General features: G+C 50.9%; 2 protein-coding genes across 5 annotated transcripts in view; both read left to right on the top strand.

The window, feature by feature from the left end:
* The first annotated feature begins 36,084 nt into the window (after positions 1-36,084).
* ilk (integrin-linked kinase) lies at positions 36,085-88,189 on the top strand. Of its 4 annotated transcripts, none has more exons than XM_070892639.1 (13): positions 36,085-36,145; positions 39,020-39,259; positions 60,507-60,672; positions 65,675-65,770; positions 69,315-69,411; positions 70,020-70,103; positions 76,328-76,413; positions 77,846-77,955; positions 78,646-78,773; positions 80,264-80,385; positions 81,763-81,862; positions 84,163-84,293; positions 86,538-88,189. In XM_070892639.1, exons 2-13 carry the CDS (start codon positions 39,171-39,173, stop codon positions 86,685-86,687), a joined length of 1,359 nt encoding a protein of 452 aa, XP_070748740.1. In that variant the 5' UTR covers positions 36,085-36,145; positions 39,020-39,170; the 3' UTR covers positions 86,688-88,189. The 4 variants fall into 4 exon arrangements, with proteins under 4 accessions (XP_070748740.1, XP_070748739.1, XP_070748742.1 ...); XM_070892638.1 differs by having other exon boundaries at positions 36,092-36,141; XM_070892641.1 differs by lacking the exon at positions 36,085-36,145 and adding an exon at positions 36,540-36,681.
* A 26,416-nt stretch (positions 88,190-114,605) lies between these two features.
* Positions 114,606-144,179, top strand: part of smpd1 (sphingomyelin phosphodiesterase 1) — a 30,071-nt gene continuing 497 nt past the window's right edge. The window contains exons 1-6 of the mRNA XM_070892637.1: positions 114,606-114,810; positions 124,255-125,027; positions 127,996-128,167; positions 142,440-142,516; positions 142,984-143,129; positions 143,595-144,179. The exon at positions 143,595-144,179 is cut by the window's right edge and continues 497 nt beyond it. Coding sequence (XP_070748738.1) covers positions 114,643-114,810; positions 124,255-125,027; positions 127,996-128,167; positions 142,440-142,516; positions 142,984-143,129; positions 143,595-143,998 — 1,740 coding nt within the window. The 5' untranslated portion in view covers positions 114,606-114,642 and the 3' untranslated portion in view covers positions 143,999-144,179. The remainder of the gene's footprint in view (positions 114,811-124,254; positions 125,028-127,995; positions 128,168-142,439; positions 142,517-142,983; positions 143,130-143,594) is intronic.

The raw sequence follows: 144,179 nt of genomic DNA, 5'->3' as shown, positions 1-144,179 counted from the left end.
GCCTTGACGGCCAGCGACCCCACATTAACTTGAGTAAAAAGATGTGTCCTAACCGGTGACTGGGCAGAGGCTCGCGATGCCTGCCCCGAGGAGATCAAACCTTTCCATAGGCGCATGCATGTGCTATCACTACAAGCAGACTGCCTGATGTGGGGCAGCCGAGTAGTTATGCCTCTGCGAGGCAGAGAGGCATTTGTCCGGGAACTCCACCGTGAGCACCCGGGAATCGTTCTCATGAAGGCCATAGCCAGATCCCACATCTGGTGGCCTGGTATTGACGCGGACTTGGAGCTCTGCGTCCGAAGGTGCACCATTTGTGCCCAACTCAGCAATGCCCCCAGCGAGGCTCCCCTGAGCCCCTGGCCCTGGCCTACCAAACCGTGGTCGCGGGTGCACGTAGACTATGCGGGCCCATTCATGGGCAAAATGTTCCTCGTAGTTATAGATGCATTTTCAAAGTGGATTGAATGCACCATTTTAAACTCGAGCACAATCTCCACCACTGTGGAGAGCCTCGCAACCATGTTTGCAACGCACGGAATCCCTGACATATTGGTCAGTGACAATGGTCCGTGCTTCACCAGCGCAGAATTCCAAGATTTTATAATTGACCACGGCATAAATCACGTCAAGACGGCACCGTTCAAGCCAGCCTCCAATGGCCAGGCGGAGAGAGTAGTGCAAATCATTAAACAAGGCATGCTTAAAATCCAAGGTCCCACGCTGCAGGGTCGCCTGTCACGACTGCTGCTGGCATACAGATCTCGTCCGCACTCACTGACTGGGATTCCCCCCGCGCAACTGTTGATGAAAAGGACTTTAAAAACAAGGCTCTCATTAATCCTCCCAGACATGCACGAAATCGTTGAGGCAAAGCTCCGTAAGCTGACTGAGTACCATGACAGAAATTCGAAGGGGAGATGGAATGAGATGGGGGACAAAGTGTTTGTACTAAACTATGGCAGGGGTCCCAAATGGCTTGCAGGGACAGTAACGGGCAAGGAAGGAAACAGGCTACTGGTAGTACAAATGGACAATGGCAAAACCTGCCGGAGGCATGTAGACCAAGTCAAAAGCAGATTTACCAACAACACTGCAGAACCAGAGGCAGACTACAATGTGGAACTCGCACCACACCTGGTGGACAGACAGAGGGAACAACCTGAGGAAAGGGCAATCCCAACAGACAGCCCAGGCGAGTCAACAACAATCACACCAATCGAAACAGACAGCCCAGGCGAGATACCAGCAACCACACCCAAAGAAAAACAGACACCAAGGCAAACAACTGAACCACAACTCAGACGCTCCACGCGAGAGCATAGACCACCTGAGAGACTGAACCTATAAAGACAATAAGGGAGGGTGATGTCATGTATCTTACATTATTATATATAACTGTATCCTAACATGCTATACATGACTGTAATAAGATATGACCTGTCACCACCAGCATACCTTACCACCAGGGGTGCACTTGCAAGAGACAGGTATATAAGGACAGGTCTCAGGCAAGTGCAGCATTCCAGAGCTGTGAAATAAAGGTGCAGGTCCAGAGTGACCTTGACTTCACTACATGCCTCGTGTGAATCTGTACTGAGGGGACAGGACTTTACAGTCTGGGTCTGAGACGGTCTGGGACAGTCTGGGCTCTGGGATGGTCTGGGACGCTCTGGGACAGTCTGGGCTCTGGGATGGTCTGGGTCTGGGACAGTCTGGGTCTGGGACGGTCTGGGTCTGGGACAGTCTAGGTCTGGGACGGTCTGGGACGGTCTGGGACAGTCTGGGTCTAGGGCGGTCTGGGTCTGGGACAGTCTAGGTCTGGGACGGTCTGGGATGGTCTGGGACAGTCTGGGTCTGGGACGGTCTGGGTCTGGGACAGTCTGGGTCTGGGACAGTCTGGGTCTGGGACGGTCTGGGACAGTCTGGGTCTGGGACGGTCTGGGTCTGGGACGGTCTGGGTCTGGGACAGTCTGAGTCTGGGACGGTCTGGGTCTGGGACGGTCTGGGTCTGGGACAGTCTGGGTCTGGGACGGTCTGGGTCTGGGACAGTCTGGGTCTGGGACAGTCTGGGTCTGGGACGGTCTGGGCCTGGGACAGTCTGGGCTCTGGGACAGTCTGAACATAAGATAAGAAATAGGAGCAGGAGTCGGCCATTCGGCCCCTCGAGCCTGCTCCGCCATTTAATACCATCATGGCTGATCCGATCATGGACTCAGCTCCACTTCCCCACCCCCTCCCCATAACCCTTTACTCCCTTGTCGCTCAAAAATCTCTCTATCTCCACCTTAAATATATTCAATGACCCAGCCTCCACAGCTCTCTGGGCAGAGAATTCCACAGATTTACAACCCTCAGAGAAGAAATTGCTCCTCATCTCAGTTTTGCCGTTTTGGGTACTGTTGGGAGAGATGACTCATCGGGGAAAGCTGAAGCAGCCAAGTTCATGGCATCGTTGGTGGCTCTGCTTCATAGGAGGGCAGGAAAAAGAGTGGGAAAGCTATAATGGTAGGGGATACGTCCTTACTACACAGTATAAATGCACACCAGGCCCATGCTTGAGAGGTCAGTCTGTGACCTGTCCTTTATTCCTTAACACTCAAGTGATGAAGGTGGGTGGAGCTTCCCCTTTTATACCTGAAGGACCAGGTTAGGAGTGTCTCCCACCTAGTGGTCAGTGTTCTCACGGTGTACAACTTAGGTCAGTTTATACATGGGTTACAATGCTGGTTGAATACATGACATCACCTCCCCCCCAAAGTCTTATTGGGATCACAGGTTGAGTCTCTCTGGTGGTTTACGCTCCCTTGTAGAACGCCTGAGTTGGGGCTCCGGTTGTTGGGCACTGGCCTGAGTGTCTGCTGTTTGCGGTGCCTCAGGCCTGTCCGGACTGCCCACAGTGACTGGGCTCTCCTCCACTTGGTTCCTGTGTTCGGTCACCTGTGGAGGAGTGAACTCTACATCGTGTTCTTCCTCTGCTTCTTCTGTGGGGTTGCTGAACCTCCTTTTTGTTTGATCCACGCGTTTGCGGCAGATTTGTCCATTGGTAAGTTTAACTACCAGAATCCTATTTCCCTCTTTTGCAACCACAGTGCCTGCGAGCCATTTGGGCCCTGCAGCGTAGTTGAGGACAAAAATAGGATAATTTACATCAATACATCGCGCCCTCGCATTCCTGTCATGGTAGTCATATTGTGACTGGTGCCTGCTCTCGACAATTTCTTTCATGGTGGGGTGTATAAGGGATAACCGGGTTTTGAGCATCCTTTTCATTAGCAGCTCTGTGGGTGGAACCCCTGTGAGCGAGTGTGGTCGGGATCTGTAGGCCAACAGGAGGCGTGATAAGCGGCTTTGTAGGGAACCCACTTGGATTCTGAGCATCCCCTGTTTGATTATCTATACTGCTCGTTCTGCCTGGCCGTTTGAGGCCGGCTTGAACGGTGCCGTTCAGGACACATTTCTTGACGAGAGACAATAGCGGGTCTCTATTTGTCCAGACTTTAATCAGACGGGCTGTCATGGGTGAGCCTTCGCTTCCGAAAGCTTCAATAGCCATGACCATCTCTGCAACATGCTCGGTAGCCCCCTCAGTGGTGGCTAGTGGGAGCCTGCTGAGTGCATCGGCGCAGTTTTCGGTGCCCGGTCTGTGCCGAATTGTATAGTCATAGACGGCTAACGTGAGTGCCCACCTCTGTATGCGGGCCGATGCGTTTGCATTTATGGCCTTGTTGTCGGCCAAAAGGGATGTTAGGGGTTTGTGATCTGTCTCCAGGTCAAATTTCCTGCATATCAGGTACTGGTGCATTTTCTTTACCGCATATATACATGCGAGCGCCTCCTTTTCTGCCATCCCGTAACCCCTTTCTGCCTGGGACAGACTCCTGGAGGCATAAGCTACCGGCTGTAACTGACCCTTGACATTGACATGCTGCAACACACACCCGACACCATAGGACGACGCATCGCACGTTAACACAAGTTTCTTACATGGGTCGTATAATGTTAACAGATTGTTGGGACATAACAAATTGCGTGCTCTATTAAAAGCCTTTTCCTGGCTGTCCCCCCAGACCCATTCGCGACCTTTGCGTAGGAGCATGTGTAGTGGCTCTAGCAGTGTGCTCAATTTGGGAAGAAAGTTACCAAAATAGTTCAGGAGCCCCAGGAACGAACGCAGCTCCGTTGTGTTACGGGGTCTGGGTGCTCTCTGGATCGCTTCCGTCTTGGATGCAGTAGGGCTGATCCCGTCTGCTGCTACCCTCATCCCCAGGAATTCTACCTCTGGAGCTAGGAAGACGCACTTCGCCTTTTTCAGTCGCAGACCTACCCGGTCCAGTCTGCGTAGCACCTCCTCCAGGTTGTGGAGGTGTTCTTCAGTATCGTAACCCGTAATGAGGATGTCGTCCTGAAAAACCACCGTCCCTGGAATCGACTTGAGGAGGCTTTCCATATTTCATTGGAAGATCGCGGCGGCCGAGCGAATCCCGAACGGACATCTGTTGTACTCAAACAACCCCTTGTGTGTCGTGATGGTGGTCAGCTTCTTCGACTCACTCGCCAGCTCCTGGGTCATGTAAGCTGAGGTCAGGTCCAATTTTGAAAAAAGTTTGCCACCGGATAGCGTCGCAAAGAGGTCCTCCACTCTAGTTAGCGGGTACTGGTCTTGGAGTGACACCCGATTGATAGTGGCCTTGTAATCACCACATATCCTGACCGACCCATCCGCCTTGAGCATCGGCACGATCGGGCTCGCCCAGTCACTGAATTCGACTGGCGAGATGATGCCTTCCCTCAGCAGGCGGTCCAATTCGCCTTCTATCTTTTCCCGCATCACCTACGGCACAGCTCTGGCCTTATGGTGTACTGGCCTGGAGTCCGGGTTTATATGAATCACTACCTTGACCCCCATGAAAGTGCCGATGCCGGGTTGAAATAATGAGTCAAATTTGTCCAGGATCTGTGAGCATGATACTAACTCCACAGAGGAAATTGCATTGACATTGTTAGATCTCTTAATTTCCAATGAAATACGAACTCCGATTGTAGTTTTAACTTTTTAATCTTGGCAGAGAGCAACAAGCTGCTGGCTGATTGCCAGTTCCTTTGTCTTACTGGGACCACATGGTCAAAATGGCTGTATTTATACCGGGTTCAATTTACAGAAAAGAACTCGCCTTCTTTGACCTTATTGGCTCAATTATTAGTCTTTTAACCTTTTAATTGGCTCGCTACCCAAGGTCCTAAAATGTCAAGTTGATTGATGACTTAATGCAATGTGGCCTGTGTTTTTTCACAGCCTGTCTAAATGAGCCTGTTTGAATTCTCTATCAATCCCCCCTTTGATTTTTTCACAAACTGAATCATAAAACATCAGGAATCACTGGTTAAACATTCTACAAAATAATTTCATACATGTTAATAGAGTTTCCGTCTAAAATTTGTTGATGTGTTTCGCCACATGTCCGGACTAGTCGCTTCCACACAAATTTACACCAACCCGAGTTCCATCGTGGCCACAATGGAAGTCTGGTTTTAGTAGCTTAATTAACCTTATTCCAATTTAATCCAAATCAATATCTTAATTCAACCAGTAAACAACCTTCCCTTAAGCATAACATACCCCTGTGCCACGTACAGACGGTCTGCTGGGACCTGCAAGGTGTCTCACCTGAGGGACAGCAGCTACAGCCACCTGGTCGCAACAACATTTAATCAACATAAACAAACAATATAAAAGTAAAACAATTACAACAAATAGAATTAAACCTTCCACCAATGAAGTTCCTATTGAATCTAGCCATTCAGTGGCTCCGCTCCACAAAGTAAATGATGGGGGTTGCTTAAGTTTTTCTACCTCCTTTTGGATATGCTCCGCTAAGTGGGTAATTTCTTCGGAGCTATCTGGGATATATGTGCAACACTCAGTTCTGAGTAGGGTGCAAGTACCTCCCTTTTCAGCCAGGATGTAATCAAGGGCCAGTCTATTCTGTAGGGCTACTGTGCGGATTGCTACCATTTCTGCATTGATTTTAACTAGGGCCTCTGAGGTATCATTGGCTACCCGTTCCACAACGGATGCCATGTTAATGGATTCCCTTGCCAGTTTGGCGGTCCCATACCCAGGGATCAGAATGGCAAAGAACCTCTCTGTTTCTGTGATAGCTCTCTTAGGACGGTGTAAATGTTCCGACAGTGACTTTATATGATACATATAAGGCACAATGTAGGCTAAATAGCAGGATCCCGTCCAATTCTGGGGCAGCCAAGGGTAGGCCTTGTGGCCACACACCCAATAGGTGCCATTATAGGCAATGAATGTTAGCTGTTTCTTTGTCAGCAACACTCCGGGACCTGTCCAGGCTTTTCCATCTGTTTTATTCAGAATCCCCGTTACGTTAAAAATTCCCACATCGGCCCAGTTTGGACGGTTCCGTGGCTTGATTATATTATAATTCCGGGAGCAGTTACTATACCCCATATTTTGGCCTCCTTTGATGTTTCTAATCAGACAGACCGATTCCCCCCCCGGTCTTCCTATTCCCGTTGTATTAGTGATAACAAAAAATGGGGGCCGTTTGGAATTATTGTAGCACGGTTGGTATCCCCCTTCAAAAGTAGTCAGATTGTAACCTGCTGACTTCCATTTACGTGCCCAGTTTTCCGCATCCTGAAACGCATTGCCTGTTTTGTTTTGATTAATTATCCATTCAGCCATTTCCGAGATATTCAAAGGAACTGGCCTCAAGGGAATCCCTCCCTTTGAGTGAATAGGAATATGCGCACACACCCAACAACTAGAAATGTTACCTTGTTTGGCATAAATGTATGACATATATAAAAAGGTATTTACATGTAATTCCCTTGCTACCCTACTATTTCCCTTTGGTGCAGAGGGTTGGCTAGTAAGAAGTAGGCCTATGCCTAGAATACCTACAATCAATAATACAGTAAATTTATACATTTTCACAAAAAGTAATTGTCCTTATTAGATTTCAGCTTCAGTTACGGGTGCTTGTTTAACATGTGAAGCGTGGATCCAGGCTTTCTTTCCTTGGACTTTAACAGCTGCCTGGGTGGTCAATAACACTTGATAAGGTCCCTCCCACTTGGCACCCAAAGATTCTTTATGCAACTCTTTCACATACACCCAGACTCCCGGGATGATGTCATGTCCTCCTTCGGGTGGATTACCCCAAGCTGCCGATACCTGTCGGGAAACAGAACTAATAGCATTGGTTAGGTTCTGACAGTATGAAAACAAAGTGTCACTCATTAAGTGAACATCAGCCTTCCGTAAATCGATAGTTCCTGGCAGCGACAATGGTCTTCCTGTTATAATTTCAAATGGGCTTAGACCTGTAGTTCTGTTCGGGGTTGCCCTAATGCTACATAGCACTATTGGTAGTGCCTGGGGCCATGGTGTTCCTTCTTGGTGATATTTGGCAAGTCGTTGTTTCAGAGTTCGATTCATTCGCTCTACTTGTTCTGATGATTGTGGATGATAAGGACAGTGTAAATCCCACGTAATGTTCAGTAACCTACAGACTTCTTGGCAGACAGCACCTGTGAAGTGTGTTCCCTGATCTGAGTCAATGCTACTCGGGACTCCCCATCGGGGAATGTAATGAGTGCTTTCAATCTGCACATCTGTGTTGGTTCTTCTGGAGGAACGCCCTGTGAGGCGGCATCTTTAGCTGCCTGGTCGGCTAGGGCATTTCCCTGAGCTTCTGTGGTATTTTCCTTGGTATGGGCCTTACACTTCAGGATGGACACTTCCTGAGGTAATTGTATGGCCTCCAGTAAGTCTCGGACTTCTTTTCCATTTCCGATAGGTGTACCAGCAGCAGTGAGGAATCCTCTTTTCCGCCATAACAGACCAAAGTCGTGAGCGACTCCAAAAGCATAACGTGAATCTGTGTAGACATTAGCTGTCTGTCCTTCTGCTATTCGACATGCTTCTGACAGGGCCCGTAACTCGGCCTGTTGTGCTGATGTTCCTGAGGGTAAACATCCTTTTGCCACTACCTCATATAAGGTTGTAACTGCCCATCCTGCTTTTCTGGTACCATTGTCAACAAAGGAGGAACCATCTGTAAACAGGATGAGGTCTGGGTTGTGCAGAGGCTCCTCTGCTGCTAAGGCTGCTTCTTCTGTTTCTTTTAAAATCTCCACGCAGTCATGCTCTTCACATTCTCCCCCCTCTTGCTCCCTCGATTCTGACATCGGGAGCATAGTTGCGGGATTAACAGGGCTGGCCCGGACGATATGGAGATTAGGAGCTTCCAAAACTGCTGTCCAGCGGGTCCATCTTGCTGCTGTCACCTGAGACATTCTATTCATAGACAGCAAATCGTGTACGGTGTGGGGACACTTGACAATCAGCTTTTGGTCGAGGACCAGACCCGCAGTGGTCATTACCGCTCGACATGTAGCTTCCATGACCCTTAGGCAACTTCCCCATCCGAGGGCTACTGCATCCAGTTTTGCCGAATAATAGCCAATAGGTCTTTGCCGATCCCCATGTTCTTGTGTCAGTATAGCTGTCATGTATCCTTCTTTCTCATGGACAAACAGGGTCAATGGCTTACCACTGTCGGGGATTCCCAGAGCCGGTGCCGAACACAAAGCCTTTTTCAAACTCAGGAAGGCCTCTTGCTGTCCCTTAGTGAGGGTGATGGCTTCTTTAGAGGCACGTTTCCCCTTTAAAATATCATTCAATGGCTGAGCAAGCTGTGTGAAGGAGTCAATCCAATTTCTGTTAAAGTTACACAATCCCAAAAAAGACCTGAATAGTGGTGGGTTCTTTAGCAGCCCGAATGGCTGCAGTTCTATCCTGGGTAAGTTCTCTCTTTCCTTGTGAAATCTTTTGTCCCAGGTATACAACCTCTTCTTGGGATATTTGTGCTTTGTCGATGCTGGCTTTATGTCCTTTCAGCCGAAGGTGGTCCAGCAAAGCTCGTAAATCTTGTTCATCCTGTTCTTCCATGTTTGAAGCTCGCAGGATATCGTCTACATATTGGATGACAGGGGAGGTAATTCTCGCAAATGGCTTTGTAAAGCCATGTGGAATACCGTAGGGCTGTTGTGGAAACCCTGCGGTAACCGGGTCCAAGTATACTGTTGTCCTTGGACAGTGAAAGCAAACCACTGCCGAACCTCCGGTGCCAGAGGCATCGACCAAAATCCGTTGGCCATATCTATAACCGAGAAATATTTATGTTCCGGTTTGAGGGCATTAAAAATGGTGGAGGGATCTGCGACCAAAGGAGCTTTTTGATCAATACACTGGTTAGCTTTCCTATAATCGACAGTCAAACGCCAAGTCTCATTAGATTTCTGTACCGGCCACACGGGGCTATTGGAGGAGCTATGTGTTTTAATAAGCACCCCTTGTTTCTCCAATTGCTGAATAACCGGTAAGATTCCCGCGATGGCAGTTGGACTGATGGGATACTGTTTAGTGCATGGAGGCTTGGTCCCGGTAAATGACGCAGGCTCCATCTGGAGTAGGCCACAATCGTTCTTATCTTTAGCCCATATCGGGTATTCCTTCAATTCTTCTTTCTTCAAAGTTCTAATTGACCATGTCACCCGACCATCCTCGAAATGCAACGATGAATCTACTTGGATTCGAACGTCCATTCCCAAAAGGGGTTGATCTACTGGGCCTATCCAGACCGGCGTGGTTAGTTCATGTGGACCCAGCCCTATAAGTATCGGTGTTGTCCTTTTAATTTCCATTTTATGGCCCCCAACTCCATAGGCTGTACGTGCCCTACCATCCAACGGCAAAAAGTCTCCATATTGTAGGGGTAAGCATGTTAATTCCACCCCTGTGTCTAAAAGACAGTCCACATCCTTATCACCCACCCTCACAGTTATATATAGCCCATCTCCTCTTTGTTGTATTAGTGCGAGGAGGGGGGCCAGGGTGGGCTCTAATCGTTTTTTGCTATCCCAAGTAATTCCTTCTGTTGTTGTATTGTCAGTCGCTTAAATGCTTCTATGAGGTCATTATCTTGTGACAAGCCTAGTTTGTTGGCTGAATTGTATCCCTGGCTGCGTCCTCTTCCCCAGCCACGACCTTTCTGTTTTGCCCTGCACGTCTTGGCCCAGTGACCTTCTTTCCCACAATAATGACATTTTCGGGGTAATTTTCCTAATAACTGTTTATCGGAATCCTGGGATTTCCATCCCATAGCCTGTACAGCTCGGACTTTAGCTCCCATATCCCGGTCTAATTGGTTCCATCGATCCACCAATGCTGCAAAGCTAGTTCCTCTACCTTCCCAGTCCGGTAACACTACCTTAAGCATTTTGGACAGTTCTAGCTTTAGACCTGCCACAAAAGCTGCTTTCAGGGGTCCAAACTCTTGTTCATCCATTTCCTCATCCGTATTATTCATACCCGAATGTTCTAGCCACGTGCATCTAAACCGCTCGTCATACTCCAGGACCTCCTCTGTTCCTTTCTGTTGGCAGGCTGCAATTTTTCCCCAGTCTGTCTTAGCTGGACTGAAGGCTTGCAGCCAGTGTTTAATCACCTCCCATCCTGCATCTAAATCTTGCTCATTCTGCCCCAAAGCTTCTTCTATCTTGTCGTGCAATTTTCTTCCCTGTGTTTTTGGCACCATTATGGTCAAAATTTGCACTCCGTCCCAGGGATGAAGTTGATATATATTTCTTAAGCGGTCCAATTGGTCCCACGTTTTCACTCCCCCTTTCTTTGGATTGGGCAACTCCTTGGACCATTTATCAATTTTCTCTGGGTCTGCCGGATCATGAACTAAATATTCTGCATACACCCTTCTCTTTGTTTTTTTGGTTCCGTCCTCATCCGCAGTCTCTTCTGATTTGACTACAAGTCGTCTTTTTTTAAACGGGGCAAAGCGCACCCCTAATTCCTCATCATCCTCCGACACTGTATTGTCGGAGGATTCAGAATCCGTATCTATTCCTCGGTCGTGTCTTCGGGTTTGCGCTTTTAATTTATCCAAACATGGGTACCCTGGGAATTGATCAATACATTTTCCTTTTCCTATTACTGTCTCTTGACCTAATGATTTTTTCCATTCTTTAATTTCACCTTTAAGATCTTTAACTTCCGCTTCCAGCTTTTCAAGTTCAAGCTTTTTCTGTCGCAGCTGTTCACAAACAGCTTGCAATTGATCCTTTGTACTGGTCAGTTCTCGATCATGTTGGGAACGCATTATAATTTCATTCCGCTGTCGGATCTGTCCCATAACCGCTAGGGACCATCTAGTTCGCTCTTTATTTTTCATACAGGTCGTTTTTCCCCAGACCCTTTTAATCTCGTCCAAGGGCCATTGTCCTTTGGAGGTTCCGTACTTTTGTTCGATCTTAATACAGGTTTTAGATAAGTTGAATTGTTGCTCCATGTATTCTTTCAACTGTTCGAGAATGTTATCTATTGAAACTTCAGGTGGTGCCTGCCCACCTTTAACAGTTGTAGGCAATTCTTTGCTCTTATCTCCTGCTGCCATTTCTTTACTGGGGTCTCGAGTCATAGGCTTTCCAGCCGATCAATAGGTCGGTGATTAATTAACTAACACACCGCCGAAGTTTAGACGTCTATGGGACCTCGAGCCGACTACCAACCGGAGGGTTCGCAAACCGGAGGCTTTCGGAATCGCGTAGAAGGAGAGGCGAATTTAGACTTTTGACCGAGGACTTTTTAAAAAGAGGTGTCCTTACCTCAGTATGTAGGTCCGATGTCCAAAATTCAGTTTCTTTCCTCAGCGATCGTGTTCGTGACGCCAAAATTGTTAGATCTCTTAATTTCCAATGAAATACGAACTCCGATTGTAGTTTTAACTTTTTAATCTTGGCAGAGAGCAACAAGCTGCTGGCTGATTGCCAGTTTCTTTGTCTTACTGGGACCACATGGTCAAAATGGCTGTATTTATACCGGGTTCAATTTACAGAAAAGAACTCGCCTTCTTTGACCTTATTGGCTCAATTATTAGTCTTTTTACCTTTTAATTGGCTCGCTACCCAAGGTCCTAAAATGTCAAGTTGATTGATGACTTAATGCAATATGGCCTGTGTTTTTTCACAGCCTGTCTAAATGAGCCTGTTTGAATACTCTATCAGACATCGTCCCATTTCCAGTTCATGACAGCAAGCCAACTTCTCCCCAGTAGTGCGGGACCGTCCCCTGGGACAATCCAGAGTGGCAACCTGTTCTCCGAATCTTTATGGGTCATGACGACCGTGGCGCTGCCTAGCACCGGAATGATCTGCTTTGTGTAAGTTCGTAGCTGTGCATCAATCGGCGATAATTTTGGCCTCCTGGCCTTGGACACCCACAACTTTTTGAACTGTTTGATACCCATCAGGGACTGGCTGGCCCCGTGTCTAGCTCCATTGATACTGGGATGCCATTGAGGAGCACTTTCATCATTATCGGTGGCGTCCTGGTGTATGAACTGTATACGTGCTCCACATGAACTCGCTGAACTTCAGCTTCCAGCGATTTCCCCCAGCGTTCACTTCTGCAATTTCTGCAGGTATTTTGCTCATCTCTGCAAACTCTGGCTGAGTGTGTGCCTCCACACCTCCAACATGAGCTGTTGTTTGAAACAAAAGGTCCCTTGTCAGTCGATCGTCCCTGACTGCCCCTGTGACTGTCCTTGAATGCGCCATTAACAGGTGTTGATGGCCCCATTACTGGCCGCATTGTCACTTGCAATGGTGTGAATTGCCATTCAGCTTGCCATTGTCTCTGTCGAACTCCCCCTCTGGGTTCGACTACATGTTGGGGCATGCCCGATTGTCCTTGTCTGCCTGGAGAACTGTGTGCTGCTCTAACAATGTTGAATCTCTGTCCCAACCATTCCTTAACACAGTACCTCTCGTCTGTTCTGCTAGTGGCCATGCTCGCGTGGTTTAAATCTCAGTTTCTCGTCGCCATTGATACGTCCTTACTACACAGTATAAATGCACACGAGGCCCATGCTTGAGAGAAGGTCAGTCTGTGACCTGTCCTTTATTCCTTAGCACTCAAGTGATGAAGGTGGGTGGAGCTTCCCCTTTTATACCTGAACGTCCAGGTTAGGAGTGTCTCCCACCTAGTGGTCAGTGTTCACAGTGTACAACTTAGGTCAGATTATACATGGGTTACAATGCTGGTTGAATACATGACAATAGGGAATTCTATTCTAAGGGGAATAGACAGGCGTTTCTGTGGCCGCAATCGAGATTCCAGGATGGTATGTTGCCTCCCTGGTACAAGGGTCAAGGATGTCGCAGAGCGGCTGCAGGGCATTCTGGAGGGGGAGGGAGAACAGCCAGTTGTCGTGGTGCATATAGTACCAACGATATAGATAAAAAATGGGATGAGGTCCTACAAGCTGAATTTAGGGACCCAGGAGTTAAATTAAAAAGTAGGACCTCAAAGGTAGTAATCTCAGCATTGCGACCAGTGCCACGTGCTAGTCAGAGTAGAAATAGCAGGAGAGTTAAGATGAATATGTGGCTTGAGGAGTGGTGCAAGAGGGAGGGATTCCAATTCCTGGGACATTGGAACCGGGTCTGGGGGGGTCGGACCAGGACAAACCGGACGGTCTGCACGTGGGCAAGACCACAACCAATGTCCTAGGGGGAGTGTTTGCTATTGCTGTTGGGGAGGCTTTAAACTAATATGGCAGGGGGATGGGAATCTATGCAGGGAGACATAGAAACATAGAAACATAGAAAATAGGTGCAGGAGTAGGCCATTCAGCCCTTCGAGCCTGCACCACCATCCAGCTAAGATAGATTGGCTAATGATACTTAAGGGGTTGACTGTGGATGGGCAATGGCAGACATTTAGAGACCGCATGGATGAATTACAACAATTGTACATTCCTGTCTGGCGTAAAAATAAAAAAGGGAAGGTGGCTCAACCGTGGCTATCTAGGGAAATCAGGGATAGTATTAAAGCCAAGGAAATGGCATACAAATTGGCCAGAAATAGCAGCGAACCCGGGGACTGGGAGAAATTTAGAACTCAGCAGAGGAGGACAAAGGGTTTGATTAGGGCAGGGAAAATGGAGTACGAGAAGAAGCTTGCAGGGAACATTAAGGCGGATTGCAAAAGTTTCTATCGGTATGTAAAGAGAAAAAGGTTAGTAAAGACAAACGTAGGTCCCCTGCAGTCAGAATCAGGGGAAGTCATAATGGGGAACAAAGAAATGGCAGACCAATTGAACAAGTACTTTGGTTCAGTATTCACTAAGGAGGACACAAACAACCTTCCGGATATAAAAGTGGTCAGAGGGTCTATTAAGGAGGAGGAACTGAGGGAAATCTTTATTAGTCGGGAAATTGTGTTGGGGAAATTGATGGGATTGAAGGCCGATAAATCCCCAGGGCCTGATGGACTGCATCCCAGAGTACTTAAGGAGGTCGCCTTGGAAATAGCGGATGCATTGACAGTCATTTTCCAACATTCCATTGACTCTGGATCAGTTCCTATGGAGTGGAGGGTAGCCAATGTAACCCCACTTTTTAAAAAAGGAGGGAGAGAGAAAGCAGGGAATTATAGACCGGTCAGCCTGACATCGGTAGTGGGTAAAATGATGGAATCAATTATTAAGGATGTCATAGCAGCGCATTTGGAAAATGGTGACATGATAGGTCCAAGTCAGCATGGATTTGTGAAAGGGAGATCATGCTTGACAAATCTTCTGGAATTTTTTGAGGATGTTTCCAATAAAGTGGACAAAGGAGTACCAGTTGATGTGGTATATTTGGACTTTCAGAAGGCTTTCGACAAGGTCCCACACAGGAGATTAATGTGCAAAGTTAAAGCACATGGGATTGGGGGTAGTGTGCTGACGTGGATTGAGAACTGGTTGTCAGACAGGAAGCAAAGAGTAGGAGTAAATGGGTACTTTTCGGAATGGCAGGCAGTGACTAGTGGGGTACCGCAGGGTTCTGTGCTGGGGCCCCAGCTGTTTACATTGTACATTAATGATTTAGACGAGGGGATTAAATGTAGTATCTCCAAATTTGCGGATGACACTAAGTTGGGTGGCAGTGTGAGCTGCGAGGAGGATGCTATGAGGCTACAGAGTGACTTGGATAGGTTAGGTGAGTGGGCAAATGCGTGGCAGATGAAGTATAATGTGGATAAATGTGAGGTTATCCACTTTGGTGGTAAAAACAGAGAGACAGACTATTATCTGAATGGTGACAGATTAGGAAAAGGGAAGGTGCAAAGAGACCTGGGTGTCATGGTTCATCAGTCATTGAAGGTTGGCATGCAGGTACAGCAGGCGGTTAAGAAAGCAAATGGCATGTTGGCCTTCATAGCGAGGGGATTTGAGTACAGGGGCAGGGAGGTGTTGCTACAGTTGTACAGGGCCTTGGTGAGGCCACACCTGGAGTATTGTGTACAGTTTTGGTCTCCTAACTTGAGGAAGGACATTCTTGCTATTGAGGGAGTGCAGCGAAGATTCACCAGACTGATTCCCGGGATGGTGGGACTGACCTATCAAGAAAGACTGGATCAACTGAGCTTGTATTCACTGGAGTTCAGAAGAGTGAGAGGGGACCTCATAGAAACGTTTAAAATTCTGACGGGTTTGGACAGGTTGGATGCAGGAAGAATGTTCCCAATGTTGGGGAAGTCCAGAACCAGGGGTCACAGTCTAAGGATAAGGGGTAAGCCATTTAGGACCGAGATAAGGAGAAACTTCTTCACCCAGAGAGTGGTGAACCTGTGGAATTCTCTACCACAGGAAGTAGTTGAGGCCAATTCACTAAATATATTCAAAAGGGAGTTAGATGAAGTCCTTACTACTCGGGGGATCAAGGGGTATGGCGTGAAAGCAGGAAGTGGGTACTGAAGTTTCATGTTCAGCCATGAACTCATTGAATGGCGGTGCAGGCTAGAAGGGCTGAATGGCCTGCTCTTGCACCTATTTTCTATGTTTCTATGTTTCTATAAAATCATGGCTGATCATTCACCTCAGTACCCCTTTCCTGCTTTCACTCCATACCCCTTGATTCCTTTAACCGTAAGGGCCATATCTAACTCCCTCTTGAATATATCCAATGAACTGGCATCTACAATTCTCTGCGGCAGGGAATTTCACAGATTAACAATTAACTGGGTGAAGAAGTTTCTCCTCATCTCAGTCCTAAATGGCTTATCCCTTATCCTTAGACTATGTCCCCTGGTTCTGGACTTCCCCAACATCAGGAACATTCTTCCCGCATTTAACCTGTCCAGTCCCATCAGAATTTCACATGCTTCGAGGAGATCCCCTCTCATCCTTCTAAACTCCAGTGAATACAGGCCCAGTCGACCCAGTTTCTCCTCATATGTCAGTCTCACCATCCCAGGAATCAGTCTGGTGAACCTTCGCTGCACTCGCTCAATAGCAAGAATGTCCTTCCTCAGATTAGGAGACCAAAACTGAACACAATATTCCAGGTGAGGCCTCACCAAGGCCCTGTACAACTGCAGTAAGATCTCCCTGCTCCTATACTCAAATCCCCTAGCTATGAAGGCCAACATACCATTTGCCTTCTTCATCGCCTGCTGTACCTGCATGCCAACTTTAAATGACTGATGAACCATGACACCCAGGTCTCACTGCACCGTCCCTTTTCCTAATCTGTCGCCATTCAGATAATATTCTGCCTTCGTGTTTTTGCCACCAAAGTGGATAACCTCACATTTATCCACATTATACTGCATCTGCCATGCATTTGCTCACTCACCTAACCTGTCCAAGTCACCCTGCAACCTTTTAGCGTCCTCCTCACAGCTCACACCGCCACCCAGCTTAGTGTCATCTGCAAACTTGAAGATATTACACTCAATTCCTTCATCCAAATCAGAGGAAATTAAAATGGGGGCAGAAGCATAAGGTAGAAAGGAGATAAGAAAAAGTGGAGGGCAGAGAAATCAAGGGCAAACATCAAAAAGGACCACATTACAGCATAATTCTAAAAGGACAAAGAGAGTTAAAAAAACAAGCCTGAAGGCACTATGTCTGAATGCGAGGAGTATTCGTAATAAGGTGGATGAATTAACTGTGCAGATAGCTGTTAACAGATGTGATATAATTGGGATTACGGAGACATGGCTCCAGGGTGGCCAAGGCTGGGAGCTCAACATCCAGGGTTATTCAACATTTAGGAAGGATAGACAGTCAAGAAAAGAAGGTGGGGTAGCGTTGCTGGTTAAAGAGGAGATTAACGCAATAGTAAGGAAGGACATTAGCTTGGATGATATGGAATCTATATGGGTAGAGCTGCAGAACACCAAAGGGCAGAAAACGCTAGTGGGAGTTGTGTACAGACCCCCAAACAGTAGTAGTGAGGTTGGGGAAGGCATCAAACAGGAAATTAGGGATGCGTGCAATAAAGGTACAGCAGTTATCATGGGCAACTTTAATCTACATATAGATTGGGCTAACCAAACTGGTAGCAATACGGTGGAGGAGGATTTCCTGGAGTGTATAAGGGATGGTTTTCTAGACCAATACGTCGAGGAACCAACTAGAGAACTGGCCATCCTAGACTGGGTGTTGTGTAATGAGTAAGGATTAATTAGCAATCTTGTTGTGCAAGGCCTCCTGGGGAAGAGTGACCATAATATGGTAGAATTCTTCATTAAGATGGAGAGTGACACAGTTAATTCAGAGACGAGAGTCCTGAACTTAAAGAAAGGAAATTTCGATGGTATGAGACGTGAAATGGCTAGGATAGACTGGCAAATGATACTTATAGGGTTGACAGTGGATAGGCAATGGCAGACATTTAAAGATCACATGGATGAACTTCAACAATTGTACATCTCTCTCTGCTGTAAAAATAATACAGGGAAGGTGGCTCAACTGTGGCTAACAAGGGAAATTAGGTTAAATCCAAGGAAGAGGCATATAAATTGGCCAGAAAAAGCAGCAAACCTGAGGACTGGGAGAAATTTAGAATTCAGCAGAGGAGGACAAAGGGTTTAATTAGGAGGGGGAAAATAGAGTACGAGAGGAAGCTTGCCGGGAACATAAAGACTGACTGCAAAAGCTTCAATAGATATGTGAAGAGAAAAAGATTAGTGAAGACAAATGTAGGTCCCTTGCAGTCAGAATCAGGTGAATTTATAATGGGGACCAAAGAAATGGCAGACCAATTGAACAAATACTTTGGTTCTGTCTTCACGAAGGAAGACACAAATAACCTTCCAGAAATACTAGGGGACCGAGGGTCTAGCGAGAAGGAGGAACTGAAGGAAATCCTTATTAGTCAGGAAATAGTGTTAGGGAAATTGATGGGACTGAGGGCTGATAAATCCCCAGCACCTGATAGTCTGCATCCCAGAGTACTTAAGGAAGTGGCCCTAGAAATAGTGGATGCATTGGTGGTCATTTTCCAACATTCTATAGACTCTGGATCAGTTCCTTTGGATTGGAGGGTAGCTAATGTAACACCACTTTTTTAAAAAGGAGGGAGAGAGAAAACAGGGAATTATAGACCGGTTAGCCTGACATCAGTAGTGGGGAAAATGTTGGAATCAATTATTAAAGATGTTATAGCAGCGCATTTGGAAAGCAGTGACAGGATTGGTCCAAGTCAGCATGGATTTATGAAAGGGAAATCATGCTTGACAATTCTTCTAGAATTTTTTGAGGATGTAACTAGTAGAGTGCACAAGGGAGAACCAGTGGATGTGGTATACTTGGACTTTCAAAAGGCTTTTGACAAGGTCCCACACAAGAGATTAGTGTGCAAAATTAAAGCACATGGTATTGGGGGTAATGTATTGACGTGGATAGAGAACTGGTTGGCAGACAGGAAGCAAAGAGTAGGAATAAATGGGTCCTTTTCAGGATGGCAGGCACATAAGAACATAAGAACATAGAACATAAGAATTAGGAACAGGAGTAGGCAATCTAGCTCCTCGAGCCTGCTCCGCCATTCAACAAGATCATGGCTGATCTGGCCGTGGACTCAGCTCCACTTACCCGCCCGCTCCCCATAACCCTTAATTCCCTTATTGGTTAAAAATCTATCTATCTGTGATTTGAATACATTCAATGAGCTAGCCTCAACTGCTTCCCTGGGCAGAGAATTTCACAAATTCACAACCCTCTGGGAGAAGAAATTCCCTCCCAACTTGGTTTTAAATTGGCTCCCCCGTATTTTGAGGCTGTGCCCCCTAGTTCTAGTCTCCCCGGCCAGTGGAAACAACCTCTCTGCCTCTATCTTGTCTGTCCCTTTCATTATCTTAAATGTTTCTGTAAGATCACCCCTCATCCTTCTGAACTCCAACGAGTAAAGACCCAGTCTACTCAATCTATCATCATAAGGTAACCCCCTCATCTCCGGAATCAGCCTAGTGAATCATCTCTGTACCCCCTCCAAAGCCAGTATATCCTTCCTTAAGTAAGGTGACCAAAACTGCACGCAGTACTCCAGGTGCGGCCTCACCAATACCCTGTACAGTTGCAGCAGGACCTCCCTGCTTTTGTACTCCATCCCTCTCGCAATGAAGGCCAACATTCCATTCGCCTTCCTGATTACCTGCTGCACCTGCAAACTAACTTTTGGGGATTCATGCACAAGGACTACACGGTCCCGGGCCGGACAATCCACGATAACATCCATCTGGTCCGGGACCTCATCCATTGTTCCCAGGAGGCTGGTCTGTCGGTCGCCTTCCTATCCCTCGACCAAGAGAAGGTGTTCGACAGGGTGGATCACGACTATCTGCTCGGAACTCTGCGCGCTTTCGGGTTCGGGACGCATTTCGTTGCCCGGATCCGACTTTTGTACGCCGCCGCGGAGTGTCTGATTAAGGTTAATGGGTCCTTGACGGCGCCCCTTCGCTTTAGGAGAGGGGTGCGCCAGGGATGCCCCATGTCCGGCCAGTTATACGCCGTTTGCGTGGAGCCTTTCCTGCGCCTCTTGCGGACGAGGTTGACGGGACTGGCTCTGCAAGGGCCGGGCGTGGAGGTCGTCCTCTCGGCTTACGCCGATGACGTGCTCCTCGCGGTAGAGGATCCCGCTGACCTGCGGAGGATGCGTGAGTGCAAGGAGATTTACTCGGCCGCGTCCTCCGCCAGGATCAACTGGGAGAAATGTTCCGGACTCCTGGTGGGTCAGTGGCGGGTGGACTCCCTGCCGGAGGAGCTCAGGCCTTTTGCCTGGAGCACGACCCATCTCCTCTATCTGGGAGTCTACCTTAGCCCCGACGAGGGAGCCTGGCCGGCGAACTGGCAGGAGCTGGAGGCCAAGGTCGCCGCTCGCCTAGGGCGCTGGACAGGACTGCTCCGAGTGCTGTCCTACAGGGGTCGAGCGCTTATCATAAACCAGCTGGTGGCCGCAATGTTGTGGTACCGGCTGGTCACTTTGACCCCTCCCCCTGCGTTTGTCGCCAAGATACAGAAGAAGCTGGTGGACTTCTTCTGGAACAACAGGAAGCACTGGGTCTCTGCCGCGGTCTTGAGTCTCCCGCTTGAGGAGGGTGGTCAGTCGTTGGTGTGCGTCAGCGCCCAGCTCGCGACTTTCCGTCTTCAGACCCTGCAGAGATACCTTTACGTCGAGCCCCCTCCTAGGTGGTGTGCTCTGGCGAGGTATTTCTTCCGCCAGCAGCGCGACCTCAATTATGACACGCAGCTCCTGTTTGTGAACTTGGGGGGTGCCAGGACCGCCCTCCGGGAGCTGCCTGTCTTTTACAGGGGACTCATCAGGGTCTGGAACAAAGTCTCCACCAAGCACAGCTCTCCGCCGGCTGGAGTGGCGGCCGTCCTGCAGGAGCCGCTGCTCGGGAATCCGTACCTCCACGGCCGAGGTTTCATGTGGCGGTCGGAAGAGAGGGCTGTGGCTGGTGAGGTGACCAGGGTCAGGGACCTGCTCGATAGCGGAGGAGCGGGCTGGATGGCGCCAGACACGCTGGCGCGGCGCCTAAACTCTGCCAACGTCCGCCACGCGGCCGATGCCATCGAGTCGCTAAAAACAGCTCTGGGCCCTGACTCCGTTATGTGCATCGAGGAGGCTCAAGCACGTGGGGAGATCCCGTCCGAACTGACCCCCGTCCGGACGGAATTCCTCATCGGCGCCAAACCCCGGAACCTCCCTCGGGGGCCGGCGCCTCACAACTTGAGCCGCCTCGGGGAAATCCCCTCCGTGCCTTTCAGTTCCGCGCGGAGGGGTTTCCTGTACGGGCTGCTCCTGCACACCCTCAACTTTGCCATCCTCGCCGGCCGTCCGGACACGCCATGGCGTACCATCTTGCCGTCCGGAGGAGGCGGGGGTCCCCGATGGAGGGCACTCTACGCAGGGGTCCTCCCACTATTCATCGGGGACTTGGCCTGGAGGGTGGTGCACGGAGCAGTGCCGTGCAACAAATTTTTAAGCCGGTTCACGGACTCCCAGGCCGCCTGCAATTTCTGCGGTCTGGAGGAGTCCGTGTTCCATGTTTTTATTGAGTGCACGAGGTTGCAGCCCCTGTTCCATTATTTGAAGGGGCTGCTCCTGAAATTCTGGCTGCACTTCAGTCCCACCCTCCTGATCTTTGGGCACCCTGTGCGGAGGGGAGCGGGTAGGTCCGAAGGCCTCCTCGTAGGACTGCTCCTGGGCACGGCCAAGGGTGCCATCAGCCGGTCCAGGCAGCGGGCGGTCGAGGGGGTCGTTCAACCTGACTGCCTGCCTCTCTTCCGCTCTTACATCCGGTCCAGGGTGTCCTTGGAGATGGAGCACGCGGTGTCCACCGGTACGCTCGCGGCCTTCCGCGAGAGGTGGGCACCAGAGGGACTGGAGTGCATCATCACGCCCGGCAACCAAATTTTAATTTGATTTTACGTTTTAAAGTTTAATTTGTTTTAATTGCCGGTGCTTTTAGTGTCCCCTTCCCTTTTATAGGGGGCACCGGAGAAATTGTGATTTTAGTGCCCAAAAAAAAAAACACACAAAAAAAAAACCAAAAAAAGGAAAAAAAGGGCCTTGTAAATGTCTGGTGTGTCACCCAGGTCGGGTGGCACAGTTTAATGTTTATGTTTTGCAGGTAGACTCTAAAAGAGTTTCATGCACAAGGACCCCCAGGTCCCTCTGCACCGTAGCATGTTGTAATTTCTCCCCATTCAAATAATATTCCCTTTTACTGTTTATTTTTCCAAGGTGGATGACCTCACACTTTCCGACATTGTATTCCATCTGCCAAACCTTAGCCCATTCGCTTAACCTATCTAAATCTCTTTGCAGCCTCTCTGTGTCCTCTACACAACCCGCTTTCCCACTAATCTTTGTGTCATCTGCAAATGTTGTTACACTACACTCTGTCCCCTCTTCCAGGTCATTTATGTATATTGTAAACAGTTGTGGTCCCAGCACCGATCCCTGTGGCACACCACTAACCACCGATTTCCAACCCGAAAAGGACCCATTTATCCCGACTCTCTGCTTTCTGTTCGCCAGCCAATTCTCGATCCATGCTAATACATTTCCTCTGACTCCGCGTACCTTTATCTTCTGCAGTAACCTTTTGTGTGGCACCTTATCGAATGCCTTTTGGAAATCTAAATACACCACATCCATCGGCACATCTCGATCCACCATGCTCGTTATATCCTCAAAGAATTCCAGTAAATTAGTTAAACATGATTTCCCCTTCATGAATCCATGTTGCATCTGCTTGATTGCACTATTCCTATCTAGATGTCCTGCTATTTCTTCCTTAATGATAGCTTCAAGCATTTTTCCCACTACAGATGTTAAACTAACCGGCCTATAGTTACCTGCTTTTTGTCTGCCCCCTTTTTTAAACAAAGGCGTTACATTAGCTGCTCTCCAATCCGCTGGTACCTCCCCAGAGTCCAGAGAATTTTAGTAGATTATAACGAATGCATCTGCTATAACTTCCGCCATCTCTTTTAATACCCTGAGATGCATTTCATCAGGACCAGGAGACTTGTCTACCTTGAGTCCCATTAGCCTGTCCAGCACTACCCCTCTAGTGATAGTGATTGTCTCAAGGTCCTCCCTTCCCACATTCCTGTGACCAGCAATTTTTGGCATGGTTTTTGTGTCTTCCACTGTGAAGACCGAAGCAAAATAATTGTTTAAGGTCTCAGCCATTTCCACATTTCCCATTATTAAATCCCCCTTCTCATCTTCAAAGGGACCAACATTTACTTTAGTCACTCTTTTCCATTTTATATATCTGTAAAAGCTTTTAGTATCTGTTTTTATGTTTTGCGCAAGTTTACTTTCGTAATCTATCTTTCCTTTCTTTATTGCTTTCTTAGTCTGACTAGTTGGGTATCGCAAGGTTCAGTGCTGGGACACCAGCTATTTACAATATACATCAAGGATTTAGACCAAGGAATTGAATGTAATATCTCCAAGTTTGCAGATGACACTAAGCTGGGTGGCGGTGTGAACTGTGAGGAGAATGCTAAGACGCTGCAGAGTGACTTGGACAGATTAGGGGAGTGGGCAAATGCATGGCAGATGCAGTATAATGTCGGGAATTGTGAGGTTATCCACTTTGGTGGCAAAAACAGGAAGGCAGATTATTATCTGAATGGTGACAGATTAGGAAAAAGGGCGGTGCAACGAGACCTGGGTGTCATGGTACATCGGTCATTAAAAGTTGGCATGCAGGTACAGCAGGTGGTGAAGAAGGCAAATGGCATGTTGGCTTTCATAGCGAGAAGATTTGAGTATAGCAGTAGGGAAGTCTTACTGCAGTTGTACAGGATTTTGGTGAGGCCACACCTTGAATATTGTGTAGAAATCTGAGGAAGGACATTCTTGCTATTGAGAGAGTGCAGCGAAGATTCACCAGACTGATTCCAGGCATGGCAGGACTGACATATGAAGAAAGACTGGATCGACTGGGCTTATATTCACTGGAATTTAGAAGAATGAGAGGGGATCTCATAGAAAAATATAAAATTCTGACGGGATGGGACAGGTTCGATGCAGGATGAATGTTCCCGATGTTGGGGAAGTCCAGAACCAGGGGTCACAGTCTAAGGATAAGGGGTAAGCCATTTAGGACCGAGATGAGGAGAAACTTCTTCACTCAGAGAATTGTGAACCTGTGGAATTCTCTACCACAGAAAGTTGTTGAGGCCAGTTCGTTAGATATATTCAAGAGGGAGTTAGATGTGGCCCTTACGGCTAAAGGGATCAAACGGTATGGAGAGAAAGCAGGAATGGGGTACTAAAGTTGCAAAAATGATCAGCCATTATAATATTGAATGGTGGTGCAGACTCGAAGGGCTGAATGGCCTACTTCCTGCACCTATTTTCTATGTTTCTATGTTTGTAAATGGGCGGCCCCTTATTCTGAGACTGTGTCCCCTCGTTTTATTTTCCCGATGAGTGGAAACATCCTCTCTCCATCCACCTTGTCGAGCCCCCTCATTATCTTATATGTTTCGATAAGATCACCTCTCATTCTTCTGAACTCCAATGAGTAAAGGCCCAACCTACTTAACCTATCCTCATAAGACAACCCCCTCATCTCCGGAATCAACCTAGTGAACCTTCTCTGAACAGCCTCCAATGCAAGTATATCCTTCCTTAAATACGGAGACCAAAACTGTACGCAGTACTCCAGTTGTAGCAGGACTTCCCTGCTTTTATACTCTATCCCCCTTGCAATAAAGGCCAACATTCCATTTGCCTTCCTGATCACTTGCTGTACCTGCATACTCACTGTTTGTGTTTCATGTACAAGTACCCCCAGGTCCCTCTGTACTGCAGCACTTTGCAATCTTTCTCCATTCAAATTGTAATTTGCGATTCTATTTTTTCTGCCAAAGTGGATAACCTCATATTTTATCACATTATATTCCAGCTGCCAGATTTTTGCCCACTCACTTAGCCTGTCTATATCCCTTTGCAGATTTTTTGTGTCCGCCTCACAATTTGCTTTCCCATCCATCTTTGTATCATCAGCAAACTTGGCTACATTACACTCGGTCCCTTCATCCAAGTCATTAATATAGATTGTAAATAGTTGAGGCCCCAACACTGATCCCTGCAGCACACCAGTAGTTACTGTTTGCCAACCGGAAAATGACCCATTAATCCCGACTCTCTGTTCTCTGTTAGTGAGCCAATCCTCTATCCATGCTGATATATTACCCCCAACCCCGTGAACTTTTATCTTGTGCTGTAACCTTTTATGTGGCACCTTATTGAATGCCTCTGGAAATCCAAATACACCACATCCACCGGTTTCCCCTTATCCACCCTGTTCGTTACATCCTCAAAGAACTCCAGTAAATTTGTCAAACATGATTTCCCTTTCATAAAACCATGCTGACTCTGCTTGATTGAATCATGCTTTTCCAAATGTCCCACTACTGCTTCCTTAATAATGGACTCCAGCATTTTCCCAACGACACACTAACTGGTCTATAGTTTCCTGTTTTTTGTCTGCCTCCTTTTTTAAATAGGGGCATTACATTTGCGGTTTTCCAATCCACTGGGACCGCCCCAGAATCCAGTGAATTTTGGGAGATTACAACCAATGCATCCACTATCTCTGCAGCCACTTCTTTTAAGACCCCTAGGATGTGAGGCATCAGGTCCAGGAGATTTGTCCACCTTTAGTCCCATTATTTTACCGAGTACTACTTCATTAGTGATAGTGATTGTATTAAGTTCCTCCCCACCCCACCCCCCGCCCTCCGTAGCCCCTTGATTATCCACTATTGGGATGCTTTTAGTGTTTTCTACCGTGATGACCGATACAAAATATTTGTTCAACGTCTCTGCCATTTCCCTGTTCTCCATTATTAATTCCCCAGTCTCATCCTCAAGGGGACCAACATTTACTTCAGCCACTCTTTTCTATTTTATGTACCTAGAGAAACTCTTACTATTTGTTTTTATATTTCGTGCTAGTTTACTTTCATAATCTATCTTCCCTCTCAATAATTTTTTTATTTGTTCTTAGTCTAAGCTCTGGGACACTCTGGGCCAATCTGGGCTCATTCTGGGACACTCAAGGCACAGTCTGGGACACTCTGGGACACTGGGCGCAGTCTGGGCACAGTCTGGGCACAGTCTGGGTCACTCTGGGCACAGTCTGGGACACTCTAGGCACAGTCTGGGCACAGTCTGGGACACTCTGGGTACAGTCTGGGACACTCTGGGACACTGGGCACAGTCTGGGCACAGTCTGGGCACAGTCTGGGACACTCTGGGCACAGTCTGGGACACTCTAGGCACAGTCTGGGCACAGTCTGGGACACTCTGGGCACAGTCTGGGCCACTCTGGGACACTCTGGGCACAGTCTGGGCACAGTCTAGGACACTCTGGGCACAGTCTGGGTCACTCTGGGACACTCTAGGCACAGTCTGGGCACAGTCTGGGACACTCTGGGCACAGTCTGGGCCACTCTGGGACACTGTGGGCACAGTCTGGGCACAGTCTAGGACACTCTGGGCACAGTCTGGGTCACTCTGGGACACTGTGGGCACAGTCTGGGCACAGTCTGGGACACTCTGGGCACAGTCTGGGTCACTCTGGGACACTCTGGGCACAGTCTGGGACACTCTGGGCACAGTCTGGGTCACTCTGGGTCACTGTGAGCACAGTCTGGGACACTCTGGGATACTGTGGGCACAGTCTGGGACACTCTGGGTCACTGTGAGCACAGTCTGGGACACTCTGGGAACAGTCTGGGACACTCTGGGCACAGTCTGGGACACTCTGGGCACAGTCTGGGACACTCTGGGACAGTCTGGGACACTCTGGGCACAGTCTGGGCACAGTCTGGGACACTCTGGGCACAGTCTGGGTCACTCTGGGCACAGTCTGGGTCACTCTGGGCACAGTCTGGGACACTCTGGGCACAGTCTGGGCACAGTCTGGGACAGTCTGGGACACTCTGGGCACAATCTGGGCACAGTCTGGGACACTCTGGGCGCAGTCTGGGACACTCTGGGACAGCCTGGGACACTTGGGCACAGACTGGGCACAGTCTGGGACACTCTGGGCACAGTCTGGGACATTCTGGGCACAGTCTGGGACATTCTGGGCACAGTCTGGGACATAGAAACATAGAAAATAGGCGCAGGAGTAGGCTATTAGGCCCTTCGAGCCTGCAGCACCATTCAATAAGATCATGGCTGATCATTCCCTCAGTACCCCTTTCCTGCTTTCTCTCCATACCCCTTGACCCCCTTAACCGTAAGGGCCATATCTTACTCCTTCTTGAATATATCCAATGAACTGGCATCAACAACTCTCTGCGGTCGGGAATTCCACAGGTTAACAACTTTCTGAGTGAAGAAGTTTCTCCTCATCTCGGTCCTAAATGGCCTACCACTTATCCTTAGACTGTGACTCCTGGTTCTGGACTTCCCCAACATCGGGAACATTCTTCCTGCATCTAACCTGTCCCGTCCCGTCAGAATCCTATATGTTTCTATGAGATCCCCTCTCATCCTTCTAAACTCCAATGTATAAAAGGCCCAGTTGATCCAGTCTCTCCTTATATGTCAGTCCAGCCATCCACGGAATCAGTCTGGTGAACCTTTGCTGCACTCCCTCAATAGCAAGAATGTCCTTCCTCAGATTAGGAGACCAAAACTGAACACAATATTCCAGGTGAGGCCTCACCAAGGCCCTGAACAACTGCAGTAAGACCTCCCTGCTCCTATACTCAAATCCCCTAGCTATGAAGGCCAACATACCTTTTGCCTTCTTCACCGTCTGCTGTACCTGTATGCCAACTTTCAATGACTGATGAACCATAACACCCAGGTCTCATTGCACCTCCCCTTTTCCTAATCTGCCGCCATTCAGAAAATGTCTTCGCGTTTTTGCCTCCAAAGTGGATAACCTCACATTTATCCACATTATACTTCATCTGCCATCCATTTGCCCACTCACCTAACCTATCCAAGTCACTCTGCAGCCTCATAGCATCCTCCTCGCAGCTCACACTGCCACCCAGCTTAGTGTCATCTGCAAACTTGGAGATATTACATTCAATTCCTTCATCCAAATCATTGATGTATATTGTAAAGAGCTGGGGTCCCAGCACTGAGCCCTGCGGCACTCCACTAGTCACTGCCTGCCATTCTGAAAAGGACCCATTTATCCCGATTCTCTGCTTCCTGTCTGCCAACCTGTCATGTATTCAACCAGCATTGTAACCCATGTATAAACTGACCTAAGTTGTACACTGAGAACAATGACCACTAGGTGGTGAACTTGTGCGAGACACTCCGAACCTGGACCTTGAGATATCAAAGGGGAAGCAGCTTTCCACCCACTTCCTGCACTTGAGTGCTATGAAATAAAGGACAGGTCACAGACTGACCTTCTCTCAAGCATGGGCCTCGTGTGCATTTATACTGTATAGTAAGGACCGATCAATGGCGACAAGAAACTGGGATTTAAACCACGCGAGCATGGCCACTAGCAATAATAGGGGCAGTCAGGGACGATCGACTGGCAAGGGACCTTTTGTTTCAAACCGCAACTCATGCTGGAGGCGTGGAGACACACACTCAGTCGGAGTTTGCAGAGATGAGCAAAATACCTGCAGAAATTGCAGAAATGGACACTGGGGGAAATCGCTGGAAGCTGAAGTTCAGCGAGTTCATGTGGAGCACGTATACAGTTCATACACCAGGACGCCACCGATAATGATGAAAGTGCTCCTCAATGGCATCCCAGTATCAATGGAGCTAGACACGGGGCCAGCCAGTCCCTGATGGGTATCAAACAGTTCAAAAAGTTGTGGGTGTCCAAGGCCAGGAGGCCAAAATTATCGCCGATTGACGCACAGCTACGGACTTACACAAAGCAGATCATTCCGGTGCTAGGCAGCGCCACGGTAGCCGTGACCCACAAAGATTCGGAGAACAGACTGCCACTCTGGATTGTCCCGGGGGACGGTCCTGCACTACTGGGGAGGAGTTGGCTTGCTGTCATGAACTGGAAATGGAGCGATGTCAATGCAATTTCCTCTGTGGAGCGAGTATCATGCTCACAGATCCTGGACAAATTTGACTTATTATTTCAACCCGGCATTGGCACTTTCATGGGGGCCAAGGTAGTGATTCACATAAACCCGGACACCAGGCCAGTACACCACAAGGCCAGAGCGGTGCCGTACGTGATGCGGGAAAAGATAGAAGGCGAATTGGACCGCCTGCTGAGGGAAGGCATCATCTCGCCAGTCGAATTCAGTGACTGGGCGAGCCTGATTGTGCCGGTGCTCAAGGCGGATGGGTCGGTCAGGATATGTGGCGATTACAAGGCCACCATCAATCGGGTGTCACTCCAAGACCAGTACCCGCTACCGAGAGCGGAGGACCTCTTTGCGACACTATCCGGTGGCAAACTTTTTTCAAAATTGGACCTGACCTCAGCTTACATGACCCAGGAGCTGGCGAGTGAGTCGAAGAAGCTGACCACCATCACGACACACAAGGGGTTGTTTGAGTACAACAGATGTCCGTTCGGGATTCGCTCGGCCGCCGCGATCTTCCAACGAAATATGGAAAGCCTCCTCAAGTCGATTCCAGGGACGGTGGTTTTTCAGGACGACATCCTCATTACGGGTTACGATACTGAAGAACACCTCCACAACCTGGAGGAGGTGCTACGCAGACTGGACCGGGTAGGGCTGCGACTGAAAAAGGCGAAGTGCGTCTTCCTAGCTCCAGAGGTAGAATTCCTGGGGATGAGGGTAGCAGCAGACGGGATCAACCCTACTGCATCCAAGACGGAAGCGATCCAGAGAGCACCCAGACCCCATAACAAAGCGGAGCTGCGTTCATTCCTGGGGCTCCTGAACTATTTTGGTAACTTTCTTCCCAAATTGAGCACGCTGCTAGAGCCGCTACACGTGCTCCTACGCAAAGGTCGCGAATGGGTCTGGGGGGACAGCCAGGAAAAGGCTTTTAATAGAGCACGCAAATTGTTATGTTCCAACAATCTGTTAACGTTATATGACCCATGTAAGAAACTTGTGTTAAGTGCGATGCGTCGTCCTATGGTGTCGGGTGTGTGTTGCAGCATGTCAATGCCAAGGGTCAGTTACAGCCGGTAGCTTATGCCTCCAGAATTCTGTCCCAGGCAGAAAGGGGTTACGGGATGGTAGAAAAGGAGGTGCTCGCATGTGTATATGCGGTAAAGAAAATGCACCAGTACCTGTTTGGCAGGAAATTTGAGCTGGAGACAGATCACAAACCCCTAACGTCCCTTTTGGTCGACAACAAGGCCATAAATGCAAACGCATCGGCCCGCATACAGAGGTGGCCACTCACGTTAGCCGCCTATGACTACACAATTCGGCACAGACCGGGCACTGAAAACTGCGCCGATGCACTCAGCAGGCTCCCACTCGCCACTACTGAGGGGGCTACCGAGCATGCTGCTGAGATGGTCATGGCTGTTGAAGCTTTCGGAAGCGAAGGCTCACCTGTGACAGCCCGTCAGATTAAAGTCTGGACAAATCGAGACCCACTATTGTCTCTAGTCAAGAAATGTGTCCTGAATGGGGACTGGGCAGCCACGTACAGGCCATGGCCCGCCAAGCCTTGGTCACGCATCCATGTGGACTGCGCAGGTCCTTTCATGGGGAAAACGTTTTTGGTTGTAGTAGACGCCTACTCCAAATGGATCGAGTGTGACATTTTAAATTAAAGCACATCCTCTGCCACGGTAGAAAGCCTACGGGCAATGTTCGCCGCCCACGGTCTACCAGACATCTTGGTCAGCGACAATGGCCCCTGCTTCACAAGCATTGAATTCCAGGACTTCATGGCAGGCAATGGAATTAACCATGTCAGAACGGCACCGTTCAAGCCGGCCTCAAACGGCCAGGCAGAACGAGCAGTGCAGGTAATCAAACAGGGGATGCTCAGATTCCAAGTGGGTTCCCTACAAAGCCGCTTATCACGCCTCCTGTTGGCCTACAGATCCCGACCACACTCGCTCACAGGGGTTCCACCCGTAGAGCTGCTAATGAAAAGGACGCTCAAAACCCGGTTATCCCTTATACACCCGACTATGAAAGAAATTGTCGCGAGCAGGCGCCAGTCACAATATGACTACCATGACAGGAATGCGAGGGCGCGATGTATTGATGTAAATGACCCTGTTTTTGTCCTCAACTACGCTGCAGGGCCCAAATGGCTCGCAGGCACTGTGGTTGCCAAAGAGGGAAATAGAATTCTGGTAGTTAAGCTTACCAATGGACAAATCTGCCGCAAACATGTGGATCAAACAAAAAGGAGGTTCAGCAACCCCATAGAAGAAGCAGAGGAAGAACACGATATAGAATTCACTCCACCACAGGTGACCGAACACCAGAACCAAAGGGAGGAGAGCCCAGTCACTGTGGGCAATCCGGACAGGCCTGAGGCACTGCAAACAGCAGACACTCAGGCCAGCGCCCAACAACCGGAGCCCCAACTCAGGCGCTCTACAAGGGAGCGTAAACCACCAGAGAGACTTAACCTGTGATCCCAATAAGACTTTGGGGGGGGAGGTGATGTCATGTATTCAACTATCATTGTAACCCATGTATAAACTGACCTAAGCTGTACACTGTGAGAACAATGACCACTCTGTGGTGAACTTGTGGGAGACACTCCTAACCTAGACCTTGAGATATAAAAGGGGAAGCTCCACCCACTTCCTGCACTTGAGTGCTATGAAATAAAGGACAGGTCACAGACTGACCTTCTCTCAAGCATGGGCCTCGTGTGCATTTATACTGTATAATAAGGACGTATTACAACCAGTTCTCTATCCACGTGATGTATATTACCTCCAATACCATGTGCTTTGATTTTGCACACCAATCTCTTGTGTGGGACCTTGTCAAAAGCCTTTTGAAAGTCCAAATACACCACATCCACTGGTTCTCCCTTGTCCACTTTACTAGTTACATCCTCAAAAAATTCCAGAAGATTTGTCAAGCATGATTTCCCTTTCATAAATCCATACTGACTTGGACCGATCCTGTCACTGCTTTCCAAATGCACTGCTATTTCATCCTTAATAATTGATTCCAACATTTTCCCCACCACTGATGTCAGGCTAACCAGTCTATAATTACCCGCTTTCTCTCTCCCTCTCTTTTTAAAAAGTGAGTTACATTAGCTACTCTCCAGTACACAGGAACTGATCCAGAGTCGATAGACTGTTGGAAAATGATCACCAATGCATCCACTATTTCTAGGGCCATTTCCTTAAGCACTCTGAGATGCAGACTGTCAGGCGATTTATCGGCCTTCAATCCCATCAATTTCCCTGACACAATTTCCCGCCTAATAAGGATATCCTTCAGTTCCTCCTTCTCACTAGACCCTCGGTCTCCGAGTATTCCAGAAGGTTATTTGTGTCTTCCTTCAATTGGTCTGCCATTTCTTTGTTCCCCATTATAAATTCACCTGAATCCGACTGCAAGGGACCTACGTTTGCCTTCACTAATCTTTTTCTCTTCACATATCTAAAGAAGCTTTTGTAGTCAGTTTTTATGTTCCCGGCAAGCTTCTTCTCGTACTCTATTTTCCCCCTCTTAAGTAAACCCTTTGTCCTCCTCTGCTGAATTCTAAATTTCTCCCAGTCCTCAGGTTTGTTGCTTTTTCTGGCTAATTTATATGCCTCTTCCTTGGTTTTAACACTATCCTTAATTTCCCTTGTTAGCCACGGTTGAGCCACCTTCCCTGTTTTATTTTTACTCCAGACAGGGATGTACAATTGCTGAAGTTCATCCATGTGATCTTTAAATGTTTGCCATTGCCTATCCACCGTCAACCCTTTAAGTATCACTCGCCGGTCTATTCTAGCCAATTCACGCCTCATACCATCGAAGGTATCTTTCTTTAAGTTCAGGATCCTCGTTTCTGAATTAACTGTGTCACTATCCATCTTAATAAAGAATTCTACCATATTATGGTCACTCTTCCCCAAGGGGCCTCGCACAACAAGATTGTTAATTAGTCCCTTCTCATTACACATCACCCAGTCTAGGATGGCCAGCTCCCGAGTTGGTTCCTCGACATATTGATCTCGAAAACCATCCCTTATACACTCCAGGAAATCCTCCTCCACCGCATTGCTACCAGTTTGGTTAGCCCAATCAATGTGTAGATTAATGTCGCCCATGATAACTGCTGTACCTTTATTGCACACATCCCTAATTTATGTTTGATGCTGTCCCCAACCTTACTACTAATGTTTACTCTGGGACACTCTCGGCAAGTCTGGGACACTCTGGGCACAGTCTGGGACACTTTGGGCACAGTCTGGGACACTATGGGACAGTCTGGGACACTATGGGCACAGTCTGGGACGCCTTGGGCACAGTATGCATCACTATGGGCATAGTCTGGGTCACTCTGGGACAGTCTGGGACACTCTGGGCACAGTCTGGGCCACTCTGGGACAGTCTGGGATGCTTTGGGCACAGTATGCATCACTATGGGCATAGTCTAGGTCACTCTGGGACAGTCTGGGACACTCTGGGCACAGTCTGGGCCACTCTGGGACAGTCTGGGACACTCTGGGCACAGTCTGGGTCACTCTGGGACAGTCTGGGACACTCTGGGCACAGTCTGGGACACTTTGGGCACAGTCTGGGACACTCTGGGACAGTCTGGGGCACTCTGGGCACAGTCTGGGAACTCTGGGCACAGTCTGGGACACTTTGGGCACAGTCTGGGGCACTTTGGGCACAGTCTGGGACACTCTGGGCACAGTCTGGGACACTTTGAGCACAGTCTGGACCACTCTGGGACAGTCTGGGACACTCTGGGCACAGTCTGGGTCACTCTGGGACAGTCTGGGACACTCTGGGCACAGTCTGGGACACTTTGGGCACAGTTTGGGTCACTCTGAGACAGTCTGGGACACTCTGGGCACAGTCTGGGAACTCTGGGCACAGTCTGGGACACTTTGGGCACAGTCTGGGACACTCTGGGCACAGTCTGGGACAGTCTGGGACACTTTGAGCACAGTCTGGGATACTATGGGCACATTCTAGGACACTATGGGCACAGTCTGGGACACTCTGGGACAGTCTGGGACACTCTGGGCACAGTCTGGGACACTTTGAGCACAGTCTGGGACACTCTGGGCACAGTCTGGGTCACTCTGGGACAGTCTGGGACACTCTGGGCACAGTCTGGGAACTCTGGGCACAGTCTGGGACACTTTGGGCACAGTCTGGGACACTTTGGGCACAGTCTGGGACACTTTGAGCACAGTCTGGGCCACTCTGGGACAGTCTGGGACACTCTGGGCACAGTCTGGGTCACTCTGGGACAGTCTGGGACACTCTGGGCACAGTCTGGGACACTTTGGGCACAGTTTGGGTCACTCTGAGACAGTCTGGGACACTCTGGGCACAGTCTGGAAACTCTGGGCACAGTCTGGGACACTTTGGGCACAGTCTGGGACACTCTGGGCACAGTCTGGGACAGTCTGGGACACTTTGAGCACAGTCTCGGACACTATGGGCACAGTCTAGGACACTATGGGCACAGTCTGGGACACTCTGGGACAGTCTGGGACACTGGGCACAGTCTGGGACACTTTGAGCACAGTCTGGGACACTCTGGGCACAGTCTGGGACACTTTGAGCACAGTCTGGGATACTCTGGGCACAGTCTGGGACACTGGGACAGTCTCGGCACAGTATGGGTCACTATGAGCATAGTCTGGGTCACTCTGGGACAGTCTGGGACACTCTGGGCACAGTCTGGGACACAATGGGCACAGTCTAGGACACTATGGGCACAGTCTGGGACACTCTGGGCACAGTCTGGTACAGTCTGGGGTACTCTGGGCACACTCTGGGACAGTCTGGGACACTCTGGGCACAGTCTGGGACACTTTGGGCACAGTCTGGGACACTTTGGGCACAGTCTGGGACACTCTGGGCACAGTCTGGGTCACTCTGGGCACAGTCTGGGTCACTCTGGGCACAGTCTGGGTCACTCTGGGACACCCTGGGCACAATCTGGCGCAGTCTGGGACACTCTGGGGCAGTCTGGGACACTCTGGGCACAGTCTGGGACACTCTGGGCACAGTCTGGGACACTGGGCACAGTCTGGGTCACTCTGGGCACAGTCAGGGACACTCTGGGCACTGTCTGGGCACAGTCTGGGACACTCTGGGCACAGTCTGGGTCACTCTGGGCACAGTCAGGGACACTCTGGGCACTGTCTGGGCAGTCTGGGACACTCTGGGCACAGTCTGGGTCACTCTGGGCACAGTCAGGGACACTCTGGGCACAGTCTGGGACACTCTGGGCACTGTCTGGGTCATTCTGGGCACAGTCTGGGACACTGGGCACAGTCTGGGACACTCTGGGCACTGTCTGGGCACAGTCTGGGACACTGGGCACAGTCAGGGACACTCTGGGCACAGTCTGGGACACTCTGGGCACTGTCTGGGACACTGGGCACAGTCTGGGACACTCTGGGCACAGTCTGGGACACTGGGCACAGTCTGGGACACTCTGGGCACTGTCTGGGCACAGTCTGGGACACTCTGGGCACTGTCTGGGTCACTCTGGGCACAGTCTGGGACACTGGGCACAGTCTGGGACACTCTGGGCACAGTCTGGGTCACTCTGGGCACAGTCTGGGACACTGGGCACACTCTGGGCACAGTCTGGGACACTGGGCACAGTCTGGGACATTCTGGGCACTGTCTGGGCACAGTCTGGGACACTGGGCACAGTCAGGGACACTCTGGGCACAGTCTGGGACACTCTGGGCACAGTCTGGGACACTGGGCACAGTCTGGGACACTGGGCACAGTCTGGGACACTCTGGGCACTGTCTGGGCACAGTCTGGGACACTCTGGGCACTGTCTGGGTCACTCTGGGCACAGTCTGGGACACTGGGCACAGTCTGGGACACTCTGGGCACTGTCTGGGCACAGTCTGGGTCACTCTGGGCACAGTCTGGGACACTGGGCACACTCTGGGCACAGTCTGGGACACTGGGCACAGTCTGGGACACTCTGGGCACTGTCTGGGACACTCTGGGCACTGTCTGGGCACTGTCTGGGACACTCTGGGACTTTGGGTTGTGGCGGTTCCCAGTTGCTGCAGCTGTTGGTGCGCATGCGCCGACGCTCGAGCGGACACGGACAGAGAGAGAGAGCGGGAGCGGCAGCTGAGTGAGTGAGTGAGGGGAGTGAGGGGAGAGAGGGGAGTGAGGAGGGGGGGGGGGAGTGAGGAGGGGGGGGGGGAGTGAGCCGGGGATTGGCCCCGGGCCCGGGGTCTGTGGGCCCGGGGGTGAAGTTGCCGCGCCGTCTGCACAAACTTCCGAGCGGGGCTGGGGATCCCCGGTTGGAGGCCCTCCCCGCCCCGGGCCCCGGGCCCCGGGCCCCAGCCCCCTCCCCCCACCCCCGGGGCCCGGGCAGTGAGGGGGAGTGGGGCCCCGGGGCAGCCTCGGCACACGGTGAGCTGTGGGGGCGGCGGCGGCGGCGGCGGCGGATGCTGTTCACAAGCCGGCACATTGCTGTCCGCCCCCTCCCGGGGCAGGGGGCAGTGGGCAGTGGGAGGGGGTCTCACCGAGACACGCCGCACTGTGAGGCCCGGGGCTGGCGGGCTGCCCCCAGGCTGCTGGCTCTGGCTCTGGGACCAGGGACAGTCTCAGGGGAAGGGCTCAGCTATTTCTGACTGAGATGGGGAGGATTGCCTTCTCTCAGAGGGAGGTGAGTCTCTGGGATTCTCTGCCCCAGACAGCGTGGAGGCTCCCTGCACTTGTTTGAAATACTGCCATGGCCACAGTGGCTTCTGTCTGTGCTGCATGACTTTATAATATTTATCCCTCAACCAACATCACTAAAACAGATTATCTGTTGCTGATAATTGTGGGAGCTTGCTGTGCGCAAATTGGCTGCCGCAGTGACCACACTTCAAAAAGTACTTCATTGGCTGTAAAGCGCTTTGGGGCGTCCGGAGGGGGGTACTGCCCACTTAGCCTGGTGCCTGACCCGCACACGTGCGTGTTTACATTGGGTGTTATAAAGATAGTTGACCCAATACTGAGCCGTGTGGCTCCCTTCACGGGGTCCGCTGGGGGCCCCAGACTGGCTCAGACCCCCGGGGCGACGGCATGGGTACATGCTCCTCCGGGGGAGATTTGAAATCACACTCAAGTCCTCTACATGCACGCTTATGGTTTGCTGCGTTTATCCCCCATCCGATGATGCCAAAGCTGGGTGTAAAAGCCTGAGGGGAGGTGGGGGAGGGAAGAGAAGTGAGGTGCTGGTTTTGGATGTTCTGATCACTGCTTTGGGCTTTAAGTCCCTCTCTCCTGTCGCACTGCAACAGCTGCTCCCTGTACTCCTGGGTGTGACTGCAGGGGTTAAAAACAGTTTGTCACATTCTCCCTTTTAACATTAACTTGTTGTTTCTGTGGGTGACCTGATTGTGAGATTTACTCGTGGGCTGTGTTGGGTGTTGGAAGTTTTTAGCAACTGCCTTTCAGAGCCCTAACCTCACTCGGTGTTGATGATATGTATACTGTGTCTCTTTCTACCCAACTCTCTCCTTGTGTTGGCACTGATGCCCTGCTGGGCTTTAGTCCGGCCCCTGGCACCTCACTTTGGGAGCCCAGAGTGTCCGAGAACACGACAGCTGAGCCCGCTTGTGTCCTCGCAGCTTGGGATATCAGTTGTAGGAGCTCGGACTGAGTCCATCCTGACGGACATTGGCGAGCGGCACAGGTCCAAGTTCGCACTGGGATCTGTGCACCCACCAGCTGAGCAGTTTCGGGAGTGCCCCAGGCTCAGCTCCAACCTCCAGGCCCGACTTGCACAAACTTCAATCTCAGCCATGACCTCACCACAACGACAACCTCCCACGAGTCTCGATCTCCTGGGGATTTAATTTCTCAATGTTACGCTGAGTTTTCTGGTTCAGTCACTGGATACAGCCGCTGAGAGCCTGCCTGTCGTGTCAGAGCAGGGAGTGCCCAGCATTTCTGTATCCTGGGGCTACATTTAAATCTTTGTCTTCATTAATTTCTCTGTATCTCAAGCTACAAGTACGCACAGCTCTTGAGATTTAAATTTCAAGCCTCAATGAGACACCGGCGTTAGCAACTTCTCTCAGACCCACAAATCTCAGTCAGGACACGTCAATGAGCACAAATCCAGAGGTAAATGGGGCTGTGTGAGCGAGGGCTGTGTTAGAGAGTTAGCGAGGGCTGAGTTAGTGGGGGCGGGTTTGCCGGGGCGGGCTCTGTGGGCTGCAGTGTGGATACTCTCGCTGCAGAGTCTGGCCCAGAGTTTGGGGGAGGAAGGAGAGACAGACCCTTTGTTTTTTAGTATGTTGGTTGAGGGATAAATATCAAACAGGACATGGGGAGGTGGGGGGATCTTCAAATAGTGTCATACTGTCAAATTGAGAGGGCAGACGGGGCCTCGGTTTAATGTCGCATCCAAAAGACGGCACCTTTGACAGTGCAGTGCTCCCTCAGCACTGCCCTGGAGTGTCAGCCTGCATTATGGACTCAAGTCTCTGGCGTAGGACTTGAATCCACAACTTTCTGACTCCGAGGCGAGAGTGCTGCCCACTGAGCCACAGCCGACACTGTAGTCATCATTTTTGTTAAAACTTATTAATTCTGTCAATCTCCAGCATCATTTGGCGACACAGGCGGAAGGTCTCCAGTCTCGGCCTCTTTCCTCCCTCGCACAGCTCCGTGGGGTGGAATGGGGTGATGTATCGGAGGTGGGTATCGGTGGTCTTGGCGATGGAGCGGATATGGGGTCAGGAAAGGCTGTGAACAGTCTGGTTCAACCTCAGACAGGGAGAGGGCTGAAGTCGGTGACTAGGGAACGGAGTTTGTACGGGGGGGTCCTGAAGACAATGGCCTCGGTTTTTCCCAGTGTTTATCAATACAATGGGCGGGGCGGGGGGGGGGGGGTTGCCGGGGAGAAACAGGCTCTGGGTTACCCGGGTAATGTTTACTTTGGGCCCACACCCGAGACCCCGGGTCTGTAACACAAACTGTGACCCTGAAAACCTCTTGCTTCCTTTCAGGCCGTGCTGTTGGTGAGATTGGATTCTGAGCGGTTAGTGATCGATCTGCTGGATTCTTTGCCTCCCACTGTGGATTAACACATTCCGATTGCCTTCTCCACCTGGTGTGCAACGGGAGCAGAGTCGGAGCGGCCGGGACAAGGCGGGCAGGATGGACGACATCTTCACCCAGTGCCGGGAAGGCAATGCAGTGGCAGTTCGTCTCTGGCTGGACAACACGGAGAATGACCTGAATCAAGGGTGAGTGCCAGACTGTGGGCATCGTGGGGGGGAGGGAGAGTGCCAGATTGTGGGCGCCCAGCAGTACTCGCTGTTGTAATGTGGGAAACGCGGCAGACAATTTGCGCACAGCAAGCTCCCACACACAGCAATGTGAAAATGAACAGATCATCTGTTTCAGTGATGTTGAATGAGGGATAAATATTGGCCCAAGGACACCGAGGAGAACTCCCCTGCTCTTCTTCGAGGCGTGTCGTGGGATCTTTTACACCAGGACACGGGGGAGAATTCCCCTGCTCTTCTTCGAGGAGTGTCGTGGGATCTTTTACATGTATTTTTTGATGTGACATTGATGGTTGTGCTGAAGCAATTTGAAGAACTAAATTGATTATCCCACGAGGAGCACATTGTAAAGTGTTTTGGCTCAAAAATTGCATTACCACAGGGAGGGGGTGAGGCGAAAAATATCAATGTATTTAAGGGGAAGCTGGATAAACACATGAGGGAGAGAGGAATAGAAGGATATGGTGATGGGGTGAGATGGAGAGGGGTGGGAGGGGGCTGGTGTGGAGCATAAACCCCGGCACGGAGCGGTGGGGCCCAGTGGCCTGTTTCTGTGCAATCGAGGTTTCGTTATTTTCCAAATAGTTTGTTGTCACTTATTCTTTAAATCAGCCCAGTGAGGACACTGGATGTTTGTGGGTGGTGCTGAGCGCTGGTGGAATGTGGAGTTTGGAGGTCGGTGAGATATTGAATCTGTGAGTGCTGTGACAGTGCTATCAAAGGCTGGGGCTGTTGTGTGTGATGCGCTGTTAAACACGGAGGGACTTTCGTGGAGACGAAAGAAGTGGAATGTGACAGGGTAGCAACAGGAAGCAGCGGCTCGGGTCGATAAGTGTTTCTCACACCTTTGTGCGAGCGACAATCTGTGATCAGAGGTGCGTGTCGGAGATTTGTGCCCCAGCACACTGCGACATTAGGATTGAGATTGGCCAGTTCATTTCCTGTGGGATTCATGCAGCAAAGCCCCGTACCGCACCGCCGTGAACTCGATCAAAGTCCAGGTCACGGAGGGAACATAAAGACATAAGAAATAGGAGCAGGAGCAGGCCACCTGGCCCCTCGAGCCTGCTCCACCATTCAATAAGATCATGGCTGATCCGATCATGGACTCAGCTCCACTTCCCTGCCCGTTCCCCAACTGGACAGTGTCCGTGCATCCTCGGCATCCCATAACCCCGAGCATCTTCCTCTACGCCTGGCCTGTGGTCAAACTGCATTTATCCAGGTACACAACTGGTGCCCGCTCACTTCGTCCTTCTCCCCCCAGCCTTACTCAAACCCTGCCTCCTGCTTGGATCACTTCGAGCATCACTTTTCTTAAATCCAGGCCTCCACCTTTTTGCAAATGCCAAGGATTTGTGCCCCGTGCAGCCAGCCTTTCCTCCCACACGCAGCCCCCTGTTCTCCAGTGCCCCCCAGTGTGACGTTCCATTGATTCCGTCCGCTCTAGTGAATCGGTTTGAAGCTCCCTGTCCCAGTTTCTGATTCCCTCACTGCAGCCCGTATGGCTCGGCCGCCTTGCCCACTCTCACGTCCCATTGTTTTGGACTCGATGTTCTAGATTACTGATACTTCTCCGCTCCACCGATAAAGGCCAGTCTTCCAGCCATTCTGCCCTGACCTTCTGGGATTTTCTCCCCAAATCCCTTTGCATCATGATCGCCTCATTCTCTGAAAACCTATCGCTTGGAGTGTGCTTTCAGTCTCTCCCACTGCCGAAATATCTTGGTGCCCCAGGTCTCCCGCGGAAAGTGCACTGAGATACCCTTTTATTTCCGGAGCGCTGCGTATGTACCATGTTGTCAGTCTGCTTTATTGGCCCCTGTCCCTGGTGTGAACAGAGTACACTTGGGAGCGATGCCAGGAATCAGCAGCTCGATCTGACTGAGTGTTTCTCAGTCCTCGGCTTCAGGCAGCAGTAACCCTGAACTAACACTTCCGCCTCGCGTTGTGATAAGGCCACAGATGCTTAACCTGCAGAGAGCAACGTAACTGAGACCTACGTTTTAATATCACAGCCAAGGAGAGACAACAAAGTTTCATTTAAATGCGACCTTATCATATCTCTCGGGACATTTTGGAGCCATGTTTTTAGTGCAGTCACTGTTGGAAAGGTGGCGACCAATTTGTGCAAAGCAAGGTCCCAATAAGGTGAATGACCAGATAATCAGTTTGAGTGATGTTAGTCGAGGAATAAATATTGGCCAGGACACCGGGGAGAACTCCCCTGCAATTCTTTGAATTGTTCCATGGGATCTTTAATACCTGGGAGGGCAGACAGGGCTTTGCTTTAATCTCTCATCTGAAAGATGGCACCTCCCACAGTGCGGCGCTCCCTCAGTATTGACCCTCCAATAGTGCAGCACTCCCTCGGTACTGCCTCTCCGACAGTGTAGCGCTCCGTCGGTACTACCCCCTCCCACAGTGCGGCACTCCCTCGGTACTGCCCCCTCCCACAATGCGGCGCTCCCTCAGTACTGTCCCTCCCTCAGTACTGCCCCTCCGACAGTGCAGCGCTCCCTCAGTACTGCCCCTCCGACAGTGCAGCACTCCCTCGGTACTGCCCCTCCAACAATGCAGCATTCCCTTGGTACTGCCCCTCCGACAGTGCGGCGCTCCTTCAGTACTGCCCCTCCGACAGTGCGGCGCTCCCTCAGTACTGCCCCTCCGACAGTATGGCACTCCTCCCTCAGTACTGCCCTTTCAACAGCACAGCGCTCCCTCAGTACAGCCCCTCCGACAGTGCGGCGCTCCCTCAGTAGTAGTAAGGTTGGGGACAGCATCAAACAAGAAATAAGGGATGCATGCAATAAAGGTACAGCAGTTATCATGAGTGACTTTAATCTACATATTGATTGGGCTAACCAAACTGGTAGCAATGCGGTGGAGGAGGATTTCCTGGAGTGTATTGAGGATGGTTTTCTAGACCAATATGTCGAGCCAACCAGGGAGCTGGCCATCCTAGACTGGGTGATTTTGTAATGAGAAAGGATTAATTAGCAATCTTTTTGTGGGAGAATTCTTTATTCGGATGGAGAGTGACACAGTTAATTCAGAAACTAGGGTCCTGAACTTAAGGAAAGTTAACTTCGATGGTTTGAGGTGTGAATCGGCTAGAGTCGACTGGCAAATGATACTTAAAGGGTTGACGGTGGATAGGCAATGGCAAACATTTAAAGATCACATGGATGAACTTCAGCAATTGTACATCCCTGTCTGGAGTAAAAATAAAACGGGGAAGGTGGCTCAACCGTGGCTAACAAGGGAAATTAAGGATAGTGTTAAATCCAAGGAAGAGGCATATAAATTGGCCAGAAAAAGCAGCAAACCTGAGGACTGGGAGAAATTTAGAATTCAGCAGAGGAGGACAAAGGGTTTAATTAAGAGGGGGAAAATAGAATACGAGAAGAAGCTTGCCGGGAACATAAAAACTGACTGCAAAAGCTTCTATAGATATGTGAAGAGAAAAAGATTAGCGAAGATAAATGTAGGTCCCTTGCAGTCGGATTCAGGTGAATTTATAATGGGGAACAAAGAAATGGCAGACCAATTGAACAAATACTTTGGTTCTGTCTTCACGAAGGAAGACACAAATAACCTTCCGAAAGTATGAGGGGACCGAGGGTCTAGTGAGAAGGAGGAACTGAAGGATATCCTTATGAGGCGGGAAATTGTGTCAGGTAAATTGATGGGATTGAAGGGCGATAAATCCCCGGGGCCTGATAGTCTGCATCCCAGAGCACTTAAAGAAGTGGCCCTAGAAATAGTGGGTGCATCACTGATCATTTTCCAACAGTCTATTGACTCTGGATCAGTTCCTATGGACTGGAGGGCAGCTAATGTAACACCACTTTTTAAAAAAGGAGGGAGAGAGAAAGAGGGTAATTATAGACCGGTTAGCCTGACATCAGTGGTGGGGAAAATGTTGGAATCAATTATTAAAGATGAAATAGCAGTGCATTTGGAAAGCAGTGACAGGATCGGTCCAAGTCAGCATGGATTTATGAAGGAGAAATCATGCTTGACAAATCTTCTGGAATTTTTTGAGGATGTAACTAGTAGAGTGGACAAGTGAGAACTAGTGGATGTGGTGTATTTGGACTTCCAAAAGGCTTTTGACAAGGTCCCACACAAGAGATTGGTGTGAAAAATTAAAGCACATGGTATTGGGGGTAATATACTGACGTGGATAGAGAACTGGTTGGCAGACAGGAAGCAGAGAGTCGGGATAAATGGGTCCTTTTCAGAATGGCAGGCAGTGACTAGTGGGGTGCTGCAGGGCTCAGTGCTGGGACCCCAGCTATTTACAATATACATCAATGATTTAGATGAAGGAATTGAGTGTAATATCTCCAAGTTTGCAGATGACACTAAACTGGGTGGCAGTGTGAGCTGAGAGGGACGCTAAGAGGCTGCAGGGTGACTTGGACAGGTTAGGTGAGTGGGCAAATGCATGGCAGATGCAGTATAATGTGGATAAATGTGAGTTTATCAACTTTGGGGGCAAAAACATGAAGGCAGAATATTATCTGAATGGTGGCAGATTAGGTAAAGGAAAGGTGCAATGGGACCTGGATGTCATGGTTCATCAGTCATTGAAAGTTGGCATGCAGGTACAGCAGGCGGTGAAGAAGGCAAATGGTATGTTGGCCTTCATAGCTAGGGGATTTGAGTTTAGGAGCTGGGAGGTCTTACTGCAGTTGTACAGGGCCTTGGTGAGGCCTCACCTGGAATATTGTGTTCAATTTTGGTCTCCTAATCTGAGGAAGGACGTTCTTGCTATTGAGGGAGTGCAGCGAAGGTTCACCAGACTGATTCCCGGGATGGCAGCACTGACATATGAGGAGAGACTGGATCGACTGGGCCTTTATACTTTGGAGTTTAGAAGGATGAGAGTGGATCCCATAGAAATATATAAGATTATGACGGGACTGGACAGATTAGATGCAGGAAGAATGTTCCCGATGTTGGGGAAGTCCAGAACCAGGGGACACAGTCTTAGGATAAGGGGTAGGCCATTTAGGACTGAGATGAGGAGAAACTTCTTCACTCGGAGAGTTGTTAACCTGCCGCAGAGAGTTGATGCCAGTTCATTGGATATGTTCAAGAGGGAGTTAGATATGGCCCTTACGGCTAAAGGGATCAAGGGGTATGGAGAGAAAGCAGGAAAGGGGTCCTGAGGGAATGATCAGCCATGAACTCATTGAATGGTAGTGCAGGCTCGAAGGGCCGAATGGCCTACTCCTGCACCTATTTCTATGTTTCTATGTACTGCCCCTTTGACAGTGAGGCACTCCCTCAGTACTGCCCCTCCGACAGTGCGGCACACCTTCAGTATTCCCCCTCCGACAGTGCGGCACTCCCTCAGTACTGCACTTGGAGTGTCAACCTGGATTATGTGCTCAAGTTTCTGGAGTGGGACTTGAATGCACAACCTCCAGACTCGAGAGGGTGTGACCCACGGAGTCACGGCCGACACCTATTACAGCAAAGAGTCCGTGCCTTCGGGGAGGGGCAGAAAAAAATGCATAGCATGTCGTCAGCATCTTGCAGCAGTGTGGTTTGGCTTCAATAATAAAAGCTTTAAAATATCCTTTTTGAGCTTTTATGTGCATACTGCAGTGCTCCCTGGCCTGCCCATTAACTGTGAGTGAAAGGTCTGCGCTCCAGCCTGAGAGTTAATCCTGCACCCCAGAGGATGCAAGTGACAGCCCTCACTGTTGATTCAGCTCTCTCTCAAACTCCCATTTCCGCATATTTCAGCCATTCTGTCATTTCATTTCACATTGAGCTTGGAGTTCTGCCAGGAGTGTAAAGTTCCTGTCTGCATTCCTCTGCCAGCTTCCTGTGGTGTTGTACAGAAGGATCTGTGTCGGATTGGTGGGTCTGAGCTGTGTGTTCGATTGAGGTGGAGAGGAAAGAAGATGTAAATAGCAACACTGCCCAGCTGTAAACTGGTCTCAACGCCAGCTGCCTTACTCCACAGACAATTCACTTTTATGACACTTCTTATCACCTCCCTTGTTCAAAATGATTAAATGCTTTTACCAGTTTACAATGTGAAATTGGAACCACATCCAGTAGCAGAGGGACAGTGTAGAGGGAGCTTTACTCTGTATCTAACCCATGCTGTACCTGCCCTGGAAGTGTTTGATGGGACAGTGTAAAGGGAGCTTTACTCTGTATCTAACCCCCTCTACCTGCCCTGGGAGTGTTTGATGGATCAGTGTAGAGGGAGCTTTACTCTATCTAACCCCGTGCTGTACCTGCCCTGGGAGTGTTTGATGGATCAGTGTAGAGGGAGCTTTACTCTGTATCTAACACTGTGCTGTACCTGCCCTGGGAGTGTTTGATGGGACAGTGTAGAGGGAACTTTACTCTGGATCTAACACCGTGCTATACCTAGTGATAGTGATACTTGCCTTGAGAGTGCTTTATGAAAAGTAATATGGAATTGGAGTGGTTCTGTTACTGGCCCTAATAATCCAGAGACCGTGAGTTCAGATCCCACCAGGGCAGTTTGTGAATTTGAATTCTGTTGAAAAATCTGGGATCAGTAAAAGTGACCCTGAAATGTCCGATTGACTTAAAAACCCAGCTGGTTCACTGATGTCCTTCAGGGAAGGAAACCCGCTGTCCTTACCCAGGCTGGGCCTACACGTGACTCCAGTCCCATACCAACATGGTTAACTCTTAACTGCCCCCTGAAGTGGCCCGTCTGTTGTATCAAACCCGCTCCCAGCGGCCCACCACCACCTCAGGGCAACTGGGGATGGGCAATAAATGCCGGCCCTGCCAGCGACACCCACATCCCGGGAATGAATGAATAATAATACAATTGTTGCATTGTAGTTCACAGAGGGCAGTGGGCTCTGGGGTAGAAGGTTAGGATATTCCTTATTCACTGGCCACGGGAGCTGAGAGAGAAATTACAGCACAGAAGGAGGCCATTCAGCTCCTTGAGACCACTCTGAACCTATATCCCCGGATTCTTTTATATTCCTCCTTTTCAAATTCCCTTCAGCTGATGTTACAGTTTCTGCCTCTACAGCCTGTTGTGGTGAAGCATTTGCTGTTCTCCTCACCCACCGTGTGAAAACATTGTTTCACACTTCCCGTTCACGCTGCAATCGATAACCCTGTCTGAGCCTCAGTCACCCATTCAGCAACCCCTGGAAACTGCACTTCATTATTCACCCTCCCAAAACCTGACCTGGTTTGCCAACCTCCGATTGATCGCCTTTAACCTTCTAGGTCAGGTATCTGTACCCAACTTTAACCTCTCTATCCGGCTCCCATTCCCGGGACTCCTCACTGTCCCCTTCCTGTGACACCCTTCCCGAGAGTTGGAGCAGCACAGAGTCCTGCAGCACTGACCCGACCCCAGGACTGTGCGGAGGGGCCGTGTGAGCAGGAGGAATGAACTAATACACCTTATTCTATCCTGTCCACGGGGCGGCGAGGGTGGTCCCATCAGGAATTTCATATGCTGCGTTCGAACCGGAGTGAGAGCTAACGATGTGAAGTATTTGAACATTTCTACTGTTTCCTGCGGGAGTAAGCCTCTGGCTTGTTTCCTGCTGACTCGCTGCCGACTCTGTTTTCAGCCACAATCCTGTCCATTTAAGGATGTTTGCAGTGCTTCCTGTGAAGGCCCCTGCCTGGGCCGTGGGCTGAGAGAAGCACAGGAAATGGACCGTCTACCGCAGGAATGTAATTCACTCTGTCCAGTGTGCAACCTCACCGCCGCCCCCCTCCCCGCTACCTTCAGACCCCCTTCTCCCCTCCCCCCTGGCTTCAGACCCCATTCCCCTCCCCCCCCCCTCCCGCCTTCAGACCCCCTTCCCCTCCCCCCCCCCCACCTTCAGACCCCCTTCCCCTCCCCCCCCCTGCCTTCAGACCCCCTTCCCCTCCCCCCCTCCCGCCTTCAGACCCCCTTCTCCTCCCCCCCCCACCTTCAGACCCCCTTCCCCTCCCCCCCCCCTGCCTTCAGACCCCCTTCTCCTCCCCCCCCCACCTTCAGACCCCCTTCCCCTCCCCCCTCCCCCTGCCTTCAGACCTCCTTCCCCTCCCTCCCCCCCTGCCTTCAGACCTCCTTCCCCTCCCCCCCCCCGCCTTCAGATCCCCTTCCCCTCCCCGCCCCCCGCCTTCAGACCCCGTTCCCCTTCCCCCCCCACACCTTCAAACCACCTCCCCCCCCCCCGCCTTCAGACCCCCTTCCCTCCCCCCCCCCCGCCTTCAGACCCCACTTCCCCTCCCCCCCCCACCTTCAGACCCCCTTCCCCTCACCCCCCCCGCCTTCAGACCCCCTTCCCCTCCCCCCCCGCCTTCAGACCCCCTTCCCCTCCCCCCCCCACCTTCAGACCCCCTTCCCCTTCCCCCCCCCCACCTTCAGACCCCCTTCCCCTCACCCCCCCCTCCCGCCTTCAGACCCCCTTCCCCTTCCCCCCCCACCTTCAGACCCCCTTCCCCCCCCGCCTTCAGACCCCCTTCCCCACCCCCCCCCGCCTTCAGACCCCCCTTCCCCTTCCCCTTCCCCCCCCCCCACCTTCAGACCCCCTCCCCCCCCCCTGCCTTCAGACCCCCTTCCCCTCCCGCCTTCAGACCCCTCCCGCCCCGCCTTCAGACCCCCTTCCCCTCCCCCCCTGCCTTCAGATCCCCTTCTCCCCCCCCCCCCACGCCTTCAGACCCCCCCCACCCGCCCTCAGACCCGCCCCCCCTTCAGACACCCTTCCCCCCCCCCCAGACACCCTTGCCCCCCCCCCCCCCCCCCCGGCCTTCAGACGCCCTTCCCCGCCCCCGCCTTCAGACCCCCTTTCCCCCTTCTCCCCCCCGCACGCCTTCAGACCCCCCCATGCCCGCCCTCAGACCCCCCCACCCCCCCTGCCCGCCTTCAGACCCCCCCCCCCCCCACCTTCAGACAGTACTGAGGGAGCGCCGCACTGTCGGAGGTGCAGTACTGAGGGAGCGCCGCACTGTCGGAGGTGCAGTACTGAGGGAGCGCAGCACTGTCGGAGGGGCGGTACTGAGGGAGCGCCGCACTGTCGGAGGGGCGGTACTGAGGGAACGCCGCACTGTCGGAGGGGCGGAACTGAGGGAGTGCTGCACTGTCGGAAGGGCGGAACTGAGGGAGTGCTGCACTGTCGGAGGGGCGGAACTGAGGGAGCGCCGCACTGTCGGAGGGGCAGTACTGAGGGAGTGCCGCACTGTCGGAGGGGCAGTACTGAGGGAGCGCCGCACTGTCGGAGGGGCGGAACTGAGGGAGCGCCGCACTGTCGGAGGGGCAGTACTGAGGGAGCGCCGCACTGTCGGAGGGGCAGTACTGAGGGAGCGCCGAACTGTCGGAGGGGCAGTACTGAGGGAGTGCCGCACTGTCGGAGGGGCGGAACTGAGGGAGCGCCGCACTGTCGGAGGGGCAGTACTGAGGGAGCGCCGCACTGTCGGAGGGGCAGCACTGAGGGAGCGCCGCACTGTCGGAGGGGCGGAACTGAGGGAGCGCCGCACTGTCGGAGGGGCAGTACTGAGGGAGCGCCGCACTGTCGGAGGGGCAGTACTTAGGGAGCGCCGCACTGTCGGAGGGGCAGTACTGAGGGAGTGCCGCACTGTCGGAGGGGCGGCACTGTCGGAGGGGCGGCACTGAGGGAGTGCTGCTCTGTCGGAAGAAGAGCAGGGGAATTCTCCCGGGTGTCTTGCCCAATATTTCAACCAACACCATCAACAATAGAGAATCTGGTCATTATCACTTGCTGTTGGTTGCAACATTTCCTGCCATAGTTTCAGACATAAATGAATGCTGTATTATTGCAACCCTCGGTGTGTAGTTTGGGAGGAATCCTTTTTATTGCGGAGCTTGGCTTTTATTTATTAAGGCAGAAAATGACAGGCTCGATTCCTGGGCCGCTGTCTGCTGCAATCAGCACACAGGCCTCAGCCCCTCGCAAACTGCCCCCGAGGATGTGTGGGACGGCCGCGGGACAGCAGGGAAAGAGCAGAGACTGTTCTCCAAAGCACTAAATCTTAGGCATGCAGGTTCAAGTTTGAAGCCTTGCAGTAGCTATGTGGGGGAGGGGGCCAGCACTGGGTCGGTGGGGCGGGGGGGGGGGGGGGAGAGGGGACTGGTCAGCGCTGAGGGGGGGGAGCCAGTGCAGGGAGAGGGGGAAGGCCCGGGGGGAGGAGTGGGTGGGGCCAGCACTGGGACAGTGGGGAAGGGGAGAGAGCCAGTCCAGGGGGAGGAAGGGGAGGGGCAGTGCTGGGGAGGAAGGGGAGGGGCAGTGCTGGGGAGGGAGACAGGTCAGCGGATAGCTGTGGGGAAGGAGGCCGAGGTTAAATATATCCCACAGCGTAGCAAGCCTGAGCGACGTGTTTGCACGGTCCGGGCAACACACCCAGGCTGCAATCTAACTCAACCGTTCAGACTGATGATCTCTGATTTCTTCTAATTACCATGGGTTCAGATTTATGTGGCCGTTTGATTGTGGTTTTAGTCGGTCCTTGTGCACAGCATAAATGACCAGACTCCTCTCCCTCGTCCCGCTCAGTGGGTCGGTCCTCCCTACATTCCAATCTTATTCCTCTGATTGAAGCTAGTCTGTCTCCAGCAGTGACTGACCTCTCACCCCTGCACTGTGACCTCTGGATTTCCCCAACATCTAACCTCAGGCTCCTCCTTTTCCTCATCTACATGCTCCTTGGAGGTGGTCAGATACGTCTCCCTGGCCCCGCCTCCGGCTCCCCTCCACCCAGTCCTGCCTCCCTCGACCTATCCGCTGCCTCTGTAGTTTGCGTACCTGATATCCAGCTTGGCTGAGCATCAGTATTGAAGCCATCACCTTTGGCACCCACCATAAGCCCCGTTCCCCAGCCACTGATTCCATCTCTCTTCCTGGCCACTCTCTCCCAGCCTCTGCGTCCTATTTGACCCTGGGTTGAGCACCTGCCCCAGTAATGCTACATTTGTACAAAACATTGGTTAGGCCACAGTTCGAGTACAGTGTGCAGTTTGGGCACACGGCTGCTAGGTGCGGCCCAGGTCGCCGTTTGGAGCGTGGGCTGGAACATCAGCGGGACCCAGGTACAGCGGAGGAGCGACGAGAGATCGTGGCGGAGGTGCAGCGAATGTGGGTACAGGGCCAGAAGAGCCGAGGGCCCAGGGGCAGCATGGGCCAGCCCACACTGTGATACGTGTGTGCGCTAGGTCCGTGCAGCAGAGCAGGTCTCCAGTCGTCCTGGTTAACCCTTCCCACTGGACCAAGATCTAGCTCTGTCAAGCCCGTATGGTGGCTGGTGTGCAACGGCCACCCCATGTTAAAAAAATCCACGCACAGGCATCTTCCACCCTGGAGTTCAGAACTGGAACATCGGGACTAAGTAGTGGACTACAATACTGAGGCACAAATATGTACATATAGTAACTTCATGTAGAAGCAGTCCCAAGAAGTAGTGACATTAAGTATTTTACATTTTTACTGTTTCCAGTTTCCCATAAATTAGTATAAAGCTACTGGATTGAATTAGGTAAGCCTTGATTGTTTTATATGAACTCATCTCTTCTGGTGTGGAAGCAAGTCATCCTCGTTCGAGGGACTGCCTATGATGATGATGACTGTTGTTACTCTGCGTGGGGACAAGGGCCACTCTGCAAATTGCACAGTTGTACACTGCCGCTGTGAGGGGCCATTGAATGAATCGTTCTCCTCAACGATTCCATTCGTCACCAGCAGGAGGCGGGCAATTTCCTGCAGTGACTCGAGGGCACTGGATCTGTGAGGGCCGGAGGATCTCGCGGATAGCGCCAGCTCCCTCCCACAGAGCCGTGAGTGGGGGTCAGTGAATGAAACACATTTCGATGCCAGGACCAGTGACCAACACTTCCTGCTGATACTGAAGAGGAAATGCCTCGCGCTGGTGAAATAACATTGCAGAAATGGAGCAACAATGTACGCCGACCACAGATATCCTCAGCTTCCGACTGCCCCATTACCTCGGCAACTCGGCGCAGTGACTGTCCCGCAGCCCATCAGTCAGTGGGCAGATTGTAGGTGTGTCACTCAATCTTCACTCTCTGCCTGTCTCCTCACTCGTTCTCGCTGACTGCCCTGCACCAGCCCTGTCCTACCGCGCCGGGGCTGTTTGTCTCCTGGTTAATTGACGGGGCTCAGCAAATTTAGCAAATAACCTGAATAACTCTTTGATATCGAGGGCCTCTGTTTAATAACTAGAAAGGCAGAGCAGCAAGATTTATTTTCACGCAGCATCTGATCCTGGCAGCACAGAAGGAGGCTGTTCGGCCCATCGTACCTCTGTGAAAGAGTGATCCAATTAGTCCCCCTCCCTGCTCTTTCCCCATAGCCCTGCAAAGTGCTCCTTTTCTTTTCTGCAAAGTTTTTGCAGTAGCTGTGTGTGTGTGTGCGCGAGAGAGAGAGTGCCTGTGTGTGTGCGAGACAGAGTGCCTGTGTGTGTGTGTGTGTGTGTGCCTGTCCGTGTGTGAGAGTAGGATCTTGCGGAGACATCGTTGGTGGTAATTTCTCCAGCGACTTGAGGTGTCTACTGTACATGGTCCATGTCTCTGAGCCATACAGGAGGGCGGGTATTACGACAGCCCTGCAGACCATGAGCTTGGTGACAGTTTTGACGGCCTGGTCTTCAAACACTCTTTTCCTCAGGCGGCCGAAGGCTGCACTGGCGCACTAGAGGTGGTGTTGAATCTCGTCATCAATGTCTGCTCTTGTTGATAAGAGGCTCCCGAGGTATGGGAAATGGCCCACGTTGTCCAGGGCCATTTTGATGACTGGGGGGCAGTGCTGTGCGGCAAGGACAGGCTGGTGGAGGACCTTTGTCTTACGGATGTTTAGCGTAAGGCCCGTGCTTTTGTACGCCTCAGTAAATACGTTGACTATGTCCTGGAGTTCAGTCTCTATGTGCACAGACGCAGGCGTCATCTGCGTACTGTAGCTCGACGACAAGATCCTACAAATCCCCTGGGAGGACAGATGCACCAACATTAGCGTCCTCGACCAGGCCAACATCCCCAGCATTGAAGTACTGACCACACTTGATCAGCTCCGCTGGGCAGGCCACATTGTCTGCATGCCAGACACGAGACTCCTGAGCCAAAGGTGGGCAGAGGAAACGTTACAAGGACACCCTCAAAGCCTCCCTGAAAAAATGCAACATCCCCACCGACACCTGGGCAAAGACCGCCCTAAGTGGAGAAAGTGCATCCGGGAGGGCGCTGAGCACCTCGAGTCTCATTGCTGAGAGCGTGCAGAAATCAAGCGCAGGCAGCGGAAGGAGCGTGCGGCAAACCTGTCCCACCCACCCTTTCCTTCAACGACTATCTGTCCCACCTGTGACAGGGACTGTGACTCTCGTATTGGACTGTTCAGCCACCTAAGGACTCATGTTAAGAATGGAAGCAAGTCTTCCTCGATTCCGAAGGACAGTCTATGATGATGATGAGTGTGAAAGTGTCTGTGTGTGTGTGTGTGTGCGCCTGCCTGTGTACCTGTGCGTGCATGTGTACGTGAGAGAGAGTGCCTGTGTATGTGTGCGCGCGTACGCGTGTATGTGTGCGTGTGTGTATAAACCTGTTCCGTGCTGTCCACCACAGCAACAACTCTGATTTCTATAGGTTTAGCGGGGGGATTCCGGAGCTGCTAATCCCAGCATATTTCCCTGTGAGCCAGGCAGTTGCTGCATGGTGAATCTCGCTGTGAAACTGGCGCTGTAGAATCTGAGTGTGTGCCACACACATTGAGCCGATAGTTACCCAGTGTTGTCGAATAGAGAGTGGACATCGGATGCTTCAACTATAAAACTGACCTTCCCCACCCTGTGCAGGCACGAACTGACCCTTGGCCTGACTCCATCCCCCTCCCTGACCACTGGATCAGGCTGACCCTGACTGATCCCCACCTCAGTGTCCCATTTGACCAAGAACGGCTTCTGACCCCATACCTGCTGGAACAGAGACCGCCTGCCTCCACCTCGAACATCGTCTGTCTCTCTCCGCCTTTGCCTCACCGCATCCGTTGCTGGAACCCTCAGCTCATCCACTGCAGGAACCCTCATCCCATCCGCTGCTGGAACCCCTCGCCCCATCCGCTGCTGGAACCCCTCGCCCCATCCTCTGCTGGAACCCCTCGCCCCATCCGCTGCTGGAACCCCTCGCCCCATCCGCTGCTGGAACCCCTCGCCCCATCCGCTGCTGGAACCCCTCGCCCCATCCACTGCTGGAACCCCTCGCCCAGACTTGTTTACTGCATTGCCGACCCTTCAATAGTGAAGCTAAATTTACCCGATACAAGAATATGACATACGAATCTATCCTGGCTGTGAAGTTTGGGGAGCAGCTGTGTGCTGTTATATTGGTGCAGAGAGAGAGAGGGTCTGTCGCCAGTCTCTGAGAGACCGGGACTGAATGGCCAGACATGCTGGCACCCTGCAACCTCTCAGCCTGCGCTGCTCACTGCGCCTGCTGTCTGACGCCAGAGACCCTAAGCTGGGCAGCGGGGCAGGTTGGCAGGCAGCCAGTATGGCCTGATTCTGCTTGGAGAGGGGACGGAGAGCCTGTAGGGCGTGGGAGGCATCAGTGGAAGTTGTTTAGCAACCGACTCTCCAACAATGTGCCCGACGGAAATGAGCTCTCGATTGTTTTCAGGGCTGTGCTCGGTGGAGGTGAGATACTGTCTCCAAGTACTGAATAGAACTCTGGACAGGCTGCACTGTCCAGTGACCCCTTGTATTAGAGAGAGAGAGGACAGATCGGGGTTCTTGCTCCTGATCACTGTCCAGTCATATCTGCAGGAATAAATGCCATCCTTGCCAGGACCGCCTATATCAGAAATCATAGAAATTTACAGCACAGAAGGAGGCCATTTCGGCCCATCGTGTCCACGACCAAGAGCTCCCCAGCCTAATCCCACTTTCCAGCTCTCGGTCCGTAGCCCTGTAGGTTACGGCACTTTAAGTGCACATCCAAGTATTGTTTAAATGTGGTGAGGGTTTCTGCCTCTACCACCCTTTCAGGCAGTGAGTTCCAGACCCCCACCACCGTCTGGGTGAAGGCATTTCCCCTCAAATCCCCTCTAAACTTCCCCCCAATTACTTTAAATCTATGCTCCCTGGTTGTTGACCCCTCTGCCAAAGGAAACAGTTCCTTCCGATCCACTCTATCCATACCCCTCATCATTTTATACACCTCAATCAGTTCTCCCCTCAGCCGCCTCTGTTCCAAGGAAACTACGAAGGTATGAGGAATGAATTGGCTATGATAGATTGGGAAGATTCATTAAAAGGCATGACGGTGGATAGGCAATGGCTAATATTTAAGGAACAAATGCATGAATTGCAACAGTTATACATTCCTTTCTGGTGTAAAAACACAAAAGGAAAAGTGGCCCAACCATGGCTAACAAAAGAAATTAAGGATAGTGTTAGATCCAAAGAGGAGTTATACAAAGTTGCCAGAAGAAGTAGCAAGCCTGAGGATTGGGAGCAGTTTAGAATTCAGCAAAAAAGGACCAAGAGATTGATAAAGAGGGGAAAATTAGAGTGAGAGTAAACTTGCAGGGAACATAAAAACCGACTACAAAAGTTTCTACAAGTACGTAAAAAGAAAAAGATTAGCGAAGACAAATATAGGTGCTTTACAGACAGAAACGGGAGAATTTATAATGGGGAACAAGGAAATGGCAGAATAATTAAATAAATACTTCGGTTCTGTCTTCACGGAAGAGGACACAAATAACGTCCCAGAAATACTAGGGTACCAAGAGTCGAGTGAACAAGAGGAATTAAAGGAAATGATTATTAGTAAGAAAATAGTGCTAGAGAAACTAATGGGACTGAAGGCAGATAAATCCCCAGGGCCTGATGATCTGCATCCCAGAATACTAAAAGAGGTAGCCATGGAAATAGTGGATGCATTGGTTGTCATCTTCCAAAATTCCATAGATTATGGAACAGTTCCTGCAGATTGGAGGGTGGCAAATGTAACCCCACTATTTAAAAAAGGAGGGAGAGAGAAAACAGGGAACTACATCAATAGTAGGGAAAATGCTAGAGTCTATTATAAAGGATGTGATACCGGCATACCAACGGGATTAAACAAAGTCAACATGGATTTATGAAAGGAAAATCATGTTTGACAAACCTACTAGAGCTTTTTGAGGATGTAACTGATAGAATAGATAAGGGAGAACCAGTGGATGTAGTGTATTTGGATTTTCAGAAGGCCTTTGGCAAAGTCCCACATAAGAGGTTAGTTTGCAAAATTAAAGCACATAGGATTGTAGGTAATGTATTGGCATGGATTGAAAATTGGTTAAGCTGACAGGAAACAGAGAGTAGGAATAAACGGGTCTTTTTCGGGGTGGCGGGCAGTGACTAGTGGGGTACCACAGGGATCAGTGCTGGGGCCCCAGCTATTCACAATATATATAAATGATTTGGGTGAGGGAACTAAATGTAATATTTCCAAGTTTGCTGACGACACAAAACTAGGTGGGATTGTGAGTTGTGAGGAGAATGCAATGACGCTGCAAGGCGATTTAGATAGGTTGAGTGAGTGGGCAAACACATGGCAGATGCAGTATAACGTGGATGAATGTGAAGTTATCCACTTTGGTCGGATAAGGACAAAGTATTATTTAAATGGTGATGGCTTGGGAAATGTCGCTGTACAGAGGGACCTGGGTGTCCTTGTACACCAGTCAGTGAAAGCAAACATGGTGCAGCAAGCAGTTAGGGGCAAATGGTATGTTGGCCTTCATTGCAAGAGGGTTTGAGTACAGGAACAAGGATGTCTTACTACAGTTATACAGGGCCTTGATGAGACCACACCAGGAGTATTGTGTGCAGTTTTGGTCTCCTCACCTAAGAAAGGATATACTTGCCATAGAGGGAGTGCAGCGAAGGTTCACCAAACTGATTCCTGGGATGGAAGGAGAGATTGGGTCGACGAGGCCTGTATTCACTAGAGTTTAGAAGAATGAGAGGGATCTCATTGAAACGTATAAAATTCTGACTGGGTTGGATAGACTGGGATACATTTCATCCGGGCCTGGGGAGTTATCGACTTTCAAAGCTGCTAAGCCCTTTAATACTTCCTCTCTCACTATGTTTATCTTGTCTAATATTTCACACTCCTCCTCCCTTATTGCAAAGTCTGCATCGCCCCTCTCCCTTGTGAAAACAAATGCAAATTATTCATTAAAAGTCACACCCACGTCTTCTGCCTCTACACACACATTTCCTTTATGATCTCCAAAAGGCCCCACTTTCTCTAGTTATCCTCTTGCTCTTAATGTATTTATAAAAACATCTTTGGGTTTTCCTGATTTTACTTGCCAACATTTTTTCATGCTCTCTCTTTGCTTTCCTGATATCTTTTTTCATTGCGCACTGCACTTCTTATACTGCTCTAGAGTCTCTGCAGTATTGAGTTCTCGGAATCTGTCATAAGTTTCCCTTTCTTTCTTTTTTTAATGTGTGGTGGCTGGTGTGCAATGGCCACCACACCTTAAAAAAATCCTCTCTCTCTCCCCTTCTCTCTCTCTCTCTTCTCTCTCTCTCTCTAACCTCCTCTCTCTCCCCCCCTCTCTCTCTCCCTTTCTCTCTCTCTCTCTCTCTCTCTAACCTCCTCTCTCTCCCCCTCTCTCTCTCTCTCTCTCTCTAACCTCCTCTCTCTCCCCCCCTCTCTCTCTCTCTCTCTCCCCTTCTCTCTCTCTCCCTTTCTCTCTCTCTCTCTCTCTCTCTCCTTCTCTCTCTCTCCCCTTTCTCTCTCTCTCTCTCTCTCTCTAACCTCTCTCTCTCCCTTTCTCTCTCTCTCTCTCTCTCTCTCTCTAACCTCCTCTCTCCCCCCCTCTCTCTCTCTCTCTCTCTCTCTCTCCCTCTCTCTCTCTCTCTATGATGGATCTTTGTGGCGGTGTGGGAGAAGTTTCCTTCTATGGCAGGATTCCTGGAGAGAGATTACTGTGAAATGCCTTTACCTAAGTTGGTAGTAGATTTGGTGGAGCTGTCCACATATGTGGATGTCAGTAATGGGATGTTGCAGCAAGCTCCGTGCGGGCAGGGCAGGGGCTGGCTTGCGTTCCCTGCAGTGCCAATCATGGAGAATTGTCTAAATCCGCTTCCTTTCCATGGAACAGTTTCCCAGGAACAAAATTGCGATATTACAGAGAGCTGGCAGAAACAATGTGGATAGAAATGAGTAAGGCGAATGGAAATGGCTAAGTATATAGGGGGAGTAAAAAGAATATTACAGGTAACAAACCCGCCTAAACCTCGGCTCATTAAAAAAAACTCTGCTGCCCTCATATTAATTCCAAGTCCCGCTCACCTATCCCCCTGTGCTCACTGACCGACTTTGGCTCCTGGTCCGACAATGCCTCGAATTTAAATTGTGGTCAAATCCCTTCATGGCCTCGCCTCTCCCGATCTCTGTAACCTCCTCCAGCCCCGACACCCCTCCCTATCTCTGTAACCTCCTCCAGCCCCGACACTCCTCCCTATCTCTGTAACCTCCTCCAGCCCCGACACCCCTCCCTATCTCTGTAACCTCCTCCAGCCCCTACACCCCTCCCTATCTCTGTAACCTCCTCCAGCCCCTACACCCCTCCTATATCTGTAACCTCCTCCAGCCCCTACACGCCTCCCTATCTCTGTAACCTCCTCCAGCCCCTACACCCCTCCCTATCTCTGTAACCTCCTCCAGCCCCTACACCCTCCCTATCTCTGTAACCTCCTCCAGCCCCTACACCCCTCCCTATCTCTGTAACCTCCAGCCCTACAAGCCTCCCTATCTCTGTAACCTCCTCCAGCCCCTACACCCCTCCCTATATCTGTAATCCCCTCCAGCCCCTACACCCCTCCCTATCTCAGTAACCTCCTCCAGCCCCTACACCCCTCCCTATCTCTGTAACCTCCTCCAGCCCCGACACCCCTCCCTATCTCTGTAACCTCCTCCAGCCCCGACACCCCTCCCAATCTCTGTAACCTCCTCCAGCCCCGACACCCCTCCCTATCTCTGTAACCTCCTCCAGCCCCGACACCCCTCCCAATCTCTGTAACCTCCTCCAGCCCCGACACCCCTCCCTATCTCTGTAACCTCCTCCAGCCCCTACACCCCTCCCTATCTCTGTAACCCCCTCCAGCCCCTACACCCCTCCCTATCTCTGTAACCCCCTCCAGCCCCTACACCCCTCCCTATCTCTGTAACCTCCTCCAGCCCCTACACCCCTCCAATATCTGTAACCTCCTCCAGCCCCTACACCCCTCCTATATCTGTAACCTCCTCCAGCCCCTACACGCCTCCCTATCTCTGTAATCCCCTCCAGCCCCTATACCTCTCCCTATCTCTGTAACCTCCTCCAGCCCCTACACCCCTCCCTATCTCTGTAACCTCCTCCAGCCCCGACACCCCTCCCTATCTCTGTAACCTCCTCCAGCCCCTACACCCCTCCCTATCTCTGTAACCTCCTCCAGCCCCTACACGCCTCCCGATCTCTGTAACCCCCTCCAGCCCTTACACCCCTCCATATCTCTATAACCTGCTCCAGCCCCTACACCCCTCCCTATCTCTGTAACCCATTCCAGCCCCTACACCCCTCCCTATCTCTGTAACCCCCTCCAGCCCTTACACCCCTCCCTATCTCTGTAACCTGCTCCAGCCCCTACACCCCTCCCTATCTCTGTAACCCCCTCCAGCCCCTACACCCCTCCCTATCTCTGTAACCTCCAGCCCCTACACCCCTCCCTATCTTTGTAACCTCCAGCCCGTACACCCCTCCCTATCTCTGTAACCTCCAGCCCTACACCCCTCCCTATCTCTGTAACCTCCAGCCATACACCCCTCCCAATCTCTGTAACCTGCTCCAGCCCCTACACCCCTCCCTATCTCTGTAACCTCCAGCCCTACAACCTGCGAGATCACTGCGCAGCACAAATTCTCCCCGACTTTGCTCCACCATCGGTGGCCATGCTTTCAGCTGCCTGGGCCCCAAACTCTGGAATTCCCCCCCTAAACCTCTCGACCCCTCTCCTCCTTTAAAATCCTTCTTAAAACTGACCTCTTTGTCCAAGCTTTTGGCCTTCTGCCCTAATTTCTCTTTATGTGGCTCGGTGTCAGTATTTGTCAGATAACGCTCCTGTGAAGCGCTTTGGGACATTTTACAGCATTAAAGGTGCTATATAAATGCAAGTTATTGTTGTTGTAGAAACCAAAGCCGTTACTTGTGGATCTTATTTAATGTTCGTCCCCTCCCCATGGTCTTCTGGGTATTAATAGATCTGTTTGGATTCACACAAGGATTAGAAGGAGACGGCAGATCTCCTGTAGGTGGTTGAGGGGACCAGGGATAGACTGTGGGAACCCAATGGTCCCGTGTCGGTTGAGTTCCTGGTTTGCTGTGTCCAGGGTAATTGTCAGCTGCAGTGAGTCATTGAGTTAGTTTGGGGTGTTGCACGGGAGTTCTGTTCCTGCAGCTGATTCCTCTGTCCTAGCCAAAGCTCCTCTGTGTCTGCCGGCTGGTCTCCTCAGTAACCGAGCAGTCTCGCAGGAGGGGGGAGGGGTGCGGGGCAGGAGCAGTGGGCTGGGGTGGAGGGGGAAAGCCGCGAGGAGTTGCCTGTCTGCTGCTTTCTGTGGTTGGGACGGGTTTGGCTCGTGCAGTGTGGTCTCTCCCAGCTGCTGCCTCCCATCGAGTTTCCTGGCTACAGCCACTGAGGGCTGCAGTCCTGGCAGGCTGCTGAGCGTGACTCACACTGCCAACGTGGTGTTTCCAAGTGTCTCCCACAGCTCGGGGACAGGCTGTGCTCCAGGCAGATCACTCCGCACAGCGACACAGCCCTCAGGCAAGACCCACCAAATCTACCCAGCTTCTCTCTGCAACTCTCTCTACATTTTTAAATGAATAGTATGTGGATTTTCCATTTGCATCTCTTTAAACCCACCCACAGACTCCCGAATCCCTATGTGTTCCCTGATAGCAATTCTATCTGGTGTCCTTCCTATACATTCACATTCGCAGACTGTACCCCCTGCCCCGTGAGGCCCTCTCGCCCGCCCCCGCCCCCCCCTCCCGGCCCCCATCCCAGGAATGAATAAAACAAAAGCTGTCTGACTGGGAGTGCGTTAAATGCGACACCGTGCGTGATCCCGCGCTCCGCTCCGCGCTCCTGCCTGACTGGGCCTGTTGATGTGTTTCAGAGATGACCACGGGTTCAGTCCCCTGCACTGGGCCTGCCGCGAGGGCCGGTCCAACGTCGTCGACATGTTGATAATGCGCGGAGCTCGGATCAACGTGATGAACAGGGGTGACGACACGCCATTACACCTCGCCGCCAGCCACGGGCACCGCGACATCGTGCTGAAGGTAAGACACGGGCACCGTCTTCATTCATTTTTATACCGCGTATCCGGCACAGAAACGGGCCACTGGGTCCCACCGCTCCGTGCCGGGGTTTATGCTCCACACCAGCCCTCTCCATCTCACCCCATCACCATATCCTTCTATTCCTGTCTCCCCCATGTGTTTATCCAGCTTCCCCTTAAGTACATCGATACTATTCACCTCAACCCCTCCCTGTGGCAGCGAGTTCCACATTCTCACCGCTCTCTGGGTAAAGAGGTTACTCCTGAATTCCCCTTTGGATTTATTAGTGACTGTCTTGAGGCCCCTATTTCTGGTCTCGCCATAATTGGAAACATCTTCTCTACGTCTACCCTATCGAACCCTTTCATAAATTTAAAGAGCATCACGTCACCCTTTGGTCTTCTCTTTTAGAAACCTAGAAACATAGAAAATAGGTGCAGGAGTAGGCCATTCGGCCCTTCGAGCCTGCACCACCATTCAAGAAGATCATGGCTGATCATTCACCTCAGTACCCCTTTTCTGCTTTCTCTCCATACCCCTTGATCCCTTCAGCCATCAGGGCCGTATCTAACTCCCTCTTGAATATATCTAACGAACTGGCCTCAACAACTCTCTGCGGTAGAGAATTCCACAGGTTAACAATTCTCTGAGTGAAGAAGTTTCTCCTCATCTCAGTCCGAAATGGCTTACCCCTTATCCTTAGACTGTGATCCCTGGTTCTGGACTTTCCAACATCGGGAACATTCTTCCTGCATCTAACCTGTCCCGTCCCGTCAGAATTTTATATGTTTCTATGAGATCCCTCTCATTCTTCTAAACTCCAGTGAATACAGGCCCAGTCGATCCAGTCTCTCCTCATATGTCAGTCCTGCCAGCCTGGGAATCAGTCTGGTGAACCTTCGCTGCACTCCCTCAATAGCAAGAATGTCCTTCCTCAGATTAGGAGACCAAAACTGAACACAATATTCCTGGTGAAGTTTCACCAAGGCCCTGTAGAACTGCATTAAGACCTCCCTGCTCCTATACTCAAATCCCCTAGCTATGAAGGCCAACATACCATTTGCCTTCTTCACCGTCTGCTGTACCTGCATGCCAACTTTCAATGACTCACCCAGGTCTCATTGCACCTCCCTTTTTCCTAATCTGCCGCCATTCAGATAATATTCTGCCTTCATGTTTTTGCCACCAAAGTGGATAACCTCACATTTATCCACATTATACTGCATCTGCCATGCATTTGCCCACTCACCTAACCTGTCCAAGTCACCCTGCAGCCTCTTAGCATCCTCCTCACAGCTCACACTGCCACCCAGCTTAGTGTCATCTGCAAACTTGAAGATATTACATTCAATTCCTTCATCTAAATCATTGATGTATATTGTAAAGAGCTGTGGTCCCAGCACTGAGCCCTGCGGTACCCCACTAGTCACTGCCTGCCATTCTGAAAAGGACCCATTTATCCCGACTCTCTGCTTCCTGTCTGCCAACCAGTTCTCTATCCACGTCAGTATATTACCCCGAATACCATGTGCTTTGACTTTGCACACCAATCTCTTGTGTGGGACCTTGTCAAAAGCCTTTGAGAGTCCAAATACACCACATCCACTGGTTCTCCCTTGTCCAGTCTGCTAGTTATATCCTCAAAAAATTCTAAGAAGTTTTGACAAGCATGATTTCCCTTTCATAAATCCATGCTGACTTGGACCGATCCTGTCACTGCTTTCCAAATGCACTGCTATTTCATCTTTAATAATTGCTTCTAACATTTTCCCCACTACTGATGTCAGGCTAACCAGTCTATAATTACCCGTTTTCTCTCTCCCTCCTTTTTTACAAAGTGGTGTTACATTAGCTACCCTCCAGTCCATAGGAACTGATCCAGAGTCGATAGACTGTTGGAAAATGATCACCAATGCATCCACTATTTCTAGGGCCACTTCCTTAAGTACTCTGGGATGCAGACAATCAGGCCCCGGGGATTTATCGGCCTTCAATCCTATCAATTTCCCGAACACAATTTCCCGCCTAATAAGGATTTCCTTCAGTTCCACCTTCTCATTATACCTACTGTCCTCTAATATTTCTGGAAGAAAGGAGAAAATCGCCCCATCCTGTTCGTTCTTTCATGTGAGGGATGATGTACTGAAGGTCGGGTCACGGGCACCATGGGCGCATGTGTGTCGGAAGTTTGTGTGCGTGCTCATTGGACATGCACGTCTCTCGGGTGAAGTGAGGATTACTTTTAACTTTGATGCACTCCCTGGTTGAATAGCTTGTTGAGTCCATTCTCGAGGCCCACACATGGAGACAAGCCACTTGGGTGAAGTACAGGCTCGCTCCTCGCGTCTCCCCTCCCCGTCTCCCCTCACCCCCCGTCTCTCCTCGCCCCTCCCCCCGTCTCTCCTCGCCCCTCCCCCCGTCTCTCCTCGCCCCTCCCCCCGTCTCTCCTCGCCCCCCCCCGTCTCTCCTCGCCCCCCCCGTCTCTCCTCGCCCACCCCCCCGTCTCTCCTCGCCCCCCCCCGTCTCTCCTCGCCCCCCCCCGTCTCTCCTCGCCCCCCGCCCCGTCTCCCCTCGCCCCCCCCGTCTCCCATCTTCCCTCAGCCTCCCCTCGCCCCCCCCCGTCTCCCGTCTCCCCTCGCCCCCCCCGTCTCCCCTCGCCCCCCCCATCTCCAATCGCCCCCCCCATCTCCCCTCACCCCCCCCGTCTCCCCTCGCCCCCCCGTCTCCCCTCACACCCCCCTGTCTCCCCTCGCCCCCCCCCCGTGTTTCCCCTCGCCCCTCGCTGCCCCTCCGCGCCCCTCCTGTCGCCCCGCCCCCCCGTCTCCCTTCGCCCCCCCCCGTCTCCCCTCGCCCCCTCCCGTCTCCCCTCGCCCCCCGTCTCCCCTCGCCCCCCGTCTCCCCTCGCCCCGCCGTCTCCCCTCGCCCCCCCCCCCCCCCCGTCTCCCCTCACCCCCCCCGTCTCCCCTCGCTCCCCCCGTCTCCCCTCGCTTCCCCCGTCTCCCCTCGCCCCCCCCCCGTCTCCCCGTCTCCCCTTGCCCCCCCGTCTCCCCTCGCCCCCCCGTCTCCCCTCGCCCCCCCCGTCTCCCCTCGCCCCCCCGTCTCCCCTCGCCCCCCCGTCTCCCCTCGCCCCCCGTCTCCCCTCGCCCCCCCGTCTCCCCTCGCCCCCCCGTCTCCCCTCGCCCCCCCGTCTCCCCTCGCCCCCCCGTCTCCCCTCGCCCCCCCGTCTCCCCTCGCCCCCCCGTCTCCCCTCGCCCCCCCCGTCTCCCCTCGCCCCCCCCGTCTCCCCTCGCCCCCCCCGTCTCCCCTCGCCCCCCCCGTCTCCCCTCGCCCCCCCGTCTCCCCTCGTCCCCCCGTCTCCCCTCGCCCCCCCGTCTCCCCTCGCCCCCCCGTCTCCCCTCGCCCCCCCCGTCTCCCCTCGCCCCCCCCGTCTCCCCTCGCCCCCCCGTCTCCCCTCGCCCCCCCCGTCTCCCCTCGCCCCCCCCGTCTCCCCTCGCCCCCCCCGTCTCCCCTCGCCCCCCCCGTCTCCCCTCGCCCCCCCCGTCTCCCCTCGCCCCCCCCGTCTCCCCTCGCCCCCCCCGTCTCCCCTCGCCCCCCCGTCTCCCCTCGCCCCCCCCGTCTCCCCTCGCCCCCCCCGTCTCCCCTCGCCCCCCCCCGTCTCCCCTCGCCCCCCCCGTCTCCCCTCGCCCCCCCCGTCTCCCCTCGCCCCCCCCGTCTCCCCTCGCCCCCCCCGTCTCCCCTCGCCCCCCCCGTCTCCCCTCGCCCCCCCCGTCTCCCCTCGCCCCCCCCGTCTCCCCTCGCCCCCCCCGTCTCCCCTCGCCCCCCCCGTCTCCCCTCGCCCCCCCCGTCTCCCCTCGCCCCCCCCGTCTCCCCTCGCCCCCCCCGTCTCCCCTCGCCCCCCCCGTCTCCCCTCGCCCCCCCCGTCTCCCCTCGCCCCCCCCGTCTCCCCTCGCCCCCCCCGTCTCCCCTCGCCCCCCCCGTCTCCCCTCGCCCCCCCCGTCCCCTCGCCCCCCCCGTCTCCCCTCGCCCCCCCCGTCTCCCCTCGCCCCCCCCGTCTCCCCCCCCCGTCTCCCCTCGCCCCCCCCCCGTCTCCCCTCGCCCCCCCCCCGTCTCCCCTCGCCCCCCCCCCGTCTCCCCTCGCCCCCCCCCCGTCTCCCCTCGCCCCCCCGTCTCCCCTCGCCCCCCCGTCTCCCCTCGCCCCCCCGTCTCCCCTCGCCCCCCCGTCTCCCCTCGCCCCCCCGTCTCCCCTCGCCCCCCCCGTCTCCCCTCGCCCCCCCGTCTCCCCTCGCCCCCCCCGTCTCCCCTCGCCCCCCCCGTCTCCCCTCGCCCCCCCGTCTCCCCTCGCCCCCCCCGTCTCCCCTCGCCCCCCCGTCTCCCCTCGCCCCCCCCCCGTCTCCCCTCGCCCCCCCCCGTCTCCCCTCGCCCCCCCCCGTCTCCCCTCGCCCCCCCCGTCTCCCCTCGCCCCCCCCGTCTCCCCTCGCCCCCCCCGTCTCCCCTCGCCCCCCCCGTCTCCCCTCGCCCCCCCCGTCTCCCCTCGCCCCCCCCGTCTCCCCTCGCCCCCCCGTCTCCCCTCGCCCCCCCCGTCTCCCCTCGCCCCCCCCGTCTCCCCTCGCCCCCCCCGTCTCCCCTCGCCCCCCCCGTCTCCCCTCGCCCCCCCGTCTCCCCTCGCCCCCCCCGTCTCCCCTCGCTCCCCCCGTCTCCCCTCACCCCCCCCGTCTCCCCGTCTCCCCTCGCCCCCCCGTCTCGCCCCCCCGTCTCCCCTCGCCCCCCCCGTCTCCCCTCGCCCCCCCGTCTCCCCTCGCCCCCCCCGTCTCCCCTCGCCCCCCCCGTCTCCCCTCACCCCCCCGTCTCCCCTCGCCGCCCCCCCCCACGTCGCCCCTCTGCTCCCCCCCGTCTCCCCTCGCCCCCCCCCCCCGCGCCCCTCGCTCTCTCCCCCCCAGCCCTCCCGCTGTCCAGGGCCTGTGAGGAGGATGGGTGGATCACCCTTTGCGTTTTCTCTCTGCAGCTGATCCAGTGTAAAGCAGATGTCAGCGCGGTGAACGAACACGGGAACACACCGCTGCACTATGCCTGTTTCTGGGGTCATGACGAGGTCGCTGAGGTGAGAGCCCGTGTGGCGCCGTGCTCGTGGTCTCTGACACGCCAGTGGTGAGACCGTGTCATGGGGTTAGTGTTACACGAATCGATGGTCCATCGTATGTCCGCAATCTGACATGGCGCTTACGACCAACATCGACTGTACCGCGCGGCTGAATTTATTCCACGTTTCAACCATCACTTCCAATTCCACATCCTGCACTGCCACAGCCGTCGCCAGTGGGAGATTGACCAGAGCGGGAGGCAAACACTTTCACCAGTGCTGGCACCGCCCTGCTCACCTTCACAAGCCTCATGCCTGGGACACAGGGTACGATCCCCACCCCCTCCCGGTCCTCCCGGCAGGCAACGTCACTCTGTCCCGTTCCACTGCATGAGCTCGTAATCAACACATTATAACATGTGTCAGCAGGAAACCAAGCCTGTAACTCACTCCCGAGTATCTGTTATTCTATATATAAACCCCCGAACACCACGATTAGATTCCAGCCTGTAACTCACTCCCGAGTATCTGTTATTCTATATATATAAACCCCCCCGAATCCCTCGATTAGATTCCAGCCTGTAACTCACTCCCGAGTATCTGTTATTCTATATATAAACCCCCGAACACCACGATTAGATCCCAGCCTGTAACTCACTCCCGGGTATCTGTTGTTCTATATATAAACCCCCGAACACCACGATTAGATACCAGCCTGTAACTCACTCCCGAGTATCTGTTATTCTATATATAAACCCCCCCGAATCCCTCGATTAGATTCCAGCCTGTAACTCACTCCCGAGTATCTGTTATTCTATATATAAACCCCCCCCCCCCCGGACCCCTCGATTAGATTCCAGCCGGTAACTCACTCCCGGGTATCTGTTATTCTATATATTAACCCCCCCCCCCCCCCCGAATCCCTCGATTAGATTCCAGCCTGTAACTCACTCCCGGGTATCTGTTATTGTATATATTAACCCCCCGAACCCCTCGATTAGATTCCAGCCTGTAACTCACTCCCGGGTATCTGTTATTGTATATATAAACCCCTGAACCCCTCGATTAGATCCCAGCCTGTAACTTACTCCCCGGTATCTGTTATTGTATATATAAACTCCCCAAACCCCTCGATTAGATCCCAGCCTGTAACTCACTTCCGGGTATCTGTTATTCTAAATATAAACCCCCCGAACCCCTCGATTAGATCCCAGCCTGTAACTCACTCCCGGTATCTTATTATATAGAAAGCAAAAAAAAGAAAGACTTGCATTTATATAGCGCCTTTCACGACCACAGGACGTCTCAAAGCGCTTCACAACCAACGAAGTACTTTGAGAGTGTAGTCACTGTTGTAATGTGGGAAGCACAGCAGCCACCTCGTGCACTGTAAGCTCCCACAAACAGCAATGTGATAATGACCAGATAACCTGTTTTACTGATGGTGATTGAGGGATAAATATTGGCCAGGACACCGGGGATAACTCCCCTGCTCTTCTTTGAAATAGTGCCATGGGATCTTTTACGTCCACCTGAAAGGGCAGATGGGGCCTCGATTTGATGTCTCATCCAAAAGACGGCACCTCTGACAGTGCAGCACTCCCTCAGACACTGCACTGGGATGTCGGCCTAGATTTATGTGCTCAAGTCTCTGGAGTGGGACTTGAACCCACAACCTTCTTACTCAGAGACAAGGGTGCTACCCATTGAGACACAGCTGACACAACATTAAACATAGTGCTCAATCCATTATTAAACATAGTGATCACCCTGTCATTAAACATCTATGAATCACACTACGTTATTAAACAATTAACATGTGTTATTAAACATGGTACAATCGCCCCCTTATTAAGCATAGTATAAGCACCTTTCTGTTACGAAAGCATAGTGTAATCACCCAATGTCATTAAACATTCTGCAATCACCCAGTTATTAAACATAACGCAATAACCCCATATTATTAAACATAATATAAGGCCCCCGAACCCTTCGATTAGATTGCAGCCTGTAACTCACTCCTGGATATCCATTATTCTATATATAAATCCCCGCTCTCTTCCCCCCCCCCCCCCCCCCCCCCACCCTGAACCCCTCAATTAGATTGCAGCCTGTAACTCACTCCTGGGTATCCGTTATTCTATATCTAAACAACCCCACCCCCGAACCCCTCAATTAGATTCCAACCTGTAATTTGCTCCCAGGTATCTGTTATTCTGTATATAAAGCTCCCCGAACAGATTTCAGCCTGTAACTCACTCCCGGGTATCTGTTGTTCTATATATAAACACCACTCCCCCCCCGCCCCCCGAAGCCGTGGGTGAGGTGTACCTGGAATGAGTTCCCTGCCTTTGCCCTATTGCAGTAATATCTATACCTGCAGCTAGTCCTGCTACAACTGTACAGGGTATTGGTGAGGCCACACCTGGAGTACTGCGTGCAGTTTTGGTCTCTGTATTTAAGGAAGGATATACTTGCATTGGAGGGGATACAGAGAAGGTTCACTAGGTTGATTCCGGAGATGAGGGGGTTAACTTATGAGAATAGGTTGAGGAGGTTGGGCCTATACATATTAGAGTTCAGAAGAATGAGCGGTGATCTTATCGAAACATAAAGATAATGAGGGGGCTCGACAAGGTGGATGCTGGGAGAGCATTTCCACTCATAGGGGAAACTAAAACTAGGGGACATAGTCTCAGAATAAGGGGCCGCCCATTTAAAACTGAGATGAGGAGGAATTTCTTCTCTGAGGGTTGTAAATCTGTGGAATTCTCTGCCCCAGAGAGCTGTGGAGTCTGGGTCATTGAATATATTTAAGATGGAGATAGACAGATTTTTGAGCGATAAGGGAGTGAAGTGTTATGGGGAGCGGGCGGGGAAGTGGAGCTAAGTCCATGATCAGATCAGCCATGACATTAAATGGCGGAGCAGGCTCAAGGGGCCAAAGGGCCGACTCCTGCTCCTATTTCTTATGTTCTTATCATATTTTACATGTGCCATTCCTGCCTACATTTCCAACAATGTCTGTAAAATACTCACACTATAGCTGCACCCACCCGCCAGTGTAAGTGCCACAGCGCCCCCACTGCCAGGAGGGTTTAATTACAGTGTTAGCAGTTTGCAAAGGCAGCTTGCATTCTAAGTACGGACACAGGAACATATAATGGAAAAATAAAAAAGGGCAGAATGACCGACTTTGAAATGGGAGTCCGTTATGTCTGCCTGCCCTGGGTCAGTTATTCTGTGGCCTCTATTCCCTCCTCACTTGGAAGAGCCCGCTTGTTCTTGATTTCCCGCGTGTAACTCCACAGAATGACACTCAAATCCTGTGTGCGCGCAAATTTCCCATCGACAAACGGCACTTCCTCTTGTAAATATTTTTGGTCTTAAGTCCACATTTAATGTTGAGAATGCCCATGTTACCATGGCGATGGGCGATGCCGTAATTGGTGGGTCGCAGTGACCAGGTGGGGGCAGCCTGCAGTAGCTGGGTGGTGAAGTTTAACCGCATCACCAAACACACACGGACCCACTCGCTGTAAATCTGCTGTCTCTACCCTTTCAGGATCTGGTGATCAACGGAGCCCTGGTCAGCATCTGCAGTAAGTACGGAGAGACCCCCTTGGACAAGGGAAAGATCCACCTGCGTGAGCTCCTGAAGGGTACGTACGCTGCTGCAACTCCAGTCGTATGTTGGAGGTTCAAATAAGACTCTCAAATCGCCTGTGGTGTTGCTGTCCACGTGTGTCTGTATATACTCACACGCACGCACGCACGCACACACACACACTCGCACGCGGGCACTCGCTCGCTCGTGCACGCACACTTGCTCACGCTCGCTCACGCATGCACTCACATGTACACACACACACACACTCACTCCTGGTGATGGAGTTGACATCGAGGCTTCAGCATCTTACTCCACGGAGCCACCTAGTGCAATGACATTGTGACAGTTGACATAGCAAAATTAAATTACAAATGTCAGTGGTGCCATTTACAATGGTGAATATTGATCGGAAAGCATGATCAAAAATTGGCATTCAGTGCCCGGGGCTGGGGGCCGGTTTGGCCGCTGTTGTACATGGTGGTCGGTAAATGGACACGTGATGCACTGTGAAAGGATGTGTGGGGGGGGCACTGGACGTGAGGTGTTCCTTCACTCGCTCTGAAACACACTCGTGTTGGTGCCCTTTTCCACTCGGTCCTGCTCTTCCAGTCCTGTGTGTCTCGCCCATAACTCTTTCTCTTTGTCTCCCCTCTCCCACAGAACGTGCCGAGAAGCTGGGCCAGAGCCTGACTAAAGTACCCTACAAGGACACCTTCTGGAAAGGAACCACCCGCACTCGGCCCCGTCAGTGCCCCGTAACTTTATTCAATGTTCACCTGATTGTGATTCATTTTTGCGTGTGTCTGTGCAGAGTGAAGTGAAATGTGGGAACGTGGGTATCGCTGGCCGATAATAGACCCGGGTGAATAGACTCATTCACCTTCTCCCATCTCGAGAGTCGCAGATACAACAATAATGGAGTTGTTGACCAATCACAGCGATCAGTCTCTATCAGTGAGTCTAAACAGAGCCAGCCACAAGGCGAGGAAATCCCCAGTGGTGGGGAGCTTTGGGCACCTCAGGTCCAAAGTCCCCTGTTCAGTTTGGTGATTCTATTTTTGTAATGTGTGTGATTGTTAACATGTTAGGCTGGAAATGATATTAATGGAGGAACCTTCAGCCGCCTCGCCCCTTCCCTTGGGAACTCTCTCCCTAAATCCCTCGCCCCTTCCCTCGGGAATTCTCTCTCTAAATCCCTCTGTCTCGTCCCTGAGGAAACAGGTGAGTGGAAATTTAAAAAGTTAAAGAGAAATACGAAGGCAGTGGTGCAGGGTAGTGATAGGGGTAATGATAACCAGCTGGACAGAGCGTGTAAACATATGCGTGCATCAGAAAGTGAGGTCAGAGTAGGGGAATGTGGTAAAAAGACAAAATTGAGATCTCTTTATCTGAATCCACGCAGCATTTGTAACAAGATCGATGAGTTGACGGTACAAATAGATATAAATGGGTACGATCTGATCGCCATTACAGAGATGTGATTGCAAGGTGACCAAGGCTGGGAACTGAATATTCAGGGGTATTTGACATTTTGGAAGGATAGGCAGAAAGGAAAAGGAGGCGGGGTAGCTCTGTTAATAAAGGATGAGATCAGTGCGTCAGTGAGAAATGATATTGGCTCAGAAGATCAAGATGTAGAATCATTTTTTGTGGCGATAAGAAATAATAAGAGAAAGAAGTCACTGGTGGGAGTGGTCTATAGGCCCCCTAACAGTTGCTACACTGTAGGACAGAGTATAAATCAAGAAATAATGGAGGCTTGTAAGAAAGGTACGGCAATAATCATGGGCAATTTTAATCTTCATATAGATTGGACAAATCAAATTGGCAAAGGTAGCCTTGAGGACGAGTTCCGAGTGTATTCGGGGTGGTTTCTTAGCACCAACCAGGTGTGGAACCAACCAGGGAGCGGACTATTTTAAATCTGGCAATGTGTACTGAAACGGGATTAATTAATGATCTCATGTGAAGGATCCTCTTGGGAAGATTAATCATAGCATGATAGAATTTTTGAGGGTGAGAAAGTTGGGTCTCATAACTTAAATAAAGGCAATTACAAAGGTATGGTGGCAGAGTTGGCTAAAGTGGACTGGGAAATAGATTAAGGGGTAAGGCGGTAGATGAGCAGTGGCAGACATTTAAGGAGATATTCCATAACTCTCAGCAAAGATATATTCCAGTGAGAAAGAAAGACTCTAAGAGAAGGATGAACCATCCATGGCTAACTAAGGCAGTAAAGGATGGTATCAAATTGAAAACAAAGGCATACAATGTTGTGAAGATTAGTGGAAGGCCAGAGGATTGGGAAACTTTTAGAAACCAGCAAAGGACGACTACAAAAATAATAGAGAGAGAAGATAGATCGAGAGTAAACTAGCAAGAAATATAAAAACAGACAGTAAGTGTTTCTACAGGTATATAAAAAGGAAACGAGTAGCTAAAGTAAACGTTGGTCCCTTCGAGGATGAGACTGGAGAATCAATAATGGGGAAAGGAAATGGCAGAGACTTTGAACAAACATTTTGTGTCGCTCTTCACGGTAGAAGACACCAAAGCCTCCCAATAATGACTAATCAAGGGGCTACAGGAAGGGAGGAACGTAAAACAATCACTATCATTAGAGAAAAAGTACTCGGTAAAATAATGGGACTGAAGATGGACAAGTCCCTTGGACCTGATGGCCTGCATCCTAGGGTCTTAAAAGAAGTAGTGGCAGGGATAGTGGATGCATTGGTTGTAATCTACCAAAATTCCCTGGATTCTGGAGAGCTCCCAGCGGATTGGAAAACCGCAAATGTAACGCCCCTATTTAAGAATGGAGGGAGACACAAAGCAGGAAACTATAGACCAGTTAGTCTAACATCTGTCATTGGAAAAATGCTGGAGTCCATTATTAAGGAAGCATTAGCAGGACATTTGGTAAAGCATGATTCAATCAAGCAGAGTCAGCATAGTTTTATGAAAGGGAAATCATGTTTGACAAATTTGCTGAAGTTCTTTGAGGATGTAATGAGCAGGGTGGATAAGGGGGAACCAGTAGATGTGGTGTATTTGGATTTCCAGAAGGCATTCGATAAGGTGCCAGACAAAAAGTTACTGCACAAGATAAAAGCTCACAGGGTTGGGGGTAATATATTAGCATGGATAGAGGATTGGCTAACTAACAGAAAACAGAGAGTCGGGATAAATGGGTCATTTTCTGGTGGCAAACAGTAACTAGTGGTGCAACAGGGATCGGTGCTGGGGCCTCAACTATTTACAATCTATATTAATAACTATGATGAAGGGACTGAGTGTCATGTAGCCAAGTTTGCTGACGATACAAAAATGGGTGGGAAAGCAAATTGTGAGGAGGACACAAAAAATCTACAAAGGGATATAGGGAGACTAAGTGAGTGGGCAAAAATTTGGCAGATGGAGTATAATGTGGGAAACTGTGAGGTTATCCACTTTGGTAGGAAAAATAAAAAAGCAAATTATTATTTAACTGGAGAGAGATTACAAAATGCTGCAGTACAGAGAGACCTGGGGGTCCTTGTGCATGAAACACAAAAAGTTAGTATGCAGGTACAGCAAGTGATTGGGAAGGCAAATGGAATGTTGGCCTTTATTGCAAGGGGGATAGAGTATAAAGGCAGAGAAGTCCTGTTACAACTGTACAGGGTATTGGTGAGACCACACCTGGAGTACTGCGTACAGTTTTGGTCTCCATATTTAACGAGGGATATACTTGCATTGGAGGCAGTTCAGAGAAGGTTCACGAGCTTGATTCCTGAGATGAAGTGGTTGTCTTATGAAAAACGGTTGAGCAGGTTGGGCCTATAGATATGTAAAGAGAAAACGATTAGTGAAGACAAATGTAGGTCTCTTACAGTCAGAATCAGGTGAATTTATAATGGGGACCAAAGAAATGGCAGACCAATTGAACAAATACTTTGGTTCTGTCTTCACGAAGGAAGACACAAATAACCTTCCGGAAATACTCGGGGACCGAGGGTCTAGCAAGAAGGAGGAACTGAAGGAAATCCTTATTAGTCAGGAAATTGTGTTAGGGAAATTGATGGGATTGAAGGCCGATAAATCCCCAGGACCTGATAGTTTGCATCCCAGAGTACTTAAGGAAGTGGCCCTAGAAATAGTGGATGCATTGATGATCATTTTCCAACAGTCTATCGACTCTGCATCAGTTCCTATGGAGTGGAGGGTAGCTAATGTAACCCCACTTTTTAAAAAAGGAGGAAGCGAGAAAACAGGGAATTATAGACCGGTTAGCCTGACATCAGTAGTGGAGAAAAGTTGGAATCAATTATTAAGGATGAAATAGCAGCACATTTGGAAAGCAGTGACAGGATCGGTCCAAGTCAGCATGGATTTATGAAAGGGAAATCATGCTTGACAAATCTAGAATTTTTTGAGGATGTAACTAGTAGAGTGGACAAGGGAGAACCAGTGGATGTGGTGTATATGGACTTTCAAAAGGCTTTTGACAAGGTCCCACACAAGAGATTAGTGTGAAAAATTAAAGCACATGGTATTGGGGGTAACGTATTGATGTGGATAGAGAACTGGTTGGCAGACAGGAAGCAGAGAGTAGGAATAAGCGGGTCCTTTGCAGAATGGCAGGCAGTGACTAGTGGGGTGCCGCAGGGCTCAGTGCTGGGACCCCAGCTATTTACAATATACATTAACGATTTAGATGAAGGAATTGAGTGTAATATCTCCAAGTTTGCAGATGACACTAAACTGGGTGGCGGTTTGAGCTGTGAGGAGGATACTAAGAGACTGCAGGGTGACTTGGACAGGTTAGGTGAGTGGGCAAATGCATGGCAGATGCAGTATAATGTGGATAAATGTGAGGTTATCCACTTTGGTGGCAAGAACAGGAAAGCAGATTATTATCTGAATGGTGACAGATTAGGAAAAGGGGAGGTGCAATGAGACCTGGGTGTCATGGTACATTAGTCATTGAAAGTTGGCATGCAGGTACAGCAGGCGGTGAAGAAGGCAAATGGTATGTTGGCCTTCATAGCTAGGGGATTTGAGTATAGGAACAGGGAGGTCTTACTGCAATTGTACAAGGCCTTGGTGAGGCCTCACCTGGAATATTGTGTTCAGTTTTGGTCTCCTAATCTGAGGAAGGACGTTCTTGCTATTGAGGGAGTGCAGCGAAGGTTCACCAGACTGATTCCTGGGATGGCAGGACTGACATATGAGGAGAGACTGGATTGATTAGGCTTATATTCACTGGAATTTAGAAGAATGAGAGGGGATCTCATAGAAACATATACAATTCTGATGGGATTGGACAGGTTAGATGTAGGAAGAATGTTCCCAATGTTGGGGAAGTCCAGAACCAAGAGTCACAGTCTTAGGATAAGAGGCAAGTCATTTCGGACCGAGATGAGGAGAAACTTCACCCAGAGAATTGTGAACCTGTGGAATTCTCTACCACAGAAAGTTGTTGAGGCCACTTCGTTAGATATATTCATGAGGGAGTTAGATATGGCCCTTACGGCTAAAGGGATCAAGGGGTATGGAGAGAAAGCAGGAAAGGGGTACTGAGGGAATGATCAGCCATGATCTTATTGAATGGCGGTGCAGGCTTGAAGGGCCGAATGGCCGACTCCTGCACCTATTTTTTATGTTTCTATACTCATTGGAGTTTAGATGAATGAGAGATGATATTGAAACATTTAAAATTCTGAGGGGCCTCGACCGGGTCGATGCAGAGAGGATGTTTCCCCTCGTGGGGGAATCGAGAACCCAGGGGACAGAGTTTCAAGATAAGGGGCCGCTCGTTTAAAACGGAGCTGAGGAATTTTTTCTGAGTGTCGTGAATCTGGAATTCTCTGCCCCAGAGAGCTGTGGAGGCTGGATCATTGAATATATTTAAGGTGTTGATAGACAGATTTCTGAGCGATAAGAGAGTGAAGGGTTCTGGGGAGCAGGCAGGAAAGTGAAGTTGAGTCCATGATCAGATCAGCCATGATCTTATTGAATGGCAGAGCAGGCTCGAGGAGCCGTATGGCCGACTCCTGCTATTTCCTATGTTCCCTCGGGAACTCTCCCTAAACCTCTCGCCCCTTTCCTCGGGGACTCTTTCTCTAAATCCCTCGCCCCTTCCCTCGGGGACTCTCTCCCTAAGTCCCTTGCCCTTTCCCTCAGGAACTCTCTCCCTAAACCCCTCGCCCCTTCCCTCAGGAACTCTCTCCCTAAGTCCTCGCCCCTTCCTTCAGGAACTCTCTCCCTAAGTCCCTCGCCCCTTCCTTTAGGAACTCTCTCCCTAAACCCCTCGCCCTTCCCTCGGGAACTCTCTCCCTAAGTCCCTCGCCCCTTCCCTCGGGAATACTCTCCCTAAATCCCTCGCCCCTTCCCTCGGGAACTCTTACCCTAAACCCCTCGCCCCTTCCCTCGGGAATTCTCTCGCTAAATCCCTCGCCCCTTCCCTCGGGAACACTTACCCTAAATCCCTCAGCCCCTTCCTCAGGAACTCTTACCCTAAACCCCTCGCCCCTTCCCTCGGGAACTCTCTCCCTAAACCCCTCGCCCCTTCCCTCGGGAACTCTCTCCCTAAACCCCTCGCCCCTTCCCTCGGGAACTCTCTCCCTAAATCCCTTGGGAACTCTTTCCCTAAATCCCTCGCCCCTTCTCTCGGGAACTCTCTCCCTAAATCCCTCGCCCCTTCCCTCGGGAACTCTTTCTCTAAACCCCTCTGCCTGACCGGAGTCCGATGGGTAGGGGCTGTGGTTGGGATACTGGAGGAGCCTGTGGCGATGTTGGTCTGCCCGGGCTGATTGTGCAGGCTGACAGCAGGCTGGGAAATCGCGACATTAAACCCTCAGCGGCTGATCTGGCCAGCTCCCATGTCTTCGATGTATCGAGAGGCCACTGATTGCTGTGGGATGGATTGGGGACTGTGATATGGAGGTCAGAATTAATTTCCCTATTCTCTGTTGTATTTTATGCAGGAAATGGAACACTGAACAAGCACGCTGGCATCGACTTTAAGCAGCTGACCCTCAACCATAAAATCAACGAGAACCACTCGGGAGAGGTAACCTGACCCCCGCCCTCTGACTCTGCTCTCTATGCGGTGTAGTGTCTGCTGTGTAAATCTGTGTAACCGCCTGTCTGCTTCAGTGACCCAGTGAAGGCTCAGAGTAAAACCTGTCCGTTTCTGCATAAAACGCTCTCGAGCTCTCTCTTTCCCCCCCACCCCTCCCCCCTACGCTGGGTGTGAGAAATGATTCCCGTGCTCACTGCTGGGAGATTGAAGATCACCTGTCTGGTGCTGTAACCATATCATATTACCCGTAGCGCACATGGCCCCTTACTAAACCGCCTCCCCCCCACCCCCAACGTTACTGACCCGCGATCCACAATGTCTGTGTACAACGGTCACCATACGTTAAAAAAAATCCATGCACAGGCATCTTCCACCCTTCAGGGTGCAGTTCAGGACCTGGAATATTAGGTTCATTGAAACACCTGTGAACACATCCTTTTTTGGTGTGGAAGTAAGTCATCCTCATTTCGAGGGACTGCCTCTGATGATGACACTGTCTGTCAGGCTGAGAGAAGTCCCCAGTGACGACCTGCTTCTGTTTAATGCCACCTACCTGTATTTCGACACTACGTTGTGTTTGAACATCGCTCGGGGCGATAGAATTGTAGCTTCATGCTGTCGTGTCTCCACCCCCCTCCCCACCCAAGACTTTGTCTGCTGCTCCCTCACCCCAGATTCTCTCCTCCGGAGGGGCTGTTCCTGAAGAACGGAGGCAGGCGTTTGAGCTTGATTGCCTGCTGGAGAGCTGGGCCCTGACAGACCTGTGTCAACACTCTCAGGAACAGGCCATTCAGTCCCTGCAGCCTATCCCGCCGTTCAGTTCGATCATGGTTGACCTGTATCTCAACTCCATCCACCTGCCTTTACCCAACTAAAATCGATCAATCTCAGTGTTGAAATTGCCAATTGACCCCCGGCCTCAACAGTGTTTGGGGAGAGAGTTCCAGATTCCCAGCACCCTTTGTGTGAAGAAGTGCTCCCTGACATCACCCTGAACGGCCGGGCTCTAATTTTAAGGTCCTGCCCCTTGTTCTGGACTCCCCCCACCAGAGGGAACAGTTTCTCTCGATCCACCCGATTGAATCCTGTAATCATCGTAAGCCCCTCGATCAGATCGTCCTCAATCTTCTACACTTAAAGGTGTAAAAGCTGAGTTTATGCAACTAGCCCTCATCTTTTAACCCTCCCCCCCCCCCCCCCCCCAACCCCTGCCGCCTCGGTATCGTCTCGATCATCACCTGACTCGATTGGGGAAGGGTGGGTCAGTGAGCTTAAAGGGTTTCCGATAAAATCCATCCCACGTTCAGCTCAGCGGCAACAACCGACTCATTCTCCTCTGCCGGCAATGAAAGGGCTTTAAAGTGCGGAGCGGGGTGTGAGTCATGGCCTGTTAATGCAGGTGCCTTTACTGTGCTTCCAGCTGTGGAAAGGCAGGTGGCAGGGGAACGACATCGTGATCAAAGTCCTGAAAGTGCGCGACTGGACCACGCGCAAAAGCCGGGACTTCAACGAGGAGAATCCGAAGCTCAGGTGCGAGGGGCGGAGAGAGGGGCGGGGTCGCGGAGCGGGGGGCGGGGTCGCGGAGAGGGGGGCGGGGTCGCAGAGAGAGGGGCGGGGTCGCGGAGCGGGGGGCGGGGTCGCGGAGAGGGGCAGGGCGGGGTCGCAGAGAGAGGGGCTGGGTCGCGGGGGGCGGGGTCGCGGGGGGCGGGGTCGGGGGCGCGGGGCGGGGTCGCGGAGCGAGGGGCACTGGACGTGAAAAGCAGGCGTGGAGCGTGAGCGGTGTGACCTGCACGCGGTGGCATCATTCTATTTTCCGTCTCGCAATTCTTGATAAAACCATTACAAAACACGGGTTCAGCCCCTGGAGTATTGTGTCCAATTCTGGGCCCCGCACTTTAGGAAGGATGTGAGGCCTTAGAGAGGGAGCAGAAAAGATTTACGAGAATGGTTCCAGGGATGAGGGACTTCAGTGACGTGGATAGACTGGAGAAGCTGGGGTTGTTCTCCTTAGAGCAGAGAAGGTTGAGAGGAGATTTGATCGAGGTGCTCAACATCATGAGGGGTCTGGACAGAGGTCGAGAGAAACTGTTCCCATTAGGGGAAGGGTCAGGACCCAGACCTTGCAGAGAGCTAGCACGGACTCGATGCGCCGAATTGCCTCCTGTGCTGTAACTATTCCGTGGGTCTGTTTTAATAATGTTTTCCCGTCTCTTTGGACAGGATATTCTCACATCCCAACGTGCTGCCGGTTCTCGGAGCCTGTCAGTCACCTCCTGCTCCGCACCCCATCATCATCACACACTGGATGCCTTATGGTTCTCTATACAACGTCCTGCACGAGGGAACAAGTGAGTTTGGGGAGAGGGGAAACTTTTGTAACAGCTTCTGAGAGCTGTTTGGGTGGTTGAGCATGTTTCTGCCCGTGAATAGTCACTGTACTCGGGCCGGGAAGGTTCCGGCGCCCCTCCGTGCTGTGAATTGATCTGGGCCTGGCAAGCACCCGGGACTACAATTAGAAGAGGAAGGATTTGCTGCTTTCCTGTGCCTTTACAAAGTGTTTCGCAGCCCATGAATTGCTTACAGAGCGCGGTTAGTGTCGTTACCGCACTGCCTCCTCGGTGAGCTCGATTGGGGAAATATCAGCCTGGGTTCCTGCTCCCCATTCCCGTCCTCTGACCACTGTGGGAAAGTCCGTATGTGTGAAAGTATCGGGAGGACAGCACTACTGGGTAGCCTGCAGATATTCACAGTTAAAGCATGCAAGATTTGGCACCTTGAACAAACCCTCACTACGAGCTGACATCTTCAGAGCGAATCAAAAAGAAAAGAAAGACTTGAATTTCTATACCTTTAACCACCGGACGTCACAAAGTGCTTTACAGCCAATGAAGTACTTTTTGAAGAGTAGTCACTGTTGTAATGTAGGAAATGTGGCAGCCAATGTGCACACAGCAAGCTGCCACAAACAGCAATGTGATAATGACCCGATAATCTGTTGAAGTGATGTTGGATGAGGGATAAATATTGGCCCCAGGACACTGGAGAGAACTCCCCTGCTCTTCCAATATTGCCATGGGATCTTTTACATCCACAAGAGAGAGCAGACGTCGATTTAACGTCTCACCCGAGAGACGGTACCTCCGACAGTGCAGCGCTCCCTCAGTACTGCCTCTCCGACAGTGCAGCACTCCCTCAGTACTGCCCCTCCGACACTGCGACACTCCCTCAGTACTGCCCCTCCGACAATGCAACTCTCCCTCAGTACTGCCCCTCCGACAGTGCAGCACTCGCTCAGCACTGCCCCTCCGACAGTGCACCACTCGCTCAGTACTGCCCCTCCGACAGTGCAGCGCTCCCTCAGTACTGCCCCTCCGACAGTGCGGCGCTCCCTCAGTACTGCCCCTCCGACAGTGCGGCGCTCCCTCAGTGCTGCCCCTCTGATAATGTGCTGAAGTCTCTGGAGTGAAGCTGGAATCCACGACCCACTGACTCGGGAGATGAGCATGCTACCCTTTGAGCCGCGGCTGACACCCTGGAACAGGTAGACTTCTAGCAGAGCCCTCCGCCTTGACCCCACTGCGCAACCATTTAGGTCGTCCGTCAATGGGACCTCTTCTCCTGGACCCTGGGTTGAACCTGCTTCGGGTTAGCAAGGCCAGGTTCGGGGCGTCCCCGTTGGAAATGGTCTGAGATCATGGGCTCGCACTGTGCAGGGTGAAGACTGAGCCAGGAGACTGGAGCTCGATGGCCCCAGGGGCTGAGGGCAGTCGGGCATTGCCTGCTCGCGAGGCTGCTGACGATTCTCTGACGAATTAACTTTGTGCTCTCACCGTTGCAGACTTTGTGGTGGATCAGACCCAGGCAGTGAAGTTTGCCTTGGACATCGCCCGGGGCTTGGCCTTCCTGCACACCCTCGAGCCCCTCATCCCCAGACACTACGTAAACAGCAAAAGCATCATGGTGAGCTGCTGCATCTCCATTCACTCAGAGACGGGTCTCGCGAAGCCTGAGGCCATCCAGGCGGGAGAGCAGTATACTGGGGGGACGAGGGGGTTGTGACGTAGTGTGGGCAACGTTGGTGGTGTGGGGAGCAGGGCCGACCAATGCAATCTACCACTGCTGAAAGTTCCTGCCCTCGATAAATGGCCTGAACATCCCCAGGCTCAGAGCACAAACCAGGATTCCTGCTTTTAGCAGCCACATGGCCTAACCCTAACCCGAGAACAGGCAGAAAGGAAAAGGAGGCGGGGTAGCTCTGTTAATAAGGGATGAGATCAGTGCAGTAGTGAGAAATTATATTGGCGCAGAAGATCAAGATGTAAAATCAGTTTGGGTGTGGATAAGAAATAATAGGACATTCTTGCTATTGAGGGAGTGCAGCGAAGGTTCACCAGACTGATTCCCGGGATGGCAGGACTGACATATGAGGAGAGACTGGATCGACTGGGCCTGTATTCACTGGAGTTTAGAAGGATGAGAGGGGATCTCATAGAAACATGTAAAATTCTGATGGGATTGGACAGGTTACATGCAGGAATAGTGTTCCCGATTTTATGGAAGTCCAGAACCGGGGACACAGTCTAAGGATAAGGGGTAAGCCATTTAGGACTGAGATGAAGAGAAACTTCTTCACTCAGAGTTGTTAACCTGTGGAATTCCCTGCCGCAGAGAGTTGTTGAGGCCAGTTCATTGGATATATTCAAGAGGGAGTTAGATATGGCCCTTTCGGCTAAAGGGATCAAGGGGTATGGAGAGAAAGCAGGAAAGGGGTACTGAGGGAATGATCAGCCATGATCTTATTGAATGGTGGTGCAGGCTCGAAGGGCCGAATGGCCTACTCCTGCACCTATTTTCTATGTTTCTATGTAACAGAGAGAGTAGAGAGGGAAACTATTCCCGCTGGTTCGGGATTCTAGGACTAGGGGGTCACAGTCCAAAAATGAGAGCCAGACTTTTGAGGATTGAAATTTGTGAACCCTTCTACGCACAAAGGATGGTAGAAGTTTGGAACTCTCCTCCACAAAGGGCAATTGATGCTGAGGGTCAATTGTTAATTTTAAATTGGAGACTGGTAGATTTTTGTTAACCAAAGGGATACGGGCCAAAGGCGGATAGATGGAGTTAGGTCACAGATCAGCCGTGATCGGATTGAATGGCGGAACAGGCTCGAGGGGCTGAATGGTCTCCTCTTGTTCCTGTGTTCCTTTATCAGTCCCGCGTTGACTCTGAAACTCCAGCAGGAACGTTTCTCTCGCTGTGCCTCTTGTGACCTCCTCAATCTACAGAACAGAGACAGAACTCAGGCCTGTTTCTCACTTTGCGTTTTACTGTGGGCAGATTGATGAGGATATGACGGCTCGGATCAGCATGGCCGACGTGAAGTTCTCTTTCCAGTGTCCGGGGAGGATGTACGCTCCAGCCTGGGTGGCTCCAGAAGGTGCAGTATACCACTCGACTCCTTACCACTGATACCCGACCCACAGCTATACTGCTCACCACGAGTTTCCTGTACCCGACCCAGAGCTATACTGCCCGCCGCGTGCTTCCTGTACCCGACCCACAGCTATACTGCCCGTCGCGTGCTTCCTGTACCCGACCCACAGCTATACTGCCCATCGCATGCTTCCTGTACCCGACCCACAGCTATACTGCCCATCGCGTGCTTCCTGTACCCGACCCATAGCTATACTGCTCACCACGATTTTCCTGTACCCAATCCACAGCTATACTGCTCACCACGTGCTTCATGTACCCGACCCACAGCTATACTGCCCATCGCGTGCTTCCTGTACCCGACCCACAGCTATACTGCTCACCACGAGTTTCCTGTACCCGACCCACAGCTATACTGCCCATCGCATGCTTCCTGTACCCGACCCACAGCTATACTGCCCATCGCGTGCTTCCTGTACCCGACCCACAGCTATACTGCCCATCGCGTGCTTCCTGTACCCGACCCACAGCTATACTGCCCATCGCATGCTTCCTGTACCCGACCCACAGCTATACTGCTCACCACGTGCTTCCTGTACCCGACCCACAGCTATACTGCCCATCGCATGCTTCCTGTACCTGACACACAGCTATACTGCCCATCGCATGCTTCCTGTACCCGACCCACAGCTATACTGCCCATCCCGTGCTTCCTGTACCCGACCCACAGCTATACTGCCCATCGCATGCTTCCTGTACCCGACCCACAGCTATACTGCTCACCACGAGTTTCCTGTACCCGACCCACAGCTATACTGCCCATCGCATGCTTCCTGTACCTGACACACAGCTATACTGCTCACCACGAGTTTCCTGTACCCGACCCACAGCTATACTGCTCACCACGTGCTTCCTGTACCCGACCCACAGCTATACTGCCCATCGCATGCTTCCTGTACCCGACCCACAGCTATACTGCCCATCGCGTGCTTCCTGTACCTGACACACAGCTATACTGCCCATCGCATGCTTCCTGTACCCGACCCACAGCTATACTGCCCATCCCGTGCTTCCTGTACCCGACCCACAGCTATACTGCCCACCGCGTGCTTCCTGTACCCGACCCACAGCTATACTGCTCACCACGAGTTTCCTGTACCCGACCCACAGCTATACTGCTCACCACGTGCTTCCTGTACCCGACCCACAGCTATACTGCCCATCGCGTGCTTCCTGTACCCGACCCACAGCTATACTGCCCATCGCGTGATTCCTGTACCTGACCCACAGCTATACTGCCCATCGCGTGCTTCCTGTACTCGACACACAGCTATACTGCCCACCGCGTGCTTCCTGTACCCGACCCACAGGCATACTGCCCATCGCGTGCTTCCTGTACCTGACGCACAGCTATACTGCCCATCGCGTGCTTCCTATACCCGACCCACAGCTATACTGCCCATCGCGTGCTTCCTGTACCTGACACACAGCTATACTGCCCATCGCGTGCTTCCTGTACTCGACACACAGCTATACTGCCCATTGCGTGCTTCCTGTACCCGATCCACAGCTATACTGCCCATCGCGTGCTTCCTATACCCGACACACAGCTATACTGCTCATCGCGTGCTTCCTGTACCTGACGCACAGCTATACTGCCCATCGCGTGCTTCCTATACCCGACCCACAGCTATACTGCCCATCGCGTGCTTCCTGTACCTGACACACAGCTATACTGCCCATCGCGTGCTTCCTGTACTCGACACACAGCTATACTGCCCATTGCGTGCTTCCTGTACCCGATCCACAGCTATACTGCCCATCGCGTGCTTCCTATACCCGACCCACAGCTATACTGCCCATCGCGTGCTTCCTATACCCGACACACAGCTATACTGCCCATCGCGTGCTTCCTGTACCTGACACACAGCTATACTGCCCATCGCATGCTTCCTGTACCCGACCCACAGCTATACTGCCCATCGCATGCTTCCTGTACCTGACACACAGCTATACTGCTCACCGTGTGTTTCCTGTACCCGACCCACAGCTATACTGCCCATCGCATGCTTCCTGTACCTGACACACAGCTATACTGCTCACCGTGTGTTTCCTGTACTCGACACACAGCTATACTGCTCACCACGAGCTTCCCGTCCCCCGACCCACAGGCATACTGCCCACCGCGAGCTTCCTGTTTGTCGCACTGCGCCGGGATGAATTGTCAGGCTGGGGTTTATGGTGCTCTGTTAATATTAATAATAATCAGCAGCACCTGGTTAACTTTGCCTTTTCTGAACGCAGCTCTTCAGAAAAAGCCGGAGGAGATTAACCGGAGGTCGTCGGACATGTGGAGCTTCGCCATTCTGCTGTGGGAGCTGGTGACCCGCGAGGTGCCCTTTGCTGACCTCTCCAACATGGAGATCGGAATGAAGGTGGGTTTGCTGCATCTATTGGGGTGGGAGGGGAGGTACATTCCCATGGGGAACAGAGAAATGGCAGACCAATTAAACAAATCCTTTCGTTCTGTCTTCACGAAGGACGACACGAATAATCTTCCGGAAATACTAGGGGACCGAGGATCTCGTGAGAAGGAGGAACTGAAGGAAATCCTTATTAGTCAGGAAATTGTGTTAGGGAAATTGATGGGATTGAAGGCCGATAAATCTCCAGGGCCTGATTGTCTGCATCCCAGAGTACTTAAGGAAGTGGCCCTAGAAATAGTGGATGCACTGGTGATCATTTTCCAACAGTCTCTCGACTCTGGATCAGTTCCTATGGACTGGAGGGTAGCTAATGTAACACCACTTTTTAAAAAAGGAGGGAGGGAGAGAGAAAGCGGGGAATTATAGACCGGTTAGCCTGAGATCGGTGGTGGGGAAAATGTTGGAATCAGTTATTAAAGATGAAATAGCAGTGACAAGATTGGTTCAAGTCAGCATGGATTTATGAAGAGGAAATCATGCTTGACAAATCTCCCAGAATTTTTTGAGGATGTATCTAGTAGACTGGACAAGGGAGAACCAGTGGATGTGGTGTATTTGGACTTTCAAAAAGCTTTTGACAAGGTCCCACACAAGAGATTGGTGTGAAAAATTAAAGCACGTGGTATTGGTGGTAATGTATTGACGTGGATAGAGAACTGGTTGGCAGACAGGAAGCAGAGAGTCGGGATAAACTGGTCCTTTTCTGAATGGTAGGCAGTGACTAGTGGGGTGCCGCAGGGCTCAGTGCTGGGACCCCAGCTATTTACAATATACATCAATGATTTAGATGAAGGAATTGAGAGTAATATCTCCAAGTTTGCAGATGACACTAAGCTGGGTGGCGGTGTGAGCTGTGAGGAGGATGCTAAGAGGCTGCAGGGTGACTTGCTATTGAAGGAGTGTAGCAAAGGTTCACCAGACTGATTCCCAGGATGGCAGGACTGACATATGAGGAGAGACTGGATCAACTAGGCTTGTATTCACTGGAGTTTAGAAGGATGAGAGGGGATCTCATAGAAACATATAAAATTCTGACGGGATTGGACAGGTTAGATGCAGGAAGAATGTTCCCAGTGTTGGGGAAGTCCAGAACCAGGGGACACAGTCTAAGGATAAGGGGTAGGCCATTTAGGACCGAGATGAGGAGAAACTTCTTCACTCAGAGAGTTGTTAACCTGTGGAATTCCCTGCTGCAGAGAGTTGTTGATGCCAGTTCATTGGATATATTCAAGAGGGAGTTAGATATGGCCCTTACAGCTAAAGGGATCAAGGTGTATGGAGAGAAAGCAGGAAAGGGGTACTGAGGGAATGATCAGCCATGATCTTATTGAATGGTGGTGCAGGCTCGAAGGGCCTAATGGCCTACTCCTGCACATATTTTCTGTGTTTCTATGCCCCCACCCCCGCGCACATATCACGGCAAGTGTTGCGTGGATCTGTTGCATATGCTGCACAGGCTCACGGGGCAGGAAATAGATGGTCCTTGTAAATCTCTCTCCTGTTTCTACACGAGGGTTACATTTGTCTGTTCTAATTCCCTAGGTGTTAATTACTGAATCTAATCCGACTCCTGCTCCACCAGATTCACCAGAACGATTCCAGGGCTCAAAGCGTTAAATTACGATGACAGGTTGCATAGACTTGGCTTGTATTCCTCGAGTTTAGCAGGTTGAGGGGTGACCTGATCAAGGTGTTTAAAATGATATGGTGTCAGCCGTGGTTCATTGGTAGCACTCTCGCCTCTGAGGCAGATGGTCGTGGGTTCCGGTCCCACGCCAGAGACTTAAGCACATAATCCAGACCGACACTTGCAGTGCAGTACTGAGGGAGTGCTGCACTGTCAGAGGGGCAGTACTGAGGGAATGCCACACTGTCGGAGGGGCAGCACTGAGGGAGTGCTGCACTGTCGGAGGGGCAGCACTGAGGGAGTGCCGCACTGTCGGAGGGGCAGTACTGAGGGAGTGCCGCACTGTCGGAGGGGTAGTACTGAGGGAGTGCCGCACTGTCGGAGGGGCAGTACTGAGGGAGCGCCGCACTGTCGGAGGGGCAGTACTGAGGGAGTGCCGCACTGTCGGAGGGGCAGTACTGAGGGAGCGCCGCACTGTCGGAGGGGCTGTCTATCGGATGATATGTTAAGGTATATTAAATAAAGAGTGTTTGATGGTTTTAACTGTAGGGTGTGTGATTTTATAGGTGTCTCTGGAAGGCCTACGCCCCACCATCCCCCCAGGAATCTCCCCTCACATCTGCAAGCTGATGAAGATCTGCATGAACGAGGACCCAGCCAAAAGACCAAAATTCGACATGATTGTGCCGATAATGGAGAAGATGCAAGACAAGTAGAGAAAGGGCCGAGGGGGGGAACATCCCCCCCCTTTTCCCCAACCCCGTCAGCCTTACAGCTTCCAGTAACCTACACACAGCCTCTGCAGGACTGTCCCACAGTGAGGAACTCCCACTGCTCCCGCACTGGAGACCTGGGAGTTTCGAACCCTGTACTGTCACCCTTTGTTTGTTTACAGTGAGTGTGTGTGTTGCGGCATTTCCTCGCGGCCTGTTTTAGGCAGCCCGAGTTCTATTACCCCCTGTGGTACTCGGTCTCACCAGCATCCAATCTGGGTACGGCATTGGGCTGAAAGGGCTCAGACTCACATTGAAGATAAGCCTGTTGGCTGAATGGGTACATAGACTCCCCGGTGTGATAAGGGGCCAAGAATGGCCCCAGTTCCGTCCCTGGCAGGTGCTGAGGTAGCTCATCGCAGCCCCGCTGGCAATCCGAAAGCTGCAGCCAACCCCAGTGACCCCTGGGTTACAGAGAGAGAGGGGAAATCAGCCAGGGTTCCTGCTCCTGATCACTGCCCAGTGACCCCTGGGTTAGAGAGAGGGGAAATCAGCCAGGGTTCCTGCTCCTGATCACTGCCCTGTGACCCCTGGGTTAGAGAGAGGGGAAATTAGCCAGGGTTCCTGCTCCTGATCACTGCCCAGTGACCCCGGGGTTAGAGAGAGGGGAAATCAGCCAGGGTTCCTGCTCCTGATCACTGCCCCGTGACCCCTGGGTTAGAGAGAGAGGGGAAATCAGCCAGGGTTCCTGCTCCTGATCACTGCCCAGTGACCCCCTGGGTTAGAGAGAGGGGGAAATCAGCCAGGGTTCCTGCTCCTGATCACTGCCCCGTGACCCCTGGGTTAGAGAGAGAGGGGAAATCAGCCAGGGTTCCTGCTCCTGATCACTGCCCAGTGACCCCTGGGTTAGAGAGAGGGAAATCAACCAGGGTTCCTGCTCCTGATCACTGCCCAGTGACCCCTGGGTTAGAGAGAGGGGAAATCAGCCAGGGTTCCTGCTCCTGATCACTGCCCAGTGACCCCTGGGTTAGAGAGAGGGGAAATCAGCCAGGGTTCCTGCTCCTGATCCCTCCCCAGTGACCCCTGGGTTAGAGAGAGAGGGGAAATCAGCCAGGGTTCCTGCTCCTGATCACTGCCCAGTGACCCCTGGGTTAGAGAGAGAGGGGAAATCAGCCAGGGTTCCTGCTCCTGATCACAGCCCTGTGACCCTCGCTGGAAAGTGAGTGGCAGTCTGTGTTGACCGGCCGAATGTGACTGATGCCCGTCACAGAGCGGGACCAGCCCCGGTCATGGCCCACCCCGAGTCCAGCTGTGCCCCAACTTCCCTCCCCCCACCCCGAGTCCAGCTGTGCCCCACCTTCCCCCCCCACCCCGAGTCCAGCTGTGCCCCACCTTCCCCCCCCCACCCCGAGTCCAGCTGTGCCCCACCTTCCCCCCCCCCACCCCGAGTCCAGCTGTGCCCCACCTTCCCCCCCCACCCCGAGTCCAGCTGTGCCCCACCTTCCCCCCCCCACCCCGAGTCCAGCTGTGCCCCACCTTCCCCCCCCCCCACCCCGAGTCCAGCTGTGCCCCACCTTCCCCCCCCACCCCGAGTCCAGCTGTGCCCCAACTTCCCTCCCCCCACCCCGAGTCCAGCTGTGCCCCACCTTCCCCCCCCCCACCCCGAGTCCAGCTGTGCCCCACCTTCCCCCCCCCCACCCCGAGTCCAGCTGTGCCCCCACCTTCCCCCCCCCCACCCCGAGTCCAGCTGTGCCCCACTTCCCCCCCCCCACCCCGAGTCCAGCTGTGCCCCACTTCCCCCCCCCCCCACCCCGAGTCCAGCTGTGCCCCACCTTCCCCCCCACCCCCACCCCGAGTCCAGCTGTGCCCCGTCACCACATGGTTTTAATCCCCGAACTGCACACAGCCCAAAGTATTGTGCCCAGTGTGGTTCCCGCAGTGTGCTGCCGTCCCTTTCGTACGCTCTTGCCGGTTACATTATTGGCAGTGGAGTGCTCAGATCTGAACATTTCCCTTCTGCCCCACTACCCAAGATCAGGGGCTTCCGATCTATAAAACACTCGCACTTCGATCATTAACCTCCTGGGGGGGGTCGAGAGGGAGAAAGGCACTGTCTGTATGGCTTTCTCCAGGGTGGGACTGGTGCATGGGAACTCATCTGTCACTGTCTCTCACACTCTCTGTCTCTCTCACTCTCTGTCTCTCACACTCTCTGTCTCTCACACTCTCTGTCTCTCTCACTCTCTGTCTCTCACACTCTCTGTCTCTCACACTCTCTGTCTCTCACACTCTCTGTCTCTCACACTCTCTGTCTCTCACACTCTCTGTCTCTCACACTCTCTGTCTCTCTCACTCTCTGTCTCTCGCCCTCTCCCCCTCCCTCTGTCTCCCCCTCCCTCTGTCTCCCTACCTCTCTCACTCTCTCGGGTGTGGTTGGACTCCCTCCACCACCGGTCATCCCTCACCTCACTTTCCGCAACTCCTGGAACTGCCTGCAACTAAACATTATCACACCTCTCTCCCAATCAGCCGGCAGATCTGACCTTCACCCCTTCTGTCTGGGGCTGCATTTGACCCCAGGCTCCAGAGGGTGAGAGGTCAGTGCCTGACCCACTGGTCCTCCCTGTGCCCCCATCAGAGGGAGGAGCCCCTGGCAGTTTGAAGCTGTGGACTAGGGGGAGTCTCCCATTGATCTTCTGCCGTGGTGCTACTCCAAGCAATCCCTGTGGCTGGGCCTTGGCTGTTTACGTCCTGCTCTCGGGTATAGGTGTGGGAAATCTGGAGACCTTGTGCCTGCCTCCGTGTCCTGTGCTGTGACCTTGCGATGGTCGATCTTCACTAACCCGCCTACTCGCTGGCGCCACCTGCTGGATCCTGAACACTATTGTCGAGTCCCTGGGCTTGGCAGCATTACTCAAATGGTATTTGCTAATCGTTTATGTAATTTATCTAACACATGTATTTCTGATTTCTTACAAGTCACTGCTGTTTTATTGAAAATATAACTTTATGGACTTTGCATTATAAGAGAGACAGATTTCTATTAATACCATGTCTTCGCACAATCAGTCACTTGAACATTGACGATCCCACAAACTGTTCAGCTCAGGTCACTTGGAGAACTCCCAGGCTCCTCTTCCAATAGTTTTTGGGGATCTTTAACACCACTTCCGAAAGACAGCATGTCTGACAGTGCAGCACTCCCTCTGTGCCAGGCAATGACTATCACCAACAAGCCAGAGTCGAACCACCTCCCCATGATATTCAACGGCATTACCATCGCCAAAATTCCCACCATCAACATCCTGGGGGTCACTATTGACTAGATGCTTAACTGGACCAGCCACATAAATACTGTGGCTACAAGAGCAGGTCAGAGGCTGGGTATTCTGTGACGAATGTCTCACCTCCGAACTCCCCAAAGCTTTTCCACCATCTACAAGGCACAAGTCAGGAGTGTGATGGAATACTCTCCACTTGCCTGGATGAGTGCAGCTCCAACAACACTCAAGAAGCTCGACACCATGCAGGACAAAGCAGCCGCTTGATCAGCCCCCCATCCACCACCTTCAACATTCACTCCCTCCACCACCGGCGCACCGTGGCTGCAGTGTGTACCGTCTACAAGATGCACTGCAGCAACTCGCCAAGCCTTCTTCGGCAGCACCTCCCAAACCCACGACCTCTACCGCCTAGAAGGACAAGGGCAGCAGGCGCATGAGAACACCACCACCTCCACGTTCCCCTCCCAGTCACACACCATCCTGACTTGGAAATATATCGGCCGTTCCTTCATCGTCGCTGGGTCACAATCCTGCTACTCCCTCCCTAACAGCACTGTGGGAGCACCTTCACCACACGGACTGCAGCGGTTCAAGAAGGCGGCTCACCACCACCTTCTCAAGGGGCAGTTAGGGATGGGCAATAAATGCCGGCCTTGCCAGCGACGTGCACACCCCAGAACGAATTAAAATTAAAGATAGAACCATACGGTTGGTCAAAGAAGTAAGTTTTAAGGAGCGTCTTAAAGGAGGAAAGCGGAGCAGAAAAGTTTAGGGAGGGAATTCCAGAGCTTAGGACCCAGGCAGCTGAAGGCACGGCCGCCAATGGTGAAGTGATGAAAATCGGGGATGCTCAAGAGGCCAGAATTGGAGGAGTGCAGAGATCTCGCGGTGGGGGGGTGGAGGAGGGCAGTGTGACAAGTCATTAATATATATGGTGAAAAACCAAGGCTCCAGTACCCCTGGGAACATCACTTGTCACATTGCGCCAATCACAGAATGTTCCTATAAACCTTGGGATTTTCGAAGAATGAGACCTGATCTCATTGAAACATACAAGGTTCTGAGGGGGATTGACAGGGTAGATGCTGAGAGGTTGTTTCCCCCGGGCTGGAGAGTCTAGAACCAGGGGTCACAGTCTCAGGATAAGGGGTCGGCTGTTTAAGACCAAGATGAGGAGGAATTTTTTCACTTGGTGGATTGTGAATTGTTGGGAGTTTCTACCCCAAAGGGCTGTGGATGCTGAATCGTTAAGTAGATTCAGGATAGAGAGAGATTTTTGGTTTCTTGGGAAGTCGGGGAATATGGAGATCAGGCAGGAAGGTGGAGTTGAGGTTGATGATCAGCTTATGATCTTATTGAATGGAAGAGCATGCTCGAGGGACGGTATGGCCTAGTCCTGCTCCTAATTATTTTCTTCTGTTCCCTTTATCCCTACCCTCTATATCCTATCCCCAATCAGTTCCCAATCCAAGTCAAAAGGCTACCTCCAATTCCATATGCGCTATTTTTTTGCTGCTAATCTCGTGTGGAATCTTATCAAATGCCATCTTGAAATTCATATAGACAATATTCATAGACACTCCCACTTCTATCATTAATGGCATTTCTGGGAATACCTCCTGGGAATTTTCACTGGGAATATAACACTGCGCATATGGGAAAATATCACACTGAGGATGTCTCACTCGGAATATGGGAATATCTCTCAACAACTTTTATTTATATAGAACCTTTAATGCAGTAAAACGTCTCAGGAGTGCTATAAGACAACATAGATAAATTTGACCGAGCCACAGAAGACGAAATTACAGCAGGATGACCAAAACCTTGGTTAAAGAGGTAGGTTTAAGGAGTCTCAATGGAGTATAGAGAGGTTTAGGAAGGGAGTTTCAGAGCCGAGGGCCCAGGCAGCTGACGGCACAGCCACTGATGGTTGAGCAGTTATAATCAGTGATACTCGAGGGCGGAATTTAAGGGGAGCAGATTGTGAGGCTGAAAGAGATTAGAGATAGGGAGAGGCGATGCCATGGAGGGATTTGAAAATAGGATGAGAATTTTGAAATTGGGGTGTTGCTTAACCGGGAGCCAATGTAGGTCAGTGAGCACAGAGGTGATGGGCAATCGTGACATGGGCTGCTGAGTTTTTGATGACCTCAAGTTTACGGAGGGTAAAATGTGGGAGCCCAGCCAGGAGTTGGAATAGTCAAGTCGAGAGGTAACAAAGGCATGGTTGAGGGTTTCAGCAGCAGATGAGCTGAAGCAGAGGCGGAGACGGGTGATGATACGGAGGTGGAACTAGGCGGTTTTAATTATGCTTCAGATGTGTGGCCGGAAGCTCATTTCAGGGTCAAATATGACACCTTGATTGTGAACAGTCTGGGTCAGCCTCAGACAGATGCTAAGGAGAGGGATGGAGTCGGTGGTTAGGGAACACAGTTTGTGTCGGGTGCCAAAGACAATGGCTTCAGTCTTCCCAATATTTAATTGGAGAAAATTTCTGCTCATTCAGAACTGGATGTCGGACAAGCAATCTGACAATTTAGAGACTGTGGAGGGTTCGAGAGAGGTGGCGGTGAGGAAGAGCTGGGTGTCGTCAGCGTACATGTAGAAACTGAGGCCGTGTTTCCGGATGATGTCACCAAGGTTAAAGAGGTAGGTTTAAGGAGCATCTTAAAGGAGTATAGAGAGGTTTCGGAAAGGTGTTTCAGAGCTGAGGCCCCAAGCAGCTGAAGCGTGTAGGTGAGAAATAGGAGGGGTCAAGGATATGGGAATATCTTCCTGGTGTATAAATTCAAGTTGTTTTATGACCATCAGCGGCAGATAATGGCCATAAAAGGAAGGGCGAGCGGCCATGGGCAACATAGTGGTGTACCACGGCAAGGTACAGCGCGAGCTGGTGCAGGAGGGCGACGGCAGCGAGGAGCGACGTCATCAAGGTCCAGGTCGGTGATTGGAGCATGGGCAGGTACAGCAGGAGCGGGGTGAAGGAGCGGCGAGAGACTGTGGAGGGATGTGATTGGGGCCCTAGGGAGGCGTGAGTTAGGAGCCAGGGGCAGCACGGGCCCAGCCCACACTGCAATATGTGCGCGCACTAGGTCCATGCAGCAGAGCAGGTCTCTGGTCGTCTTGGTCAATCCTTGCCACTGGACTAAGACCTAGCTCTGTCAAGCCCGTGTGATAGCTGGTGTACAACGGCCACCACACACAAAAACAATCCACGCACAGGCATCTTCCACCCTTCAACATGTAGTTTAGGAATCGCAGGATAGCCCAGATGTGGCTTGAGGAGCGGTGCAGCAGGGAGGGATTCAAATTCCTGGGACATTGGAACCAGTTCTGGGGGAGGTGGGACCAGTACAAACCGGACGGTCTACACCTGGGCAGGACCGGAACCAATGTCCTAGGGGGAGTGTTTGCTAGTGCTTTTGGGGAGGAGTTAAACTAATATGGCAGGGGGATGGGAACCTATGCAGGGAGACAGAAGCAAAAGATAGAAAGGAGAATAGTAAAAGTGGAAGGCAGAGAATCCCAAGGCAATAAACAAAAAGGGCCACATTACAGCAAAATTCTAATGGGGCAATGTATGTTAAAAAGACAAGCCTGAAGGCTCTGTGCGAGGAGTATTCGGAATAAGGTGGATGAATTAACTGCGCAGATAGTAGTTAATGGATATGATGTAATTGGCATCACAGAGACATGGATCCAAGGTGACCAAGGCTGGGAACTCAACATCCAGGGGTATTCAACATTTAGGAAGGATAGACAGAAAGGAAAAGGAGGCAGGGTGGCATTGCTGGTTAAAGAGGAAATTAATATTATAGTAAGGAAGGACATTAGCTTGGATTTTGTGGAATCGGTATGGGTGGAGCTACGGAATACCAAAGGGCAGAAAACGCTAGTGGGAGTTGTGTACAGACCACCAAACAGTAGTAGTGAGGTTGGGGACAGAATAAAACAAGAAATAAAGGATGCGTGCAATAAAGGTACAGCAGTTATCATGGGCGACTTTAATCTACATATAGATTGGGCTAACCAAACTGGTAGCAATGCGGTGGAGGAGGATTTCCTGAAGTGTATTAGGGATGGTTTTCTAGACCAATATGTTGAGGAACCAACTAGAGAACTGGCCATCTTAGACTGGGTGATGTGGAATGAAAAGGGACTAATTAGCAATCTTGTTGTGCGAGGTCCCTTGGGGAAGAGTGACCATAATATGGGAGAATTCTTTAGTAAGATGGAGAGTGACACAGTTAATTCAGAAACTAGGGTCCTGAACTTAAGGAAAGGTAACTTCGATGGTTTGAGGCGTGAATTGGCTAGAATAGACTGGCAAATGATACTTCGAGGGTTGACGGTGGATGGGCAATGGCAAACATTTAAAGATCACATGGATGAACTTCAACAATTGTACATCCCTGTCTGGAGTAAAAATAAAACGTAAAGGTGGTTCAACCGTGGCTAACAAGGGAAATTAAGGATAGTGTTAAATCCAAGGAAGAGGCATATAAATTGGCCAGAAAAAGCAGCAAACCTGAGGACTGAGAGAAATTTAGAATTCAGCAGAGGATGACGAAGGATTTGATTAAGAGGGGGAAAATAGAGTACGAGAGGGAGCTTGCCGGGAACATAAAAACTGACTGCAAAAGTTTCTATAGAAATGTGAAGAGAAAAAGATTAATAAAGACAAACGTAGGTCCCTCGCAGTCGGATTCAGGTGAATTTATAATGGGGAACAAAGAAATGGCAGACCATTTGGTTCTGTATTTGGAAAGAGGTGACATGATGGGTCCAAGTCAGCATGGATTTGTGAAAGGGAAATCATGCTTGACAAATCTTCTGGAATTTTTTGAGGTGTTTCCAGTAGAGTGGACAAGGGAGAACCAGTTGATGTGGTGTATTTGGACTTTCAGAAGGCTTTCGACAAGGTCCCACACAAGATTAATGTGCAAAGTTAAAGCACATGGGATTGGGGGTAGTGTGCTGACATGGATTGAGAACTGGTTGTCAGACAGGAAGCAAAGAGTAGGAGTAAATGGGTACTTTTCAGAATGGCAGGCAGTGACTAGTGGGGTACCGCAAGGTTCTGTGCTGGGGCCCCAGCTGTTTACACTGTACATTAATGATTTAGATGAGGGGATTAAATGTAATATCTTCAAATTTGGGGATGACACTAAGTTGGGTGGCAGTGTGAGCTGCAAGGAGGATGCTATGAGGCTGCAGAATGACTTGGATAGGTTAGGTGAGTGGGCAAATGCATGGCAGATGAAGTATAATGTGGATAAATGTGAGGTTATCCACTTTGCTGGTAAAAACAGAGAGACAGACTATTATCTGAATGGTGACAGATTAGGAAAAGGGGAGGTGCAACGAGACCTGGGTGTCATGGTACATCAGTCATTGAAGGTTGGCATTCAAGTACAGCAGGCGTTTAAGAGGGCAATTGGCATGTTGGCCTTCATAGCGAGGGGATTTGAGTACACGGGCAGGGAGGTGTTACTACAGTTGTACAGGGCCTTGGTACAGTTTTGGTCTCCTAACTTGAGGAAGGACATTCTTGCTATTGAGGGAGTGCAGCAAAGGTTCACCAGACTGATTCCTGGGATGGCGGGATTGACATATCAAGAAAGACTGGATCAATTGGGCTTGTATTCACTGGAGTTCAGAAGAATGAGAGGGGATCTCATAGAAACGTTTAAAATTCTGACGGGTTTAGACAGGTTAGATGCAGGAAGAACGTTCCCAATGTTGGGGAAGTCCGGAACCAGGGGGTCACAGTCTAAGGATAAGGGGTAAGCCATTTAGGACCAAGATGAGGAGAATCTTCTTCACCCAGAGAGTGGTGAACCTGTGGAATTCTCTACCACAGAAAGTTGTTGAGGCCAATTCACTAAATATATTCAAAAAGGAGTTAGATGTAGTCCTTACTACTAGGGGGATCAAGGGGTATGGCGAGAAAGCAGGAATGGGGTACTGAAGTTGCATGTTCAGCCATGAACTCATTGAATGGCGGTGCAGGCTCGAAGGGCTGAATGGCCTACTCCTGCACCTATTTTCTATGTATGTTTCTATGTGTGTCTATGTATTCACAAAGGAAGACCCAAATAGCCTTCCGGAGGTACTAGGGGACCGAGGGTCTAGTGAGGGTCTAATTATTAAAGATGAAAGAGCAGCGCATTTAGAAAGCAGTGACAGGATCATTCCAAGTCAGCATGGATTTGTGAAAGGGAAATCATGCTTGATGAGTCTTCTGGAGTTTTTTGAGTATGTAACTAGCAGAGTGGACAAGGGAGAACCAGTGGATGTGGTGTATTTGGACTTTCAAAAGGCTTTTGACAAAGCCCCACAAAAGAGATTGTGTGCAAAATCAAAGCACATGGTATTGCGGGTAATATACTGACATGGATAGAGAACTGGTTGGCAGACAGGGAGCAGAGAGTCGGGAAGAACGGGTCCTTTTCAGAATGGCAGGCAGTGACTAGTGGTGTGCCGCAGGGCTCAGTGATGGGACACCAGCTATTTACAATATACATTAATGATTTAGATTAAGGAATTGAGTGTAATATCTCCAAGTTTGCAGATGACACTAAGCTGGGTGGCGGTGTGAGCTGTGAGGAGGATGCGAAGAGGCTGCAGGGTGATTTGGACAGGTTAGGTGAGTGGGCAAATGCAGGGCAGATACAGTATAATGTGGATAAATGTGAGATTATCCACTTTGGGGGCAAAAACACGAAGACAGAATATTATCTGAATGGTGGCAGATTAGGAAAAGGGGAGGTGCAATGAGACCTGGGTGTCATGGTACATCAGTCATTGAAAGTTGGCATGCAGGTACAGCAGGCGGTGAAGAAGGCAAATGGTATGTTGGCCTTCATAGCTAGGGGATTTGAGTATAGGAACAGGGAGGTCTTACTGCAGTTGTACAGGGTCTTGGTGAGGCCTCACCTGGAATATTGTGTTCAGTTTTGGTCTCCTAATCTGAGGAAAACGTTCTTGCTATTGAGGGAGTGCAGCGAAGGTTCACCAGACTGATTCCAGGGATGGCAGGACTGACATATGAGGAGAGGCTGGATCGACTGGGCCTGTATTCACTGGAGTTTAGAAGGATGAGAGGGGATCTCATAGAAACATATAAAATTCTGATGGGACGAGACAGGTTCGATGCAGGAAGAATGTTCCCGATGTTGGGGAAGTCCGGAACCAGGGGACAGTTTTCGGATAAGGGGTAGGCCATTTCTGACTGAGCTGAGGAGAAACTTCTTCACTCAGAGAGTTGTGAACCTGTGGAATTCCCTGCCGCAGAGAGTTGTTGATGCCAGTTCATTGGATATATTCAAGAGGGAGTTACATATGGACCTTATGGCTAAAGGGATCAAGGGGTATGGAGAGAAAGCAGGAAAGGGGTACTGAGGGAATGATCAGCCACGATCTTATTGAATGGTGGTGCAGGCTCGAAGGGCCGAATGGCCTACTCCTGCACCTATTTTCTATGTTTCTATGTAAACCAGCACAAAATATAAAAACAGATAACAAGAGTTTCTATCGGTATATAAAAAGGAAAAGAGTGGTTAAATGTTGGTCCCTTAGAGGACGAGACCGGAGAATTAGTAATTGGGAACATGGAGATGGCAGAAACTCTGAACAAATATTTTGTATCAGTCTTTACGATAGAGGACACTAACAATATTCCGACAGTGGATGGTCTAGGGGCTATAGGGTGGGGGAGGAACGTAACACAATCACAATCACTAAGGAGGTGTACTCAGTAAGATAATGGGACTGAAGGCAGATAAATTCCCTGGACCTGATGGCTTGCATCCTAAGGTCTTGAGAAGTAACGGCAGGGATAGTGGATGCATTGGTTGTAATTTACCAAAATTCCCTGGATTCTGGGGAGGTCCCAGCAGATTGGAAAACTGCAAATGTAATGTCCCTATTTAAAAAAGGAGGCAGACAAAAAGTAGGAGACTATAGACCAGTTAGCCTAACATCTGTGGTTGGGAAAATGTTGGAGTCCATTATTAAAGAAGTAGCAGCAGGACATTTGGAAAAGCAAAATTCAGTCAGGCAGAGTCAGCATGGATTTATGAAGGGGAAGTCATGTTTGACAAATTTGTTGGAGTTCTTTGAGGATGTAACGAACAGGGTGGATAAAGGGGAACCAGTGGATGTGGTGTATTTGGACTTCCAGAAGGCATTTGACAAGGTGTCACATAAAAGGTTACTGCACAAGATAAAAGTTCACGGGATTGGGGGTAATATATTAGCATGGATAGAGGATTGGCTAACTAACAGAAAACAGAGAGTCAGGATAAATGGTTCATTCTCTGGTTGGCAACCAGTAACTAATGGGGTGCTGCAGGGATCAGTGCTGGGACCCCAACTATTTACAATCTATATTAACGACTTGGAAGAAGGGACTGAGTGTAACGTAGCCAAGTTTGCTGACGATACAAAGATGGGAGGAAAAGCAATGTGTGAGGATGACACAAAAAATCTGCATAAGGACATAGACAGGCTAAGTGAGTGGGAAAAAATTTGACAGATGGAGTATAATGTTGGAAAGTGTGAGGTCATGCACTTTGGCAGAAAAAAATCAAAGAGCAAGTTATTATTTAAATGGAGAAAGATTGCAAAGTGCCGCAGTACAGCGGGACCTGGGGGTACTTGTGCATGAAACACAAAAGGATAGTGTTTCCATGTAAACCTGTAAATACCATGTTTAACCACCAGAGGGCTCATCCCCTGGAGTCCCAAGGGATCCCACAATCCCTTGGGAGCACCTGTATATAAGGAGACCTCACAGGCTGGAGAGGCACTCTGAGATCTGTAATAAAGGACTGCGGTCACACTTACTTTGAGCTTGCACTATCTGGACTGACTCTTTATTCAAGACATAACAACTGGCGACGAGATAGAGATGACAAACCCCACCACAACAATGCAGAGAACTGTGGGCATCCTGGAGAAATTTTCGGAGGGAGATGATTGGGAAACCTTTGTGGAGCAACTCGACCAATACTTCGTGGCCAACGAGCTGGAAGGAGAAGCGAATGCTGCCAAATGAAGGGCGATCCTCCTCACCGTTTGTGGGGCAACAACGTATGGCCTCATGAAAAACCTGCTCACTCCAGCGAAACCCACAGAGAAGTTATACGATGATTTGTGCACACTGGTCTGGGAGCATCTAAACCCAAAGGAAAGCGTTCTGATGGCGAGGTATCGGTCCTACACGTACAAGAGGTCTGAAGGCCAGGAAGTGGCGAGCTACGTCGCCGAGCTAAGGCGTCTTGCAGGACATTGCGAATTTGAAGAGCACATGCTCAGGGACTTATTTGTACTTGGCATTGCCAATGAAGTAATTCTTCGCAAACTTTTGACTGTAGAAACCCTAACCTTGAGTAAAGCCATAGCGATAGCCCAGGCATTCATCACCACCAGTGACAACATCAAACAAATCTCTCAGCACACGAGTTCTGCTGCAAGTACTGTGAACAAAGTAATGTTGTTTTCATAGAAACATTGAAAATAGGTGCAGGAGCAGGCCATTCGGCCCTTCGAGCCTGCACCGCCATTCAATGAGTTCATGGCTGAACATGCAACTTCAGTACCCCATTCCTGCTTTCTCACCATACCCCTTGATCCCCCTAGTAGTAAGGACTACATCTAACTCCTTTTTGAATATATTTAGTGAATTGGCCTCAACAACTTTCTGTGGTAGAGAATTCCACAGGTTCACCACTCTCTGGGTGAAGAAGTTTCTCCTCATCTCGGTCCTAAAAACTTCCCCAACATTAATAAGAACATAAGAATTAGGAACAGGAGTAGGCCATCTAGCCCCTCGAGCCTGCTCCGCCACCCAACAAGATCATGGCTGATCTGGCCGTGGACTCAGCTCCACTTTTCGAATTGAAATGTGCAGGGCAGGACTTACACGCCTGCAACTACACGTCCGCATATGTCTCAGAGTCCACCATCAAGGGTGATGAATGAAAGGCCATTAACACCTTGTTGGCGCTGCGGGGTGATCATCGTTTCCATTCATGCCACTTCAAAGGAAACATTTGCAAGGGCTGTAGAACAATGGGGCACCTCCAACATATGTGCAAGCGAGCTGCAAACCACCATGTTACAGAGGAGTTCAGATCCACGGCGGATCACGACGAACCAGAGCCTCAAACTGAGGAGGCAGAGGTATATGGGGTGCACACATTTACCACAAAGTGTCCCCCGATAATGCTGATGTTGAATTAAATGGACTCCCGGTGTCAATGGAGCTGGACACAGATGCGAGCCAATCCATAATGAGCAAAAAGACTTTCGATAAATTGTGGTGCAGCAAGGCCTCAAGGCCAGTCCTGACTCCCATTCATACTGAACTGAGAACATATACAAAGGAACTGATTCCCGTAATCGACAGTGCTACCGTAAAGGTCTCCTACGATGGAGAGATGCACAAGCTACCACTCTGGGTGGTACCGGGCGATGGTCCCACGCTGTTCGGCAGAAGCTGGCTGGGAAAGATACGCTGGAACTGGGACGACGTCCGAGCGCTTTCGTCCATCGACGACACCTCATGTGCCCAGGTCCTAAACAAGTTCCCTTCGCTGTTCAAACCGGGCATCTGGAAGTTCCAAGGACCAAAATTGCAGATCCATTTGATTCCGGGGGCGCGACCCATCCATCACAAGGCGAGGGCGGTACTGTATATGATATAGAGAGTGTAGAGATCGAGCTGGACAGGCTGCAACGAGAGGGCATCATTTCGCCGATCGAATTCAACGAGTGGGCCAGTCTGATTGTTCCAGTCCTCAAGGAAGACGGCACCGTCAGAATCTGTGGTGATTACAAAGTAACTATCAATTATTTCTCGCTGCAGGATCAATACCCACTACCAAAGGCAGACGACCTTTTTGCGACACTGGCGGGAGGAAAGACGTTCACGAAGCTGGACTTGACCTCGGCCTACATGACGCAGGAGCTGGAGGAATCTTCAAAAGACCTCACCTGCATCAACACGCACAAAGGTCTCTTCATTTATAACGGATGCCCGTTTGGGATCCGATCGGCCGCGGTGATATTCCAGAGGAACGTGGAAAGCTTGCTGAAGTCGGTCCCGCACACCGTGATCTTCCAGGATGATGACATCTTGGTTACAGGTCGGGACACCGTCGAGCACCTGCAGAACCTTGAGGAGGTTCTTAGTCGGCTTAATCGTGTGGGGCTCAGGTTAAAACGCTAGAAGTGCGTTTTCCTGGCACATGAAGTGGAGTTCCTGGGGAGAAGAATCGCGGCGGACAGCATCAGGCCCACCGATTCGAAGACGGAGGCAATCAAGAACACACCGAGACCACAGAACGTGACGGAGCTGCGGTTGTTTCTCGGACTCCTGAACTACTTCGGTAACTTCTTACTGGGTCTTAGCACATTGTTAGACCCACTGCACTCTTTACTGCGTAAGGGAGGTGAATGGGTTTGGGGTAAAAGCCAAGAAAATGCCTTTGTGAAAGCTAGGAAGCTATTGTGTTCAAACAAATTGCTTGTGTTGTACAATCCTTGAAGCGTTTGGTACTAGCATGTGATGCGTCGTCATATGGTGTCGGGTATGTATTGCAACAAGCTAATGAATCTGGGAAATTGCAACCGGGTTGCTTATGCATCCAGGAGTCTGTCTAAGGCTGAGAGGGCCTACAGTATGATTGAAAAAGAAGCGTTAGTGTGTGTCTATGGGGTAAAGAAAATGCATCAATATCTGTTCGGGCTCAAATTTGAATTGGAAACTGACCATAAGCCACTTATATCCCTCTTTTCTGAAAGTAAGGGGATAAATACGAATGCATCGGCCCGCATCCAGAGATGGGCGCTCACGTTGTCCGCAAATAACTACGCCATCCGCCACAGGCCAGGCACAGAAAACTGTGCCGATGCTCTCAGTAGACTACCATTGCCCACCACTGGGGTGGAGATGGCACAGCCGGCAGATTTAGTTATGGTAATGGAAGCAGTCGAGAGTGAGTAATCACCCGTTACCGCCCAACAGATTAGAACCTGGACGACCCAGGACCCCTTAGTGTCCTGAGTAAAAAAAACTGTGTGCTCCACGAGAGTTGGTCTAGTGTCCCGTTAGAGATGCAGGAGGAAATAAAGCCGTACCAGCGGTGCAAAGATGAAATGTCTCTACAGGCAGACTGCCTCCGATAGGGTAATTGGGTAGTGGTGTCAAAAAAGGGCAGGGACACCTTCATTAGTGATCTCCACAGTACCCACCCAGGCATCGTAATGATGAAAGCGATAGCCAGATCCCACGTGTGGTGGCCCGGTATCGATGCAGACTTAGAGTCCTGTGTGCACAAATATAATACATGTTCACAGTTAAGCAATGCACCCAGGGAGGCGGCACTAAGTTTATGGTCCTGGCCCTCCAAACCGTGGTCCAGGGTCCGTGTCGACTATGCAGGCCCATTCTTGGGAAAAATGTTCCTGATGGTTGTAAATTCGTACTCCAAATGGGGTGAGTGTGTGATAATGTCGGCAAGCACGTCTGCTGCCACCATTGAAAGCCTGCGGGCCATGTTTGCCACGCATGGCCTGCCTGACGTGCTTGTGAGTGACAACAGGCCGTGCTTTACCAGTGCCGAGTTCAAAGAGTTCATGACCCGCAATGGGATCAAACATGTCACATCTGCCCCGTTTAAACCAGCGTCCAATGGCCAGGCAGAGCGAGCAGTGCAAACAATCAAGCAGAGCTTGAAGGGGTAACTGAAGGCTCACTGCAGACTCGCCGAACGCGAGTCCCGCTTAGCTACCGCACAAGACCCCATTCACTCATTGGGGTCCCTCCCACTGAACTGTTCATGAGAAGGGCACTTAAGACAAGGCTCTCATTAGTCCACCCTGATCTACACGAACAGGTAGAGAGCAGGCAGCTTCAACAGAATACATATTATGATCGCGCAAATGTATCACACGAAATTGAGATGAATGATCCTGTATTTGTGTTGAACTGTGGACAAGGTCCCAAGTGGCTTCCTGGCACTGTTCTGGCCAAAGAGGGGAGTAGGGTGTTTGTGGTCAACCTCTCAAATGGACTCACCTGCAGGAAACACTTGGACTAAACCAAACTCAGATTTACGGACTATCCAGAACAATCCACAATAGACTCTACCTTTTTCAACCCTCCGACGCACACACCAGTGGCAACCAACCCAGCGATTGACCACGAAGCAGAAACACATCACCCGCAGCAGCCCAGCAAGACTCACCACACCCAGCAAGGCCAGCTGCGCAGCAGCCCAGCGAGGGCCCAACAGACGACTCACCAAAACCAGCATTTGCACCGAGACGATCAACCAGGGAAAGGAAGGCCCCAGATCAACTCACATTGTAAATAGTTACGCTATTGGGCTTACCAAACTGGTAGCAGTATTGTGGAGGAGGGTTTTCTGGAGTGCATAAGGGATGGTTTTCAAGACCAATATGTCGAGGAACAAACTAGAGAGCTGGCCATTCGTAGAAACATAGAAAATAGATGCAGGAGTAGGCCATTCGGCCCTTCGAGCCTGCACCGCCATCCAATAAGATCATAGCTGATCATTCCCTCAGTACCCCTCACCTGCTTTCTCTCCATACCCCTTGATCCCTTTAGCCATAAGGGCCATATCTAACTCTCTCTTGAATATATGCAATGAACTGGCATCAACAACTCTCTGCGGTAGGGAATTCCACAGGTTAACAACTCTCTGAGTGAAGAAATTTCTCCTCATCTCAGTCCTAAATGGCCTACCCTTATCCTAAGACTGTGTCCCCTGGTTCTGGACTTCCCCAACACCGGGAACATTCTTCCCGCATCTAACCTGTCCAGTCCCGTCAGAATCTTATACGTTTCTATGAGATCCCCTCTCTTCCTTCTAAACTCCAGTGAATAAAGGCCCAGTTGATACAGTCTCTCCTCATATGACAGTCCAGCCATCCCTGGAGTTAGTCTGGTGAACCTTCGCTGCACTCCCTCAATAGCAAGAATGTCCTTCCTCAGATTAGGAGACCAAAACTGAACACACTATTCCAGGTGAGGCCTCACTAAGGCCCTGTACAACTGCAGTAAGACCTCCCTGCTCCTTTACTCAAATGCCCTAGCTATGAAGGCCAACATACCATTTGCCTTCTTCACCGCCTGCTGTACCTGCATGCCAACTTTCAATGACTGATGTACCATGACACCCAGGTCTCGTTGCACCTCCCCTTTTCCTAATCTGCCGCCATTCAGATAATATTCTGCCTTCGTGTTTTTGCCCCCAAAATGGATAACCTCGCATTTATCCACATTATACTGCATCTGCCATGCATTTGCCCACTCACCTAACCTGTCCAAGTCACCCTGCAGCCTCTTAGCGTCCTCCTCACAGCTCACACCGCCACCCAGTTTAGTGTCATCTGCAAACTTGGAGATATTACACTCAATTCCTTCATCCAAATCGTTAATGTATATTGTAAAGAGCTGGGGTCCCAGCACTGAGCCCTGCGGCACTCCACTAGTCACTGCCTGCCATTCTGAAAAGGACCGTTTATCCCGACTCTCTGCTTCCTGTCTGCCAACCAGTTCTCTATCTACGTGAGTACAATACCCCCAATACCATGCGTTTTGAATTTGCACATCAATCCCTTGTGTGGGACCTTATCAAAAGCCTTTTGAAAGTCCAAATACACCACATCCACTGGTTCTCCCATGTCCACAAAAAATTCCAGAAGATTCGTCAAGCAAGATTTCCCTTTCATAAATCCATCCTGATTTGGACCGATCCTGTCACTGCTTTCCAAATGCACTGCTATTTCATCCTTAATGATTGATTCCAACATTTTCCCCACTACTGATGTTAGGCTAACCGGTCTATAATTACCCGTTTTCTCTCCCGCTCCTTTTTTAAAAAGTGGTGTTACATTAGCTACCCTCCAGTCCATAGGAACTGATCCAGAGTCGATAGACTGTTGGAAAATGATCACCAATGCATCCACTTCGTTAAGTACTCTGGGATGCAGACTATCAGACCACGGGGATTTATCAACCTTCAATCCCATCAATTTCCCTAACACCATTTCCTGCCTAATAAGGATATCCTTCAGTTCCTCCTTCTCACTGGACCCACTGTCCCCTAGTACATTCGGAAGGTTATTTGTGTCTTCCTTCATGAAGGCAGAACCGAAGTATTTGTTCAATTGGTCTGCCATTTCTTTGTTCCCCATTATAAATTCACCTGAATCCGACTGTAAGGGACCTATATTTGTCTTTGCTAATCTTTTTCTCTTCACATATTTATAGAAGCTTTTGCAGTCAGTTTTTATGTTCCCTGCAAGCTTCCTCTCGTACTCTATTTTCCCCCTCCTAATTAAACCCTTAGCCGTCCTCTGTTGAATTCTAAATTTCTCCCAGTCCTCAGGTTTGCTGCTTTTTCTGGCTAATTTATATGCCTCTTCCTTGGTTTTAACACTATCCTTAATTTCCCTTGTTAGCCATGGTTGAGCCACCTTCTCCGTTTTATTTTTACGCCAGACAGGGATGTACAATTGTTGAAGTTCATCCATGTGATCTTTAAATGTTTGCCATTGCTTATCCACCGTCAACCCTTTAAGTATCATTTGCCAGTCTATTCTAGCCAATTCACATCTCATACCGTCAAAGTTACCTTTCCTTAAGTTCAGGACCCTAGTTTCCGAATTAACTGTGTCACTCTACATCTTAATAAAGAATTCTCCCATATTATGGTCACTGTTCCCCAAGGGAACAAGATTGCTAATTAGTCCCTTCTCATTACACAATACCCAGTCTAGGATGGCCAGCTCTCGAGTTGGTTCCTCGACACATTGGTCAAGAAAACCATCCCTAATACACTCCAGGAAATCCTCCTCCACGGCATTGCTACCAGTTTGGTTAGCCCAATCAATATGTAGATTAAAGTCGCCCATGATAACTGCTGTACCTTTATTGCACGCATCCCTAATTTCTTGTTTGATGCTGTCCCCAACCTCACTACTACTGTTTGGTGGTCTGTACACAACTCCCACTAGCGTTTTCTGCCCTTTGGTATTCCGTAGCTCCACCCATACCGATTCCACATCATCCAGGCGAATGTCCCTCCTTACTATTGCATTAATTTCATCTTTAACTAGCAACACCACCCTGCCTCCTTTTCCTCTCTGCCTATCTTTCCTAAATGTTGAAAACCCCTGGATGTTGAGTTCCCAGCCTTGGTCACCCTGGAGCCACGTCTCCATGATGCCAATTACATCATATCCATTAACTGCTGTCTACGCAGTTAATTCGTCCACCTTATTCCGAATACTCCTTGCATTGAGGCACAGGCTTGTCTTTTTAACACACTTTGTCCCTTTAGAATTTTGCTTTAATGTGCCCCTTTTTGTTTTTTGCCTTGGGTTTCTCTGCCCTCCACTTTTACTATTCTCCTTTCTATCTTTTGCTTCTGCCTCCATTTTTTTCCCTCTGTCTCCCTGCATAGGTTCCCATCCCCCTGCCATGTTAGTTTAACTCCTCCCCAACAGCACTAGCAAACACTCCCCCTAGGACATAGGTTCCGGTTCTGCCCAGGTGCAGACCGTCCGGTTTATACTGGTCCCACCTCCCCCAGAACCGGTTCCAATGTCCCAGGAATTTGAATCCCTCCCTTTTGCACCACTCCTCAAGCCACGTATTCATCTGGGCTATCCTGCAATTCCTACTCTGACTAGCACGTGGCACTGGTAGCAATCCTGAGATTACTATTTTTGAGGTCCTACTTTTGAATTTAGCTCCTAGCTCCCTAAATTCGTCTCGTAGGACCTCATCCCGTTTTTTACCTATGTCGTTGGTACCTATGTGCACCACGACAACTGGCTATTACATAAGAACATAAGAATTAGGAACAGGAGTAGGCCATCTAACCCCTCGAGCCTGCTCTGCCATTCAATAAGATCATGGCTGATCTGGCCGTGGACTCAGCTCCACTTACCCGCCCTCTCCCTGTAACCCTTAATTCCCTTATTGGTTAAAAATCTATCTATCTGTGACTTGAATACATTCAATGAGCTAGCCTCAACTGCTTCCTTGGGCAGAGAATTCCACAGATTCACAACCCTCTGGGAGAAGAAATTCCTTCTCAACTCGGTTTTAAATTGGCTCCCCCGTATTTTGAGGCTGTGCCCCCTAGTTCTAGTCTCCCCTACCAGTAGAAACAACCTCTCTGCCTCTATCTTGTCTATCCCTTTCATGATTTTAAATGTTTCTGTAAGATCACCTCTCATCCTTCTGAACTCCAATGAGTAAAGACCCAGTCTACTCAATCTATCATCATAAGGTAACCCCCTCATCTCCGGAATCAGACTAGTGAATCGTCTCTGTACCCCCTCCAAAGCCAGTATATCGGCCTCACCAATACCCTATACAGTTGCAGCAGGATCTCCCTGCTTTTGTACTCCATCCCTCTCGCAATGAAGGCCAACATTCCATTCACCTTCCTGATTACCTGCTGCACCTGCAAACTAACTTTTTGGGATTCATGCACAAGGACCCCCAGGTCCCTCTGCACCTCAGCATGTTGTAATTTCTCCCCATTCAAATAATATTCCCTTTTACTGTTTTTTTTTTCCCAAGGTGGATGACCTCACCCTCCCTTTTTAGAATGTCCTGCAGCCGCTCCGAGACATCCTTGACCCTTGCACCAGGGAGGCAACATACCATCCTGGAGTCTCGGCTGTGGCCGCAGAAACGCCTATCTATTCCCCTTACAATTGAATCCCCTATCACTATCGCTCTCCCACTCTTTTTCCTGCCCTCCTGTGCAACTTGGCTGCTGCTGCTCCCCCCTGATGAGTCATCCCCCTCAACAGTACTCAAAGCGGTGTATCTGTTTTGCAGGGGGATGACCGCAGGGGACCCCTGCACTACCTTCCTTGCACTGCTCTTCCTGTTGGTCACCCATTCCCTATCTGGCTGTGGACCCTTTACCTCCAGAGTGAATCCACCCCCAGCTTCAGTTCCGCAATGCGGACCGTCAGGAGCTGGAGGCGGATACACTTCCCGCACACGTAGTCGTCAGGGACACCGGAAGCGTCCCTGACTTCCCACACAGTTCAGGAGGAGCATAACACATGTCCGAGCTCTCCTGCCATGACTTAACCCTTAGATAAACTTAATTTGGCAACAACAATGCTAAAGGTTACTTACTGATATAGAAAAAAAGAAAAACTACTCACCAATCACTGACCCCCTTGGCTGTTCTGTCACCTTTCGATTTCTTTCTACTTTTTTGCCTCCCTGCTGTAGCTGCACCGGTAGGCCTCACTGACTGACTGCTCGAACTCCCGCTGGCCTTTATAGGCCTCCCGAAATCCCCGGACTCGCGCTGCTCCGAGCTCCCGCCTCTCCGACTAGACTGGGTCTTGTGTAATGAGGGGGCTTAATTAGCAATCTTGTTGCGCGAGGCCCTTGGGGAAGAGTGACCATAATATGGTAGAATTCTTCATTAAGTTGGAGAGTGACAGTGTTAATTCACAGACGAGGGTCCTGAACTTAAAGAAAGGTAACTTCGGTGGTACGAGACATGAATTGGCTCGGATAGACTGGCGAATGATACTTAAAGGGCTGATGATGGATAGGCAATGGCAGACATTTAAAGATCACATGGATGAACTTCAACAATTGTACATCCGTGTCTGGCGTAAAAATAAAATGGGGAAGGTGGTTCAACCGTGGCTAACAAGGGAAATTAAGGATAGTGTTAAATCCAAGGAAGAGGCATATAAATTGGCCATAAAAAGTAGCAAACCTGAGGACTGAGAGAAATTTAGAATCCAGCAGACGAGGACTAAGGGTTTAATTAGAAGGGGGAAAATAGAGTCTGAGAGTAAGCTTGCAGGGAGCATAAAAACTGACTACAAAAGCATCCATAGGTATGTGAAGAGAAAAAGATTAGTGAAGACAAATGTAGGTCCCTTGCAGTCAAAATCAGATGAATTTATAATGGGGAACAAGGAAATGGCAGACCAATTGAACAAATACTTTGGTTCTGTCTTCACTAAGGAAGACACGAATAATCTTCCGGAAATACTAGAGGACCGAAGATCTAGCGAGAAGGAGGAACTGAAGGATATCCTTATTAGTCAGGAAATTGAGTTGGGAAAATTGATGGGATTGAAGGCCAATAAATCCCCAGGGGCCTGATAGTTTGCATCCCAGAGTACTTAAGGAAGTGGCCCTAAAAATAGTGGATGCATTGGTGATCATTTTCCAACATTCTATAGACTCTGGATCAGTTACTATGGATTGGAGGGTAGCGAATGTAACCCCACTTTTTAAAAAAGGAGGGAGAGAGAAAATGGGAAATTATAGACTGATTAGCCTGACATCAGTAGTGGGGAAAATGTTGGAATCAATTATTAAAGATGAAATAGCAGTGCATTTGGAAAGCAGTGACGGGGTCGGTCCAAGTCAGCATGGATTTGTGAAAGGGATATCATGCTTGACAAATCTTCTCGAATTTTTTGAGGATGTAACTAGTAGAGTGGACAAGGGAGAACCAGTGGATATGGTGTACTTGGACTTTCAAAAGGCTTTTGACAAGATCCCAAACAGGAGATTGGTGTGTAAAATTAAAGCACATGGTATTGGGGGTAATGTATTGACATGGATAGAGAACTGGTTGTCAGACAGGAAGCAGAGAGTCAGGATAAACAGGTCCTTTTCAGAATGGGAGGCAGTGACTAGTGGGGTACCACAACGTTCAGTGCTGGGACCGCAGCTCTTTACAATATGCATTAGTGATTCAAACGAAGGAATTGAACGTAATATCTCCAAGTTTGCAGATGAGTACTGTTGGGGGGGGGATGACTCATCAGGGGAGGGCAGCAGCAGCCAAGTTCATGGCACCGTGGCTAGCTCTGCTGCACAGGAGGGCAGGAAAAAGAATGGGAGAGCGATAGTGATAGGGGATTCAATTGTAAGGGGAATAGATAGGCATTTCTGCGGCCGCAACCGAGACTCCAGGATGGTATGTTGCCTCCCTGGTGCAAGGGTCAAGGATGTCTCAGAGCGGGTGCAGGACATTCTGAAAAGGGAGGGAGAACAGCCAGTTGTCGTGGTGCACATTGGTACCAACGACATAGGTAAAGAAAGGGATGAGGTCCTACGAAACGAATTTAAGGAGCTAGGAGCTAAATTAAAAAGTAGGACCTCAAAATTAGTAATCTCGGGATTGCTACCAGTGCCATGTGCTAGTCAGAGTAGGAATCGCAGGATAGCGCAGATGAATACGTGGCTTGAGCAGTGGTGCAGCAGGGAGGGATTCAAATTCCTGGGGCATTGGAACCGGTTCTGGGGGAGGTGGGACCAGTACAAACCGGACGATCTGCACCTGGGCAGGACCGGAACCAATGTCCTAGGGGGAGTGTTTGCTAGTGCTGTTAGGGAGGAGTTAAACTAATATGGCAGGGGGATGGGAACCAATGCAGGGAGACAGAGGGAGACAAAAAGGAGGCAAAAGCAAAAGACAGAAAGGTGATGAGGAAAAGTGGAGGGCAGAGAAACCCAAGGCAAAGAACAAAAAGGGCCACTGTACAGCAAAATTCTAAAAGGACAAAGGGTGTTCAAAAAACAAGCCTGAAGGCTTTGTGTCTTAATGCAAGGAGTATCCGCAATAAGGTGGATGAATTAACTGTGCAAATAGATGTTAACAAATATGATGTGATTGGGATTACGGAGACGTGGCTCCAGGATGATCAGGGCTGGGAACTCAACATCCAGAGGTATTCAACATTCAGGAAGGATAGAATAAAAGGAAAAGGAGGTAGGGTAGCATTGCTGGTTAAAGAGGAGATTAATGCAATAGTTAGGAAAGGCATTAGCTTGGATGATGTGGAATCTATATGGGTAGAGCTGCAGAACACCAAAGGGCAAAAATCGTTAGTGGGAGTTGTGTACAGACCTCCAAACAGTAGTGGTGATGTTGGGGAGGGCATCAAACAGGAAATTAGGGGTGCGTGCAGCAGTTATAATGGGTGACTTTAATATGCACATAGATTGGGCTAGCCAAACAGGAAGCAATACGGTGGAGGAAGATTTCCTGGAGTGCATAAGGGATGGTTTTCTAGACCAATATGTCAAGGACCCAACTTGGGGGGAGGCCATCTTAGACTGGGTGTTGTGTAATGAGAGAGGATTAATTAGCAATCTCATAATATGGTGGAATTCTGCATTAGGATGGAGAATGAAACAGTTAATTCAGAGACCATGGTCCAGAACTTAAAGAAGGGTAACTTTGAATTGGCTAGGATAGATTGGCGAATGATACTTAAGGGGTTGACTGTGGATGGGCAATGGCAGACAATTTGAGACCGCATGGATGAATTACAACAATTGTACATTCCTGTCTGGCGTAAAAATAAAAAAGGGAAGGTGGCTCAACCGTGGCTATCAAGGGAAATCAGGGATAGTATTAAAGCCAAGGAAGTGGCATAGAAATTGGCCAGAAATAGCAGCGAACCCGGGGACTGGGAGAAATTTAGAACTCAGCAGAGGAGGACAAAGGGTTTGATTAGGGCAGGGAAAATGGAGTACGAGAAGAAGCTTGCAGGGAACATTAATGCGGATTGCAAAAGTTTCCATAGATATGTAAAGAGAAAAAGGTTAGTAAAGACAAACGTAGGTCCCCTGCAGTCAGAATGCGGGGAACAAAGAAATGGCAGACCAATTGAACAAGTACTTTGGTTCGGTATTCTCGAAGGAGGACACAAACAACCTTCCGGATATAAAAGGGGTCAGAGGGCCTAGTAAGGAGGAGGAACTGCGGGAAATCTTTATTCGTCGGGAAATTGTGTTGGGGAAATTGATGGGATTGAAGGCCGATAAATCCCCAGGGCCTGATGGACTGCATCCCAGAGTACTTAAGGAGGTGGCCTTGGAAATAGCGGATGCATTGACAGTCATTTTCCAACATTCCATTGACTCTGGATCAGTAGCCAATGTAACCCCACTTTTTAAAAAAGGAGGGAGAGAGAAAGCAGGGAATTATAGACCGGTCAGCCTGACCTCAGTAGTGGGTAAAATGATGGAATCAATTATTAAGGATGTCATAGCAGCGCATTTGGAAAATGGTGACATGATAGTTCCAAGTCAGCATGGATTTGTGAAAGGGAAATGATGCTTGACAAATCTTCTGGAATTTTTTGAGGATGTTTCCAGTAGAGTGGACAAGGGAGAACCAGTTGATGTGGTATATTTGGACTTTCAGAAGGCTTTCGACAAGGTCCCACACAAGAGATTAATGTGCAAAGTTAAAGCACATGAGATTGCGGGTACTGTGCTGACATGGATTGAGAACTGGTTGTCAGACAGGAAGCAAAGAGTAGGAGTAAATGGGTACTTTTCAGAATGGCAGGCGGTGACTAGTGGGGTACTGCAAGGTTCTGTGCTGGGGCCCCAGCTGTTTACATTGTACATTAATGATTTAGACGAGGGGATTAAATGTAGTATCTCCAAATTTGCGGATGACACTAAGTTGGGTGGCAGTGTGAGCTGCGAGGTGGATGCTATGAGGCTGCAGAGTGACTTGGATAGGTTAAGTGAGTGGGCAAATGAATGGCAGATGAAGTATAATGTGGATAAATGTGAGGTTATCCACTTTGGTGGTAAAAACAGAGAGACAGACTATTATCTGAATGGTGACAGATTAGGAAAAGGGAAGGTGCAATGAGACCTGGGTGTCATGGTACATCAGTCATTGAAGGTTGGCATGCAGGTACAGCAGGCGGTTAAGAAAGCAAATGGCATGTTGGCCTTCATAGCGAGGGGATTTGAGGAAAGGGGCAGGGAGGTGTTGCTACAGTTGTACAGGGCCTTGGTGAGGCCACACCTGGACTATTGTGTACAGTTTTGGTCTCCTAACTTGAGGAAGGACATTCTTGCTATTGAGGGAGTGCAGCGAAGGTTCACCAGACTGATTCCCGGGATGGTGGGACTGACCTATCAAGAAAGACTGGATCAACTGGGCTTGTATTCACTGGAGTTCAGAAGAATGAGAGGGGACCTCATAGAAACATTTAAAATTCTGACGGGTTTAGACAGGTTAGATGCAGGAAGAATGTTCCCCATGTTGGGGAAGTCCAGAACCAGGGGTCACAGTCTGAGGATAAGGGGTAAGCCATTTAGGACTGAGATGAGGAGAAACTTCTTCACCCAGAGAGTGGTGAACCTGTGGAATTCTCTAACACAGAAAGTAGTTGAGGTCAATTCACTAAATATATTCAAAAGGGAGTTCGATGAAGTCCTTACTACTCGGGGGTCAAGGGGTATGGCGAGAAAGCAGGAAGGGGGTACTGAAGTTTCATGTACAGCCATGAACTCATTGAATGGCGATGCAGGCTGAATGGCCTGCTCCTGCACCTATTTTCTATGTTTCTATGTTTCTATGACACTAAGCTGGGTGGCAGTGTGAGCTGAGAGGAGGATGCTAAGAGGCTGCAGGGTGACTTGGACAGGTTAGGTGAGTGGGCAAATACATGGCAGATGCAGCATAATGTGAATAAATGTGAGGTTATCCACTTTGTGGCAAAAACAGGAAGGCAGATTATTATCTGAATGGTGACAGATTTGGAAATGGGGAGGTGCAACGAGACCTGGGTGTCATGGTACATCAGTCATTGAAGGTTGGCATGCAGGTGCAGCAGGTGGTGAAGAAGGCAAATGGTATGTTGGCCTTCATAGCGAGAGGATTTGAGTATAGGAGCTGGGAGGTCTTACTGCAGTTGTACAGGGCCTTGGTGAGGCCTCACCTGGAATATTGTGTTCAGTTTTGGTCTCCTAATCTGAGGAAGGGCGTTCTTGCTATTGAGGGAGTGCAGCGAAGGTTCACCAGACTGATTCCAGGGATGGCCGAACTGACATATGAGGAGAGACTGGATCGACTGGGCCTTTATACACTGGAGTTTAGAAGAATGAGAGGGGATCTCATCGAATCATATAAAATTCTGACGGGACGGGACAGGTTAGATGCGGGAAGAATGTTCCCGATGTTGGGGAAGTCCAGAACCAGGGGACACAGTCGAAGGATAAGGGGGTAGGCCATTTAGGACTGAGATGAGGAGGAACTTCTTCACTCAGAGAGTTGTTAATCTGTGGAATTCCCTACCTCAGAGAGTTGTTGAGGTCAGTTCATTGGATATATTCAAGAGGGAGTTAGATGTGGCCCTTACGGGTAAAGGGATCAAGGGGTATGGAGAGAAAGCAGGAAAGGAGTACTGAGGGAATGATCAGCCATGATCTTATTGAATGGTGGTGCAGGCTCGAAGGGCCGAATGGCCTACTCCTGCACATATTTTCCATGTTTCTATGGCGATGATGTATTTGGGTCTCTCTCACTGGTTATAGAACCGCCCCAGGCTGCCACTCCGAGCCAGGCCCCGCCCCCAGGTATAACCCCGCCCCCAGGCTGCCACTCCGAGACAGGCCCCGCCCCCAGGTATAACCCCGCCCCCAGGCTGCCACTCCGAGCCGGGCCCCGCCGCCAGGCTGTCAGTCAGGGCCGGGCCCCGCCCCCAGGTATAACCCCGCCCCCAGGCTGCCACTCCGGGCCCCGCCCCCAGGCTGTCAGTCAGGGCCGGGCCCCGCCCACCGTGTATAGCCCCGCCTCCGAGCAGTGATGGCGGCCCGGCTCCTGGCTCTGTGTGCCGGGCTCGGGGCTCTCGGGCTCCCCGCTCCCCCCGGGCTCCCCGTTCACCTCGGGCCCGGATTCCCGGCTCCAGCCTGGAAAAACATCAGCTGCTGGTCCTGCAGAGCGATGTTCACCGCCCTCGATATCGCGCTTCAGGTAAGGCCCAGAGAGAGAGAGAGAGTGTGTGTGTGTGTGTGTGAGGGAGAGAGAGGGAGTGTGAGGGAGAGAGTGTGTGAGGGAGAGTGAGAGAGAGAGTGTGTGTGTGTGTGAGGGAGAGAGAGAGAGGGAGTGTGAGAGAGTGTGTGTGTGTGTGAGGGAGAGAGAGGGAGTGTGAGGGAGAGTGTGTGTGAGGGAGAGGGAGGGAGTGTGAGGGAGAGAGGGAGGGAGTGTGAGGGTGAGAGGGAGGGAGTGTGAGGGTGAGAGGGAGGGAGTGTGAGGGTGAGAGGGAGGGAGTGTGAGGGTGAGAGGGAGGGAGTGTGTGTGTGTGTGTGTGTGTGTGTGAGAGAGAGAGAGGGAGTGGGGGAGGGAGGGTGAGTGAGTGTGGGGGAGGGAGGGTGAGTGAGTGAGGGGGGAGGGAGGGTGAGTGAGTGTGGGGGAGGGAGGGTGAGTGAGTGTGGGGAGGGAGGAGAGGGTGAGTGAGTGTGGGGGAGGGAGGGTGAGTGAGTGTGGGGGAGGGAGGGTGAGTGAGTGTGGGGGAGGGAGGGTGAGTGAGTGTGGGGAGGGAGGTGAGAGAGTGAGTGGGGGAGGGAGGGTGAGTGAGTGTGGGGGAGGGGAGGGTGAGTGAGTGTGGGGGAGGAGGGTGAGTGAGTGTGGGGGAGGGAGGGTGAGTGAGTGTGGGGGAGGGAGGGTGAGTGAGTGTGGGGGAGGGAGGGTGAGTGAGTGTGGGGAGGGAGGGTGAGTGTGAGAGGGGGAGGGAGGGTGAGTGTGAGAGAGTGAGTGAGAGGGAGAGAGGGAGGGAGGGAGTGTGAGGGAGAGAGAGAGAGGGAGTGTGAGGGAGAGAGAGAGAGTGTGTGTGTGAGGGAGAGGGAGAGAGAGAGTGTGTGAGAGAGAGGGAGAGGAGAGAGAGTGTGGTAGGGAGAGGGAGAGAGAGAGTGTGAGAGAGAGAGAGAGTGTGTGAGTGTGAGGGTGAGAGAGTGTGGTGAGTGTGAGGGTGAGAGAGGGAGTGTGAGTGTGAGGGAGAGAGGGAGAGGGAGTGTGAGGGAGGGAGAGGGAGTGTGAGGGAGAGAGAGAGAGAGAGAGAGAGAGAGTGTGTGTGTGAGGGAGGGAGAGAGAGAGAGTGTGTGAGAGAGAGGGAGAGAGAGAGAGAGTGTGTGTGAGGGAGAGGGAGGTAGAGAGAGAGAGTGTGTGAGGGAGGTAGAGAGAGAGAGGGAGAGTGTGTGAGGGAGAGGGAGGTAGAGAGAGAGTGTGTGTGAGGGAGAGTGTGTGAGGGAGAGGGAGGTAGAGAGAGAGTGTGGGAGAGGGAGGTAGAGAGAGAGAGAGAGAGGGAGAGTGTGTGAGAGAGAGGGAGGGAAAGAGAGAGTGTGTGTGTGTGAGAGGGAGGGAATGTGAGAGAGAGGAGAGAGAGTGTGAGAGAGAGAGAGAGAGAGAGAGGGAGGGAGTGTGTGAGAGAGAGAGAGGGAGGGAGTGTGTGAGAGAGAGAGAGGGAGGGAGTGTGAGGGAGAGAGAGAGAGAGAGAGAGGGGGAGGGAGTGTGTGAGAGAGAGAGAGGGAGGGAGTGTGAGAGAGAGAGAGGGAGAGTGAGAGTGGGAGAGTGAGTGTGTGTGAAAGAGAGAGGGAGGGAGTGTGAGAGAGGAAAGAGAGAGGGAGGGAGTGAGTGTGTGTGTGAGAGAGAGAGAGAGAGAGAGAGAGAGGAGGGGAGGGGGGGGGCGGGGCGGGCGGGAGTGTGAGCAGGGGGAAATCTTCGGAGAGAGTACAACGAATTATGTTCCCGTTAGACGGTAAGAGGGTGCAGCATTTAATGTCATCATTTTATCCACTCCCGGGATGTGGCAAGGCCGGCATTTATTGCCCATCCCCAGTTGCCCCGAGGAGTGGTGGTGAGCCGCTGGGAGTGGGTATGAAACAATGGTGGGGGCAGTTCAGAGTCAATCACCATGATGTGGGACTGGAGTCACCTATAGGCCCAGCCCGGGTAAGGACAGCTGGTTTAACCTATAAGGGAGTAAAGGGTAACGGGGTGCCGGCGGGGAAGTGGAGCTGAGTCCATGATCAGATCAGCCATGATCTTATTGAATGGCGGAGCAGGCTTGAGGGGCCTACTCCTACTCCTGCTCCTATGTCTTTTAAAAAAGGAGGGAGAGAGAAAGCAGGGAATTATAGACCAGTCAGCCTGACCTCAGTAGTGGGTAAAATGATGGAATCAATTATTAAGGATGTCATAGCAGCGCATTTGGAAAATGGTGACATGATAGGTCCAAGTCAGCATGGATTTGTAAAAGGGAGATCATGCTTGACAAATCTTCTGGAATTTTTTGAGGATGTTTCCAATAAAGTGGACAAAGGAGTACCAGTTGATGTGGTATATTTGGACTTTCAGAAGGCTTTCGACAAGGTCCCACACAGGAGATTAATGTGCAAAGTTAAAGCACATGGGATTGGGGGTAGTGTGCTGACGTGGATTGAGAACTGGTTGTCAGACAGGAAGCAAAGAGTAGGAGTAAATGGGTACTTTTCGGAATGGCAGGCAGTGACTAGTGGGGTACCGCAGGGTTCTGTGCTGGGGCCCCAGCTGTTTACATTATACATTAATGATTTAGACGAAGGGATTAAATGTAGTATCTCCAAATTTGCGGATGACACTAAGTTGGGTGGCAGTGTGAGCTGCGAGGAGGATGCTATGAGGCTACAGAGTGACTTGGATAGGTTAGGTGAGTGGGCAAATGCGTGGCAGATGAAGTATAATGTGGATAAATGTGAGGTTATCCACTTTGGTGGTAAAAACAGAGAGACAGACTATTATCTGAATGGTGACAGATTAGGAAAAGGGAAGGTGCAACGAGACCTGGGTGTCATGGTACATCAGTCATTGAAGGTTGGCATGCAGGTACAGCAGGCGGTTAAGAAAGCAAATGGCATGTTGGCCTTCATAGCGAGGGGATTTGAGTACAGGGGCAGGGAGGTGTTGCTACAGTTGTACAGGGCCTTGGTGAGGCCACACCTGGACTATTGTGTACAGTTTTGGTCTCCTAACTTGAGGAAGGACATACTTGCTGTTGAGGGAGTGCAGCGAAGATTCACCAGACTGATTCCCGGGATGGTGGGACTGACCTATCAAGAAAGACTGAATCAAATGGGCTTGTATTCACTGGAGTTCAGAAGAGTGAGAGGGGACCTCATAGAAACGTTTAAAATTCTGACGGGTTTGGACAGGTTGGATGCAGGAAGAATGTTCCCAATGTTGGGGAAGTCCAGAACCAGGGGTCACTGTCTAAGGATAAGGGGTAAGCCATTTAGGACCGAGATAAGGAGAAACTTCTTCACCCAGAGAGTGGTGAACCTGTGGAATTCTCTACCACAGGAAGTAGTTGAGGCCAATTCACTAAATATATTCAAAAGGGAGTTAGATGAAGTCCTTACTACTCGGGGGATCAAGGGGTATGGCGTGAAAGCAGGAAGTGGGTACTGAAGTTTCATGTTCAGCCATGAACTCGTTGAATGGCGGTGCAGGCTAGAAGGGCTGAATGGCCTGCTCCTGCACCTATTTTCTATGTTTCTATGTTTCTATGTTTCTGTTTCCTTCCCTAAAGTACATCAGTGAACCAGTTGGGTTTTTACGACAATCCAACAGCTTCAGGGTCACTTTTACTGACACCAGATTTTCATTTCCAGATCTAATTGTGCACTGAGTTCAAATTCTCAAACTGCGCTGGTGTGATTTGAGCTGGCGTTCTCTGGATTATTAGTCCAGTAACAAGCACTCCACGACTGACCTCGTGTCCGCGGAGCTCCACAGATAAATAGATTAAAAGCAAACAAAGTTAAAAAGAAGCATGTGATAAAACCAGGACTAAAGGAGCCCTGCAGAGCAGCACATACTCTGAAGGAAACACTAAGGGCTTTTATAATCACATAGAAAGTCAAAGAACATTTCAAGAGAGGCTGGGATCTCTCTCTGAGGAAGGAGAGAGTCTGATTGTGGAGATATTAAATAAATATTTGGCACTAGATTTTACAATGATGACGAGTGCTGGAGCAGAATGTTGGAGCAGTTGTTCGAGATTACTGAAGTAAAGATACTAGTTCTGAAGAAATGAGCAGAACTGGAGTTGTACCTTTCCCCGGACACCCAGCGCAGTGTCCTCAGCTACATAAGAACATCAGAATTAGGAGTAGGAGTCGGCCATTCGGCCCCTCGAGCCTGCTCTGCCAGTCAGTGAAATCATTGGCTGATCATCGAACTCAACTCCACTTTCCCGCCCAGTCCCCTCGATTCTCTGTGCTCAAAAAATCGATCTCAGTCATGAATATCCTCAACGACTGAACCTCCACAGCCCTCTGGGGCAGTGAATTCCAAAGATTCACCCCCCCTCTGAGTGAAGACATTCCTCCTCCTCCTCAGTCCTAAATGGCTGACCCCTTATCCTGAGACAGTGTCGCCTGGTTCTAGACTTCCCAGCCTGGGGGAAACATCCTCCCTGCATCTACCCTGTCAATGCTCCTCAGAATCTTGTATGTTTCAATGAGATCACCTCTCATTCTTCTAAACTCCAGAGAGTATCGGCCCAATCTACTCATTCTCTCCTCATAGGACAACCCTCTCACCCCAGGAATCAGTCTGGTGAACCTTCATTGCACCGCCTCCAAGGCAAGTATATCCTGCCTTAGGTAAGGAGACCAAAACTGTGTGTAGTTGAGTGAAGTCAGGAGAGTCAGAGAATCTGACCACAATTATCACCACTCCTCAGATATACAAGTTGTGCCATGGGACTGGAGAATAGTTGATGGAAATCGTTATCCAGACCAGGCAATGGTAGGTCAGTTAGTCTACCACTGAGCCAAGCTGGTGCTCCGTTATATATTGGCTCCATTACTGGTACAATGGTTGGCCATTGGGGTCCGGGCAGGGGCAGAGAAATCTTCCTCTCCCGCGACTCACCTTAAGTTCAAGTCCTGTGCAATATTCCAGTAACAAATCAACTCAAACACAAGGTCCTTACATAATACAATTCACGCCAACTTTCCTCCAAATCTTCACCCTTCCCATTTTCTGTTGGCCCTGTTTTATTTTTTAACTTCAATTTTTTCGACCTGTATCCTTCCTTTAAACTGTGCCCCGGTTTCTCTCTGCACCCTGTTTTAAAGGTGTCAGCGGCTTGAAGTAAAGACGTGCATTTGCGTCTCGATTTGCTTGGAACCTGTCTCGGAGGCAGGCAGACTCTAGAAGTGATGACATTTGCAGGTTGGATTGACGGGTTTGATTTCTGACACGATTTACAAGACCCAAACACAGAGAGGGATGTGCTGATTGTGGGGAGATTTTGGCTGATTAGTGCAATGGGCTATATTTTTCTAACATTTTAGAGAACCAAAGTCAGGATGTAAAAAGCGAAGTGCAATAGTGGGGTTTTGAAGCACTGTGGTCAGTGTTGTGTGCACACTGAGGCAGTGTCTGCCCACTATGTAATCATCATCATAGGCAGTCCCTCGGAATTGAGGAAGACTTGCTGCCACTCCTGAAGTGAGTTCTTAGGTGGCTGAACAGTCCAATACGGGAATTACAGACTCTGTCACAGGTGGGACAGACAGTGGTTGAGGGAAGGGGTGGGTGGGACAGGTTTGCCGCACGCTCCTTCCGCTGCCTGCACTTGGTTTCTGCATGCTCTCGGCGATGAGACTTGAGGAGTTCAGCACCCTCCCGGGTGCACTTCCTCCACTTAGAGCGGTCTTGGGCCAGGGACTCCCAGGTGTCAGTGGGGATGTTGCACTTTATCAGGGAGGCTTTGAGGGTGTCCTTGTAATGTTTCCGTTGCCTGCCTTTGGCTCGTTTGCCGTGAAGGAACTCTACATAGAACGCTTGCTTTGGGTGTCTCATGTCTGCCATGCGAACAATGTGGCCTGCCCAGCGGAGCTGATCGAGTGTGGTCAGTGCTTCAGTGCTGGAGATGTTAGCCTGGACAAGTCCGACTGCAGCAACTACAGAGGAATCTCCCTGCTATCAGCCACTGGGAAAGTCGTCGCTAGAGTCCTCCTCAACCGTCTTCTCCCTGTGGCCGAGGAGCTCCTCCCGGAGGCACAGTGCGGATTTCGTCCCCTACGGGGCACAACAGACATGATTTTTGCAGCGTGACAGCTGCAGGAAAAATGCAGGGAGCAGCACCAGCCCTTATACATGGCCTTCTTCGACCTTACAAAGGTCTTTGACACTGTCAACCACGAGGGTCTATGGAGTGTCCTCCTCCGTTTCAGATGCCCCCAAAAGTTTGTCAACATCCTTCGCCTGCTCTACGACGACATGCAGGCCGTGATCCTTACCAACGGATCCATCACAGACCCAATCCACGTCCGGACCGGGGTCAAACAGGGCTGTGTCATCGCCCCAACCCTCCTCTCAATCGTTCTCGCCGCCATGTAAATAGTCCTGTCCATCCACTACAATCGCCATCCTGTGGTGATGTACGCATCATAGCCTTTAATCCCGTTACTCCAAAGTCCAGGACTCCCTCTCAGGGATTCAATAGAGTAGTCCTCCCACAATGCAGTGCGATGCACTGCAGCAACGCGCCGTGCTGAGACAGCAGCACCTCCCTCCCCTGCCACTTCTGCTACTGAGCAGGACAAGCAGGAATGGTGCATGATCTCCAACCCTCTCACCGCCCTGACTGGGAAATATATCGGCCGTTCCTTCATCGTCGCTGGGTCACAATCCTGGAACTCCCTCCCTAACAGCACTGTGGGAGCACCTTCACCACACGGACTGCAGCGGTTCTAGAAACATAGAAAATAGGTGCAGGAGTAGGCCATTTGGCCCTTCGAGCCTGCACCACCATTCAATAAGATCATGGCTGATCATTCACCTCAGTACCCCTTTCCTGCTTTCTCTCCATACCCCTTGATCCCTTTAGCCGTAAGGGCCATATCTAACTCCCTCTTGAATATATCTGACGAACTGGCCTCAACAAATCTCTCTGGTAGAGAATTCCACAGGTTCACCACTCTCTGGGTGAAGAAGTTTCTCCTCATCTCGGTCCTAAATGGCTTACCCCTTATCCTTAGACTGTGACCCCTGGTTCTGGACTTCCCCAACATCGGGAACATTCTTCCTGCATCTAACCTGTCCAGCCCGTCAGAATTTTATATGTTTCTATGAGATCCCTTCTAAACTTCAGTGAATACAAGCAGAGTCGATCCAGTCTCTCCTCATATGTCAGTCCAGCCATTCCGGGAATCAGTCTGGTGAACCTTCGCTGCACTCCCTCAATAGCAAGAACGTCATTCCTCAGAATAGGAGACCAAAACTGAACACAATATTCCAGGTGAGGCCTCACCAAGGCCCTGTACAACTGCAGTAAGACCTCCCTGCTCCTATACTCAAATCCCCTAGCTATGAAGGCCAACTTACCATTTGCCTTCTTAACCGCCTGCTGTACCTGCATGCCAACTTTCAATGACTGATGTACCATGACACCCAGGTCTCGCTACACCTCCCCTTTTCCTAATCTGTCACCATTCAGATAATATTCTGCCTTTGTGATTTTGCCACAAAGTGGGTAACCTCACATTTATCCCCATTATGCTGCATCTGCCATGCGTTTGCCCACTCGGGCAAGAAGGCAGCTGACCACCACCTTCTCGAGATGACTGGGGCTGGGCAGTAAGTACATTATTGAGAGTGTCGCCCACATCCTGAACACTTCCCCAGAGGTTCAGCTAAATACTGAATATCAAAACTCAACTGCATTTTCATAATTGTATTCTGAGAATTAATATTATTAAAAGATTAAAAAAAAAACAAAGCTAATAAATCATCTCATTTACAGCATTGTGGAGAGTGGTGACCTTGAATCCCTGTGTAATATACTGTGAAGCAGATACTTGCCCCAGAGGCGGTGCAATGAAGGTGCACTGGATTGAGTCCTGGGGTGAGAGGGTTGTCCTAAGAGGAGAGATTGTGTCGAATGGGCCAATACTCTCTGGAGTTTAGAAGAATGGGAGGTGATCTCAGTGAAACATACAAGTTTCTGAGGGAGATTGACAGGGTGAGTCTAGAACCAGGGGTCACAGTCTCAGGATAAGGGGTTGGCCATTTAGGACTGAGATGAGGAGAAACTTCTTCACTCAGAGGGTGGTGAATCTTTGGAATTCTCTGCCCCAGAGGGCTGTGGATACTCAGTCGTTGAGCATATTCAAGGCTGAGGTCGATAGATTTTTGGATTCGAGGGGAATCGAGGGATATGGGGATCGAGTGGGAAAGTGGAGTTGAGGTCGATGATCAGCCGTGATCTCATTGAATGGCGGAACACGCTCGAGGGGCCGAATGGCCGACTCCTAATTCTTATGTTCTTATGTAGACTTTAACATTACAGTGTATACGTTACACAGTGTAATATCTCTGCTGTACTGTAATACACACTGCTACTGGACGTAGCAAATCTGTGCATATTGTATTGGCGTGTTACTGGGTGCAACGCCCGTGTATATAGTAACAAACACTGTTACTGGGTTTAACACACTGTTACAATATACATGGGCATTACTCCCAGTAACAGTGTTACAATATACACAGGCATTACTCCCAGTAACAGTGTTACAATATACACAGGCATTACTCCCAGTAACAGTGTTACAATATACATGGGCATTACTCCCAGTAACAGTGTTACAATATACACAGGCATTACTCCCAGTAACAGTGTTACAATATACACAGGCATTACTCCCAGTAACAGTGTTACAATATACACAGGCATTACTCCCAGTAACAGTGTTACAATATACACAGGCATTACTCCCAGTAACAGTGTTACAATATACACAGGCATTACTCCCAGTAACAGTGTTACAATATACACAGGCATTACTCCCAGTAACTGTTACAATATACACAGGCATTACTCCCAGTAACAGTGTTACAATATACATGGGCATTACTCCCAGTAACACTTACAATATACATGGGCATTACTCCCAGTAACAGTGTTACAATATACACAGGCATTACTCCCAGTAACAGTGTTACAATATACACAGGCATTACTCCCAGTAACAGTGTTACAATATACACAGGCATTACTCCCAGTAACAGTGTTACAATATACACAGGCATTACTCCCAGTAACAGATTGGTTTGACTGTTACTGGATCTAATGCCTGTGTATATTGTATCATTGTTACTGGGAGTAATGCCCGTGTATATTGTAACAAACACTGTTACTGGGAGTATTGCCTGTGTATATTGTTAGAAACACTGTTACTGGGTGTAACACACACTGTTACTGGGAGTATTGCCTGTGTATATTGTAACAAACACTGTTACTGGGAGTATTGTTCGTGTATATTGTAACAAACACTGTTACTGGGTGTAACACACATTGTTACTGGGGGTAATGCCCACTGACACGATTGATGATTTCTTTCTGCTAATTTGCGTTTTCTGTTGCAACAGTTTGACAGTAACTTGGATGAAGCGGCAGTTGTTGCCGCCACGAAGCTATGCATTGATCTGAAGCTCGCCCCTCAGGATATCTGTGCCCAGGCCATCGGGCTCTTCAAGCACGACGTGATTGCCGCCTGGATCAACTCCATCCTGAAACCCTCGGAGATCTGTGGGCTGCTGCTGGGTATTGACTGCGGCCGTTGGGACATCTACTCCGACTGGAATGTCACGCTCCCAGACACGCCGAAGCCGCCGGTTGTGCCGCCGAAAGCGCCGCGGCCCAGCGCGCCCGTCACCAGGGTGCTCTTCCTGACGGACATCCACTGGGACAAGGAGTACTCGCCGGGGACCGACCCCGACTGCAAAGACCCGCTGTGTTGTCGGCGGGGCTCGGGGTTACCGCCCCGGTATCGGAAAGGGGCGGGGAAGTGGGGCGAGTACAGCAAGTGTGACCTCCCGCTGCGTACCATCGAGAACTTGCTCCAGCACCTCCGGTCCGACCACTTCGACCTGGTGTACTGGACTGGTGACATCCCGGCACACAATGTCTGGCACCAGAGCCGCCGAGACCAGGTGGTGGCCCTGGACACCATCACCGCGCTGCTCCGTCGCCACCTGGGCCACGTCCGTGTCTACCCGTCCGTCGGCAACCACGAGAGCACACCGGTCAACAGCTTCCCCCCTCCCTTCGTCCGCGGGAACCAGTCCTCCGCCTGGCTCTACGGCGCCATGGTGGCGGCCTGGAAAGACTGGCTGCCGAAGGAAGCCCTGGAAACGCTGGGGTAAGCAGGACTCTGCTTTGGATCCGGAGTGTTGGGAGGAGGAGGGGACAGGGAGCCGGGCAGTGCTCCAAGACTGGGAACTCTGCTCATCTCTGGGGAGCTCTCTGTCTGTCAGTATCGAGAGATAGTCCCTCCTGATAGACGCAGAAAGGACCTCGGGCATTTCCCCATCGGCAAGGGCCTTTGGACCAGTTAGTCCCACCCCTCCCCGCAGCCCGTGTGCACTCTGCCCTCCCCGCAGCCCGTGTGCACTCTCCCCTCCCCGCAGCCCGTGTGCACCCTCCCCTCCCCGCAGCCCGTGTACACTCTGCCCTCCCCGCAGCCCGTGTACACTCTGCCCTTCCCACAGCCCGTGTACACTCTCCCCTCCCCACAGCCCGTGTACACTCTCCCCTCCCCACAGCCCATGTACACTCTCCCCTCCCCGCAGCCCGTGTGCACTCTCCCCTCCCCGCAGCCCGTGTGCACTCTCCCCTCCCCGCAGCCCGTGTGCACTCTCCCCTCCCCGCAGCCCGTGTGCACTCTCCCCTCCCCGCAGCCCGTGTGCACTCTCCCCTCCCCGCAGCCCGTGTACACTCTCCCCTCCCCGCAGCCCGTGTGCACTCTCCCCTCCCCGCAGCCCGTGTGCACCCTCCCCTCCCCGCAGCCCGTGTACACTCTCCCCTCCCCGCAGCCCGTGTACACCCTCCCCTCCCCGCAGCCCGTGTGCACCCTCCCCTCCCCGCAGCCCGTGTACACTCTCCCCTCCCCGCAGCCCGTGTACACTCTCCCCTCCCCGCAGCCCGTGTACACCCTCCCCTCCCCGCAGCCCGTGTGCACCCTCCCCTCCCCGCAGCCCGTGTGCACTCTCCCCTCCCCGCAGCCCGTGTGCATTCTCCCCTCCCCGCAGCCCGTGTACACTCTCCCATTTCAGGGACTGTGATCGTCCCCTGTGCCTCTGGGTTTATTCTGGTATTGAGAGCACAGAGCACACACCCCTGATCAGCTCTCTGAAATCAGCCAATTAAACTCACTCAGTGGGGGCACCGCAATTGCCCTCAGCATCCTGGGCGAGAGGAGGGGAGAAAGTTATGACTGAGTCTGTTTGCCCCGTCCTTTCAGGCAACGGGTTCCAGATCCTCATAACTCGCTGGGTAAAAAATCGACCCACCTCCCCGCTAACCTTGTCTGCTCTGAGAACAACCCCAGCTTCTCCAGTCCAACGGGGCGAGGCCGCGGGAGGGGGCCGAGCGTTTGGAGGTTTTATTGTCGGTGCGACTTTAAAGCAGCTGCAAACAACCCGCCCGATTACTAACAACATTTGCAGTGTCTGTGGTTTGCGACAGGAAACTGCCACACCGCAGGGTTGGGTGACTCGGGCTTCTCCTGTGGTGCAATCTCTGCGCTTAGGGACATTATTTCAGTATCTTTCAAAAACACACAGCCACCAAACAGCCTCTCATTTGATGACCTCGGGGATCCGTGGAGTGCGGAAGTGGGGGGGGTGGTGTTGCAGCGCTCCTTCAGTACTGCCCCTCCGACAGTGATTCACTCCCTCAGTACTGCCCCTCCGACAGTGATTCACTCCCTCAGTACTGCCCCTCCGACAGTGCGGCACTCCCTCAGTACTGCCCCTCCGACAGTGATTCACTCCCTCAGTACTGCCCCTCCGACAGTGATTCACTCCCTCAGTACTGCCCCTCCGACAGTGATTCACTCCCTCAGTACTGCCCCTCCGACAGTGATTCACTCCCTCAGTACTGCCCCTCCGACAGTGCGGCACTCCCTCAGTACTGCCCCTCCGACAGTGATTCACTCCCTCAGTACTGCCCCTCCGACAGTGCGGCACTCCCTCAGTACTGCCCCTCCGACAGTGATTCACTCCCTCAGTACTGCCCCTCCGACAGTGCGGCACTCCCTCAGTACTGCCCCTCCGACAGTGCAGCGCTCCCTCGGCACCGCCCCTCCGACAGTGCGGCACTCCTTCAGTACTGCCCCTCCGACAGTGATTCACTCCCTCAGTACTGCCCCTCCGACAGTGATTCACTCCCTCAGTACTGCCCCTCCGACAGTGCGGCACTCCCTCAGTACTGCCCCTCAGACAGTGCGGCGCTCCCTCGGCACCGCCCCTCCGACAGTGATTCACTCCCTCAGTACTGCCCCTCCGACAGTGCGGCGCTCCCTCAGTACTGCCCCTCCGACAGTGCGGCACTCCCTCAGTACTGCCCCTCCGACAGTGCGGCGCTCCCTCAGTACTGCCCCTCCGACAGTGCGGCACTCCCTCAGTACTGCCCCTCCGACAGTGCAGCACTCCCTCAGTACTGCCCCTCCGACAGTGCGGCGCTCCCTCGGCACCGCCCCTCCGACAGTGATTCACTCCCTCGGCACCGCCCCTCCGACAGTGATTCACTCCCTCAGTATTGCCCCTCCGACAGTGCGGCGCTCCCTCAGTACTGCCCCTCCGACAGTGCGGCGCTCCCTCAGCACTGCGAGGGAGTGCTAGACTGGATTTTGTGCTCATTCACTCTTGCCTGCTTTGGCCTTGCTGGTAGTTTTGGGCATTTGTTCTGTTTTCTTTTACCTCGGAACAGGAGAAAGACAGACATTGCTGGTGTAGCCTCAGCTCAAGTGCAGTCGTGGCGTCCCCCTATTAAACCTGCAGGGCGTGTACTTTTATTGAGGGAATCACTGTAACAATGGATAGCAATATAGATTAGACTGGATGGGAGAGTGGGGTGACGGGTCCCACAGTAAGGGGGCCCTGGGGAAGGGGAGAGTGGAGGGGGCCCGCAGTGGGGTGGTCCAGGGGGAGGGGAGGTGGGGGCTCCCACAGTAAGGGGGCCCTGCTCAGGGTGAATGGGGGGAGGGCGAGGGAAGAGCGGGGGAGGGGAGGGGAGTGCGAGGGAAGAGCGGGGGAGGGAGGGGAGGGGGAGTATCGATCGGCCAATGAGCTCCCGGTCATTGATGGCTCTGTGTTCCTCACTCCCAGGAGGGCGGGGTTCTACACGGTGAAACTCGGGCCGGGATTGAGGCTCGTATCTCTCAACATGAACTTTTGCTCCCATGAAAACTTCTGGCTGCTGGTGAACTCGACAGACCCGGCCGGCCAACTGCAGTGGCTGATTGGCATCCTGCAGGAGGCTGAGAACAGCGGTGACAAGGTAGGTCGGGAAGGGGGCGCTGGGTACTGCACCGGGGGCGGGGGGGGAATAGGGAACTTCCTGGGGTGGGAGGGAGTTGGGGAACTGTGCTCGGGGTGGGAGGGTGGGTGCCCGGGGGCAGCGGTGCGGGGGGAGGTAACTGCATTAGGGCATTGGGGTAACTGTCCCGGGGTTGGGGGGGGGGGGGGGGGAGGTTTCGAAGGAGGTCAAACCAATTTGGTGTGCAGCGCGCAGATGTTGCTAGTAAATGATTTGATACAACGCACAGTATTTCAACACATTAAAGCAATTAATGCAGTCAAGATGCTGGATCAGTTTGGGTGGAGATAAGAAATAATAAGGGAAGGAAGTCACTGGTGGGAGTGGTCAACAGGCCCCCTAACAGTAACCACTCTGTAGGACAGAGTACAAATCAAGAAATAATGGAGACTTGTAAGAAAGTTACGGCAATAAACATGGGCGATTTTGATCTTCATATTTGTTGGACAAATCAAATTGGCAAAGGTAGCCTTGAAGAAGAGTTCATAGAATGTATTCGGGATGGTTTCTTCGCACAATACGTTGTGGAACCAACCAGGGAGCGGACTGTTTTAGATCTGGTAATATGTAATGAAATGGGATTAATTAATTATCTCATGGTAAAGGATCCTCTTGGGAAGAGTGATCATAGCATCGTAGAATTTCAAATTCAGTTTCAGCATGAGAAAGTTGGGTCTTAAACTAGTGTCCTGAACTTAAATAAAGGCAATTAGATATGTGAAGAGAAAATTAAACAAATACTTTGATTCTGTTTTCACGAAGGAAGACACATATAACCTTCCGGAAATACTAGGGGACCGAGGGTCTAGCGAGAAGGAGGAACTGAAGGAAATCCTTATTAGTCAGGAAATTGTGTTGGGGAAATTGATGGGATTGAAGGCCAATAAATCCCCGGTGCCTGATAGTCTGCAGTACTTAAGGAAGTGGCCCTAGAAATAATGGATGCATTGGTGGTCATTTTCCAACATTCTATAGACTCTGGATCAGTTCCTATGGATAGGAGGGTAGCTAATGTAACCTCACATTTTAAAAAAATAGGGAGAGAGAAAACGGGTAATTATAGACCGGTTAGCCTGACATCGGTAGTGGGGAAAATGTTGGAATCAATTATTAAAGATGTAATAGCAGCGCATTTGGAAAGCAGTGACAGGATCGGTCCAAGTCAGCATGGATTTATGAAAGGGAAATCATGCTTGACAAATCTTCTAGAATTTTTTTGAGGATGTAACTAGTAGAGTGGACAAGAGAGAACCAGTGGATGTGGTGTATTTGGACTTTTAAAAGGCTTTTGACGAGATTAGTGTGCAAAATTAAAGCACATGGTATTGGGGGTAATGTATTGACGTGGATAGAGAACTGGTTGGCAGACAGGAAGCAAAGAGTAAGAATAAACACTACCTTTTCAGAATGACAGGCAGTGACTACTGGGGTACCGCAAGGTTCAGTGCTGGGACCCCAGCTATTTACAATGCACATTAATGATTTGGACGAAGGAATTGAATGTAATATCTCCAAGTTTGCAGATGACACTAAGCTGGGTGGCAGTGTGAGCTGTGAGGAGGATGCTAAGAGGCTGCAAGGTGACTTGGACAGGTTAGGTGAGTGGGTAAATGCATGGCAGATGCATGGATAATGTAGATAAATGTGAGGTTGTCCACTTTGGTGGCAAAAACAGGAAGGCAGAATATTATCTGAATGGTGACAGATTAGTAAAAAGGGAGGTGCAATGAGACCTGGGTGTCATGGTACATCAGTCATTGAAAGTTGGCATGCAGGTACAGCAGGCGGTGAAAAAGGCAAATGGCATGTTGGCCTTCATAGCGAGGGGATTTGGGTATAGGAGCAGGGAGGTCTTACTGCAGTTGCATAGAGCCTTGGTGAGGCCACACCTTGAATATTGTGTACAGTTTTGGTCTCCAAATCATCCAGGCTAATGTCCTTCCTTACTATTGCATTAATTTCCTCTTTAACCAGCAACGCCACTCTGCCTCCTTTTCCTTTCTGTCTATCCTTCCTGAATGTTGAATACCCCTGGATGTTGAGTTCCCAGCCTTGGTCACCCTGGAGCCATGTCTCCGTAATCCCAATTATATCATAATCGTTAATAGCTGCCTGCCTAGTTAATTCATCCACCTTATTACGAATACTCCTCGTATTGAGGCACAGAGCCTTCAGGCTTGTTTTTATTAACACTCTTTGTCCCTTTAGAATTTTGCTGTAATGTGGCCCTTTTTGATTTTTGTCTTGGGTTTCTCTGCCCTCCACTTTTACTATTCTCCTTTCTATCTTTTGCTTCTGCCTCCATTTTATTTCCCTCTATCTCGCTGCATCGGTTCCCATCCCCCTGCCATATTAGTTTAACCCCTCCCCAACAGCACTAGCAAACACTTCCCCCTAGGGCATTGGTTCCGGTCCTGCCCAGGTGCAGACCGTCCGCTTTGTACTGGTCCTACCTCCCCCAGAACTGGTTTCAATGTCACAGGAATTTGAATCCCTCCCTCTTGCACCACTCCTCAAGCCACGTATTCATCTGAGCTATCTACTCTGATTAGCACGTGGCACTGGTAGCAATCCTGAGATTACTACCTTTTGAGGTCCTACTTTGTAATTTAACTCCTAGCTCCCTAAATTCAGCTTGTAGGACTTTATCCTGCTTTTTACCCTTATCATTGGTACCTATATGCACCACAACAACTGGCTGTTCACCCTTCCCCTCCAGAATGTCCTACACCCGCTCCAAGACATCCTTGACCCTTGCACCAGGGAGGCAACATACCATCCTGGAGTCTCGGTCGCGACTGCAGAAACACCGATCTAACCCCTTACAATAGAATCCCCTACCGCTATACCTCTCCCACTCTTTTTTTCCTGCCCTCCTGTGCAGCAGGACCACCCATGGTGCCATGAACTTGGCTGATGCTGCCTTCCGCTGGTGGTATATCTGTGTTGGAGGGAGATGACCGCAGGGGACTCCTGCACTACTTTCCTACTCCTGCTCTGCCTGATGGTCACCCATCCCGTATCTGTCTTTGTAACCTTTACCTGCGGTGTGACCAACTCACTGAACGTGCTATCCACGACATCCTCAGCATCGCGCATGCTCCAGAGTGAATCCATCCGCAGCTCCAGTGCCGTCATGTGGTCTAACAGGAGCTGCAGCTGGATACACTTCCTGCACACATAGTCGTCAGGGACACTGGATGCGCCCCTGATTTCCCACATGGCACAGGAGGAGCATGACACGGGTCTGGGCTCTCCTGACATGACAGGGGTCTGGGCTCTCCTGACATGACACGGGTCTGGGCTCTCCTGACATGACAGGGGTCTGGGCTCTCCTGACATGACAGGGGTCTGGGCTCTCCTGACATGACACGGGTCTGGGCTCTCCTGACATGACAGGGGTCTGGGCTCTCCTGACATGACACGGGTCTTGGCTCTCCTGACATGACACGGCTCTGGGCTCTCCTGACATGACACGGGTCTGGGCTCTCCTGACATGACACGGGTCTGGGCTCTCCTGACATGACACGGGTCTGGGCTCTCCTGACATGACAGGGGTCTGGGCTCTCTGACATGACACGGGTCTGGGCTCTCCTGACATGACACGGGGTCTGGGCTCTCCTGACATGACACGGGGTCTGGGCTCTCCTGACATGACACGGGTCTGGGCTCTCCTGACATGACACGGGTCTGGGCTCTCCTGACATGACACGGGTCTGGGCTCTCCTGACATGACACGGGTCTGGGCTCTCCTGACATGACACGGGTCTGGGCTCTCCTGACATGACACGGGTCTGGGCTCTCCTGACATGACACGGGTCTGGGCTCTCCTGACATGACACGGGTCTGGGCTCTCCTGACATGACAGGGGTCTTGGCTCTCCTGACATGACAGGGGTCTGGGCTCTCCTGACATGACACGGGGTCTGGGCTCTCCTGACATGACACGGGGTCTGGGCTCTCCTGACATGACACGGGTCTGGGCTCTCCTGACATGACACGGGTCTGGGCTCTCCTGACATGACATGGGTCTGGGCTCTCCTGACATGACACGGGTCTGGGCTCTCCTGACATGACACGGGTCTGGGCTCTCCTGACATGACAGGGGTCTGGGCTCTCTGACATGACACGGGTCTGGGCTCTCCTGACATGACACGGGTCTGGGCTCTCCTGACATGACTTATCCCTTGAAATAATCTAATTTGGCAACAATGCCAAAGGTTTCTTACTGACAAGATAAGAAAAAAAAGAAAAACTACTTACCAATCACTTACCCTCTTGGCTGTGACGTCACACTTCATTTTCTTTCCCTCCCAGGTCGGGGAGGCAGCACTGGTGGGGAAAACAAGCCAAAGCAACACCTCCCGCTCCCACTTCCCCTTAAAACCCTGCCACTTCCCAAACTTTACCGTTGCACTCTGAGCTGCTGCTGCACTCCGTGTAGGTCTGTACAAAGCCCCCTCTTTTTATACTGTTTCTAGCTGACTCACCACTGGCCTGTTTAGGGAACCAGTTTTTGCTAGCTGGCCAATTAACTAAGCTAGCTTGCTGGTTTGTCTCTGCTTAAACCTACAAGAATCCTATCTGTTTAATATTTCAGTTTTACTTAAACTTGCAATCTTACTTTACCATTAGAAGTTACTAGAAGTTGTCACTAGTAATTTACACAGTCTAAGGATAAGGGGTAGGCCATTTAGGACCAAGATGAGGAGAAACTTCTTCACTCAGAGAATTGTGAACCTGTGAAATTCTCTACAACAGAAAGTTGTTGAGTCTAGTTTGTTAGATATATTCAAAAGGGAGTTAGATGTGGCCCTTACAGCTAAAGGGATCAAGGGGTATGGGGAGAAAGCAGGAAAGGGGTACTGAAGTTGCATAATCAGCCATGATCTTATTGAATGGTGGTGTAGGCTCAAAGGGCCGAATGGCCTACTCCTGCACCTATTTTCCATGTTTCTATGTGTGAAGGCAGAGCTGGTTAAAGTGGACTGGGAAATAGATTACAGGGTAAGATGGTAGATAACCAGGTGCAAACATTTAAGGAGATATTTCATAACACTCAGCAAAGATATATAAGGAAAGACTCTCAGAGAAGGATGAATCATCCGTGGTTAACCAAGGAAGTAAAGGATGGTATCAAATTGAAAACCAAGGCATACAATGTTCCGAAGAACAGTGGAAGGCCAGAGGATTGGGAAATTTATAGAAACCAGCAAAGGACGACTAAAAAAAATGATAGAAGATGGTTTATGAGAGTAAACTAGCAAGAAATATAAAGACAGGGCTTCTCCAGGAATATAAAAAAAGAGAGTAACTAAAATAACATTGGTCCCTCCGAGGATGAGACTGGGCAATTAATAATGGGAAAACAGGGGACTTTGAACAAAAATTTTGTATCATTAGAAAAGACTAAAAGCATCCCAGAAATTGATAATCAAGGGGCTATTGTCAGAGTGGAACTTCAAATAATCACTCGCTTGAGATAAAGTACTAGGCAAACTAATGTGACTAAAGGTGGACAAGTCCCCTGGACCCGATGGCCTGCATCGAGGGTCTTAAAATGAGTGGCTGTAGAGATAGTGGATGTATTGGTTGTAATCTACCAAAATTCCCTGGGTTCTGGAGAGGCCCCAGCGCACTGGAAAACTGCAAATGTAACGCCCCTATTTAAGAAAGGGGGAGACAGAAAGCAGGAAACTGGACCAGTTAGTCTAACATCTGTGGTTGGGAAAATGCTGGAGTCCATTATTAAGGAAGTAGTAGCAGGACATTTAGGAAATCATATTACAGGTTAATCCTCCCTTATCCGGGACTCACTTATCTGGCACCATTCCCGGCCAACGGGTGACACGTGCAGAACTCCGACATGAACAAATTGACGTCCTTCCTCGCTGCCGACTCCCGCAATCGCTGGCCTGACCCCGCGATCCACTCCCCCGCCCCCCCCCCCCCCCCCCATGATCTTTTTGCCGCACTCCCAGCCCCAAGCCAGCCAGCCCCGATAACCCCTTGCTCAGTACCTGTACCATCCAATTCAATGTGACCTCTCCTCGTCCGCCAAATTTCCTCATCCGGCGCAGGCCAGGTCCTGAGGGTGCCGGATAAGAGAGGTTCAACCTGTACAGTCCAAAAAAAAGAGTCAGCATGGTTTTATGAAAGGAAAATCATGTTTGGCAAATTTGCTAGAGTTCTTTGAGGATGTAATGAGCAGGGTGGATAAAGGGGAACCAGTGGATGTGGTGTATTTGGATTTCCAGAAGGCATTCGATAAGGTGCCACATAAAAGGTTACTGCACAAGATAAAAGTTCCCGGGGTTGGGGGTAATATATCAGCATGGATAGAGGATTGGCTAACTAACAGAAAACAGAGAGTCGGGATAAATGGGGCATTCTCAGGTTGGCAAACAGTAACTAGTGGTGCAACAGGGATCAGTGCTGGGGCCTCAACTATTTACAATCTATATTAATGACTTGGATGAAGGGACTGAGTGTAATGTAGCCAAGTTTGCTGCTGATGCAATGATAGGTGGGAAAGCAAGTTGTGAGGCGGACACAAAGAATCTGCAAAGGAATATAGACAGGCTAAGTGAGTGGGCAAACATTTGGCAGGTGGAGTATAATGTGGGAAAATGTGAGGTTATCTACTTTGGTAGGAAAAATAGAAAAGCAAATTATTATTTAATTTGAGAGATTACAAAGTGCTGCAGTACAGACCTGGGGATCCTTGTGCATTAAACTCAAAGTTAGTATGCAGGTACAGCAAATAATTAGGCAAGCAAATGGAATATTGGCCTTTATTGCAAGTGGGGATAGAGTATAAAAGCAGGGAAGTCCTGCTACAACTGTACATGGTATTGGTGAGGCCACACCTGGAGTACTGCGTACAGTTTTGGTCTCTATTTAAGGAGGGATATACTTGCATTGGAGGCTGTTCAGAGAAGGTTCACGAGGTTGATTCCGGAGATGAAGGGGTTGTCTTATTAAGAAAGGTTGAGGAGGTTGGGCCTATACTCATTGGAGTTTAGAAGACTGACATATGTTTCAGTAAGATCACCTAAGATTCTGAGGGGGCTCGACAAAGTGGATGCAGAGAGGATGTTTCCCCTCGTGGTGGAATCTAGAACTTAGGGGGCATAGTTTCAGAATAAAACGGAAATGAGGAATAATTTCTTCTCTCTCAGGGTCGTGAATCTTTGGAATTCCCTGCCCCAGAGAGCTGTGGTGGCTGGGTCATTGAATATATTTAAGGCGGTGATAGACAGATTTTTGAGCAATAAGAGAGTAAAGGGTTATGGGGAGCGGGCGGGGAAGTGGATCTGAGTCCATGATCAGATCAGCCATGATCTTTGCTGTCAGGCGGAGAGATCACGAAGGTCTATTCTGGATATAGGCTCAGCATTGCAGCATATGAGAAGAAGTTACCAACTGCATTAGTGAACATTGGGATTACCAGAGCAGATACACTGGCCACATCAGTGCTCGATATGGAGAGGTGTTGTCGTGTGTTCTTCCCCTCTGAGATTGTAATGCTGCAGACTGGAAAACTCCCCAATACTGGTAATATTAGGTGAAGAACAGATTATCTGTGTATCAGTAGGAATGCAAAGTACAGGAGTCTGCTCTTCTTTCAGGAACTGTTGGTGGCACACAGTTCTTTAACAATAGTCACTTATTGTTACAAGTACACTGATTAACATAGAAACCATTCTGAAGTGATGTACAAGTTGTGCAGCATTTACCAGAAGACTTGAATGGCTCTAAGGGCTGTATGGCCGACTCCTGCTCCTATTTCTTATGTTCCACCAGGAACAAATGTTATCAAGATAGGCTAAAAGAGTTGGGACACTGAACTTTAGAGAAGCATAGACTTCTTATCCTCAATCAGTCTCAGATAATGCGGGAAATAGATCGTGCTCCAGTTGACAGTTTGTTCCAATAGGTTAGGGAGGGCCGGAGGTCACAATTGAAGTTGTGTCAGGCCAGATGTCAGGAGGTGGTTCTTTTCCCAGAGAACAATGGGCCTCTGGAATAGACTGCCGGCTCGTGTGATCGATGCTGATTCGCTGAACTCCTTCAAGCGAAAGTTGGATTTAAAAATTCATTCTTGGGATGTGGGCGTCGCTGGCAATTTATTGCCCGTCCCTAATTGCCCCTTGAGAAAGTGGTGGTGAGCCGCCTTCTTGAACCGCTGCAGTCCGTGTGGTGAAGGTGCTCCCACAGTGCTGTTAGGGAGGGAGTTCCAGGATTGTGACCCAGCGACGAGGAAGGAACGGCCGATATATTTCCCAAGTCGGGATGGTGTGTGACTGGGAGGGGAACGTGGAGGTGGTGGTGTTCTCATGCACCTGCTGCCCTTGTCCTTCCAAGTGGTAGAGGTCGCGGGTTTGGGAGGTGCTGCCGAAGAAGCCTTGGCGAGTTGCTGCAGTGCATCTTGTAGACGGTGCACACTGCAGCCACGGTGCGCCGGTGGTGGAGGGAGTGAATGTTGAAGGTGGTGGATGGGGTGCCGATCAAGTGGGCTGCTTTGTCCTGGATGGTGTCGAGCTTCCTGAGTGTTGTTGGAGCTGCACTCATGTCGGCTGTGAGAGAAAGAGAGAGAGAGAGAGAGAGAGACAGGCATCCGGAATTGCCAGTGAATGGGTGGCCCAGCCCGGGGGTGCTGAGAGAGAGACTGAGTGTTCCCCCTCCCCTCCCGCTGGCCGATACCAGGGGGCTTGGCCCCGATCTATTGCGGGGAAAGGAGGAGAAAGGTGAAGTGCGGAGCCCTGGTCGGGCCCTGCATTGGACTAGCCCCGCGAGGCCCAACCAGTGTCACTGCAATCCTTACACTAGCTCCAGTCATCAGCAGAGCTGTGGTGCTGAGTGTGTGAAAGTATCTGGGTGCTTCCCTGCCCCCACTCACCCTCGCCCTGTGTACATCAGATGTGACTAACATGTACAAGAAACTCTGCCAGCCAGGGCTGGATCTGTTCGAGCCGGGGAGGATGGGGCTTGACGGTTTTAACAAAAGAAGATTGTGTCATTATTTTCGGTTACTATCGTGGGAGGGAAGTTGGGAAGTATTGAGTTTCGACCTGCTGTCTCAGTGAGTTAGCAAACTGCTCTTAACTTCTCTAGAGCAAAGGCAAACAACTGAGGATGCTGGAAATCTGAAATGATAAACAAAATGCTGGAAATACTCAGCAGGTCAGGCAGCATCTGTGGAGAGAGAAACGTTTCTGGTCGATGACCTTTCATCAGAATTGGAAAAGGTTAGAGATGTAACAGATTTTAAGCAAGTGCAGAGGCAGGGATCAGGGGGAAAGAACTAAAGGGAATGTCTGATCGGGTGGAAGACAGGAGAAATTAAAAGACAAAAGGTTTGATGGTTCAAGGTAAAACTTCTCGAACCTTGGTTTGAATCTAGGGTAAACTGTAGCGATGAATGTCTTGACTCTCTGGTGACTGAAATGAGAGTGGGAGATCATAATCCAATTTCTGCAGCTTGTGAGTTTGCAGCGCTAAACTTAGCAGAAATTGTAAGAGAGGTGACGAGGGTGGCTGCAAATGGAGCTCTATTAAAAGTTGTTAATTTAAATGATTGGGTCATTCATTTTTACTGAAAAACCTGATGCTTTGTTGAGACTGTTTTTGGGGCATTTGTGCAATTCCTGACCTTGGAGTGGTTGATGCTGACATTTAAGTAGCAAAAATTCTTCAATTCTGTACATCGCTTACTTTTGAGTACAAAAAAATGAAGCCTTAAACAATATTGGCCCAGAATTTGCAGTCGAGATTTGCCATTCCGCCTTTGAAACTGTTGTGTATGGAGAAAGAGTCAGACTGAACACTATGAGCTCAAAGTAACGTGTGAACTTAGTCTTTTATTGCAGGTCTCCAGAGTGCCTCTTCAACCTGTGAAGCCTCCTTAAATATCTGTGCTCCCAAAGGATTATGGGATCCCTTGGGACTCCAGGGGATGAGCCCTCTGGTGGCTGTACAGAGTAAATACAAGTACAGAGTAAATATGTAACACAAACTGAGATTTTGCACATGCAGAAATCCTGAAGTTGCGGTCTGTCATTGACAACTCCAAAACAGGCTGTACTGTGCGCCCCCCTCCCCTACAGAGTCGACAGTCTGTAATCAGCCACATCAACTGTCATAAACTCCGGCTCTTTCGCAGTAAGTACGATGTTAAATTCCCCACTAAAAGTTAGACCCAACTCGATTAGGTGTAACTGGGTTTTGACAATGTTCTTACTGCTAAACACATGTTGCATTTGAACCCTGATTCTTGAAAACTAATTTTAATTTTGTGCAGTATGTAATTTGTCCATTTTAATAAATACATTTTTTAAACTTAAAAAAAAATTATAATTTGAAAAGAAAAGTTTATTGAACTTTATTTCAGGTTTGCCTTTTCCCCATGTGAGAGCACCAATCTTTGTTTTGCTCTCTCTAACATTTTCAAAAGATAGAATTTAAGAGCTTATTCGTTCCCGGGGTTGGAGGTAATATATTAGCATGGATAGAGGATTGTTTAATTAACAGAAAACAGAGAGTCGGGATAAATGGTTCATTCTCTGGTTGGCAACCAGTAACTAGTGGGGTGCCGCAGGGATCAGTGCTGGGACCCCAACTATTTACAATCTATATTAACGACTTGGAAGAAGGGACTGAGTGTAATGTAGCCAAGTTTGCTGACAATACAAAGATGGGAGGAAAAGCAATGTGTGAGGAGGACACAAAAAATCTGCAAAAGGACATAGACAGGCTAAGTGAGTGGGCAAAAATTTGGCAGATGGAGTATAATGTTGGAAAGTGTGAGGTCATGCACTTTGGCAGAAAAAAAATCAAAGAGCAAGTTATTATTTAAATGGAGAGAGATTGCAAAGTGCTGCAGTACAGCAGGACCTGGGGGTACTTGTGCATGAAACACAAAAGGATAGTATGCAGGTACAGCAAGTGATCAGGAAGGCCAATGGAATCTTGGCCTTTATTACAAAGGGGATGGAGTATAAAAGCAGGGAAGTCTTGCTACAGCTATACAGGGTATTGGTGAGGCCACACCTGGAATACTGCGTGCAGTTTTGGTTTCCATATTTATGAAAGGATATACTTGCTTTGGAGGCAGTTCAGAGAAGGTTCACTAGGTTGATTCCGGGGATGAGGGGGTTGACTTATGAAGAAAGGTTGAGTAGGTTGGGCCTCTACTCATTGGAATTCAGACGAATGAGAGGTGATCTTATCGAAATGTATAAGATTATGAGGGGGCTTGACAAGGTGGATGCAGAGAGGATGTTTCCACTGATGGGGGAGACTAGAACTAGGGGGCATAATCTTAGAATAAGGGGCCGCCCATTTAAAACTGAGATAAGGAGGAATTTCTTCTCTGAGGGTTGTAAATCTGTGGAATTCGCTGCCTCAGAGAGCTGTGGATGCTGGGACATTGAATAAATTTAAGCCAGAAATAGACCGTTTCTTAAATGATAAGGGGTTATGGGGAGGGGGTGGGGAAGTGGAGCTGAGTCCATGATCAGATCAGCCATGATCTTATTAAATGGCGGAGCAGGCTCGAGGGGCCGTATGGCCTGCTCCTGCTCCTATTTCTTATGTTCTTATCCAGGCAAGTGAAGAGTATTCCATCACACTCCTGACTTGTGCCTTGTAGAAGGCTTTGGGGAGTCAGGAGTTGAGACACTTGCCACAGAATACCCAGCCTCTGACCTATAGACGCAGTAATTATGTGGCTGGACCTGTTAAGTTTCTGGTCAATGGGGAGCCCCCAGGACGTTTATTGTGGGGATTCAACAATGCTAATGCCGTTGAATGTCATGGAAAGGATTAGTATGGATTGAAGATTGTTTTCTGTCCGTGAACCAGAGAGTAGGAATGGCAGGCTGGGGTACCGCAAGGATCAGTGCTGGGGCCCCAGCTATTCACAATCTGTATCAATGATTTAGATGAAGGGACCGAGTGCAATGTATCCAAGTTTGCTGATGATACAAAGCTCGGTGGGCAAGCAAGCTGTGAGCCGGCTGCACAGGGCTAGAGCGCGGTTAACCGAGTGGACAATAAGGTGACAGATGAAGAATAATGTGGGGAAATGGGAGATAGGAGAAGTATGTTTTAAACAGTGAGCGACTAGTAAATGTTGGTGTTCAAAGGGACCTGCAGGTACTTGTACACGAATCACTGAAAGTTAGCATGTCGGTACAATGAGCAATCAGGAAGGCAAATGGTATGTTGGCCTTTATTGCAGGGGGTTGGAGTACAAAAGTAAGGAAGTCTTGTTACAACTATACAGGGCCTTGGTGAGACCACACCTGGAGTACTGTGTATAGTTTTAGTCTCCCTACCTTAGGAAGAATATACTTGCCTTAGAGGGAGTGCAACAAAGGTTCACCAGATTGATTCCTGGGATGAAAGGGTTGTCCTATGAGGAGAGATTGGGCAGACTGGGCCCATACTCTGGAGTTTAGAAGGGGTGAGTGGGGGAATTGGGGAGGGATCCAAGTTGAGCGGCTCTGCCTGTTCACTGGGACTCTGTGATCAGAGTGTGGCTTCACTCCATGATCTTCGCCCAGAGAGAATCTCTCTGGTCCCCCCACCGCACACAATCTCTCCCCTCACCCCGATCGTGGCCCTGCCCCGGGGTGGGGGGGGGGGGTTGGGTAAATCGGGGTGCTCGGGACGGTGTAGGTTGTACAGAGGCGGCGGGGAGCGATTAACCATCGCACTGCCTGCCCCACTCAGCCCCGCTCAGTAACTGCGGTCGTGGGAAGATCATTTCTGCTTCTAACACTCGGCACGACTCTGCCTCGAGCAGTACTTTAATTCAGCATTGTGGTTTCACAAAGGGAGCTGGAGTGCAACCAGCGTGAAGCATGTGACCATGAGCGAGTGAGAGATGTGAATATATATAACACCTCATCGGCTCCTGCAAAACGCGCTCATGCGACAGTTCACTGACAAATGAGCGAGGCCTGGGGGAGGGGCGCCTGTCTGCCCGACACTGGGTGCCCAGTACACTGTGGGAGAGGAGGGGGCGAGCGAGGCCTGGGGGAGGGGCGCCTGTCTGCCCGACACTGGGTGCCCAGTACACTGTGGGAGAGGAGGGGGCGAGCGAGGCCTGGGGGAGGGGCGCCTGTCTGCCCGACACTGGGTGCCCAGTACACTGTGGGAGAGGAGGGGGCGAGCGAGGCCTGGGGGAGGGGCGCCTGTCTGCCCGACACTGGGTGCCCAGTACACTGTGGGAGAGGAGGGGGCGAGCGAGGCCTGGGGGAGGGGCGCCTGTCTGCCCGACACTGGGTGCCCAGTACACTGTGGGAGAGGAGGGGGCGAGCGAGGCCTGGGGGAGGGGCGCCTGTCTGCCCGACACTGGGTGCCCAGTACACTGTGGGAGAGGAGGGGGCGAGCGAGGCCTGGGGGAGCTGCCTGGTTTACTGTCTGTATTTCGAGGGGGGTGGGGGCTGTGTCTAATTCTGTCCGAGAGTTATTTCCCCGCACAGTTCAACACTCCCGTGTCTCTCAAACCCAGACCCCCCCCCCCCCGCCCCAGCTGTGGCATCGCCCTGAGAGGCGAGGCGTGAGGGGGGGGGGGCCGCCTGGCAGTGACACGTGACACGGGTGGGGCTGTAAACCTGCACACCACAATTTGGAGAGCGATTCTCCCCACCCAACCTCTCGTTCTTCACCCTGGGGCTTCGATTCCGGGCTGGGGGAAAGTTCCATCATCACCGACCCCAATGTCAGCTCCCACTGTCCCAGCCCCAGACCTCCGACATCAATCTCGGCCAATTCCCACCTACTCCCCCAGCCCCACCTACTCCCCCAGCCCCACCTACTCCCCCTCTCCCCCAACCCCACCCTCTCTCCGTCACCCCCAGCCCCGCCTTCTCTCCGTCACCCCCATATTCAACAATTTTTTTTCACTGCAGAAACATAACTAATTCTCTCCTGACCCCACCGACTCCCCGCTTCAATGTCTGCTCCCGAGGAACTGATTCCACAACTCGATCCTTCTCTTCCCTTCCCAGGGGAGGGGGGTGTGTGTGTGTGTGTGTGTTACCCCGGGTCGGTGTGTGTGTGTGTGTGTGTGTGTGTGTGAGACCCCGGGGGAGGGGGCTGTGAGACTTTCAGCACAAGGAACACTTTCCCCAGTACCGCACTGTTCCTGGCCCGCTGGTTAATGTGCGATGTTACTGGGATCGGCTCCCTGTCACCGTCTCAAACGTTGTTTCTTCCTCCAGGTTCACATCATCGGTCACATCCCCCCGGGGCTCTGCATGAAGGTTTGGAGCTGGAACTATTACCGAATTGTCAATAGGTACGTGGGACTGAGAGAGAGATGCCCTCTTCACCCCCTCCTTGCCCCCTCCCCCCCCATTAACCCTCTCCTTGCCCCCCATTAACCCTCTTTGTCCACCCTCCCCGTTAACCCTCTCCTTGACCCCCCCTCGTTAACCCTCTCCTTGACCCCCACCCGTTAACCCCCTCCTTGCCCCCACCCGTTAACCCCCTCCTTGCCCCCACCCGTTAACCCCCTCCTTGCCCCCACCCGTTAACCCCCTCCTTGCCCCCACCCGTTAACCCCCTCCTCGCCCCCACCCGTTAACCCTCTCCTTGACCCCCCTCGCCCCCACCCGTTAACCCCCTCCTCGCCCCCACCCGTTAACCCCCTCCTCGCCCCCACCCGTTAACCCCCTCCTCGCCCCCACCCGTTAACCCCCTCCTCGCCCCCACCCGTTAACCCCCTCCTCGCCCCCACCCGTTAACCCTCTCCTTGCCCCCCAGGTACGAGGGGACGATTGCCGCCCAGTTTTTTGGCCACACCCACGTGGATGAGTTTGAGGTTTTCTACGATGAAGAGACTCTGAGCCGCGCCGTGTCTGTGGCCTTCATCGCGCCCAGTGTCACCACGTACATCGACCTCAACCCAGGTGGGCAGGTGTGAGGGGGGGGGGGTCTACTCGGCCCTGGGGGGGGGGGGGGGGGAGTGGGGTGTACTCTGCCCCAGTTGAGGTGGCTCTTTACTCGGTTACCCCGATGGGGGCGGGGGGTGTACTTGGCCCTGGGGGCGGGGTGGGGGGGGGGGATGTACTTGGCCTGGGGGCGGGAGCGCCGTACTCAGTGGGGGACTGGGACTGTATGGTGTGGGGGGGGGGTGCTGTGTGTACGCAGTGATGGGGGGGGGGGGTCTCTGTACATGGCCGGGCAGTCACAGTGGGAGTTGTGTCGGGTGCCGGGGAATGTAGAGACACTGACTGACAACAGACTTTTCAAAGTTGAATTGAGATTGCCCAAGTGGCTCTCTGGATTATTGGTCCAGCCACAGACTGCCCGCCTCCTGTCTGCAAGTCTCACTTGTGCACCGTTTTACAAATCACCATCTTATTGCTCGGCAGGATATCGCGTTTACCAGATTGACGGGAATTACCCGAACAGTTCACACTCGGTGCTTGACCACGAGACGTACATCCTGAACCTGACCGAGGCCAATCGGAGCGAGAGCCCCAAGTGGCTCTTCCTGTACCGACTGCGGGAGGCCTATGGGATGGACACAGCGTTCCCCGCCGACATGGACAGCCTCATTGGCCGCTTGGCACAAGACGACCGTCTGTTCCACAAGTACTGGTACCTGTACCACAAGGGCCACACCACACAGGTGTGCGAGCAAGCGTGCAAGACAGCCACCCTCTGTGCCCTGCGCACGGGCCGGGCGGACGATCCCCACCTCTGCAAGGACCTGCACAAGAAGGGGACATATGGGGAAACACGGCGACTCTGGAGGCAGCGGAAAATGTGCTAAAAATCATTGCGCCCCCCCCCCACCACAAACATAGATTTTACATAGATTTTATACATTTAATTTTGGGAGACGATTAATTAATATATTTTGTAAGTTTGCTGAGCGGCGAATCATGGGCTGAGCGTGTAGAGGGAGCTTTACTGTCTCTAACCCCGTGCTGTACCTGCCCTGGGAGTGTTTG

The sequence above is a fragment of the Pristiophorus japonicus genome, chromosome 10, assembly GCF_044704955.1.
Source record: "Pristiophorus japonicus isolate sPriJap1 chromosome 10, sPriJap1.hap1, whole genome shotgun sequence".
Lineage (NCBI taxonomy): Eukaryota > Metazoa > Chordata > Chondrichthyes > Pristiophoridae > Pristiophorus > Pristiophorus japonicus.
This window is presented reverse-complemented; position numbering and strand designations above follow the sequence as displayed.

Excerpts from the sequence above, each read along its gene's own strand:
- ilk (XM_070892639.1), top strand. The coding sequence starts at position 39,171 with ATGGACGACATCTTCACCCAGTGCCGGGAAGGCAATGCAGTGGCAGTT. Across the intron at positions 65,771-69,314 it reads GTCATGACGAGGTCGCTGAG|GATCTGGTGATCAACGGAGC; the intron begins GTGAGAGCCCGT and ends CTACCCTTTCAG. Across the intron at positions 78,774-80,263 it reads CGTCCTGCACGAGGGAACAA|ACTTTGTGGTGGATCAGACC; the intron begins GTGAGTTTGGGG and ends TCACCGTTGCAG.